The sequence below is a fragment of the Gymnogyps californianus genome, chromosome 5, assembly GCF_018139145.2.
Source record: "Gymnogyps californianus isolate 813 chromosome 5, ASM1813914v2, whole genome shotgun sequence".
Classification (NCBI taxonomy): Eukaryota; Metazoa; Chordata; class Aves; order Accipitriformes; family Cathartidae; genus Gymnogyps; species Gymnogyps californianus.
The window spans coordinates 45265921-45407007 of record NC_059475.1 but is presented as its reverse complement, the minus strand read 5'-3'; the positions used below and the strand labels follow the sequence as shown (position 1 = coordinate 45407007).

General features: G+C 46.5%; 6 protein-coding genes across 10 annotated transcripts in view; 3 read left to right on the top strand and 3 right to left on the bottom strand.

The window, feature by feature from the left end:
- The window catches only part of RPS6KL1 (ribosomal protein S6 kinase like 1), an 8351-nt gene extending 6063 nt beyond the window's left edge, over positions 1-2288 (top strand). The window contains exons 7-10 of the mRNA XM_050897485.1: positions 615-704; positions 859-941; positions 1238-1333; positions 1460-2288. Of these exons, the coding sequence (XP_050753442.1) occupies positions 615-704; positions 859-941; positions 1238-1333; positions 1460-1570 (380 nt within the window). The 3' untranslated portion in view covers positions 1571-2288. The remainder of the gene's footprint in view (positions 1-614; positions 705-858; positions 942-1237; positions 1334-1459) is intronic.
- A 2283-nt stretch (positions 2289-4571) lies between these two features.
- Positions 4572-21264, bottom strand: DLST (dihydrolipoamide S-succinyltransferase). Of its 2 annotated transcripts, none has more exons than XM_050897765.1 (15): positions 21196-21264; positions 16395-16428; positions 14991-15039; positions 13885-13940; positions 13444-13518; positions 13009-13064; positions 12196-12307; positions 11519-11674; positions 11146-11231; positions 10356-10453; positions 8366-8496; positions 7709-7782; positions 6753-6836; positions 6045-6212; positions 4572-5592 (listed from the first exon to the last, which is right to left on the bottom strand). In XM_050897765.1, exons 1-15 carry the CDS (start codon positions 21262-21264, stop codon positions 5458-5460), a joined length of 1383 nt encoding a protein of 460 aa, XP_050753722.1. In that variant the 3' UTR covers positions 4572-5457. The 2 variants fall into 2 exon arrangements, with proteins under 2 accessions (XP_050753722.1, XP_050753723.1); XM_050897766.1 differs by lacking the exon at positions 21196-21264 and adding an exon at positions 16529-16552.
- Positions 21265-25802: 4538 nt separating this feature from the next.
- Positions 25803-28995, top strand: PROX2 (prospero homeobox 2). The gene is given in 5 exon segments (XM_050898446.1): positions 25803-27312; positions 27315-27367; positions 27933-28037; positions 28506-28700; positions 28810-28995. Coding segments are annotated over 5 exon segments (2049 nt in total).
- An 18364-nt stretch (positions 28996-47359) lies between these two features.
- YLPM1 (YLP motif containing 1) lies at positions 47360-86716 on the bottom strand. The gene is given in 22 exon segments (XM_050896963.1): positions 47360-47559; positions 47927-48106; positions 49934-50064; positions 55283-55334; positions 58385-58471; positions 59957-60040; positions 60304-60387; positions 60606-60782; positions 61068-61187; positions 61477-61539; positions 62191-62345; positions 62736-62857; positions 63030-63204; positions 63606-63698; positions 64868-65305; positions 67199-67293; positions 77357-78099; positions 79372-79566; positions 80498-80740; positions 85669-86085; positions 86088-86582; positions 86621-86716. Coding segments are annotated over 21 exon segments (4212 nt in total). The 3' UTR covers positions 47360-47559; positions 47927-47959.
- A 4556-nt stretch (positions 86717-91272) lies between these two features.
- FCF1 (FCF1 rRNA-processing protein) lies at positions 91273-95867 on the bottom strand. Its single transcript, XM_050897822.1, has 7 exons — positions 95806-95867; positions 95557-95628; positions 95123-95271; positions 94618-94690; positions 93586-93673; positions 93049-93143; positions 91273-91965 (listed from the first exon to the last, which is right to left on the bottom strand). The coding sequence occupies exons 1-7, from the start codon at positions 95838-95840 to the stop codon at positions 91917-91919; spliced, it is 561 nt and encodes a 186-aa protein (XP_050753779.1). The 5' UTR covers positions 95841-95867; the 3' UTR covers positions 91273-91916.
- Positions 95868-100803: 4936 nt separating this feature from the next.
- AREL1 (apoptosis resistant E3 ubiquitin protein ligase 1) lies at positions 100804-137081 on the top strand. 4 transcript variants are annotated; one of them, XM_050897077.1, is made up of 21 exons: positions 100890-100940; positions 102120-102179; positions 102839-103065; positions 104742-104979; positions 105971-106140; positions 106219-106399; positions 107125-107372; positions 109112-109189; positions 110298-110439; positions 110847-110968; positions 112740-112815; positions 113190-113299; positions 113821-114000; positions 114158-114283; positions 114483-114612; positions 114699-114757; positions 114947-115036; positions 116027-116202; positions 116390-117440; positions 131694-131810; positions 136311-137081. In XM_050897077.1, exons 2-19 carry the CDS (start codon positions 102164-102166, stop codon positions 116490-116492), a joined length of 2472 nt encoding a protein of 823 aa, XP_050753034.1. In that variant the 5' UTR covers positions 100890-100940; positions 102120-102163; the 3' UTR covers positions 116493-117440; positions 131694-131810; positions 136311-137081. The 4 variants fall into 4 exon arrangements, with proteins under 4 accessions (XP_050753036.1, XP_050753034.1, XP_050753035.1 ...); XM_050897079.1 differs by lacking the exons at positions 131694-131810; positions 136311-137081 and adding an exon at positions 120985-121870 and having other exon boundaries at positions 100804-100940; XM_050897078.1 differs by lacking the exon at positions 131694-131810.
- The last annotated feature ends 4006 nt before the right edge of the window (positions 137082-141087 follow it).

Genomic DNA, 141087 nt, shown 5'->3' with positions numbered 1-141087 from the left:
CCTGCAGCGGGAGAGTCAGGGGCCGTAGCCACAGGAATGCATTGCCCCTGCTCCCACATGGGGGCTGGCTGCCTGGGAAATCCCAGCACGGGGAAGCTGAGACCAGCTGAACTGTGCCTGAGGTTAGTGGGACTGGTTTTCCCCTGCTTGTAGTTACTGCCCACTGGGGTATTCTGGAGCCATCCCATCCCTTCGAGCCACGGGTACCGCTGTCAGTGCAAGCCCAGTGCAAGTCCCTGCTCAGCTGGCAACATCTGAAGCAAACTGGAGAGGTACAAATTGCTTAGGAAAAAATGCAAAGAGCTTTGCAAGGGGAAAGCTAACCTCCCCCCGCTTTAACAACTGCTTCTTTCTTCACTACAGCCTGCACTGAGGTCTGTGAGCTTGGAGCCCACATAACCACTCTCACCAGCTGCGAGTGCCTGCTGGGCATCTCGGGCAAGCACTGGGAGGCCAGGGATGCGCAGTACCAGGGGATGCACAGTGCCTCTGCGTTCAGGGCATGGCAGGGGCCCAGTGCCCTGGCTGTTCCCAGTTGCAGGGATATGGCTTGGCTTTGTGCTCCGACCAAAGTCTCTAGCTTTGTCCTAACTTCCTCTGGTGCTGCTCTGCAGGTCATATCCGTCTCACCTTCTTTGGCCAGTGGACAGAAGTGGAGCCCCAATCCTGCAGCCAGGCACAGGAAGAGCTGTACAGTGCCCCAGGTATGGGATGCATCCCCTGTCTTCTCCTGCCCTCTGCCCAGTGCAACTGACTGGGGGTGAGGGGGCTTCTGCAGGCAGCAAGATATGCCCAGCATGGTACAGCCACTGGTGCTCCCTGCCTCCAGCTCTAACGCCCCTCTGGCTCTTTCTGCAGAAGTTGGGGGGATTGCGGAGCCCACCGAAGCAGCTGACTGCTGGAGCTTTGGCTCTCTCTTGTATGAGTTGCTGACAGGAGTGGTAAGAGGCAGAGGAGCTGTGCAAGGAGGTGGGGCAGGAGGAGGTGACACTGTAGCACAAGGGCTCCCTGCCATGCAGGGGCTGGGAGGGTGCCTTGCCCTCCTGGCACCTCAGTGCTGTGCCAGATTGCTTCAGGCGTGCAATTCCTAGTGCCTGCGCATGGTCTCTGGGTGTTTAGGGCCCCGTGTTTTAAATCATGCCATGTAGGGCTGGGGTTGTGTGGCAATGAAGGCTCAGCAGGGTGCTCCTACCCTCCTCAGTGCCTCTGCTCACCATCACCCTCTGTCTCCTGCCAGGCACTGTCCCAAAACCATCCTTCAGGGATTCAACCTCACACCCAGCTGCATCTACCGGAGGGGCTCAGCCTGGCTGCTACATCGCTGCTCACTGAGGTGAGGGGCTCAGGTGGATGGGAGGGAGGACGGGGCTAGAGGCTGGGGAAAGGCAAGGTCCAGCCTGGGTAGCTTTTCCAGTGTCCCCGTCTCCCCATCCTGCTGTCCCATCCCCCTTCTCCGCAGCTCCTGCAGTACAACCCAAAGCGGCGCTTGGGCTCTGGAGGAGGTGGCATGGCGAAGCTGAAGTCCCACTCCTTCTTCAGCACCATCCCATGGAACAAGCTGGTGGGCTAGGCAGGCTGTCCTTCCTGCAGGGAGCTGGGCACAGAGCCGCTGACCCTGGCACTTGTGACCCCAGGTGGCAGTGGCAGCTCTGCCTACTGGGGGAGGTTTGCCTGCAAGGGCTGCCCCGGGGTGGGGTACGCATGAGGTTTTGCAACCTTGCATGTTCTTCTGTCCCTGCTTGTGTTTGTTGGCACCTCCAAGAGAGGAGGCTGTGGTCCGGGCCAGGCTGTCTTCTCCTCTAGGTTCTCCCTGGTGGCAAAGGGAGCCCAGGTGCCCACCCCCGGGGAGAGGCCATGCTCCCCTTCAGGGCCATCCCTTGCTCAGCTTAGCACCGTGCCCTGGGACTCCCTCCCTATGGTTTTTATCTTTGCTGCTACCACAGGTGACCCCTCACCCTGTTATTTTTTTGTGGCTTCCAAGCACATCTCCTCCAGGCCCCGCTGGCTGGTGCCCAAGCCTGGGGTCTGTGCCCATCCCTGACTGCATGTGTGTGTGGGTAATGCCTGCTGCGGGGGCGAGATGGGAGGGAGCCCTCTCCTCTTCTCCCCGTGGCCCTCTAAAAAAATAAACCACTCATTATCGCTTGCAGAAATGTCCTTTTCTTTCTGAGCTGGACCAGCCAGGTGTGGGCCAAGTGTGCTGAGCGAGGGAGAGCCCCAAATCCGTTTCTCAAACCTGCCTGGGAACCCTGGGTTGGTGTTGCCCACGGGCTGTCAGCATCCAGAAGGTGGCACTGAGTGCCTGGCCATTGCCCCTCGTGCCCCTGCCTGCCTCACAGCCTCTTGGGTCCGCACAGCCACGTGGCTGCAGCTCAGAGTTGGGAATGCCTGCATTTTCTTCCAGCCTTGACTTTTGTCGTCATTACCCATTCTGGCTCCAGCCTCCTGTGCCTGGGTGCTCCTTTCTGCTGGCAGGACAGCAGCCCTGCTGCCCTTGTTGCTGTGCTTTGAGCACGGTCAACTGTGGTAGACCAAACAGCAAGGGTTTAAAGGCATGAACTCTGAGAGGCAGCACAGATGGAAGGAGGATAAGAGTAAATACAAACCAGGATGGAAGAAAAACAAGTGTGAACAAATGGTGTCTGCTAATAGCCCAAAGCAGAGGCTGCAGTGCTCATTTGTGCAAGTCAAAGCCCTAGGCTGAAGGATGAGCTAGCAATGGCAGTAGTGTAGTTTTGGCCCTCCTTTCCCAGCGCTCCTTCGTGGTAGTAAGGAATTACTGGCACCAGTGAAACTTTTCTGTGGCTAGCTGGTTCCAGCTCCTGCTTGCCACCAGCAGTAACACCCTGCTCCTTGCTGACTCAGCCTGGCTCTCGGGCAGCAGCAGGAGCGCTTGTCCACCAGAGGGAAGCAGAGCCCGGGAGGAACTCATCTCCCATCCCAGCAAAGGCAGGGGACACCTCAAAGACTGTGCAGAAGCAAAAGGACTAACCAGGGAGCTGACCACTGATGCCACAGGAGGCCAGACAGCAGGAGCCGCTAAGCCTGGGGATTTTCCTCTCTAGGGCAGCCTGCACTGGCTGAACCCTCCAGCAGCAGGCTTGCACCCTTGGCCACCAGCCTCCTAGTCCTGTAATTCAGGGGAGGTTCAGCAGGACCAACCCTGCAGCCAAAGCCACAGCATGGCTTCTTGCAACACAGTGCCATAGGTGTCATCCAGGAGGATCAAAAAAAGGAAGCTTCAAGCACAGCAGCTGCACAACCCTCCTACAGCAAGCCCCAACAGGGGAGATTAAATAAAGCAGTTTGCTAGGCTGCATCGTTCTAAGAGCTTGACTGTACATCACTCCCTGGGTAGTTCAAAGGCCTCATTTATTGCAGCTCCAGACAGAATACAGGCATTGCCCTTCCCCAGGCTCATGTACAAAGTCAAGGTGTGCCCTCTGTACCCTAAACCAGCATGGAGGGCTGGGTGCTAGCAGCATTTTTTAATCAGAACCTTCTCTTTCACTCATTTGTGCGTGAGCAGCTAGAGTCTTTGCCCTTCCTTTACAGCACAGGGAAGGGGTTTGTCCTCTCCTCCTAACCTTCTACCTCAACCAGGGAGTCAGAGGAAAGCTGACTCCATGCACCAGTTTGTCCATAGCTGCCAGGAAGCCATAGGAACCAGTACTAGGAACTGCTCTCCCTTTCATCAGCATGCCAGCTGTGAGCGCAATCATTTTCTGTTAAAAGGGGCCGCCTTCTTCACTCATAGCCGGGAAGGGCAAACCATTCTCTGAAGTTATGTCAGAGATGGAAAAACCCTGCCGTGATCCAGGAACAATTTCATATTGTTCCAACAGGGACAGCTCCCTGGGGAAACGCTCTCAGCACCACAGACAGCTTTTGCTTTACAGTTCTTTGATCTTGCCTCCTTTCTCCCTCTGCAACCCTTACCAGCCTTTTCCCCCACTTGCATGATTTACAACTCTCCTCTGTTGTAGCAGGGAAAAAACAATCTGGCTCCATACCTGTACTTTAAGAGCCTGTCCCAGGTCTCCCTCTTACCATTTAGCAAACACTGGGATTTCCTTGCCGTCTGTAACAGTTCTGTTGCTAGACCAAGAAAAGGATGATTTCCAGCCCTGAAAGCCTCATCTTTGCTTGGAAGAGCCAATTCTGTGCCAAAGAGGGTTTGAGGACAGTAGAGGTCACAGCCAGAGAAGCTTCAATTTAGCACCACCAGTGATGAGCCCAGCTCCCATTCCCTCTTTTCTCTCACCACCAGATAACAGGCTTCTTACACTACACTAGGGATGCTGCTGATGCTTCAGTCCTCACTCAGGAGCTGCTGCTCATCCCCTCAAACACACCCCACCTCGCAGTCGTTGCCCACTTTTATTTCATTTAAAATCCGCTGTGTTAAATATTTTAGTTACAAGTTCTGTGTAGAGGGTAAGAGTAATAGACTCTGCAGGCACTAGCAACCCCCTCACTCTCCAATACATGTGTGCGCTATCAGATTAAGGACTGCCCCCCTCCCCCCAAAACCAGCAGCCTTGGGCTGGGATATACATTACAGTTAAAGACCTGGCCCTCCCCAGCTGCCTCTCTGCTGGTAGCAGGCCAAGCCCTCGCACGCAGGAAGCCAGCAGTCGGATCCACCGTCAGTGAGCTGTGATTCAAGGACAGCTGCTGGGGGCTGGTTCTTACCCCCGTGTCGGGCATGTAATGGTGAAAGGATTGTCCCCCCAGGAACAGTGCTACCTCCACAGAGGTCACGGGCTCTGCCCACCCGGACATGAACATTCACGCCACAGTGACCAGGCTGGAGAGAGACAAACAATCTCCAAGGGAAAGCAGGGGAACTGCCACCACTGCATTCCTGTTTGTTTGTGGAGGGAGTGTAATTAGGGCACTGCCAGAGGCACGACACCTACCTCAAGCCCTGCTCTGATCAAAACCTCTGCTGCAAGCGGCCTGGGGGTCCCCAGACGGCCCTTGCAAGGCAGATGAGTGTGAAATATTTTCAAGCAAAACAGGGACAGAACAGTAGCCTTTCCTCTCCTCTCCCTCCCAGGAACCTCAGTGCTAGGAAATAAAGCTGAACCCACCTTGGAGCGGCAGGGAAGGGTATCCTAGCACAGCAGCAGCAAGCAGTTTCCAGTGGTATAGGACAAGCTAGAGGTGAGAGTTTGGTGCTGTGAGGGAGAGGATGCCATACAGACAGCTCTGGAAAGGCAGTGCCATTCAGTGGTTGGCCCACTGCATAGCAATCCTCATGAGAAACTGAACCTTCGTTAAACAGAATAGGAAAGGAGGTAGGAGCTATTCCCACAATTCCCTCTGGGACAGCTCCGATCACAGCGGAGGGAGGGAGACTGGAATGACCCCTGCCAGTTCCTGAATGCCCTGCATTGCCCCTGCTGGTGCTGCAGCCCTGCCCTGGGTGGGTTGTGTGGGGGTGTGGCTGCTCTACAGGTCGAGCAGCAGCACGCGGGGATCCTCCACCGCTGCCTTGATCTTGCGCAGGAAAGTCACTGCCTCTCTGCCATCAATCAGCCGGTGATCGTACGTCAGCGCCACATACATCATGGGCCGCACCTCGATCTGAAGGGGAGGAATAAGACAGGCATTAGTGAGCTCAGCCCTACTGCCTGCATGATGCCCTCCTGTGAATTCGAGGAAGATCTGGCTTTTTCCTATCCTGAATCCAGGGCTCAGGCCCTCCTGGATGTGTCCTGCCTGGCAGGATTACCTACCCACTCACTCACCCAGGCACTGATCACCACCCAGGCTGGGTCCACACCACACAAGACTAGGTCCCTTTCTGGAACTGTTCTCTATCACAAAGGCTACAGCTTCCTCCTCCCCACATCTAAGCAGATTATCCAGTTCTCCCCCTCACGGATAGGACAAGGCCCCCTGCACACCTCAGGCAAGCACCAGTGCCAGCAAAGCTGCCCTACACCAACTGCCTAGGAAAAGCATATGGGCTATGGTCCTCATCCCACTGAGCCCTCCCCTCTGTTTACTGAAACCTCCTGTGCAGCAACACCTACCTTGCCTCCCACAGCCACAGGCCTGTCGAAGATGGCATGCATGCCTAAGATGGCAGACTGGGGTGGATTAATGATAGGTGTCCCAAAGAGTGACCCAAAAACCCCTCCGTTGCTGATTGTGAAAGTGCCGCCATCCATGTCTTCAATGGCCAGTTCATTCTTCCGTGCCTAGAAGAAAAAGTAAGGTCTTAGAAAGCCACACAGATCACAGAAGGCAGAGGACAAGGGTTTGGACATTCACTCTCTGCAGGAATAAATGCTGATGGCAAGAGCTTCACTTATTGATATGTTCAGCTGAAAACCAGCATGAATTACTTGAAAATGCACCCTGTCTTTAGATCTGAACATTTACTGGCTTTGGGGAAGGTTTCTCTTGCCTTTACTTCCAACTGCTGCTTTTGCAGGAGACAGGCACAGGGACTTCTACCCCAGGGCAGTTCAGCCTTGGCCTCTAAAGACAAAGGTGAAGACACACCATGTCACTAATGCATAGTTTGTGGTCTTCTGGAAGGGCAACAAGTAGATAGGCCTGTCCTGTAAGGCACAGGCACAGCTACAGATGTAACTGGATCACTCCCCACAGCACGACTCAGTGTGCTAGAGGTCAGAGATGACACAGAGGGACTGAATCAATTAATGCCTATCCAGCACCCCCAATTCTTCCCATTCCTCCCAACCCTTTTCAGAAAAACCTCCAACTTTACTTACCTTCTCCCCCAACTCATAGATAGCACGCTCTATGTCAGCAAAGTTCATGTTTTCTACGTTCCTAACGACAGGGACCACAAGACCCTAGGGAGAAGCAAAGTGCATGATCAGCAAATTCACCGCAGCGACACACAGATAACTGTTATGGGGTAGGAGCCTGGCCTCAGCCCAGCAGAGTTCCTGCCGCCTCCTCAGTGCACAGCAGGTGGTTGGCAAAGCTGCCTCACAGCCTGGCAGCCTGCCGGGAAACCTGGCATGACAAGCACCACGGGCCGACTCCGTAAATGAGACATCACCTTTGCCTTTGTAAGCCCATCTCATAAAATCAACCAGGTCTGTCTGGATCCAGCCCCACATGCATAAAAGCAGGTAAGGCACTGGGCAGAGTTCAGCTGCCACCTCTTTCTCCGTGCGAAGAGTGGAGTCCCTCTATGCTGGACCTCCCCTAGACTTTGGGAGCAGTGACAGAACTTCAGTCCTAGCCAAACCTCTGCCTCACAACAGAACCAACTAATTCAACATCTGTATCTCCATCCCATACTCTCCCTGGACAGGAACATCTCTTTGAAGCAGCAATGTCATTTACATAAATGGTGGAACAGCACAGTAGGGTTAGCCAAAGGACAGGACATGCACAACTTTTACTGTCTACGCCATATCCTCATGGGTCCATGAAAAAAAGAGTTTCCCTAACTTGGCCCTACTCATTAACCACTGAGATCTATATTGACCTTGTTACTACATCTCCTAGTACAGTGGCAGAATATTCTTGGTCCTCCATCTCCTCCCAAAACCCAGCTCAGCAGTACACAATGTATCAGATGTCTCATTTAGAAGATCAGTCTCCTCAGTAAGTTTCTGCTGCAGTGGAGCTCAAAGCTGAGTTGGCTCAAAGTATAAGGCCATCCCAGACCCGAGGCTGCAGGAAGCACGGCCAAAGCATACAAGGTACCTACCCGAGGAGTTGCTACAGCGACACTGATGTCCACATAGTCCCTGTACACAATCTCTTTGGTCGTGTCATCAATCACTAGAAGGAGAAAAAAAAGCTCTCTTACACATGCAGTACCCAAGATCAAGGGCTCAACAGGTCAGAATTAGCCACAAAATCATAACAACTTGCTCATCTCTAGCTTAAACATAACTCCAGAGAAGAATGAGCCCTCATTGCACCTGTGGGAGAAGCATCAGGATAGACAGAAAGGAAACACAGTTCAGATACGTCAGTCCCCCTCAGGCATCCCCTTGGTTATTCTCCTCTTCTGGGTTTGAGCAAGCACCTCTGACACCCCCCAGGAACTGCATCACACCTACAGCAGCTACCTCTACACCAACCAGCAGGCTCTGCCCTCTGCGGGCTGCGTACACATGGCCCCAGCCCCGCTCCTGGCAACCCCTTCGTAATAGAGCCCCTCTTGGCAAGCTGTCCTCTACCTACAGAAGTGGCACTAGCAAAATCAGCTGCAGCACGTAGGACTGTCCCCACTTTCCCTGTGTATTTGACTTGCTTGTCCAAGCTATTAGCCCTGCCATGGACTTGGCCACCTGCTTTCCCCCACTCTGCCACATTCACTGGTGAGACATGCAACTTACCAGCAAGGGTCACCACTCACCTGCATTCACAACGGGCTGGTCCTGCAGAGCAAAAGCTGCAGCTTTCACAAAAGCTGACATGAAACCTAGCTTCAGGTTGTGCTTTTTCAGGAAGGGATCCTTGTGTACAGCTCTCATCTCCCGGATGTTGCTGCAAAACACATGATAACGCTGGTCAGCAGGGAGTCCAAGAAAACACCGTTCCCTCGCTCCGTAACAGGTTTCAGTGCCAGCCCCAAGGACTGCAAACCTGCACCACCAACCAGCAAACCCCCAGTCTGCTGAGAAATCCTTCAAATGTCATAGGTGAAGTGGGCTGAAGGTGGCTCTAAGACCCCTGCCAAAGGATCTAACAGGAACTGTCCTGGACCACAAACTCAACAGGACAGGGTTAACCTGCATGGCCCACACTGCCAGGCACAAAAGCAAGATAGGGCATGGCATATTTCCTGCTTAGGCCTGATGTTGCCACCAATTATCTGGAGATGCCAGTGCTGATACCAGTGCGGCACCACAGACAGCAACTGCAGGTGTGGCTGGGCCAACCCCAGAAGAGTGAAAACCAGGAAATACCAAGAGCAGAAAAGATGCACGTGGTGATCGAGGGAAAAGACTTCAATCGTTGTGCAAGTCCAGCGCCAGCCAGCACAACGATGCCTCCATACCCAACTGTCCGGCTTTGGGAGTTGAATGAATATGAAAGAAATCTTCCCAGATGCTATGGTAGTGGGTGCCAGCCCACCCACAGTCCTCAACCAGACTAATCATGTTTCCCCACTGCTTCTATTTATCAGAACTGAGGCCATTTACAAAAAGCCAACCAAGCTGTGGCTACAAGCTCTGCCTATTCCAGGCTAATACCAGATGCTGTGGAATTGCATGGTCCATCCCTCCCCCCTCCAGAGACCTTGAGTCTTTGAAGAGACAGTTTCAGCAAGGGGCAGGGGTCTCCATGGTTTAGAGTGTTTGTTTTCCTGTGCCTAACCTTGTTTAGGGCTAGGATTACTGCCCAAAGACATTAGTGCCTCCCAAGATACAAGGACTGCAGCAATGAGGACGAGGTTTGCTATGAAACTGGCTCATTATAGCTTCCTCCTTTCAGACGCTGACCCCCGGTGGGAAGCAGGAGGCCCCAGCACAGGTCCTCACGAGTCAACCTCACAGCAATCAATCCAAACCAAATTACCAGATGCAATGAGAGCCCGAGGCCAGCGTAAAGCGACACCTCAATGAGCCTCTGAGAGGAGATAAAGCTGCAGCACTTCCCCTCCAATCAAGACTATTTTGCCAACCTTATTGTTCTGAGACCCAAATATTTACATGTTTTGTCTTAAGGAGCAGCATAGGATTTCACAAGGCAATTTGATTTGGGCACAATTTCCCCTTAATGCACTGTAACATAAGCTGCCCACCCTCCAAAGCCATTAGTGCATTCAGTCCATGCAAGCACTTGAGTCAGGAGACCCCCACCTGCCCGGAGGGGATGGGGAAGGATGCTAGTCTGTCTCTGGAAAGCTGCACCATCCGACAGCAAAGGCCTCAGACCTATGTAACGCTCACCTGAAAGGCTGATGTGCCCTGGGGAACCACCTCATTGGAAGCTAAATGTGCCCACCTCCAAAAGCAGTAACCTGGTGGGGTGGCAGAAAGCAGATGCTGTCTTCTAATGGCCACTATACAAGCAATACTAGCCACTCCTGGTCTTCTGCTCAACATCTGCCAGTCCTCAACCAAGAACCACACAGATGAGGAACCAGACTGCCCCTTTTACAAGCAGCAGTTGACTCCCGAGGAATGACAGGCCATTAGGAAGCTATGCACCCCTCATACTGCAACACCAACATGGCCATGATGAAGCTGCACGGACGGTGGTACACGCCTAAGAAAGAGGTCCCAAAAGACATGTTGCTAACCTCTCCAAAGAGAATCACCAAGGTCTTGACTGCTATTTAAAGATGACTGCCTGCATCTATTTCTACTCGTAAAGGGAAAAAGAGGTCTGCTCCTCACCTCATATCAATCTCATTGAAAGTGGTCAGCATGGCACAAGTATTCTGAGCCTCTTTCAGCCGTTGAGCAATACGCTGACGCATCCTATTCATTTTCACCTGAAAATTAAAAAGATATAAGCAGAAGCTGCCTCAAGCTCATCCAAGGGGCAAAATGCACAAGAAACTCAAAATGCCCTTCTTGCCATCTAGTTGACTAGTAATAGATGCCTAGGGCCAAGGTTTTCACTCCAGGTCTCCCTGAGGAGCATGACAGCCTGAGGAGTTGGTTTCACTATGGAGCTGCCCAGCTCAACACACAGTTCACTTGAAAAGCAGTGCTGAAACGCATCACAGTGTAACTACTTCTGACCTATGTGTTCCTCAGGACCTCCAAGCATGCGTAAGTTTCCAGCATGAGGCTAATGTGAGAAGAGCAAGACTGCTAAGAAAGCAGGCTGCTCAACCATGTTTTCTTAAGAATGCACAAGGCAGCTGCAGCAGCCTCAGCCCTTTGCTGAGAGCTTGTGGACAGACCAAGCAGATCACACTGAGCCTTCTGTGCTCAGTCAGCAGAGCTCAAAACAAGACTTTTGCCTAGAAAAGACCTGTGTCAGATCAGACCTGGCTCTTTCTCCACCCCACCCCTAAGTGGTGCCCTCATGTAGAGAATTTCCCCTTCTGTCACAGCCCCACTGAGCTGGGTGTGAACAGGTAGATACAGACACATCCGGAAAGCTCAAGGCTTATGCCAGAACAGATTGTTACCCAGCAACAGAAGCGCTGGCGAGGCCCCTATTCCCACAGCTTACCCTATGCTCTGATCTGGCACCTTTGCTGGGCACTGCCTCCCCAGGAGGGGCTGCTGCTGGGGCTGCAGCCGGCTTCACCGCAGACACTGAGGGTAAAGAACACATCAGTCAAAAAGGGAAGCCAGGGCTTGATCGCAATGCCCCGAGGTAGAAAGCCCGGTTTGAGCTCCTTGCTCAAGCAACACAGCACAGAAGCAGCCTTGAATTGGGCTGGGCAGGTTCCAGGCATAGCTGAGCTCTCCAGTCTGGAGCATGCAGGGCAATAACGCGGGGAGGCCTTCACCATAAATACCAGACTGTTTGCCATCTTTAACCTTACACTCTCCCCAAGGAAGAGAGGCTTGAAAATAGGAGAAAATGGCTGTTGCCTCACCTGGTTTGCTGTCGATGGGCTGAGCTGACACAGGCGGCACTGGTGGCATTGTAGTGGGAATTGGTGCTGCAGCAGGGGGAGGAGCAGCCGCAGCTACAGGTTCAGGGGCTGCAGGGGGAGGAGGGGCTGCTGCTGGTTTGGCCTTGGCAGGAGCAGCTGAAAGACAAGGAAGAACCATGGTAAGGGCAACGACAGCTTCCACTGACAGCTTCCACTGTCAGGGATCTCCGAGTCCAACCAACCTAATAAAAGTTAACCCTCTGGCAGAGTGCCTTTATGTTCTCAGCACTACTGAACTGATAGGAGCCACCACAAGAGGATCCCACGGTGAAAGTGTTTTACTCATCGACACCCTAGATCTCCTCACTGTGCAGGAGACTGGATGCTAAAGAGAAGAGGGCAGTGAAGGGAGTTATATCACAGGAATTCTCAACTAATTTTAGCTTAGAGCTGCAGTCTCCTCCACAGGGAGCAAAAGGAAAGTTCCCCCCTCAGAAGGACTAAAATTATGCTTTTCTAATGGACAAACAGAATAGGAGTATTTTCTTCCAGCTACAGAAGCAGATGGAGGAAACATTTAACCTCTCTCCGGATCCCTCTAAATGCCTTGCTTCCATCTTCAGGAAAAGACTGGTGGAAACAGGAAGGCCTGTGCAAGTTATACATGCCTGACTTACCTCCAGTTTTCCTGAGTTTGAACAGAGGTGTCCCCCCTTCCACTTTGCCACCATCAGGTACCAGAAGGGCTTCAATCACACCAGCTGCTGGGGCTGGAACTTGCACTGATGTCTGCAAAAAGGAAAATCAATTAAACTCCCCCAAACATTGAATGGAGAACAAGTGCCCAAGAGAAGATGCCAATATGCACAGACACACATTGTAATTTGGCACAGACAGTGGCTCTGTCTTGCACCATTTTTCACACCCTCCACCAGGATTTTGTGCCAATACTTAGAAGTTTTAGGAGATGCTGGCAGTGTAACGTATAGCCTGATCTTCCTGCTCCAGGGTACAATCAAGAATTGACCCACTGCCAGCATCTTCCTGACAACAGCACCGGAAGCAGAACTTGGCAAGGAGTTTTAACAAGAACTTCAAAGCTTAAGAGTCCTTTAAGGAGTGAGTAAACTTAAAGACTAAATTTAAAACAATCTGAAGACATCCTATGGCTCTGCAGATTTCTCCTCTGTTTAAACACAAACAGGTTTCAAAGCTTAGAGTACCGAAATTGGAAGGAGGAGTGTAATTGCAGCTCCAATAAATATCAGCATCACTGATGCTTAATCAAATGCATGAGGAAGGAAGAGTTATCAAAGAATTCTCACTTAAGGCACAGCCAGCTTTCACACTAGATGAGAAAAGCTTTTCTCCATGAACGGAGCAGGAGACACAGGCAGAGCCTGCAGGCTCTAGGAGCTCTTAGTCGGAGAGGAGCCATACAGGGTACCCACTACAGAACTAGAAAAAGTTTTGGGCCAGAAAACTCCTACCTTGTCTGTTTCAATCTCACACACCACTTCATCTTCCGCCACTGTGTCTCCAACAGCTGAATGATAGATATGAAGACCACTGTAAGGAGGGAGGTGTGCTCCGGCCTCCCCTCTTAACCCACAGCAGTCTCCACCACTCGCCCCAGTTCTCCACAACTTCTAAAGAAAAGTCTAGCTCAAACAATCAATCTACTGTACAGTCAGAGTCTGATTCCAGTTTAGACATCACCCTTCAACCCAACATCACCCATGACAGAAGTGCCGAGGCAGCAACTGCAATTCTTACCCCTTAGGAGAACTCCAATTAACTGCCTCATTTGTCACAGACTGAAAGGCACAGAGCAGGCTGTCAGCCAGTGAACTACAATCCATCCCCGAGCTGTCCAGTGCAGCAGCAACGGTGCTGAAAATTTCAGGGAAGAGGCAACTGCTTACCTTTCTCCCACCTGACATCTCCTTCTGTGACTGACTCTGCAAAGGCTGGTGTGTTCACCGTGACCACGTCATCCCCTGTGACAGAGAAAGACAGACTTGAACGAACGCATTCAGAGCTCAAAACTTATGGCATTGCTTCATTCTTGTCGTCAGGAGTCTGCTACAGGGGGTAGGTCAACAGACATCAAATGTTGGCCTTCTCCTTGCTTCAACACTGATTAACATTTAAACACAAGAGAAATCCCCATCTGACTGAAAGTCACATTGTGACAGGAATGCCAGACAAAATCTTTAGGGCCCCGGGTCATAAACCCTCAGCCACCCATCAAGGCAGGACAGCAGTGGGACTAGACCAAGGATGGAAGATGTAGCTTCAGCTGTTGTCAGGACAGCAACAGGTAGCACAAGAGCCATCCCGCTGACTGCTGACTTTTTACTTACTACGTACTGCAGTGGTTCTGAAGTAACGGACAGTGAAGACACTGGAGCTATTTACTCTGCAGAAAGAGAGAAAGATATGAACACAGAAGTACGTTTCTCTGCAGGCTGCTGGCATGAAGCTCAAGTACAGAATTTACATTTGCTTAACTGACTGAAAGGCTGCTCAGCTGTTCTGATGTATTTGTTCCAAAGGACTCCTACTTACTCTTCAAGCTGCAACAATCCCACTAAGAAAGGAAACATTACAGCTTACCATCATTAGTGCTCTCAAAGTCAGTGAGAACTGACATTTATGGAATTTTAATTAAGGGAGACAACCCAAAAGAACCCTTGTGGTTTAAATACTGATAAAAGGCTGACCTAGCCAGCCCACCCCACACCCAAGACTAGTGCAGTAACCATTTTTTACCTCCAGATCAGGACTGTCATCCCTACAGAAGTCGCTAGATTGCTCCAAAAAAAAAGGGAAAGCACCATAAATTGCCTATGGCAACACATCCAAGAGACAGCTATTTCTCTCCACCATGTCCCTTCACAGGGAGCTGGCAATCCCAAGCGTTCCAAAAGATGGTTTTTGTACCTACTGACACCACATTTGGAAACCTGAAGCAAACGTGCTTTAGCATTTCCTCTAACACAGGCTACTTCATGCAAACAGACCAGCATTTCAGGCTTTTACGGATGCGCTCTTATTTCCCCAAATACATTTTTAGAAGACCACCTCAGCAATGCAAACCTTGCCATATGAACAACAGCTCCCTGAACCACCCTACTTCTCCTGACAGAAATCCTACCAGGAGGCCACCATAAAGCAAACAAGACTTCTAGTCAGATAATCAAAGGGCAGAGATCCATTTATCACCAGTCTCCTCTTCCTGTCCCTTCCCTGCCTCAGTATCTGGTTCCAAACAAAGCTTATTTTCTTTAGGCATGCCAAAGTTTCTGATCTGCAAAACCTAGATTTTGTTAGGGCTAGCTCCACACTCCTACGATGTGCACAGGGATTTTATGTCAGCCAACCATATTCTGCATCCCAGCCCACAAATCTTATCAGGGCTAGAGCAGCCCCAGCCTCTTCACATCACAGCTTTCCTGGGGATACTTACACAAGCTTCCTGCTGTTCGTGTAAGCCAGTCCCCGGCTCCCAGCCACACCTGTGAACGAGAATGGTGTTACCCCACAGGAACGTTATCCAGGCGTCCAGCCCTCAAGTGTCCCTGTCAGGTAAAAGAGTGCAGAGGACACCACTGTCCACCCTGAAAGAAGCCTGGGACTAGGTGGGGAATACAGCCATATAGAGGCACCTCAGTGACATCAAAACTGCCCAGAGCTTGCCATGAACAGTGGTCTTGTCTTCATCTAGATTTATAGAGATGGGAAAAACAGTTGTATCTTGACCTCAAAGCTAGTAACTTTGAAAAGGGCAAACAAAGCAGTAGCTACCCCAGTCAGAAGAAAACCAGGAAACAGCTACGAGGGACACCTCCAGGACCGCTAAAACCTCAGTTGCTACTGAGTTATCCTCACCAATACAAAGGGGTTCCTAATAGGAGCAAGGCATCAGTCCCCTAAGGGGCACCCCCAGGAAGCCTCATAGGTGTAGGGACAGGTAAGGAGGAAAAAAAGAATGAAAACAGGGTGTAGGGCAGAGTAGCAAGCCACCATCATTCCTCTTCTCTGTCCACTCCCTGTCCCAAGAAAACTTCTTTTCCAAAACTCACAGCAGGGAGGTACTAGCATAAGCTCTCAGTTTCACATACCCCACTGTCTCCTTCCCACACTGCTCACACTGCAGCCCTGACACTGCAATTTTTATTACAAACTGAACTCCTGTCCTTTGTCTCTTTCAGGGCGCTGGGCAGTTTTCCAGACTGATCTTAAAGAGAGTCATCGTAGCAATTGGAGAACATAATTATCTCAATTACACAATGCCAGAAGGAAGAACGATTTCCCCACTTGATTTTAAAAAAAAGCAATTTTTTATAATACAATTTTGACACTATCCCCTACTAAAGAGCTGATACTGGAACTCTAGAAACCGGAAAAGGTAAGCAGATTTAACTGGTTTCTCAAATTGGAATCAGAAGTGAGTGATGTAATGCTATATAAACACAGTACAGCTAGAAAAAACAGAGCTCTGGGAAAATCCAGTTTAAGCACTGAAGAGGAGTTCACAGGCATACTAGATTTGACATGTCACTTAACATTCATCATCATTTTCAAAGGAGTTTATTAGAGAGCTAGGCTCTGCAACAGCATGTGTTTCAAGCACTGCAATGCTTGAAATACACTGTGCTGCTGCTGTGAAATCTTCACCAGAGCTGAATGGATCGGGCTGCACGTACATTAGGCAAAGGAGGCACTCACATGGAAACACAGCTCATTTCACAAACTGTTTCTTCATTACATGATTGACAGAAATAACCCCCAATCAAACCTATTACCAACTTCCATTATCAGCTCTGTTCTGTCTAGGTAGTTTGAAATGAAATAAAAGCGTAAGACTCACCAGACAGAGAGCATCTTGCCAGAGTACAGTTCCCCTGTCAGAGAGAAGAGGAACTATCAGTATTGCAAAAAGACAGACCGACCCTAGAAGGATTTTGGTTTTCCCACGAGACCTGGATCAGAGAGAGGACCCACCATTCCCATGCTCCAGACTGCAGGCATGCTGCTTTCCCATAATGTGCAAGAGCGGGAGATGGTGAGAGCATCTACACCCTTCTCTTTGCTTTGTCTCCTTCCAGGATGCTTTCCTGTGGAATGATGTTAAACCTGATGCACTTGGTTTTCAGTGTGGCTCCAGCCGTTTTGACCTTCTCATGCACACTTTCCTCTTTAAGAAGGAACGGATTTCTAAAGACTCATTCATTAAAATTTGCTATGAATGAGAAGGTCAAGGGTAGCTACTGGATATGATGAAAAAACATCCCATGATGTTTACTCCTACAGTCATGAATGCAGCATCTGGGGGTTTTTTTTGTTTGTTTGTTTTAAGGCTATGGAGCCTTTGAACTCCAGAATGCCAGAATTTCTCTTGGTGGCAAAATTTCTACCACCTTCGGTGAGCCAGGAATTCCACCTTCTGGTGATGTTTCACTTCATACCCATATAATCATTGACTGCACTCCTAGTTCAGCATAACATTCCTCAAAAGTAAAAGACATTTCAAGATATTCCAGTTACTTTCCCTACTGTTATTATACATTCCTCTAGCATCGAACCTGCAGATCTGGAGAACCTAAGAACTCTTTAAAAGCTACAGGAAAATATCACAGTAACCATGACTAAAATGCAGTTGACTGGTTTGGAACAACAGCTACTCAACAGCTCAAAGCACCCTTATCCCGCAGCTAAGGTAAGAGGTAAAAATTAGATTTCATTCACATCTTCAGTGTCTGAAGGGAAGTTTGTGTATAAGCCCTGATTTCAGTGTCAACAGAGCAAGCAGGATGGGATATAACAGATCTTAAATATCAAAATAATTTGTGGAGCTGTGTGTGATAAGACAACATAGACATCAAGGACTAGAGAGATACTTATGTTTGTCATACCGTCTACAGGACTGAGTGCTGTAGCATACAAAAATATATTCAGTGAACACTTCATATCATCAAAACTACTAACAGGTCTGGAATTAGCCCCTTGGCAGTTTAATTACCCAAACTTATTGATGGATTTGGCTTCTCAGATACTAATGAATGGTCAACTCAATGATCGATGGGCAGTTCAACAGGGTTATGACTAGCTGTGCCAAGGATGCAGGCAGCCAGGCTCACTTGCTGCTAAGCCAGCCTGGGCCTGGCAGAGCTCAGGAGCTCCAGCACATCGCCATGCAGCCACCCTGTTTGCCAGCCCACTGCAGGGACCAACGATCCTGGACCGACAGTCCTGCAAAACCAGCTTCCAGCAGGGCCTGCTGGAGCCCCTGCCCCAGCTCTGGCTGGGGAAGGGAAAGCGGGGAGCACCGCGCAGACTTTGCAGTGTCATCGTGAACGCTACAACGTGTAATCTTGGTGCAGCACTGGCCCCCTGCTAACTCAGATCTGCTAACTCAGATCTGGCCAGCCCTAAGCTGGGATCAGTAAGACAAATTTCAAGTTAACTCTGCTTGGTCAAGCATCTAAAGCACCATGATCCCCAGCACATACGTTAGTTCCTATATTGATCAAATTCTTCCCACTTTCTGTAGCGTCCCAGATAATATGAAGTTAATCACAAATAAAATATCAAGCAACCTGAGCTCCCTTCTGCCCATTAAAGTTTTCCTGGGTGCTTTGCACAAGAAGTGGTAAAGGTATTCCTAGCATTCCAGACATAACTTGTTAAGAAAGACGTACAGCCCCAGACTGAGGCAGAAACAGCCAATTTTATTTGCTCAGGACCAGTTTACTGTAAGGTTAAAAAAAAAAAAAGTTTAGAAGGTCTGTCCTAAAATAAATCGTGAGAAAGCACATCTGCAGCCCTCTTCCATGAGAGGTGCCAAGTCTGTATTCCACAACTGCTGCAAAATTAAGGAAAAAATTGGTATCACTCTACCCTTCTGTCTCTTACATTAAGAAATGAGGGGGAGAGCTCTAGGGCGAGGAAGAAGCCACTAATGAAAGATACCAAGACTCCCTCTGTCTTGTGTCCATCCCTTAACCACAGTACCTCGGAGATGCACATGCAGCTCCGAGAGATGCCTGACAGGGTTGTTTCCTGTTCCCTTTTTCCCTGAAGGAATCACTGTGATTACACCTGTTCCTGGTATCACCTGGCTAAATCTGCCCTCTGCCTGATCTTGGAGCTTCTTCAGTGAAAATGGAAACATTTACGTTTTGCTAGCTGGCATTAGCACTTTGGGTCACTTTAAAGAGACAGCCTTCACTTGGAGAAATACGTCTTGGTCTAATTAGCTAGTGACTCATGTACCAAGTGATTAATTTTTCCCCCATGTTTCACATGACTTCTCAGAACTGTTTTTATAACCGTTATTATGTCAAAGTGACCCTGGCACACAGCATCCCAGGCCACACCTTTCAAGGAGCCGTCACCTTCCAGTAGGTCACTACACAGTGAAATAAATTATGGAATACATCAGCTAAAGCGACAGCCTGTATACCTACACATTTCTTCTCCAACAGTGGGAACAGGGACCAGTTCAGGTAAGGACACTAACTGAACAGGAGGGTACAGTTAACTTCAACAGAGGCAAAACAGAAGCCCAGTGCTGGGCAGCTCCGACGACAGGCAAAGCAGCAATCAGTTCTCCAGCCCCAGCTTCTTCAAAGCAAAGAAGCTGCTGCTTTAACAACAAGGATGAGCGCAAACCACTGCTACACACAAAAACCCCACTGCACGTCTTTCATGGACTTTAACACAATTATATAGAGCATGGCAGGGCAGATGCTAAGACGGGATGGAGATAACAATGCTGAGTGGTAAAGGATACTGTTACTAAGATGACAGGCTAAGAACTCCAGCATGCGGGGAGGATCAAACAGGGAAGAAAAAGTTCTTTACAAACTCTTCCTCAGATAAACAGAAGGATTTGATTCTCAAAGCACTGAACGCAGCTCCGAATCAAACCATCCTTTTTCAGACTAGCTCTTCTCTGGACTTTTTCAGAGAAGTTCAACAGCTGCCCTCCCCACCCCCTCCCGAGTCTTACACGCTCAGATGCAGGCTATTGATGCACATTCATGATTTCTACTTGATATATGAATCCAGGACCTTTTCCTCTTTTACGAGATCATCAAAATCCAGCCAACCCTTCCCTACCTTCGTTGTTTCTTGCTGACTCCACTGTTCTCCCATTCAGCCCTACACTTCTGAAATTTGTACATGTCTATTGTTCTCACTTCTCCCATCAGAGGTTTGCCAAGTTCTGGCGTTTCTTTCTGTCTCTCCAAAAAGCCTGTATTATCCCCTTTGTCAAAACTTACTTCCCATATCCCTACTGAAAGGGAAATCAAACTACTACCACCATCTTGACTTCTCAACTTTTCTAGTACATCTAACAGGTTAACTAAAATTATCTTCCCTTCCTAGTACTCAGCTATGACCTCCTGTAACCTCCTGATTTGCAGAACACTTTTGTAAAAGGTTTGAATACTCCATCTGGCTTTCCCCCCATTCTGTATCATTATACAGCACCGCTGAGAGCTGACAAAGCTTAAATATTGTTAAAATGCCACTTAAATAAGCTTATTTTAAACTGCACTATAATCAATTTTTATCTACATAAATGTATAACAAAATATAACTATATAGTTATAAACTGTTTATAGTGCAGTTTTATACATATACACACATATTTATAAACACAAATCCGTTTGTAGCGCCGAGAGACAAGCTTTTAACATACAATAGCCCTGTGGGGAAGCATGGCATAGTTAAATGTTCAACATTACAATTAGCTGTCAACACCTGCTCGCCTACATTCACACGACAGCTAAAATCAAATCTCATGCTCCAAGGCTTCAGCTGGTCATCTGGAAGAGAAGTGATCTTCTTCCTCCTGTAGGTATGCATATATACGTATGTATATGCATGCATATATATATATATGTATGTACACACACCTATGCATGTTTGCTATTTAAAAGGAAGATGTGGCCAGAAGCCAGCAAACGACAGAAACCAGCTGGCCAAGCGCAGCCCCAGTGTCGATTTAAGTAGCTGGCTCTGGCTGTTAGACTCTGCAAGCCCAAGCTACCGCCAGCACAGGTTACTGCCGTTTGCATCGGTTCAACGACTGCTTTGAAAATTGAGCATAGGAATTAAGTAAGAAAGTAGACGCCAGTTTATTTGCCGTTTCTGCACCGGGCCGACCCCGGCCGGGGCAGGTCTCTGCCGGCGGAGGCCGGTGGAGGCGGGGGTGCGAAGCGAGTCGCGGCTGCCAACAGAGAGGCCCCCCAAACGCTTCAGCCCAGCGACAGGCGGGGACGGCGGAGCCCGAGAGCGGCGGTTTTCGGAAGCTCTTCCCGCCGGTCAGCTCCGCGCGGTGCCGCAAGCGAGCCGCCGCCGCCGCCTTTCCCGACGGGGGCGGCGGGCCCGGGGCGGGGCGGTAGCGGCACACGCACCGGCGGCGCCGGGCCCGGGAAGGGGCAGCGCCGCGCTCACCCCGGCCCCTCCCGGAGGGGGGCAGCCCCGCCACCCGTGCCGCCCCTCCCTGCCTCCCGCCCCCGGGGCGGCGGTGCCTCCCGCCGAGCGGGGGGGGAAGGGAGGGGGACGCGTCCCGGTGCCCTTGGCGCCGCCGTCCCCGCCCGCCCAACCGCCGCCCTCCCTCCTCCCTCCCCGCGGCCGGTGCCCGCGGCGGGCAGTACCTGCCGGAGGGCGCGCAGCGAGCGGCCCAGCGCCCGGCCCAGGCAGCGGGACCGCCACAGCAGCAGCATCGCGGCAGCGGCAGCGGCGGCGGCGGGAGGAGCCGGAGGGCGGACACCGGAAGCAGGCCCGGCGCGAGCCGGAAGTGCGCAGGGCCGGACCAACCTCTCCGGAACGGGGGGAGCGCGGCCAGAAGGACGGCACCATCGCGGGCGGGGGGGGGGGCTGGGACAGGCCTGGGGATGGGCTGCGAGGCCAGGCCAGGCCTGTGGGGTGAGGAGAGGCGTGGGGACAGGGCTGTGGGGCAGGGACAAGCTGGGGACGGGGCTGTGGGGTGAGGACAGGCCTAAGGCAGGGGCTGTGGGGCAGGGACAGGTGGGGGACAGGGCTGTGCGGCAGGGCTGCGACAGGGACAGGCCGTGGTACCTCAAGAGCCTCCTGTTGAACCATACCTAAGATGTCTTCCACAGCCCCATGCAGGGCCGGGTGGCAGGCAGGCGGTTCGGTTATGCCTTGTGTCCTGGTTGTCAGTCTGTTGGTGCAGCCCTGCTTGTCCACGTGCTGTACTGCCCCCGGCACAAGCGGACACAGGGGCTTTCACATTAGAAGTTATGTTACCTACGAGTTATGTTACCTACGATTCCTCGTACATAAACGGACCTATGTATTAACCAAAGGGTGCCGTTTCATGACGCTCTTCATTGAACCAACTCTGGATTGCTGCAGGACAGCTGTACCGGTGGTCCTCCTGCTCACCTTGACAAATCATGGGGCCAGGCTCATGTAGGATGATAGTGCCGCAAGCGTCAGCCAGTGGGATGTGGCATGGTTAGAAATGGGCAAGGAGGTCATCTCGCCATGGCAAACAGGCAAATGAGTGCACAGATAAGCCCTGTTCCTCAGATGTGGTCAGTATGTTGATAACGTTTGAGAATCCCCCAGCTAGCTTCTGTTTTCTGCCTGCTTCCAGGTGGCGAACCACTGGTGGAAGAAAACCAAAGGAACCCATTTGCAGAATCTGAGAATTAGCTTGGGATAGTCATAAAAGGCTGTCTGGCAGCCAGGCATCTCTCAAGGAGCCAAGTCCAGGTTATGCACATGTCCTTAATTTAGCCATTGCTTAATAATATATGAATGGTAAACTGCAACCTTCAAAATAGTCTCCTAATATAAATTCGCAACGAACATCCATTGGATCATTTTCAAAGAAAAGAGGTTGAATAAAAATCAACAGGGGATTGTCTCTGAGGCTTTGAGGATGTGCTGACTGCTTTAATAAAAGGCAACCAAGCCAGAAGGGCTCTCTGCCAGGGATTTCTCCGCGATCTGTCTTTCGAGGGCTAATATCCTTGAACCAGACCACCTGATGTCAACTGCTTTTAACCACAGCCTCCTGCCTACCAATGAATACACCAAACATTGCCATGTCCAGTAAGCGTGTGGAGGCAAAGCAGGCGAAGCCCTAGGAGTGGCACGCGTGGCTAGGCTTTGTCCACCCACCCCACAGCTCCTGCACGAAGCATCTCACAACCATGCGTGCCCCTGGGGCAGGTAGGTTTGTCCTGGGGCTGGGGTCGGGGTGTGCTCAGCTGAGAGCGGTGCCGGCTCTGCTGGCTGCGGCAGTGTCTCTAAAGCACCCTGCGATAAGCAAGGGACTCAGTGTTGCTTCTTTTCCTGTGTTGTTCCATTTCCTGGCCACGTCCTACACCGCAGACCTCCAGGCCAGCCGAAATGCCTCCGTGTCCCCATGGCGGGGGATGTTGGAAATGCCTGGGCGCTTTCCGTGGGAGCTGGGCAGCACCAGGAGCTCCGGGCCGGCTCCTTCCTTGCCTGCGGCACTGCTTGCCTCTAGCCCGGTGTATTTGCATCATCCCACCAACGGTTCACCATCCTGGGTCCCGGATGGGGTTTCCAGGCCAAATTGTAGGGGGGAATTGCTCACCTGGCCCTCTGCCCACCTGGGCAGCCAGCGGCTCGGCACCGACCCTGGGGGCTGTGAGCCGGGGAGATGGCCGAGCGGCAGGGAAGGTGGCTGGACCCCGGCGCTGGACCTGACCTCCTGGACGTCCATCTGCATATTCAGAAGTCGTTCCCAGCCGGTTGGCTGCCTCCGGCCTCCCCACTCCCTCTTTAAAGGACCTGACCACAGAGGGAGGACGCGCTGGCGCTGCCGCTGCGGCATCCCGCGGCCCCCGGACGCCTGCCCTCGGGGCACCGTGCTCCCTGCGCCCCAGGAGCCAAGGTGAGTGGGGCGGAGAGGTGCGAGCAGCTCGGGTCGGGGACCGCTTGCTGAAGACAGAGGGATGCGGCGGCTGGGGAAGGCTCTGGGGGGATTTGCAGTGCTGGAGGGGCGGCAGGCTGCTCCGTGCATGGCTCTCCCACCGAGGAGCACCTGGGGAGCCCATGTGGGGTGGCTCCCATTTTGGAGAGGACACGCTCGCCTTCTCTTCTGAGCGTCTTCATTTCGTTCCTCGGTCTTTTTCTTCAGGTAAGAGGAGCCTTGGCTGCTTTTTAGTGTTTTGGAAGGTGGTACTGGTGAAGGCTGGTAGTAAGAGTGGGAACCAAAGCACGCATCTGCTAACTCGGCGGGGAAGGGGCTGCATCAGCTGGAGCAGTTTGCTTGGGGTAGCACCTCCTGGTCCTGCAGTTCTGGGGAGGCTGCGGGGGGGGAGCCGAGGCCACCCACGGCGGGCTGCCGTGGCCTGGGACCGCAGGCTCTGCTCCCACCCTCCAAATCTCTGGCAGGAAGATGGTGGTGCTGGAAGCCTTAGGCAAGTGGAGGGCTTCTTGCCAGCTCTGAGTCGATCTGCTTACGAGGGGTGTATCGCCCCGGGTTTCTGGGGCTGGGAAGTCTCAGCATAGGGGATGGGTAAGCTCCCTGACCTTGCTGTTGAACAGAGAGGAGGTGAGAAATTGTGACCAAGTGCCAAAAGAAGGTGTTCCTGTAACAAACCGAGCGAGGTAGCAGGACCAGCTGTCTTGTGCCCATGCCATGCGGAAAGGCTTAAGGGTGGATGAAATCTATAACTGCGTTGCATTTGCTGTGTGGCTTTGTAGGAAGCGGCTGGCAGGCTAAGAGGTGGCCGCAGGCAATGGAGAAGCTTGTTATACAAAGGCGAGGGGTGATGCTGAGAGCTGCCAGCACCCCAGCCTCATGCTGGCCACCAGTAAACTGAGCAGTTTGAATGCCACGACAGACTGTTAGGAAAATGAAACCCTAATGGTCGGGAAGGGTGGGGAGACAACATGGGAGAGCAACAAGTGGTGTCGAACAACCCCAAAAATACTTGGTTCGTCAAGACTAGAGCTCTGCAAAAGGTAGAGCTCTCCCAGATACCTGCCTGGAATACAGGGCTGTTCAAAGAAAGACAACCTGCTAAAAACCAGTGAGAAGAAACCCATTTTCTCCACTGCTCCTTAGCCTGGGGCACTCGCCGTGGAGCAGACAGTCACAGGGACAGGAGACTGATGGTGTTGAAAATGATCAGACATTTCTGGGTATAGCAAAAGAATCTCAGAAACTTTAAAGGTGTCTGGAAAAGGCATAAAGTGTCCTACTTCAGGGATGCAAAGCTACTGCTAATTAATGTGGATGAGGAAGAAGCATCCCACAGGGATGGCTACTCTGTAATTGCCCAGGATACGAGCTTTTGCACCTTCTTTTGCAAAGCTGTCCGAGTGAGTGAAGGAGCAGAGCAGATGGATCTCTGCCTGCAGTCAGCATGACAATTTTAAGCCCGGGGCTGCTGGCTCAGTAGTTTTTCTCTTCCCCGGTAATCCACATCCCCATCCCTTTTATTCAGTGTTTTGCCAAGCGCTTAGGAGCCCCGTGCTGTGTTAGCGTGAACATCCTGGTGTGTCCTGCTCACAGCAGGTCACATCACACTTTCACCCTTGCTGTGCCCCTTTCCACCCGTCTGTTTGTACCGCCCCGGCCCCCCAGTGCTGCCGCCCATCACCATGCCCTCGGGGCTGTGGTGGCGGGTGCTGGGTGCCGGCAGAAGCACGCAGCAGCCATGCCCTGGTCTAGCTGCTACATGCCGTGAATGCCTTCACCAGGGATGTAGCTGCCGTCCCCGTGCTCTGCCAGCACCTGGGAGCCCCCAAACCACCTTTGCCCAGGCGTGCGTGGCAGAGGGCTCTCTCTGGTGCTCACCACCCTTGTACCTGAGTCCACGAGCCCAGAGGGGAGTTTCCGCAAATGCCTCCCATGCGGGCGCAGCTGGCAGTGTGGAAAGTCTGCACTGCCGGGCACGTCCAGGGCCCAAACCATGTGAAATGTACTCCGGGCACGATGAATGCCCGGCTGGTAGGTGGGAGCTGTGTAGACAGTGTGTAGAGCGTTGCTGCTGTCATGCGACACCCGACAGCCTGCTCACGGGTTTTGCAGTGCCTGGAGGTTTCTGCCTGGGTCATTCCCTGGTGAAACAGATTTTGCAGGGGAGCAGGGATGCCCTGGAAATCTGGGAGGAAAAATCTCTGGCCATGTGCATGGAGAGCTGCTGTATGAGGTGCTGCCCACTGATGTTTCTTGCTCTTTCTCCAGCTCCACACCGCTAGCAGGCTGAAACATCAAACACCTGGGAAGCCTACCAGTCTGTGACTGGAAATGATCCCCAGCCAGCTGAGGGTCAGCTCTCCAGGATCCAGGCAGGAAGAAGAGACGATGGATGGCAGGACTGGCTCTAAGCAGGACAGAGACCGTGCCACTTCAGGGCACGGCCAGGGGCTGAAGTCGGAGCCCTGTTTCCAGACCGACTCTCTCTTGCCTTCACCCAGTGCGTCCCTGATATCACAGCTCCTCAGCCACCCGATGGTTGGCAGGAGCCTGGATCCCACTATCCTTTTCCCTTCCTCTCAGGCAGTAGCCCTGCCTCAGGACTACGAGTGTGGTGCATCTCCTGGAGAAGGAGCGCAAGCCCTGGATTTCCCCAGGACCCGTGCCCCAGCTCCCGTGCCCTGTGCTGGCGACAGGGACCAGCTCTCTGACCAGCACCTACGGGACCAGCTCTCCGACCAGCACCTACGAGCCAAGCGGGCCAGGGTGGAGAGCATCATCCAAGGCATGAGCCTCCCACCAAACCCTCAGGCATTTGGCACCAGCCTGGAGGCAGCTTTTGGGCACGAGAGGGAGAGGGGCGGTGAGATGCTCCGGGAGAGCAAGAGGAAGCCGAGGGTGCCCCAGCAGGGTGCAGGGGCGGCTGGGCGAGTCGCCCCCACGGGGGGCAGCCCCCATGCCGAGGGCTGCCAGCAGCTGAAGGAGCAGCTCTGCTTTTTAGAGCAGCAGCTGAGGTGGCTACAGGAGAAGTTCTCCCAGGTCTGTGACTCTGGGGATGCTGCCCAAACCCAGGAAGGTGCTGAGAAAGTGCATCCACCGCCTGGAAAGCCTGGAGACAGACTGGACAAGGACAGTGCCACTGCCACCAGTGACCCATGCAAAGCACCTCTCTGGAGGAGTGTCCTGGAGGTGCACAGGCCAGAGGACGACGAGGACGGAGGCGACACAGGTGGCCTGCCCTCGGCAGCGAGGGTCCTCTCGCAGGCACTGAAGCACGAGCTGGCCGGGGTGACGTCCCAGGTGGTGGACTCTGTCCTGAAGACTGTCTGGCCGAAGGCAGCCAGCCACCTCCTGCAGCAGCACCGCAGCCTCCCAGTGCCGGGGCCAGATGCCAGGAGAGAGTATTTTGCTGCTGGGAAATGCAGAAAGCCACTTGCTAAGCCATCTCCCATGAATGCACCGGGCTCACTGGGGTCACCCCAGGCTGAGGCCCTGTCAGGAGCTTTGGGGAAGAGCCCGGGCTCTCATGCTGGCTCCTTCAGTTCAAAGAGGGTCAGAAAACCCTCTCAGGTACCCAGCATGGGTTATTCGCTGGGCTCTGCCACCCCCGTCGAGGACAGCCAGCTGCTGAGCCAGCTGCTGGGCTACGGCCAGCACAGCCTCTGGAGCAGCAGCTCTTGTGGGAGTCCCTCTGCTCCAGAGAGGGGTCCTCTGGAGCCCCTCGACTTGCACTGGGGAACCGTCAAACTGAGGTCGTCATTTGTGAGACAGCAGCAGCACCCCCTGCCCCTGAGCCCTGCCGACATGGAGAGCCTGGCGCTGCTGCCGGCTGCCAGGGATGGCGTGGGGAGCTTCAGGCTGCGATGGACGCGGCGCCCTTCGCCTCCACCCATATATCCTTTGGGGGCAACTGGAGATGTCCCTGGGCTTGGCTGGAGCTAGAGAGGTCCCTGGGCTTGGATGTGCTCCCCTTGTCCTCTGGAGCCACAGCTCGTCACAGTCCCTGCCAGTCTCCCCAGGGCCAGGGTCCCCGCTGCTCTACAGAGGGCTAAAAAGGGGTGGGCAGGAAAGGGGTCCTGAGCCGTGGAGGGGCACTGCTGCTCCTCAGGGCTCGTTAGATGCTGTAGCGTAGCTGGGGGTGGAAGTCAGGAGCTCCCAAGCCTGCTCTTAGGCCAGCCATCCTGGCGGTCCCATCATCCTATGCCAGGAACAGGTGTCTCATGGAAATCCCTGTTCCCACCGGCCTGGGAAGCGCTGTTGGGAGCGGCAGGTTCCCCAGGGATGCCAAAGGGAAAAGCCAGTGGCTGCCCAGCCAGGGATGAACCGCCTCCACCCTGCTGCCAGGCCATGGTGAGGGGTTATCGTGGGCACCAGGCATGTGCGTGCCAGGGCCAATGCTCAGGGATGCGCCGAGCCGGTCGGGCTGCTGCGTGCAGGCTTTCCTTGACCCCAAGGCAGATGCAGGAGGCGCTGACCCCTGGCCACCTGAAGAAGGCCAAGCTGATGTTTTTCTTCACCCGCTACCCCAGCTCCACTCTGCTGAAGACCTACTTCCTCGATGTGCAGGTAAAATGGCACCACCCGGCACTGGTGCCAGGCAGGGTTCCCGTGCGGCGTGGCACCCAGCCCACCTCGCTGGGGAGCCACGGGGAAGGGGATGCTCTCGTGTCCCCTTGCCTCGCTGGCAGGAGCGGGGGGATGGCACCCACTTCAGCACGAGCTGCCCTGGAGTGGGTGCTCAGGGCTGCGGCAGACCCGGGCTGCCAGATCTTCACTCTGTGCAATCGAGGCGTTGGGATTAAAGCACATCATGAACGTGCCTCCCCACCGCAGGGCGGCTGGGATCCGAATCTCAGCGGGGAGAGGCAGCGCAGACACCCCCATGTCACGATCCTGGCTGGTGCTTTTGCACCCCTGGGGCAGGGCTGGGTTTGGGGCCAGGCCAGCGGTGAGTGGCTGGGCTTGCGGGGGCTCATGCGTCGGGAGGCTCCAAGCTGGCGTAACATCTGTCCTCTGGCTCTCCCCCGCTGGCAGTTCAGCCGCTGCATCACCTCCCAGCTCATCAAGTGGTTCAGCAACTTCCGCGAGTTTTACTACATCCAGGTGGAGAAGTTTGCCCGGCAGGCCCTGCTGGAGGGCGTCATGGATGCTGGCACCCTCCGGGTCTCCCGGGACTCGGAGCTTTTCCGTGCCCTCAACATGCACTATAACAAGGGGAACGACTTTGAGGTGAGGAGGGGGAGCCGGGGGACAGAGTTGGCAGGGCGATGGGGTTTGCCAGGGCAAGGGGGAGCCAGGGACCCGGTGGTGCCATGAGCTGATGCCCATCTCGCCACAGGTGCCGGGGCGGTTCCTGGAGGTGGCCAGCCTGACGCTGCGGGAGTTCTTCAGTGCCATCAGGGCAGGCAAGGACGCCGACCCCTCCTGGAAGAAACCCATTTACAAAATCATTTCCAAATTGGACAGTGACATCCCAGAAGGGTTCAAAGCCGCCGGCTGTTCCCAGGAACTGCTCCGCAGCTGAGTCTCTGTGAAAGCAGCCCCGGGTCCTGTGTGCAGCCACCATGTGCTAAGCACCTCATGGGCACTCTGTACAGCGTCTGTTATTCTGAGTATTTTCTCTCTGGCCTGTAAGACAGCTCCTTGGGTGAGGTCTATCACTTGCCTCAGGTGCTGGGATTTTATGCTGTGTGTTTTACTCCCCTGCTTAAAGCCAGTGGGGTTCTGCTGGAGACCCTCGGAGGTGAGGGATAGAGATGAAGCCATCAGGTTGGAGCCTGGGAAATCGCCCTGCCCCAGCTATCCCTGTGACCCTGGGTGAGCCGCCTTCCTTCTCTTCTCCAGAGGTCCACAGATCAGGGCAAACAGCCCTTCTGTTTATAAAGCAGGCAGAGGTCCTAGCAGCGGGCAAAGTTTTCTTGGCGCAGCAGAGCAGTGGATATGCCCAGTCCAACAGCACGCCTCGGTTTCTGTCCAGATACAACATGCCAGTGTCCAAAGAAAACAGCTGGTGAATTCCAGCATTTCAAGCACCCCACAGGGATAGTTGACCCTGTCTGGGAGATGTAAAAACAGTGTTTGTGGTAGCCAGCATGAACAACACGCCGCCCTGCCTCCCCTGTGCTGTTTGCCAAGAGCCCCCCGTGCAGCTGCACGTTGCGGCCAAGCAGGTGAGTGTGTGTGCTGGTGGAAGCGGCCCAGGAGCGGCCGCGCACCAGCAGCGTTACCTGTGGTGCTGGAGGAGAGCAGGGTGCACAGCCAGCACTGCTCGGCCCCGCAACCAGCCCCCATCAGCCCATCACCTGGGAGCAGAGTGCCATGTTAAACACCCACCTGTGTGCCCTTACACCATGCTTCTGCTGGCAAAACTGCCCCAAACATCTTGGCCCCGCAACCTGCCCATGGTGAAAGAGGAGCACATTATTTGGGACCTGTCAGTCCCTGTGGGTTTTAACACGAGCCGGTGAGGAGCTGGGCCCTGAGGTCTGCAGCCCCATTGCCGCAGGGATGTAAACCCAAGGAGGTTTCTTTTCCCTGTGACCAGGACTCAGTGGCTGCTTTTCCACCTGATGGAGCGTGGCGAAGCGTTTTGTGTAAAGTGCTCTCTCGTCCTGGCAGAGGCGGCGGTGGGGAGGGAAAGGCCGTGAAGAGGAGGGAGCTCCTGGGAGAGACATGGCAGGAGGGCTCTGGGAGGGTAGCGATGCGTAACTGTGGATGAGCAACAACATCCTCGTGCAAAACGCTTGGGGAGAAGAGGATTGGGAGGAGGTCAAGATGTTGTTGGATGTGCTGCAAGGTGCCAGCTGGGTACTAGAGCACAGCAAGTGACATGGGAGAGGAAAATCACACCTCCAGCATCAGATGAGCACATGGGCTGATCCGCAGGCAGTGCATCTGCAGGGGTAAGGAAGCGTGTGATTGGGGCAGGATGGGGTCTCCAAAACAGGGGCAGTTTTACAGTGGTTTCCCCATTGCGAGTGCGGCTAGCCAGATTTCCTGCTTCTGTTTGTATGTTCATTTCTTGAGGTTTGTATATTTTACAACACCAACACCAAATTTACTCAATCCATTTTTAAATAAACGCACAGTTTAAGTTACCCCCTTACATCCCTAGAGACCTATTTGATAACTTCTGCTCTAAAGCGTTACCCTGGGAATTTCTTGCCTTTCGTTGGGAAAAGAATAACTGCAGCAAAAGGGCTTACTCCTCCTGCCAGCACCCTTGTGGGGCTGAGCAGCCCCCCATGCGCTTCTTTAAACCCGCACCCTCACGCCAATGCCTCGGGGTCAGTCTGCTCTGAAGTGCAACTTGTCGGGAGGATCAGGAAGGGGGGTCTGGAGGCAGATGGAGACACATCCTGAAGCTTATGGGCCAGGCTTAAATGTACAGCATCTGAGAAGTGCTGCTGGTGGCACCGTGAAGGACAGGACGGTGCCATTCCTGCAGGCAATACCTCCCTCAGAGCTTAAGTAATGCATTGGATAGGCGAACCCGATGCTGCTGGAAAAGGAAGTGATGGCCTGGCTCAGGGAAGGGGTTAGTAAATTCTTTTGGCTGTAGCTAAATAATTAGGGGACATAAGATACAGGTTTACTGAAGACATCCTGCTGGAACAAAGCTCTTTTTCACAGAGTCTCTGGGGGAGCAGTTTCTTGCTTCCTCTGCTAACATGCAAGTTCGTGGGTGTCCGTAAAGCGGCAGGTGGGGGCTGAGGGCAAGGCAGTGCCCCAAATCACAGAGTCACAGAGTGGCTGAGGTTGGAAGGGACCTCTGGAGGTCATCTGGCCCAACCCCCTGCTCAAGCAGGGCCACTGAGAGCCAGTTGCCCAGGACCATGTCCAGATGGCTTTTGAGTATCTCCAAGGAGGGAGACTCCACAACCCAATCATTAATGAAGACATTGAACAGGATTGGACCCAGTATTTGGAGCAGTATTTTTGCTCCAGTGTTTGCCATATAACTGCAAGGAAGCAGAAACTACAGAGCTGTGTTTTACACTGGCTTTTGTGAAATATGGACGAGCATGACCACAGCAAACCACATCTCACATCAGTTATCCTTTGCCTGTGATCAGGCCTCGCCACTTTTATCCATGGGTTGAATTCTGCCCAGGCAGATTTTTCCATCCAACAGAAATAGGAAAAAAAAAGCAAGGCTAGAGAGACTCTGCGTAGGACACGAGACCACAGGGCGCTTGTCTGGTTGGCATCTTCCCCAGCAGCTTTTCAACTCCCTGTCCACCTTCAGCCAAGTGTGACAGAGAGCACAGAGGTGCCAGGGATGCAGAGGGAGCATCTACCCACCTTTTGGTCACTCCATGCTCCCTCTGCAAGCAGAGGTCCTGTCTGGAGAGCCTGGGGTGCAGCTGCCTCCTTTGGGGGTGCTCGTCTGCCCAGAGCGGGGGGGGTTGCACCCAGGCAGGCACAGCTCTGCTGCACTGTGCTGAAGTGGGGTGAGCTGAATCACAGCCCTGTGCTCCTGCGAGAGCCTTGGAAAGCAGCAGCCGGCTGGCAGAGAAGGAAGGGGGCACTCAGGCTGCCTTCCCTCCATCTAGGTTACAGGAGCACCAATACGGAGAAGGCAGCACATGGGCTGGGACGTGGGGAGAGCTGCAGTTACTCCGGGGGCGATGGAGCCTGAAGCATAAGGGAAATAGGGTGTGAATTCTTAAGAAATTAGGGTTTCACTGGTTGTGCTGTGCAGGGTATGGTGTGTAATTTCATTTACATTCTAGCGGTGCGCAAGATATAGCAGCTAGTTTTCAAACAAAGACTAATGGGTGCCTGTCACAGGTAGATTTCTACTGACAAAGTGTGTCTGCTTGGAGGGCTGGGGGGAGAAAGGAGAGCTGCTGCCCCCACAGTGACTGTGGTCGTGACCCTCAGGCTTGGGTGAGCTCTTGCTTCACCATTTTCCACTAATTACCTGAGGAAGCAATGGGGGGAACGCACTCACCTACTGCTGACTTGGTTTCATCTTTAAAAAAAAATCCTTTCCTTCCCTCTATCCAAATTTCTGTGGTATATGCAAAAAGCCCACAGCCACCCGTAACTGTCTCCTCTGGGAACAATTCCTTGGGGCTATCCTTTTACATTTCCAATTGCATTCATAACCCATCTACAGCAATGCACCCAGGCCACACAGCTAAACAGCAGCAAAGACCGCTAAGCACTAAAAATCGCCGTTTCCTGCCTCCAGGCTGCTGGTGTCCCATAGCAGCAGAACGAGGGAGATGTGACCACACTGACTAAGCTGGCTAGGCCCCGAGAGCCCTCATCTATGTTATTACTTACCATAAGAGTCCATATTACTCACGTACAGATAATTAGAGCTTGAAGAAGTTCCTAGTGAATGTTCATCCCGTGTACCAAAATAGCTTAGGGGGAAACTCTGATAAGCAATAAAACATCTCTGGTTTTTCTTTACTCCTGCTAATGACTTGGACTTGTCTGCAGGGACTGAACCAGCCCTAGAGGTTCCCAGCTCAAGCAGATGTTCTTGAAAGGGACCTTCCCTCAAATACACATCTCAGATGCATATTTGGCATCAGGGCAGCTCTCTCCAGGTAAGCATCCCTCAGTACGCCAGTGGCCCGTGCTCATGAAATCTCAGCAACATTTGCTGTCCCATTATATGCACTGGAAGGATGGATTAATCCAGGTTACAGTACAAATACCACATTTGAGAGATCTGACATCACTTTTCAGCTGAAGAAGACACCCCTTCCTCTGCCTCTGGTGCGCAGAGCTGCCCTGTGCTGCAGACCAACCACCACTCCAGGGGAAGGCAAAGCAACGCACGGAGAGACTGTGGAGATCAGTCTCAAGGATAAAACACCCTGTGGGGTCCCCCAGGACAGACTGGTATCTCTAGCTGGTCGCAAAAGCTTTTTCTTTTTGCACACCATGAAATATCATATTAGCGTGAGCCATGGACCAGGGGATGAGAACTGGGGAGTGGGGCTGTGCCAGCTGCCAGCTTCACAGCAGCAGCTAGTTGAGCTGTTCTCTCTTGACTTCTGCAATGAAAAGCCCTGTTTTGGTGAGACAGTGGCAATGGAGCCACACAGACAGGGCTGCGCTCTCCCTTCTGGGGCGCCCCGGCTCGCCAGCCTGCCTGCAGCAGCTCAGGTGCAAGCGCTAAAGCTTGGGTGCAGAGACGAGCAGGGTGAAGAAGGGAGATGTCTCATGGGGAGCTCTGCCCAGACAGGGCAACGCGGGCGGGCACCGCGACAAGGAGGCCATCGAGGGAGATATTTACTCTGAGCAAGGGTGCACAAAGGAGTGAGAGGATAGCCAGCCTCTGCTGGAAGCCGAGTGCAGACTCACCTCCACCACCCAAAACCAGCAGGTTGGCTGAGGGTAATGCTCATCTTGGAGGGGAGGCAGCTGGGGTGGGAGAAGATGGGAGGCAGGCTGCCAGGAAACAAGCACATGTGTCCATGCATAGATAAATACCAAACTAGTAAATCCATTTTTAAAAGCGGGCCTGATCTAGAGTGCTTGAGAACTGCTATTCAAGCAAAGCCAGTGTCAGCTGTGCCATGGGTCTCAAGGAAAAGCAGATTTAGGTCAACACATGTGAGGATACGGTCCATATTTATATGCTAATTCCTTCTCAGCTAACTGTACAGGCTGCCAAGTGGCAGGTGAAGTCCCATGTCATGATCGACTTTTTTTTTTTTGTAACATACAAACATTACAAAGACCTAAAATTTGAGGAATTTCCTATTTTCTCCTTTTGAGATGACTTTCAGCATATTTACAGTAAGCAATCACATCATCAGCCTCTGCAGTATTTCTATAGGCTTCCCAAATTTAGTAATTTGGTTTTCAGCACTAGACTTTTGATTAAAAGTTCAGAGGGTAGTTTTCATTTTGCACATTATGGTCAAACACCGTTCTTGGTTTTGCTGTTCCAATAAAATGGGCACTATAGACACTTTCTGTGTCTTAATGACACAGCGTGAAGTCCAACTGGCATGAGCCAAACGTGGCAGCTTCCCTGCTGGTGGTTTATTGCTCAGGCATTGTTTTCTCACTAGTTGTTCTACTAGATTAACAAGGATCGTTCTTAAAATGCCAGCCTGTACCCGACAGGATCGATCTTTTTGTCTTATTGCAATCATGGAAAATAAGCAGCTAAAAGCAAGTAGTGAACTGAAAAGCTGGGAGTATGAAAAAACAAGATAGAGGAAAAAACCTGAAACTTCAAGGAAAATATTTTACTGGATTTCCCAAAGCATGTATATGTCATCCATAGCTTTACACAAAGAACAGTAATTATAAAAAAATACTTTGTATTATTTAAAAAAACCTAATGAAATACCTGACAACATGTATGTGTATATACATATCTATACATCTCTATATAAAACCCATCCTCATTTGGTTCTCAGAGAGCAAGCACAGAATATTCAACAGCTTAAGTAATCGTTTTCCATTTCTAATTTCCAGGTCTGAGTAACAAACAATAGAAATAAGGACAACTTTTGAAAACACCATGAATTCATGCTCAAAGGAAAAGTGAGACCAGCCCTATGCATCTCTGCATCTCCTGAGTCCCCATGACTGGCAATGCAACCTCTGTTCAATTAAAAACAATTACAAAGGCTGTTTTTAAATAAAACACTTCAGGATTAGTAGCTAGTTACAAAAAGATAATGCTGTAGAAACGGTATTTTTAAAAGCCACAGTGCTCTCCTCTCTTGAGCAATCATTACAAAGCAGAGTATCATCTATTCACGTTTAGAAATGCCCCAGGCTGCAGCTGTGAGCATTATGCCAAGCAGCAGCAGAGCTGTATCTTCTCAGCTCTGACAGCTGCTGGCCCAGAGATTTTTCAGTTTCTTGTTTCTTTTGTGGAAGGCCGTGCCCATAGCATGGCATTTCCAAGCAAGCACAGAACACCAGGGGCTTTTTACTCGGCAGTGGACTCTTCAAATAACCTCTGGGTAGAGCGCAAGCCCCCGTGCAGCGCCCAGAGTCACCGCTGCTGTCAGAGCTCAGGTAAAGCCCTTCACTGCGTTTTTCTTCGTCATGCCATGACTTCAAACAGACCATTTATTCTGCAGCTATTGCTAACCCCTGAGCTTCAAAGCAATCTCACCTCCGTTTCTGACCAAACTTTTAATGAGCAATGTTATCCAAAAGACCAGAGCAATCTTTGCAGGAACTGACAGCATCTGGAAGTTGGAAACACCATCTCAGTAACAGTCCAGTCAGGGAAGGTCTCTGTATTCATGGCACAGGATCTTGGCTTCCCAAGGCTGTAACAAGCCAAGCCAAGGTGGGAATGTTTGATCTGGTGACAAACGTTCTGTTTCAAGAACTTCATTGAGCTTTGATTATTTACTGAAATGTAAAGGAGTGACAGTACTCACCCATAGGTTAGCACTTAACTGGAGACATGTCCATTAACACTATACTTTATGATTTGCTTGTGTAAGCATCTTCCATACCTGCAATGTAACCAGGATGCTGGTGGCAATGCTTTCTGCATCTGAACAGTCACACCAATCAGGGAAACAAAATCCTTGCAGATCCTGGGCTTACTCATAAAGATGACTGTATTTCATTTTTTAGAAGGGGCCACCTCATGCTGGAAGGAATTATCTTTGGACCAGTGTTTCTTGGGCAGTACTGTGGGGAAGACTGCAATGGCACAGAGCATCTCTTTGGTGCCGAACAAATTGTTGCTGCGTGAACTCTCGAATAGCTGAGACAAAACTACAGAATCCTCTTTTTCCTGAGTTGTTGTAAGCTTGTTTCCATAAAACTGCACTGTGTAGTTCAAACAAAAAGATAGCACTTTCTTTCCTTTACATACTTGGGAACACCAGTGGCCATCCTGTTCCCTGCTACAGCCTGTGGTCTGTCTGCATCAATACACTCATCGTGAAGCCCACCATCTCCTCATGGTATTGATTTACTCAGATCACCACACCACCATCTGTGACCATTGCCCCCAAATTTAGTGGTTACGCAAAAGCAAGTTTAGCTTTTGACTGTGTCATGAACCACAGGCCAACATTTATGTGGGAATACCCTAACTTAAATTCTCAAGATCTCTTTCTTAACAAATAATGAATATTAAGGCCTCAGTCAGTCAGTAGACTGGCAGTTACCATCAGAAGATCTTACTTCTCTTAATACTACTGTTATGTCAACCACAGCCAACCATCAGCCTCCGAGCCATCCAGCTGTGCTTCCCGCAGAAGTTGTTCTCTGGCAACTAGTGGCAGTAGCAATCCTTTGCAGAGCAGCTCCTTTCTTTGCAAACGATGCTGGAATCTTGCTAGTTCAGCAGTTTGCAAAACGCAGTTCATCATCTCACAAAGGTTCTCCTATAAGCCTTCTGGTGCCAGTTCAATTGTCTTTATTCAGTATATTATTGAATGGCCATGTGTTTGCAAGCATTCAGTGGCTTTTTCCACTGGAAATAAACCATAAAGTGAAGAGCCCCACGCCAAAAATACAACAATGCATGCTGGAAGCTAAAGTTGAGAAAGGATTCTCAGACATACAAAATAACAATTAAGAGAGCTGGGGGAGAGGAAGGCGGAGAGGATAGATAAACGCAAGTATTGCAGATGTAACTCTGAATTCATGCAGGTGTAAACCAGAAATCCATAAAAGTAATGGAGTAATGACAAGGTAAATATGGTGTTACAAAGAAATCAGGCCCTACAAGTGAAAGATCTACATACAATAGCCCTAAATCCTGGTACAAATAAAGGAGCGCTGAGATTAACAGGGAGGAAGGTTTTGTGCAGATGCCTCTCCAATGTCTTGTCTTCCCCATAAGACATTTAAACAGAACGTAGCATTGGGAAAATCCCCTGCCATGACAACTCGGTTCTGCACCGTTAAGATTTAGCACGCAGGTATGTTATCAATACATACGACCGCAGCATAGCTTCGGACATTCAGCGTGCCCCAGCACATGAATCCACACCACAGACAGTTCAAAATTACATGTGATTCATCCACCATTCCACATTAAGATGTAGCATCCCCCCCAGCCCATCTGCAAAATGGAAGAGGACTGACTCATGAGGGTAAACCCCTAGATAAAAATCAAGTTAATTAGTCTATGAGAAGGTATAAGGTGACTTCTGAGAAGCGTCACTGAAGACATGCATCTTTGTGCCATTCCCTCTCTGGTAACAGGGCTTATCTGCTCCACATTAACTGTTCAGAGCTTGGCTCAGACGCATCCCGGGCGCAGGACGGAATCCCTGTGTGCATAGGGGTCAAGGGCAACATGTCAGTGACGCTGCTGGAGGTAGGCTGCTGCTTCCAAAGGCAAAACTGCTCTTAAAATAAACCAAACTCCGTGACAACATCAGCAAAAAAACCCAGCCAAACAAAAAAAATCCCAGTTGATAACAGTGTAAGTCAAAAAATGGTGCCCAACTGCTACTGAGCATTCTTCTCCCCGAGATCACCAAAAGCAGCATTTTACATATTATCCTATTTTCAAAACCTTTGTCTTTTATCACAGTTACAAAGTCAGCAAAAAAAGGAATCTGAGACTGAATGCTGAATTCCAATTCTTACTTTTTCGCAATGTATTTCTACCCTTTTATACTTTCCAAAATTCCCTAGAATACTGTCCAGTCTTGATTTTGCTGCTAATTTATATCCGCTTTGCCAGGGAAGATGCCAACCAGGTGCGTATTTGTAAAATAGTTCAATAACGTTAATGACTCTAAACTCAATGCAATTTTAGCGCCATTATTTCCAGGGGTCTTCCTTCTCCACAGCTGGTGTATCGAAGGTAGGGAACAATGAAACCAGTAATATTAAAAAAAAAAAAGAAAGCAACCTACATATTGCAGAATGTTAACAATGTTTCCACAATACACAGACTCCATCTGTACATTCAGCTATACTGAACTCTGTACTCACCAGGTCTATACAACTTGACACAAACACAGAGGAAAAAAAATTAATCACAGCAAAGACTGAAACTTGAAAAATAGCAGTGCAGAAGGCTCTGGAGGCCACGTACAGGTCTTAAATCCCTGCTGGACTGGACTAATCCAGCTGGAGAACTGAATTAAAGGAAACTGATTTCAGCATCACACATTTATTTAAGTTTGACATAATATACATATGAGGCGCATTACACATTTGTTTATGACCTGTGCTAGAAAATGCAGAAAAAAAGATGCCCAATTAGGTTAATTATCACAAGGAGAGAAGTACATTATTTGTCTCTCCTGTACATCGAGGCTAACAAGTAGCTTCCACTGCTGAAAACAGATTTCCCTCATCTTCATGCATGTAGCCAGGGACAAATGAAGATAAAAGGAAATGCCACAGTAGTCCAGAAAAGGAAAATCAATGCGTACTACAAGAGATAAGCTATACATCTTTATCTTAGAAAGGTAAATCTCCTGAACTGGAAGAACTAATACACCAAAGTCTCAACCTAAAGCATTCATCTAAATAAGAGACTGATACGGAACTGCTGCAGAAAGAGTATTTTCCAAGGCAATGACATTTGAAATCAATCCCTCTGTGAATAAAAATACCCAGATGAAGAACATACCTAAATTACACCCTTGCAAAAATGTAGTCACCTCATCACCAACCCTGGACCTCACATCAATTGTGCAGATTTATAAGTAATGCGTATTCTGAATTTCTGTTTCACTAGGAATGGTAAACAACTGTCCGTGAACAAGAACACAGCACCCATATTTTCCCTTTACAGAACTTAGCACCAAAAAGGTCAGACACTGAGAAGAAATGTCTGAATGAAGAGAGAAATTTTACAATACTTCTTGAGAAAGACAATGTCTATGAGATTGCTCAGCTGTAACAGACACTGTTGAGGAACTCTTCTCCAAAACTCTGACTGCACTGGATGCTGCTGCATCAGTAGTGGAGAACAGCCTTTGAGAGAGAAATTCTCTGGACAACTGTGGCTTTTCAAATGAAATTCAAGACTATGACTGAGATGCAGAATCCAAGGAACTATCAAAGCAGAGTGCAAAGTGACAACATGATATGGTCAGCATTTTTGCATTTAGCAAAACATAAATCGTGCCAGTCTTAACTTCTAGATAGTAATTTCTTTCAACGTAGCACACTGTAAGTCTAGCTCAGGAACAAGAGAAGGATGGAAATCCGCAGGACTGAGACAATCTTCTACAAGCCAGTACCGGACACAACTGACAAAGGAGGTGATGGAGAAATATTTATCACTGAAGATCACAAGTTTCATCAGTTCCCCAAACCGACCCAAAGCCAAACAGTCACTTCTGGTTTTACTGAAGTAAATCTAGCTTTTTAGTCAGATTTTTATTCTGCTCCAAATTAATCTTCAAGTAGGAGGTACAGACGTGCACTGTTAGCATACTACTAGCAGTGCAGCATACTCACCATGCTAGTGTCTCTCCCCAACAGATTTGTAGATAAATTGCTTAAAGGGTATCTGAATATTCTTCTCAAGCTACATCTGAAACATACATACTGCAATGAGGCTATAACAGACAGACTTTTAAGTAAAAATGAGGAAGTTTATACCCAAGTTTACTTTAGGGTCATCCCTTCAGCCTTACAGCAGATTCTCTCTGCCTGCTGGGAGAAGGGAAAGGAGATACAAATCGTTATATTCCTCATAAAGGAATATGTAGATCGTAAACTCCTTGGAACAGGGTATTCACATTCCTCCTTAACTATAAAGTACTGCAAAACATGCAGTAATGATATCATACATTGTGCAAATCTGTTTGAACCATTCAGATTAGAGCTTCAAGTACATTTCTTTGTGAGAGATCTCAGTAGCGTCTCTGATCAAGCTGAAGTTCTCAATCTCAATCTGAGATTTCTTAGCCAGAGTGAAGTTAGCCGGTTCTTCTGTCAGAAGTATCTTTAGTGCTTTGGTTTGGATATTTATCCTTATTTTTCTTCATTCCAAGAGGAAAAAAAGCAAAAGATTCAATAATAAACCTTGGAAGGCTTCAGAAGAATTATTTCTTGCTACAATATATTTAAAGACTCTACAATCCAAGAGCAGCTACTAGCAAGTTAAATCCCGTCTTCCATTACATGTCAGCAGTTGTCAGGCTTTTTAGCAGGATATAAAAAGACCATTTCATTTTGATGCCTCTCCTTAAGGCAGAAGAAAGATCTTGTTCCATATGTATGCAGCACATAGGTTCAATGGAGTGCAAAATCTTGATTGTGGACTGGAAGTGATACTCCACACAATAGTGCAATGTTAATCCACTGAAATTTTTTCCACAGAAAAGTGGTGACTTTTTCTTTCATGAATTAGAAGTTAGTGTTTAAAACTGTATCGGGCAATATGAAACCACAAAAAATTAATTATAGTGGAAACAATGTCAAGCTTTTGTTTTTTCTCCAATTTAATCCTAACATGAAATCAAAGCTTTAGTGCCATCTGGTTGTCATTACCCGAAAAATCTTGATTTCTGTGTGACTCTAATTGAAGAGCACAATGAGATCTGCTACCAGACAAGTTAATCTGTCCACGTCTTCTTCAAAGAAAAGAACTGGGCAACTTAAGTTCAAAGGAAATGGAAAAACAAACACCTCAAAGAATAGCAGTAAAGACTCATCGCTTGCACAAGAGTTCTGAGCATCCACAGATGAGTAAGTTGAAACAGTGTAGGTGTTTGTCAGTAAAGCTGTGTTTTCCATGCTTCAAACAGTAATCTAGTATTCTCAAAAACCAGAAGCTACATGTACAAAGGCTAGTACCTGGATCAGTAAGTGGTCAAACAAAACTTTTATTACTATCTGCATCAGACTTACCAAAACAGAATAAAAAGATAATTTTTAAATGCTGCTTAAGATACCTTGTCATCCACGTATGGTGTAGTGCCAAACTAAAGTCACTGTCTGTATTACCTACCTGTCAAAACAAATACTTAGTTTTTTGTGTTTTAAGGCCATTTACACTCTGAAGCAGGGAAGAACTGCAGCTCTGTTCCCTTTCTGTGCTAAGCCCCAGAGAAGAAAAGTAACATCCTACAAGATTTAAACAGAAGAAATCTTAGTTTTTGAAAGATGCTTCTATTTGGGGGGGGGGGGGGGGGCGGGGGGCAATGTTTCAGTTTACAAGTAATCTATTAATGGCTTGTGCTTTTAAAGAGAATTAAAAAGTACTTTCACATCACCCTTAACAGGCTTTTTCAAGACGAACTGCTTTCTAAATCAGCTTGCTCAACTATACTTTTGACCTGCAGACAAAAAATGGTAGGATTAATTTCAGATTCTCCTCCACAAATATATATGCAGCCAGTTGCTAAAGCAAACACCTCGGACGGTGGAGTTGCTAGCACGTTCTAGCCACACAAGACCGATTCCAGCTCAGATAATTAGAGTAAAACTAACTGAATTCCAATTATTCATTTTGTTTCCGTTTTTCTTCATTTAGATGAAGAGTTTTCATTTCTCAGGTTTGTGGGTGTGGTTTTTTTCTTTTTTTCCAAGGAGCACTGCAGTTATAGTTTCTCTCCAAAGACAGCAACATCACAGGAACTGGTGAAGTGATAACAACCTTGCAGTCTTCATGTATTCCCAAGAGTACTAACTGTTCAAACACAGCAACTTCATATATGAATATACTGGTCACAGCAGACAGTTCAGATACCATCCTAATAAAAAGCATCAGGAATTTCTTGTGTAAAGCTGCACATCCATTCATACATGTGTATCTTGACCAGTTAAGGAAACAAACTTTGTCCCTGTACACACATACAAGGGAAGCAGTATGGAGAAATATTTGAATGACTGACACTCCAGAGCACAAGCCCTAGGGAAAGCCCTCCCCTCCCAAAGAGATTCCATCTGAGAGTTCCACAAGTCAGAAAAAGATCAGAAAAAAATGAAACTGTGCCATTTCCACCCAGGCAGCTTTAAGGTTTTGCATATTCAAATCTTAAATCCTACAATTCAAAGAGACCAGAGCCTCCTGACTAGAAACCTAATACAGAATGGAAAACATAAGCGACTTCAAAACACTTTTGTCTCTCCATTTCCAGTAACTTGCTGTACTTTTTGTTTGGTAACAGTACTTGCGCTTACCTGGTTTAAGCAAAACCATGAATAAAAGAGCACATTCTGCTTCCAAACAATATTAATCAGCTAGAAAGTGATAATCCACCTGAATGAAATATTGTCATTACCAATTTTCCAACCCACATGCATGAGGAAGATTTAAGGCTCCAGGCTGCAGATCCAGTACCATGCAAATTTGGAAGTGGTAGAGAGACATCACAATTACTGGAACACCCCACTGGAAAGAATGAAACAAAACAGCTTCACCATGAAGAAGAAAGTGATTAATCTTGAGCAGAAATCAGAAGAGTTACTCGGTGTTCCTTTAGTTGGTTGAATGATTCTGACTCGCATCTGTAGGAACAGACGAGCAGGAGAAGAGAAAACAACTTTGATTCAAGTTTTATGAGAGAATAAAGATGATGGCCCTAGAGACTCAAAATAGAAAGAGAATTGTGCCATTCGTATTTTAAATTCTAGGAAATTTCTGTCCTTTCTCTTCTCATTTCTACTATGATAAGAAAACTAAGTATAATCAGTCTTACACCACCATGTTGTAAGAACTTGGATTTCTTTTTACCCACTTACAGTTCACGCTGCAAACGTGCAGATCTCAACTGAGACGGCCACCTCTGCTCCTCAAATACATTATCTCATAGTATGCAGATTGTCCTGGCGCAGTTTGATCCCAAATTGTCAGTTGATCTCAAGTTCAGTATTAAGACCTCATTTCCCAGAAGTAATCTGGGAAACACTAAATAAGGAAGAGAGGCATAATAAAAAGGAACCATGTACCCATCAGTATTTGGCTTCCTGAGGATGCAGACCATGTGAATGTTCCACAGGCAAAGAAACTCTCAGTACTGCTTCCCCTTTCCAGTCCACGTACACCGAGTTACAATACTTCAAGAGAGTTCCTGGGTTTCAGTTCAGTCAACTCACCGTTAGCTAGCTGCATGCTGGCAGAGACATGAGGAACTTCACAGCAAAAAGCACAATTTGCCTCCAACTCAGATCAACCACGTTTTCTTCAAGTCCCGAGCTCTGTCCAATATTGTGTGGGTTTCCAAAATTTCGTGGCAGCAAAATTAATAAATAAAATGGCATAATCTGCTAAGGGAAATTGTGTCCGAAGGGCATGAAATGATTCACCATGACAGCTGCATTAAATAAATGGACAAAGAATATTTTTTTCTTCTGGCAACAATAAATTTGTTTAGGTGGCAACAAGCTGTCCTACAGGCTGAATTACTTCATTCCTTTGAAAAGGATTCTCAGAGTGTTCCAATGATGTTGAAATCTCAAATTGGGAAAAACCGATTTTGGCTGGCGAGGTCATGTTCTTCTCTCTCATTTAAAAGCACACTAATGACAGACTATTCTTCTGCAGGAAGCATACTTTCTAATGTGACTTGCAAATCACGATTTTTCATAATTTTTAACTATTCAACTGGATTAGGTGTCGGCTTTTTGAGGATAGGTTAATATATTTGTTTCAGTGTAATATTACAACTCTACTTTTTCAATTCAATGCTTTCATAAAAGCCACTACTGAAATCCTACTCAGGATCGCTGTGGTATCTAAATGGTTGTTCAGAGATTAAAAGGCTTCAGAAAATAGGTAAAACAATGCCTTACAAACAGACAATAACAGCGATGTATTTTGTTTACCAACAGACAGGCAAGGAACAATTAATGGACAGGGTTCGCAAAGATGACTGAAACAAAGTCCAAAAAATACTAAACCCAACCTGATGGGTGAAAAGTGAAACTCTAACTTGTACCAACACCAATTCTTCCCTTCTGAAGACTGGGAACTAATAATGCAAGGTAAGTTGTTTATCTATGTTGATGTAAACATTTAAGAAAAAGAAAACCATGACACTTGCAGAACTGATATAATAGTCTATCCTATATTTTCACTCTTTCATACCATAGTCAGACCGTCATGCTTAATGAGCAATCCTATAGTAAAACACAAGGTGACTGAAGATGACAACTAAGCTCTATTCACATAGCAGCAGCATGTCTTAGGTTGCACATTCCCTTGCAAAAAGCACGTGTACTTCTACCATGTGACAGGTAGTTTCAATATTCTTAAAAAAAGCAGATGGTCTTGAGAAAAACTGAAGTGCCGTAAGAAATTGTAAATCACAGAAAATACTGTTTTAACAGTCAACTTTGCTCAAGAGGTAGCAGCTCCGTTCTGCAGCAGCTGATGATTTTTTCAGAGTTGTATTTTTAAACGTGATGCACTGCACAGAAACAGTCCAACTAGAGTTAGCACAATTGCATGCATGGTCAAAGATGGATCATTATCCGAGAGCGCTGGATGCTAAATATTTTCCTATTTAGCCATCAACGAAAGTGGATATTCTTTCTGTTCAGGGCTGTGAAAGATTCTACTGCAAATATCAGCGAGCAGATGATGAGTAAGAACTAAATCAGGATTAAAACTTACTGGATTCTGTAGTGAAGGATTTTCCAGACAAAAGCGAAATCACTAATCACCAACCTCTGACTACAAGCCGAGCATGGGACTACCTAGCTATTCTCAGTTCTGTCAGCAGCAATGACAAATTTTTCCTTTTTGCTCGATTTCTTCATTCACTGAAGGACTAGAGCATGTAGAATCTGTTACAGGTTGTAGTTCTGGCATAAGTTATTTTCTTTGAGAGCCACTTCCCATCAAGCAGATGAAGAGTAACCTGCTAAACATTCAAACCAGCTGAAACTAAAGGCAAAGATTATGGAATGATATTTCTGTACTACAGAAATGGGAAAGTTCTGAACTTCAGGGAACCAGGAAAACAACAACAAAAAAACAACCCCAAGCCCTTCAGCCTGTTCTGATCAGAGAGTCTGACAAAGTCTGCAACAGTATGTTCTCACAACTGAAATTTTGCCCTAAACTTGAAGACTGATACATTTTCTCTCTGTTCTCATCAGAGTAAATTATTACTTTATGTGTATTCTCCACTCATCTCTCTCTAATTCTACATGCACTACAGAAAAAACAGTGTGACCCCTCTGGGTGTTAACTGCTAAAATAATTTTCAAAATTGTTAAAAACAGTAAACAATATGATCAGTACTGTCACATGCTATCCATTTGCATGCTCCAGAAATATTATTTAGCCTGGAAAGGAAAATGTTAGACAAGGATCTGGTTCAGGTGTATTACCAAAAATACAGACAAAACCACTATCAGTTCTTAAAAGTCAAGAAACAGCGTCAACTCGTAACAATGGCGTGCCACAAGAACTCCAGTTTTGTTATGGACAACCGAGGACAGACTGAAACCCATTTTACACGTACCTGAGAGAGTAACTTCTCTGAAGCGAAGCTTGCCTGATTTCCACAGCAATACACCATACTGATTTCTTGTTAACTATTAGTTTCCCTTTGTCAACAATTCTCAGTCAGAATTCAAAGAGTACTTAGCAACATTTAAAAAAGAAAGTATAAATGCTACATAATAGTATGTGTACACAGAAAATACATATTTATTACCTTCCATTTTTAAAAACGCTGCATTCAGGGAGCTTGATTTTCTTGTTTTAAACACATTCAGGGCATAACACAAGTTCAGCTATTCCACTCGTTTACCAAAGAGCTTTCAGTCATGCACCACAAAGGCTGAGAAACATCGAATAAACCAATACATTAGAATGGCAAACAAAATCATCTATTAGCACCACGGCTCTCCTTTAACAGCATGAACTACCACCACACCAGAACTAGTTGATTTACCAACCTAGACGCAAACCGCAATGTAATCACTCAGCAGAGCAACAAAGTATAGCAGAGAAGGAAATTCAGGACTTCATTTTCTTCCCTCAGAAAGATCAGGAGAAGAAATTCACCAGTAAAACAGCAATTATTTTCGGATTTAAACACCTTGCCTGGTTACGACATTGTTAACACAAGGCATTTGCTTCAAAACCTGAGAGGACAAAAGAAAGTTTTCATCAGCAAACCTGAGGCTGTGCAGAGGCGATATACCAGCATCTATGAAGACTCTGTACCACTTTTAATAGTGTGGACTGCTATTCATTTATCTTTTTTAGCAAGCTAAACACATTTATTAAAGGAATAGAAGGGTATAACTTCTGGTCTTTGTTGCTTCTTTTAATGATGTTTCTCTATGAGACAGTAGACTTATGAATGGAATGAAATACCCTGATAGGGATCAGTGTTGACTAAAAGACACAGTAAGACCAAAATGAATTTTCTAGGCTGCCCTCCAGAGAACTCCGTAGTACCTGTTTTCAAGTTGAGCATTAAAGAAATGTTTTTCATACATTACTACCTTGAGTATTTCAGAGCCATCCAACAGAATTTATACTCACATAGTAATGGAAATTTGACGTAACTGAGAAACTACGATCCAAAAAAAAATGATCATTCCTGCTCTCCAGGAAGAATGAGAATGGTATGACTCCTAAAGGCCAGCAAAACCTTGGGCCTTAATGGAGCTGCCTATGAGAAGAGCAGCAGGTGATAAACCTAGAAGACAGGACACATTCCAGAGTATGAGCACAGCACCTCTTCCAGGTAAGGACGGTTCTGAGCACTGTCAACATGTGAACACAGACCACATTTAAAATGTCAGACAAAAACCATGCTATATGGTCCACCAAGAACACCGAGTTTATAGTGAAATTTATTGTTCTGCTTCCTAGTACAATAAGCTACAAGGTACATACAGTATAAAACGAGAACGGCCACAAAGCAAAGGTGATAAACATTCTGTGACAATACAGTGGAGGTACATCTGTCTAATCCTTCCACTTTATCCCACAAACAGCAGCTAAAACTACTGGCCCTCCCCCTCCCTCCCCTCCAAAAATATTAAAAAGTAAACTGTCTCTCTCACTTAGGAGCAGCGGGATTCGTTGGTTTTTTTGAGGGCACTGGTTATCTGCCAATATCTCAAGAAAACTGCTGAAACTAAAGTAACAAAGAAAAACTGTGAAAGTGGGAGTGACATGACCCATGCAAGATGCTCATGACACCTTGGTTCACTTCTCCTCAGAGCAAATGGCCTGCAAAGAAAGGAAAAGTTTGTCACACCAAGTAAACCAGCAATTAACGTGGTCAGAGTTAAGATACAGTAAGCAAAATCTGAACTAGACAGGACTAGGCACACAGCGAAACTAATCTTTTAATGAAAACAATCTTTCTATTAATAAGGTTTGGAGATTGATAGCTGACAATCCTTCTCCTTTTATTTTTAGATGCTGTGCAGGAGGGTGCACATTGAATGGGCACAGCTGACACCTATTATACAAGACTCCAAATCAAATAATCTTGTCTAGGAGAACTCTAACAATGACATGAACTGCAACCTCAACTCTTAAAAAAACTAAAAAACATGAACACTATAAACATGCAGGAAGACTGAATACTTACCTTAAAGGCACAAAATTCCATTTAACCACTTTTTCATATATACTTGGTGCGGTTCAGGGCTCTCTCAGCAAGATGACCACTTTCATCTGTTATCTTCTCCCAATCTGTTTGTCCAACAACAAAACCAATGGCCCTTTTCCTGTCTGCATCTTTTTTTTCTTCTAGATCTGCCCACCGCACCTACGGAGAACATACTATCAGTAGGACAATCTCTTAATAAATCCTGAGACAAGTCTAGGCTTTCCACTGCAGGTAAGAGTACAAGAATTCTAATTTGTACTCATTTTCATTTGAACAGGGAAATATTAATTTGTTTTCTGATGGGTAAAGATGGAAACTACACAAGTTACATTATTTTTAATTGAATATCCCAGGTGTTCCATGGAGTAGAAGAAAGGTACAGATGATTAGCCTTTTCCATTTCAATGCTATAATTCTGAGAGCTGAAATGTAATTACTACAATTATTTCTCTGTTCAAAGCAATTCTTTCTGCAGGAAGAATTATCAAAGATTCATTTAGTGTCTTCATTTTCTGTACAACCTGTCTTTCAATTGCACAATGGAAACATCTAGAAGATGACTATGAAACTACAGAAAGACAGTGTTAAAGAGCAACTCAGCAATGAATGAGGGACAGTTTTCTTCTCTATCTTCTGTGATACATTTCTATTCAAATCTTTCCACTATTTCTTTACACTAAATAACTTTTTCATGCATTTGTTATCTCCCATCTTTACAGCTGCAGCCATCTCCTCTGTGGCTCTTCATGGTCACGCAGATCACCTGCATTCATCCTGTTCAAACATATACAGTCAATCCCTCACCCACAAACCCAGACACCAACGGAAGGGAGTGCAACAGGGAGGAGGGAGTGAGGGAGGTGATGATGAAGGGCTACAGTCCAGAAACTCAGCTGGAACACACCACTGCAGGACAGGAAAAAACAGTAAGTGAAGGAGCTCTTCCTTGACATCCTAACTGATTAGTCCCATTCAGGCTGATTTGTCACCTGGGGACATAGCCTTATCACCTTTCTGCCAGCACCTCCCTATTCCACACTCTACCTGGATTTCCCCAGACATTCCTGCTGATAAGCAATGTCTGCTTTCTTCCACCATCACTTCCTCTGCCAATGGCTTAGTATCTCCATTTCTCTCATGCACGCTGTCCAGTACTACCCATGTTTTCTATTTGACATTACAGAACAAAACAAGGCCCAAACACCAACAATTAACTCAAATTACTTTTAGTGACAAAAGCTGATCTTTCCATTTTGGAGACAAAAAAAAAAAAGTATTACCTCTTCCTATCACCTCTCCTTCATCTTCCTCTATGATTTTTTGCCCTTTTTTTCACAATGGTATTTGAAGATGTAGCATTTTGTGTTCAGAACAGAACTACATATAAAGTGGTTGAAGCCAACTTCTTATACACCATCTCCCAAGCTTTATGCAAGGTATATGCAGGAAGTAACATCTACAAGACTTAACTGATATAAAGCCTACATAGCTGATACTTTCCTCAGCTGAATCTTTTTGAACATAAGAACAGTGTACTGTTTCTCTGCCTACTTATTACAAAACCTAACAAAAAAATAGCTTAATAAAATCATCATCTTGTCTTGGAATCTGCACTGTATATCACACTATCTCATCACAAAACATACAACATAACAAAAAGACTCTATGGGTTGCTCTGAAACAAAGTGCATCACCTCCCTCAGCAAGAAATGGGATATGATTCCATTCTCAATCTCAAAAGCCATGCCATGCATAGTTAATCTTTATTATCCACAATTCCTCACTTCGTTATAATTAATCTGTTTACCTCCGGAAGACCCTACTCTCAAGAATATTCTCTTACAGAATCTAATGCAACAGCAAAATGAAAAGCGAGTCAGCGAAATTGCCATATTCATAGACACTGAATGACTTGATACAAACTCTTTTTCACAGAGACCGTTAAATGGTCATATGCAGACAGTAAGTCATTTGAAAATTTATTACCCTTTTCTTCCCAGGTTCAGAAGCACGTGTATCATAGTCATCTGGAAGCTGTAGATAATCTTCCATTCTGCTGGCAATTGCTTCCCAGTCACGTTTCCTTTTAGTGCCAGTCCGCAAACCATCCAGCTTGTCTGAGAACAAACACAGAGCCTCAGAGTTAAAGGAGAATTTTTTTCTATTATTCACACAAACACGACGAGAGTGGAAAAATTTTCAAAAGAATGAGCAGCAGAACTTGTACATCCAGCTTGTCTTGACAGGTGGAATGATGAGAGTTGAAATAAACTAGAGAAGACTCAACACCATTTTCAAGTTTTATTGATCTTTCACATTAACTGTGTGGCAATAACACTCAGTCTTGTTATTTGTATGAGGGAGAAAAGCTTGCTCTTCTGGATGTTCATACTATATGGAGTCTGTCCTTACAGGTACAATATAGCCACCAATAGCTAGGAACCACAAATCCACCTTTCTGTATTTGAACACAATACTAAAGCTGTAGCATTTTTCCCAAATTTGGGGTTTAATACTGTGTCAAACATGGCATACATGCAGTATCAGGGAACAAGTGACGATCATATAATTTAATGCATCAAAGACAAGTTTTTGAGATACTGTTTCTGCTAAACAAAAAGCTCCTTGGCAACCCTGATCCCCCCCTTTCTTTTTTCTCTCCCCACAAGGAAAACACACTCAAAAAATCCTCCAGGACTGGGGAAAAAAAAAAAAAATCTCAGAATCTTTTGTTTCATGGTGTAAGAGGTCAGTCATGAATATTTGAGCGGTACATTTGTCCAACAGTCACCATTTTCTTCTTTTTCTTATTGAACCGATAAGGCATGAGGAGAAACAATTCCATTCCTAGGTTCTAAAATTTTGTTCCTCTTTGGACACTTATTTTCAGTGAAAAAACAACACCTTCTTGAAATTATGTGGCAAACTGCTTTTGGAAAGTAGATGAAGTATTCATTGTAAGATTATGAACAACAAAGCATTAAAAGGAAAGACGGCTTTACTAGTCAAAGGAAATCCTAGTACTTCTGTCGATATATGCTACCATTTTATAAGCCAGCAATTCAAGTATACGCAGAAGGAATACTAAGCTTGGCAGTTATAGTCTGTAAACCATTTCCAGTGATGTCAGTAACATTGTTTCAGAAGTCACTGATGTAATTAAAATCACCCACAAAAGCCCTCAGAAATAAACCACATACAAGGCAGCATATTTTCTGGATAGCAGAAGAGGATGTTCAAAGGTATGTATTTAAAGAAGCTCAGTTCAGAGATGAGTTTTTTTACTTAATATGGGAGAGAAAAGAGTAACAACGGAGATAATGTGAGGCAATGGTGATGTAGACATGCTAGTATAATTTAAATGTCATAAAGTAATGAAGTAAGTTCTCCCTCATACACTCTAAAATTTTTAAAGACTCCACCTTTGCCCCACTTCCCTGGAACAGATACAGAATTTCTTCTAAGAAAACATTTTAATCCCCCTCTGCCTTTCAAAAAAGCCAACATTTAAGAAAACTGTGCAGAATACTTGTATCTGTTACATGATATCTTGTTACACAATTCAGTTAAAGTTCTTCTTTTGCTCTAAGTTAAATCTGCCAAATTTGAAGCTCAATCTCCACAGAAAGACGGCACTTCTTCTAGAAGACGACAAAATTGATTTATACAACATTCCTCTGTTACTCCAGCACATAATGTACTTGCACTATTCCTCAGTATTACTCTCAGATCAATCAGCGTAGATCATTTGTAGCATAAGGATTTCCGGAAAAAAATAACATTGAAAAGGAAAGCAACAAACGCATTGAGGATCATTTAGAAACATGAAGAACTGAAAATTCAGGAGCTCTCTGTTGGCAAGTATCTGTACACAAACACATTCCTGTTGGAAGGCAACACGCTATGATGCAAGCTCATCTCATTACCAATGTGGAAGAAAGAGTTCAGTCTCCCACTCCTTGCTGCACACAGATCAATTGAAAACATTGCCAAGAAATGTGTAACTCTCAAACATCAATAGAGGAGTTCAGGAGGCGTTCAGAGTATGAGGTTCCCCTCTGTTCCTTTTTGTTACTGCTACACAGAATGTATTTTAAAACGTTATCTCCTTCCATGTTTGAAGTTGGATTGCCTTTCCAGAGGGATCTGCTTCCATCCATACTATCGTGGTTCAAGGTGCATGTGCCATGCAGTAGACACACTACAGAAATGTCAAAAGCCTACCACAAAGCATTATTTCAGAATATTCTTTTCTGAAAATGAGACAAGGTGTCATTTTGTAACAATGGTGCTCGTGAATATTTATGGCAACTATCAAACATCATTTTACCATTTCAATTTTAAAAACAATAAAGCAGCAGCAGCATTCCTGAAAACCTGCAGAACTTAAAAACTCACCTTTAAAATTTTAATAAAGCATCTGAAAGTAACTGCCTTAATTAGCTTCTTCAAAAACTAAATGAATCAATCAGCTACATTTTTGCCCCTCTTATACAAAAGCCACAAGTTTTATGTAAAATGTTATTTGCGTTCTAGAGCAAATTTTACAACGGTATCAAAACTTCGGCTATGCCAGAGCTCATTTCTCCTTTCTTGAAAGTTTGCAGAACTCACCACTAAGCCGCACTTTGAAACAGAGTATTGTGCTAAACACTTCAAATATAGTCAAGTCTTAAAAATGTGAGTCCATTTCTGTAAATTTAAATACAAGAACCCATATGCACTATGCACCGAGACAGACCAGTGATTAGACTTTAGAATAAAAATGTGGCTGTGCACTCACAACACGTAAGGAAATGATATACCACACACACACTCAGAGGAATGCATCACCGCTGCCAAAGTAAATCTGAACTAAAGCAAGAGCTCTGGGGCGTACGGTATGGTGATTGTCACAAGTCAGCGTTGCAGCTAAAGAACTCAAACTTTTCAGACCTTTTCTGAGGCTTATTACAATCCGTAAGATCTTATTGTGCTTTCCTGTAACAACAACTACTCAGAAAGAAAACAAAAAAGCAGAACAAGACTTACAGTGTTGTTTTTGGATTCTGCACTTATATCACTTCTGCGAATGTGTGCCCTCTGGGACTAACGCAATAAACCTAATGGGCAGGCCAGCTCCCAGGAAATAACTCAACTTTGGAATAACAAATGCATACCACAGTTTACATGTCTTTCAGGAAATAATTTTAATTGGTCATCTACAACAAAGTCTTATTGTGAATTAAATATAATAATTCTTACTCACAGACTGCAAGTGCTTATAATGCATACCTTGAGCTAAAAGTTGTCTGTCCTTGCAGAGCAATTTTTCAAAGAAACAGCATTCATTACATAGGAATGCCTGGCTTTTTTTAAGTGTTCTGTCAGAATTTACTTTTAATCTACAGTTCTATATAGTTATAAAAATGAATCTAGAGGGTAGATATAAGAGTAAAATCGTGAATACAGATTTAATAGAAAGACCTTCTCAGCACCTGTATCTGTGTCTTGCAGCATGCTAACATCCAGTTTGTTAATGGAGTTTAATTGTTAAAGGATTATTGCAACAGCCTTGCAAGTAACTTACTTCAGCATAAAACTGAGTCTGCTGCTCACTCCCCATTTTACATTTAAGTGGAGACCATGTAAAAATCCTGTATGTTATATTATGGAGTTTTCATATGGAAAGAAATGCAACACAGTTCTTGGTTTCTATTTGTTAGCAGTATTTGATCATGAGAAAGGTAAATTTTGAAAGCTATCTGTAAATTTTTGTTGCATTCACAGTCTCCACATTGCTAGAAACTACACACAAAACTTAAATATTTTTAGAACACACTTTGGACTCCTGTGATATCTGTAAAATGCACCATATGCAGCACAATGCATCTGTTCCTACTACTCAGTACTTAAAGTCTATGTTAGTTGGAATACAATATAATGTACCAGAGCATTCTTCAACAATGCAGTTTTCCAGTACTATAATTTCATACATAATTAGGAAAAAAAAATCATTATAAACTTAAGAAATAATCTTAAGAGATTAAACCAATCAACTCATAATAAAAATACAGAGCAATCCTGAATTAATTCTGTCTAACTGCCTAGCTGTTTGATATGCTGGAACCATTGAGTACAAGGCTCCTCCAGTTGTACTGCAGGTGCCACAACGTCAATATAGTCCACAAATACTTAAATGACTTAAAAGAGAGCACAGCAGCAGAAGAAATGGTGCAGCTAAGCAGTTAACAGCAAAAGATGAAAGGCTGCTTTATGTAAGCCAGGACTTCTAATGCTATTTCTATGGTGCAATTGTGATTCTGGTTATTGCAAAGTAAGGATACACAGGGCTCTACCACACATGCAGAAGCAAACTTCAAAATGTTAAGACATGCTGCGTCCCATTCAGGTATTTGTTACTTCTCATAGGCATGACAGAAAATAGCAGTTTTATGCAGACTGCATTGATAAAATCTTCACTTAGAACCATTACTGTTCAGTAAAAAAAAAAAACAAACCCAAACTGGTCATAATGACTAGAAATCCCTTTCCACGTGTACGCCTTCCACCATAGCCGTGCTGCGTGCTTTTCAGCCTGAAAGTTGCTTTTGACTTTGACAGAATCCTAATATTAGCACTTATGTCTAACGCAACCAGCAGCTCTAATCAGAACAAAAAGTGCAGCAAAAATAGTGCCTTTGTGCTCCTGGAAAGTCCATTTTGCATCCTACTAAAAAGAAATCTAGGATTCTGCTGGAACTGAAAAGCGTAACGGACTTTAACTTTTCAACACCTAAGTTGTTGAAAAGATACACTGAGGCCTAATCATTCAGAACCAACTTCAAAGCATGGCACTACTTTGTCCTCACACTTTTGGAGAGCGTCCAGTCAATTTTGGAGAGCGAGAAACATCTTCAATACAGTTAGCTACTAGGCATGTCTCCAAGAAAGAAAGAAGTTACTGACGACATTTAGGCTTGAAAAAAAGGTATGCAGTATGAACAAGAACGCAGTGCAATGTAACTTGACTCTGCTTTTTATAATGCGGAAGAGATGAATAAAGAATAGAAATACTGCTTTTTTTTTAATTTTAAGATAAAGTACTTTCCTTGAACAGATGGAAGAACAATTAATGAGTATATAAAACAGTGATGGTTAGAAAGTCATAACTCCCTTGCCTCTGGCAGAAGATAAATTCCTTTTCTTTATAGATGCTTTTGCAGTTTCAGACACGTGTATGAGATCAATACATTTATTTGTGTTTGGTAAGGAGGCACAGTAAAAACGACAATTCAGGTTTTGCAAACATCATCAGATACCAACTATAAGAAACAGGAAAAAATAAATACCCACCTAGCTTTGCCTCAGAAGTGTCCATCTCCCATTTGCTTTTCGGAATGTAACCCTAAATCATACACAGAGAGAAGCTCGGAGGATTAGAGAGAGACACACATGCATATCACTTTTGAACTGGAAACAGTATTATAATGGGAGCTTAAGGTATTTCTTTTTGTAAGGCACAATTCTTGTTATCAGATGAAGGAAACAAATTATTTCAGAACTTCTGCATCCACTTCCCATTCAGTGATTTTAGCAGCTCTTGCAAATCATTACAAGAGTGCTGCCCTCTGCAAACACAGAACTCTGGAATGAGTCTAACAGACAGCAATGGCGCTGTGTGCACAGTTACTGTATTATATTATCCCAGGTGGCAAAGTTATGGCAACACAACTTATCAGGCATAAAGAATATTCAAAGCTTCACAAATACAAATGAAAAAGTTACCGTAGTCATAAGCTTTTAACAATATATTCCCAGATCTACTACACACATGCTTCACTTAATAAACCTTTCGAAGGGACATACTAAATTCTTGTATGAGTGGTTAGTCCACAACTAAACAAAATTCTTTTTTTAGTTTAAATGAGAGCATCTGCTGAATCACTAAGATTTAAGTATTATTTTTCATTTTAAAATAACCCTCTTAGTTCAATGATTCTTTTAAAACACTTTTCCCCTACAAATAATGCCATCATACACTTTACATGTAATGACCTTTAGCCAGTTTATTCCTTGTAAATGAGCATAAATGATACTGAATTTGGCAAAAAGTATTTATTTTAGATATCTTCTTGTTATCTTTTCATTTTATACTCTTGGACAAGCAAATCCTTACTAAGCAACCCCTTATAACTCATTTCAGCTGTTCAGATTTGGTATAAAACTACTTATGTTTCTCTGCAATCACATAAAAAGCTCAATGTAGTGAAATGGAACCCCTGTGAGAATTTCATTATTTTAAGAATGATTTTTAATAGAGAGGGAAAAGAACTACTCTAAAAGATTTCAACAAGAAAACAAACAATCCACAGACCATTTTTATTACACTAACTTCCTTCCTGCTCTATTTATAGGTTGCCTCCACCGTGGTAAACATATATGTGTATTTGTTAATGCTAAGGGTTACTAAATCAGAGTGTACTATTCCAGAGAGCTGCAATGCTTTTGATTATGTACAGCATTGCTCTTCTAAAATCCTTGAAAGACCTTTTTTCTACCAAGCATATATCAGTGACTTGAGATTATCAGATCCCTGCATTTTATTATTTTTCATCAAGTCTGTAATTAATACAAACTAAGACAGTTTGTGCTGCAATATTTCCTTGTAACAAATAAACAAACTTCATGTATACATGTATATTTATACTTTTAAACCAAGTTGCGCATTAAAATTTGCTCAGAAAGTTGACACCACAGCTAGAAGCCTGTATTGAACAAAGTGATGTGTGATACACTGGTGAGAACACTAAGTTAAATGCGTCAATAATTCATACCATCAAGCACAGAAAAGCAAGAATTGTCTGAATGCTACAAACAACCCTGTGGGAGTTGATAATAGCAACAAAAGAGTGACTTTGATGGTGTGAAACGGCCTACTGTGTGCTGAATCTGTACAATATCCCGGTCCTCAGATAGGATAAGAAAAGATTCAGACTTCATCCTTTGGTACAACACAGTTGGATATTTCAAGGACATCTGCCAGATGGCAGGAGCTTCAGACCTCCCTTCTTCCACAGGATTAAATGCAGCAAAATGAACTGAAGAACCCTTACCAACTGCTCTCAAGAAGGCAACAGATACCAAATACAGCATATTGTTCCACCTTTCTGTCTGACATACCTCTCTAGGATTAGCCACGTGACTGAATAGCAGAGATTATATACAGCAGATAATTCTTTGCTATTTTTCATCTCTTGTGCATCTAAGCAAAAAACATTCTTATATGTAGATCACTTAGTTATTAATAATTTGCATAGTTTTCACCACCAAGCTTTCTCCTTGTCTCATAAAGAAAAGGCCTACTGTTATATGTGCTGTACATTAGGACACTCCCCAGAGCCCATAAACACACACATACACACACACATTTATGCACAGATGTCTCAAAAGCTAAAGACAACTTTCTCTTCTAGATATAGCTCATTTCCAAGAAATGAGACTAGCAGCCATATTCTTGTAAACATGGATGCGTCTTTGAAATGTTCTAACCACACTTTATGCAGTCTCATACTCTGTGCCAAAGAAAATTTAGTAAAGAGAATAAATGAGTCATGTTGCAAAAAACAGATGTTTATTAAAATCCACTCTTCCTAAGCTTTATTTTTTTTATTTTGTATTTCAACTGCTTTCTAAACTGCCACTCCTGAGGAATAGTAAATTTCCATCAAGAAAAAGGACTTTGCTTGTCTCAGACATTTTTGCTTACTTCCTGTTTATTGGAGTTTAACTGCTTGGTTGTGGGAACCAGGGTTTGACACATTCAACTCATCAAGCACTGACCAGTTGCAGCTCCAACACATACCAAGAAGTTACATTAGGAAGCCCTTCTGTAGCCTTTTAAATACATACCTAAAAACGCCAGCCCTCAGGGCAATTCTCTAACCTTCATTTCTCCAAGAGACCTAATCCCTCATCTTGGAAATACCTACTGACAAACAAAGTCAGCGAGCCTTGGCAGAGAAAGCATTCTTCTTCATAACTGTTGTCATATACTGTGACAGTCGAGAAGAGTTCTTTAGAGATGTGAAAGGAAATAAGCTAAATTAATCTTTGCCCATTCTTCCCATCCCTCCACTTAGCGTAATTCTTAGATAATCTGGAAGACAGCGCTATAGTGTACTGCAATTTATAAATGTCTGTAAGAGGCGTGTTGCCACACTCCACTGATAATGCTGTTTGTGGCATATACTCACAGATACTTAAAAAAATCCAGTTAGGAATAATACGATTTAACATTAAAGTTCTCCTAGAAATGTTTAAGGAACAAACAACTAGAAATGTGTGTATTAAGATTGCACTAATAAGAACGGCAATGGGTTGGCATTTATAAGACTGAGATTCTCCCTCAGACACATTAACAAACATTTTGTTAAAGATGGCTGATGTGTCTCCTACCAGTTCACTTTCTTCCTCCTCTGCTGTATCCTTCTTGACTTCTTCTTTCTGGTCTTCAATATTTGCATCAAAATCCTCCATCTCCACCTGTTCCAAAGCACAAGCACAGACTTACAAGGCACTGCTTGACTTCTAAGTACTACCTTTTTAGCAGAGTAAGTAGAAGATCCCAAGTCCAAATAGAAGAGGAAAGAAAGGATTCATCTTGGAAAGTATGATGACGCAATATATATGAATACTAGCTCCATTTTGGCTTCCCTCAGAAGCAGGTCCCCTTCTAGCTACAGAGTGACAAACTGTGTGGGACAGTAGCAATCGTTTATTCTCTTCCTTCACGCGCATTCTTTGTGCTACCAGTATCTGTAACAGTAAGATACTTCTCTTGCTTCCCACACAATCACATTTCAAAACTTGAAATCTCAGAAAAAGATCTTAAACTTGCCATTTACGCATCACTGGAATGGCTCCCTCTGCACAGAACGTCTCTATTAAGCCTTTATCTTTTTTTATATTTAAGTATCACAGTGAAGAATAATAACCACAGAGATTAACATAATAAAGAAAATGGATGCTTTAAGACACACATCTAACCCTGCCCATTTAATGGAATACTTTCTGGGGTCCACATCTCTAATGGGGATTCATGTGTGTACTGTGGAATACCTAAAACTCTCCAAGTATGTACAGTTCTTCATACCATTAGTAAAACCTTGATGCACACGGAGTAAATCCCAAATCTGCCCTTCTCTGAGTCTACTTGAGAGCTATGCCTTTTGCTGTCCTCTTAAAGATTACGATTTTCCAATACAAATAATTTGGAGATTCAAAAATAACCTGCTGACCTCATGACAAACTGCAAAGAGTAAACTCTTCCTACTTCAGCAGTTCACCAGTTTCTATGGCCATGGCAAGAGCCGTTCTGACAGCAACATGCAGCTATGCTACATTCACGATGACCATATGATTAACATACTAATTTATTCTCAGAGCTCCTGAAACATCTGCCAAAGAAGAATGCAACAATACAGAAAGCTGACATACCAAAGACGCATGTCACGGCAAACTCCAAACAGAATAAAATGGTAGCGTACTTCTATAGCAAGTGTAATCTTCTGCTACATGTTACTTATTTCTTCATTCTCTGTTACAGGTCTGTATTTCTCAAAGCAGGGACCGAGAGGAGTTCAAATTTGTTTATTTACTTATTTATCAAACTACTTCCTCAAATTATGCTCCATTTAATCCAGTAACCTGAAAAAGTGCTGAGTTTCATCTGAGAGAGCAAAGATCCTCTTTAATTGGTACTCAACAGTTGCTAAGAGCAAACTGGCTTCAACTCTTGCTCAAAGATGCCTAAGTTTGGGCTCCAAAAAGGTGATAAAAAGTAACATATACCTTCATGTTTGGGTAATTGATAAGAATAATGGAATACACTTGTCTAACACAGCAATTCTGGCTTTCTACAGTGCCAAGTATAACTGCCCTGTTGTCATCATACCTTCCTCCGCTTCGTATTTTCAGTATAGTCACATCTATGTAATTTGTAATTTTAAGAAGCACAGAGATTCTCACCTCTTCGATAGCAGCATCCTGCAATAGAGAACGAATGTCCAGGCGCATCATGTGACGTGGTGCTGCCTCCCAGTGATCAGACATCTAACAAAAAACAAACAAAAATGTAGCACCTCTAAAAATTTAAAACAGATTCAATGGAAAATTTGGTTTCTGATCACAAAAAAGATGTATCTGTACTTAAGAAAAGTAATTTCAATCAATCCCATGAAATAACTACCACGTCTTCTTAGAGGAAAAGTGTAAGCATTATGTAGTCTAAAAGAGGTCCATAGTTTTCCAACAGCAGGCCTGAAAGCACAATGAAACCTATCATTAATCCTATGACTCCAGATGTATACAGTTACCCTGCTGATTTCCTTTAGCTTGCGTCCATGAATATTCCTCTTGGAACACGTCTGGTTATCTGCACTCATTTCAGCTAAGTACACCTAGAAAGAGAAAGACAATATCAAATATTGTAAATCAATTTTTAGAGCTCTTTTTCTACCTGGTGATACACTCTGCAGTTGTACATTCTAAGAAAGGTAAATTTGTAATTGTAGACCACAGCATTTTTCCTGAATGTGCGAGGGACTTTGCATTCAAAAGTTTAGAAATACCAGCATATGGGTGCTAGCAAGTTCAAATGCTTTTTAGACTCCATTACCTCAAAACCCTTGGTTTTTGCAGCACTCCAAAACTGTTCAAAATGTCGCACTCTATCATTGATAGCATCAAGGATAATGAAGGGGAAGAAGCCATCATCCAAGGTCTTTTTGAAAGTTTTAAACATGCTGGTACGATAGGTCTCTTCCATATCAGCTTCATATTCATACTCCATCACCTTTATCAAGGACAAAAGCATTTAAGAAAGAGGACACCTATTAAATTGCTAATGTTCAACTGCTGAATGTCATGACCACAAAGTACACTGGTATGAGAAAAACATCTTCCAGGTCAACTTTTAAGAATTTGCCCATTCTGCCCTTAAGTTATATTGACTTGTTTTGAAAAACAGCCCACAGACCTCTGCAGTCTTCCACAGTCACAGACTGAAATTCTGATTGCCACTGTGTTGTTCCAGAATGTCTTGTTTCTTTGTCAAGATAAGCAATTGAATTAAAAGTACCTTCTTTTTAACTTTTTTCCCTGTATCTGGGTCTCTCTCTTCTTTTTCCACTTCAGTGATAAAATAGTCATCCAGGCTGAGCACTCTTGGTGCAGGTCCTCCACACTCAACTTCCTTATCCTGGGAGGAAAGCAAAAAGAAAACATATACTCTTGCTGTAAAAATTCCATTCTGCTACAGAGGATCTTCAAAACACTTTGGCAAACAGCAGTTCCCTGCTTTATATTCTAAACAAGAAGAGAACAGTATCCCTCATACTTGCTAATAGTGGAGGGGAATCACATGTCATATGAAGACATGGAACATGAAATAACAACAGGCTGAAATTCCAGACAAACAGAAAGAAAACAGCAGAGAATGCGCACGTAAAAGACAAGCAGCACTACACAGTGAGTGGTTGTTTACATACCCTGATGAGTTTTGCTACATGTGTCTTTCCACTGCCAGGCAACCCTCTCATTATGATTACAATCTGAAACAAAGATCACATAAGAAGATAGGATATGGTACCAGATTTAACAAAATCTCTTTTGCAAAAATTTTCTTCTAGAAAATTATGCGCTCTGGGCTCACACTTTTGCATATCATCAAGCAAAGCCAGTACCATGCCTCACTGCCTATTTTACAAACCAGGTTGTGAGGAATTGTAGTAGTTCCACAGAATAAGAATATATGACTTAAATCATCTCAGCAGCTTACATTGCATAAGATGTTATAGATCTGGTTCAGGTAAAATTAACTGAACGAAACTTGCCTAAATGTTTTATAGCCTGAATCTTGTTCTTTCTTATTTTATATGGTGCATTGCCAAATTTCTGACTCTGTGTAAAGCCAAGTCTTTCCTCTGATACATCAAAAACATAAGTGAAGATCTCAGAAGAGTCTAAAATACATTAACATTACCCACTAATAGGAATTTCATCTGAGCATTCCCAGGAAGTTTACATCTCTTGTGGACTCCTAATAGCTATGCTACAACACTCTAGGCATTTGCAAAGGAACGAATAGAATTTCCATAGCCTCCTCAAACGTAGGCTTGCTCCCAACATACTACACTCATGAGCATTTTGTCTGAATATAGACCTCATAGAAACTGATTGTTGCTTTCAGAATGCATACTCACTCTCTCTGGCCTGCTATCCCGTCCTGGTGGCTTCAAAATATCATCTACATTTTTAGATTCTGGCTTCCTTTCCACTCGTGGAGCAGGTGGTGGCTGACGAGGCATTGATGGAGTAGAAATAGGAATCCTTTCCTCAGGGTAATTTCTACGATCACCTTCAAATTCCAGTGTTTGGACAGAAGAATTTTCTTAGTTCAGTAAAATAAAAAAATTAAGATGTTCATACCCAGCTGAGCTGATTTAAACAGACCTTCATTATTTTACGATAAATTCACAATTTGTCCCCAAAGTAATTCAAATTTCTAATCTTGAACCTATTGCAATCAAAGACATTATTTAGCAGAGTATATAACTGTTGCGTTCCTGATCTCATCACCACTGAGAAACAAAACTACATGACACTGCCCAAATAAATTTTCCTGAATTACATATGCTGAACAAAGAAATACTGCAAATCAATTAATCTTCTCCCAATTAATCTTCACCTCTGCGAGTCCATATTTTTCGTAATATTCTAGCATGGCTTCAAGATTGAGAAACTGTACCTCCAAACATGGAAGGCCCATGATCATATGCTGGACGATCTGTCTTTCGTTCATATGGTGGTCTTTCAAAACCACCCCGCCTGGAGGAGGGATGGTCTTTCTTGTCACGGTAAGACTGAGTCCTTGAAGGTGTAGTAGGAAGAACCCTGCCAAAAGAGTATTTTGAATATTTCTAGAATTTCTACTATGGATTCCAGAGAGAAATGAACATGTACCTCGCAGGCAAAATCGACAGCCTGATCCTCAATACAGCCTGATCTGTATTGATTTCAATAGTGTTCTGAAACCACGTACCTATCATCTCGGGGATGCCGCTCTTTTTCAAATCTCTCTCGTTCATAGTCCACAGAACCACGGTCTCTGTGCAACTCCCGCTCTCTCTTGAAATCCCGATGATCTGTGTTGGAATTACCTTGACGCTCAAAATAAGGCTCACGATCTCTTTCTCTGTTGTAACGACCAGGGTGCTCTGAAAGGAGAAACCCATGGAAATCCAAACCACTAAAACATACTCTGAATTTTTTATTATTTTTGAAGGAAAAGCAACAAACAAGAGTGTAAGAAAAGTATATAGAAACATATGATGCGAGAGCTAGAATGGACTTAATCAGCCACTGAACCTCTTTTCCAAGCTGTGACAACCATACCATGCAATCTTACTTAAAGCTACAAAACTGAATTTTTAAAGTGGCAAGCTCATTGACTACATTACTCCTCTTGACAATATAAACTGTTATTCTTATGGACCTCTGAAGAAAATGAAGTGGTTCTAGCTTAAACAAGAGTTACCTAGTTTAAAATACACTTTTAGTGCCTTACAACTTTTCTTAAGAGCTAATTAACTGTCAGAGCTAGCCAAGTGCTCCTTACCTTTTTGAAATGTTTGCCTCTCCGGTAGAGGTTCCGGACGCAGGGTTACCCTCTCCCCATATGGAATCTGTTCCACTTTACTGGTGGTTATATCTGGTTAAAAATAATAAAAATATAATTAAGGTCTTAAAATACCCCTCTTCCATTTCCCTTCCTCTGTCACGAAGGGCAATCAGCCAATGGCATTAAAAGTGACTGGAATAACATATCGAAATTTCTTTTAATGTGTAATGCAAAAAGAGCTATACATAAATACACAACACCATGGTTTTGAAAGTCTGAAGTGCGTTTGTGTGTGTGTATGTAAGTATGCGTACCACTTTATCTTAAGAATGAGACTTCTGCCTTTTCAGACGAGTTCAGGTAGCATGCACAGTCAGAAGATTATAAACATTAAAATGCTCTGAAAGTTTCAATAACTCATAGAACTATTGTAATGTCATGAATGTTAACTGAAACGCTCGCTTTAGATTCCTAACAGTGACAATTTTTCTAATAGCTTTTAGTAAAACATCTACTTAGTGGAATTGATATGGCTTCAATTAATGTTAGAATTGGCACCTTAGAGAGAGAAAAAACGCTCTTTAAACGACAATGCACAATTTAAGAACTTTTTTACGACATGATTTCACTCCTATTAAAAACTAAGAATGAGGGAAATTAATTCTATTAAAAAACTAGTGTTGAATTTTAGCTTTGATAAGATCAATACTAAAAACCAGAGCCCTTCGCTGTTTATGTGTTAAATGCCTGTTTAGAACTAGGACTTTGTCTCCCTCCCTGTCTAGAGGGTACCTCACACCCATTAAGCAGTATATAAATAATGCAAACACCAGTCACATTCTGCTTCAAGTTACTAAGTCACACCTAAGAACTGTAACAATCCAAAGTACCTTCTAGCACAGTTATTTCCATACTCAGCTAACAAAGGGCTTAAGGGAAAGTATCAGTATCAATCTAAATATAACACGTTGATGTGATCACATCAGTTGGTGCTTATTAGAAGCAGACGTGGCTATACACCATTCAGTTCACATGAAATAGCTCATTATCACAGCATTGAAGAAAACATTAAACTCAAAGCTGGAGGTTACAGACTCCTTAAAACTGCATTGCTTAGCATTAGATTGCAATGGACGCAGCCTACAGGTCAACTGCAGAACATCTGTGGCATGCTTTGCATGGCACATTCCTTTAGAAAGAAGCCAGGAGGACTAATTAGATCTCCATTACAGATCAAACAAATACACTGTAACACCCACCTCGCCCATGGCCATAATCCACAGTTTGCTGAATTACAGGTGCTTTAGGAACTGGTGGAATAACTGGAGGAAGGGACACTGGCACAGCTGACGGAACAGAGGTGTGAACAGCAGGTACTTTCACAGGTGAGGAGACAGGTGGAGGCATCATTGACTCCTGTTTACACAACTCGTACTCCATATTTGCTCCTTTATCCTCATTTGTGTCCCAGAGTCCGTGGAAAGAATCCTCATCCCAGCGTTCCTGTTCCACAGTAGAAGGTGATGGTTTTAAACACTGACCATGACTTGGGGTTGTAGTTGGAGTAGAAACTGGAGCATGTGGCCTTGTCATAGGTGTAGCAGGCCTTGTCAGTGGGGCACTTGGTCTTGTCACAGGGGTGGGCTGTCTGAACAACACGGGAGGCTTTATAATAACAGCAGGAGAAGGTTTAATAGCTTGGGCTTCTACTGGTGCCTCTGAAGATAGCTGAGAAGAGACCTAGATGCAGAAAGCACTTTTAATGTAGATCTGTAAACTAACCTTCTCTCATCCTCTGTAAGTCAGTAAGCACAACGGCAATTGGTAATCAAATCATAAGCATTTTCTAGTACCTCCATCAAGGTGCTACAGGTAGGAGGACAATATTTCAAGAACTGGTGGCCTGAATTAATTTGGTGTTTGTTCACTATGTGAAGGCTTAAATACTATTTATTTTCTCCTTCAAAATAGCCTTACCAATTTAAGCTCCAGTAGGCCTATCTCAGTTCAAAAACGTCTACAGTTTTATTCCCAAAGATTCCTGCTGTCTGTGAGGAGGCTGAAAAAGTCTGAAAGTAGGGCAGCTTGGTGAGGCACAAAAGGATTGATAATGCCAGCTTCTTTCTGGAAGTCACTGGAAAATTTCCCAGAGAGCAGAAACACCTGGAAACCCCTTAATGAAATCAACATCAGATCAACATAAGAAATGGGGAGGTCTTTCCCAGTGGAAAAACAAAACAAAACAAAACAAAACAAACCCTTCATGAACCAAACATCCCCATAGAACCCCATGTGCTGTTTCACAAGAGTCTTTTCAGCACCACAGCAGATGCCCAGTTACAGGCAGCCTTATTAGCAACATGCAACAAAACTTGCAGAATGGTTGTAGATAAAAAGCTGAACTTTGTAATAACAGTTCAAAGTCACAGCAGAAATCTGAAGGCAGGGATCCCAACAAAGACAAGAGTTGTTTGAATACCTCTAGGCAGATGGGTGAAGTAGTCTGAGATACAAAATATCAAAGTTGAGCAAAGTCACCTCCTAAAGGCATCAACATACTGGCAGTTCTTGGTAGCAAATCTGTTCCATTATTTTACTTTATAGACGCTGTAAACAAGGAAGAGATCACCTCGGCAAAAAGAAAACTTGCAGTGCCTCATTCACTGCATAACACTTCTCTGAAGGGAGGGACGAACAAAGCTTGGGCTGGCTAAATGTCAGACCCAGAGGTCATTATGGCTAAATTTATAGGTACCAGTAACTTTGGGGTTCAGACGTGATGAAGAACAAAGACTGTGCATCGACTCAGGTATCTCCTCCAACATACATTTAACAAAATTGTTTATTTGTTCTAGGAAGGATTTATAAGCCTGAGTTAACATAACTGCAGAAGTTCAGTTTGTTACTAACCGGGTATGAATTATCAAAAAAACAAATATAAGCAGCTGAGAAGAGTTCCCAGAACCAACCAGGAGATTAAGAAGCAGAGGAATAATTTGCATCACAACAGGAGATGACATCATGGAGGCAGACAAACGTGAGCTTCCATGCACTTTATGATATTCCAGAGGGTAATGAGAATTCCCAATAAAGACAGCAAACAGAAAGCTAATGCCCACTCTACATTGAAATATCTCAGTTTCTGATGGACCTATCCTCAAATTTCTCTAACTTCAAAAAGGAGAGAGCTCTTAAAGTAGGAAAAGCAGAGCAAGATGTCAGAACTTAGGCAAGGAACAGGAGGGTCTTCTCATGAGCCTTATGCCCCTGTTTCGGAAGAGCTCACCTCTTCTTGCACATAATCCCACAGCAATCTACGCTGTTGAAGCCTCATGTGCTACTGCCCCCAGTGGGTCATGCTCAGCAGACATAGTGGACTGAATGAGTAGAAAAGGCTTTGGAAAATCTAAAGAAACTAAGAAGTTGCTTTGCCTCAACAGAAGATTGATGAGGTTGTAAGGGCTGCTGGGGAGGCATTCCACAGAGAAGTTTGACCATCAGAGTGTAGAACTGATCCGACATACACATTAATAGTCATTACTACAAGCATGTTATTAAATTAACATAAGATGAATTTACCTGAAAGGCACCTGGCCTTGTGCTTGTGTTCTGTGATCTTGGAGAGTCCTGTGTGGAAATGTCAGGTTTAAACTCTTTCAGCTTCTGTAGCTGTTCTTTTTGCTCTCTGCACATGAATCACAAGAAAGTGTTATCAGTCTGTAGCTTAAATGAAAAATTAAAGAAATCAAAATTCATGGTGAAAACCACGTATTACACTAGCATCAGGGGCCAAGTCCAAACAAGAAAAAGGACACAGCAGGCTTTATATGGTCAATGCTGTGATTCAGAAATCCCTGTTTCACATCCACTTAACCATGGAGGTATTTAGTGTATTACCTGCATCCTTTTTTGATCACAAGTTTCCCCTGAGACATGCAGTTATGTTTTTGTGCTTGGACAGAACCACCCCACTTTGACAGTAAAGAGCAAAGCTGGATTTTTAGCTTCTGCCAACACCTTCCGCAGGACAGAAGCTCATTGGAAATGCGTGCATAAGTGCTCTCAGTGACTTGCTCTGGTTTGCATGCTAACAGGATTGAGGCCACAGCAGCACAACAGAGATTCCAATATTTAAAAATCAAACGGTGATCTTAACTTTTGTTTCCTTGTTTTATATATCAAAATACTATTTATTATACAACCAATACATAGTCTATGGAGCAGAGACCAGGACCAGCAGTAAATACTACAAGCACTGGACTACAAAGTTCTATTCAATATGATTTCCTTTCCTTTCAGTTTTTGTTAGCATTTTTTAATCTAGGTTTTTTTATTGCTAATAACTCCTTGTTCATATTAATTGTGTGTATTAAAGTAGCTCCCAAAGAACAACTAAGAATGGGATCCCTCTGTACGAGGCACAACAGAGACCCTTCTGACTAGCAATGCACCTGTTCAGTGTCCAGCGCAAGTAGAACTTGGTTCACAGAAAGAGATCCCAAGTGCTGCATTAGTACAAAGAGTAAACTGAGCAATTGCTAGCACTTATGTCTTCTTTACACCTGGGTTAGGAAAAATACACCAGATGACAAATACAGAACAGCAATCAGCTCAGAGTATGCTGTTTTACACACAATAAAAGCAAAGCCAGACAAAGGCTTTACCTTTGGAGATGAAAGCAGTTATGCACCACACTACTGGTATAACTCTTGGCTCAAAAAAAAAAAAAACCAAACAAAAAAACCCCAACAAAAAAACCCCATAAGCAGTCTCCTTAAAGTTGTTCCTACTGTTCAGACTGGGGTCACCTGCTTATAAGAACCAGATGACAAGTACCAGTGTAACTAATTTTAAGATTACCCTCATATTCAATTAAAAATCAGTATCAGTAGTATCGTGTTTATATTTCCTCTTTTTACTGGCTTAGAAAGAGGTATATGTATCTACTTTCTTATATAAAATGTTTTAGTTCCTATGTTTAAATATTTCAGCCTTAATAAATTATTCACTTAGGTAGTGATTCCCAAACTATGGTCCTTAGCTTAAGTCCACTGGCTTGCAGCTAGTCACATTAAACAGCAAAACATATGCCTGGCACCCTGAGGCAATGAGAAAGTCAGGAAGCTGAAAACGATCTGTTGCTTCGAACTTTTGGCAAATATTGCTTTATAACACAGATTTCACAACTACTAATACCTGTTGAATTAATCTAATTGCAGTGAAAGATTAAATTATTCAGAATAAAAGTTCTCCCTTCCTTTTTAAAAATTACTTTTCTTGCATTTTGGCGTGCAACTAAGGCCTTCCATATGGGACAGATGCTTTGCAATCTTCTGAGTCTGAAAACAACAGCTTCAAGAAAAATACAAAATGTCTCTCTATCTTTCAACATGGTTTACTGTAAATGTTATAATGATAACCAAACATTCATTCTAATTGCCCATTATTTTAGCATAATATCTTGTTTATGAAATTAAACCCCTGTCTTTACTAGGCACCAATCCTCAGCTATCTCTCAGTAACTCATGAATAGGATGAACCACGTGAACCTCTAAGATGCTTCCCTCTTTTCTCTACAATCTCCTCTGAAAGATCTCATTCACTGAAAATAGTCAAAGAAACTCATCTTTTTTTTTTTTTTTTTTTAAAATACATTTAATGCACCTAAACCCATGCACCAAATCACAAAGATAGCATTTGGATAGATGGTATGTGCTCCATTCATTCTAATATTACTAAATTTACTGAGCCCTAGGATGTTTCTGATGTTTAAGAGGACATTCTATTACTTATTTTGAAATAAATACCTATTAAAGCCTTCGGGAGTCTAGTATCTGCTTTCTAAAATGTGGTCTTGGTGAACTCTTGCATTCATATCCTCCTGATTGTTATCACTGCTGTTATGCTGATCCTCAGAACTAAGATCAACCAAACTTGACAAAAAATTATTCACTTACGATGCTGGATTTCAAATGAGGGAGCATTGTAAAAAGAAAAAACCCACATATGCTTTAATTAAAAAGTAAGCAGTACCCCAAAATTAAATAGGTCCCATTGTGTGTATTAAGAATGACATTAATGTAGATCTTGACAGGTAAGTATTAAAAAGCAATTATCAACGAGCTCACCTGACACTAATAAAAAGATTGAAAAGCAACTATCAACAAGCTCATTTGAGGATAACAAAAAGATTGGTCAGATGATGTGGACAGATCTCTTCCTGGAAAGTAACAAACAGGGAATGCCATATTCATGGGGAAAGGGACAACCATCTATTTAAGAAAAAAAAGTCCATCCACAAAAGCTGTGATAGAGGTACTCCAAATAACTTGTTCCACATAAGCTCCTACTATCATGCTGTGGCGAAAATAAATGAAGCCATTACTGCGTAAATCAAGGAATGAATTAGGAAAGGAGCATCATGTCCACAGAATGGGATTCCCACCCAAAGTGACAGAACCAGGCAACTCACCGAAGCATTTTGAGCTCCTGGGCAGCCTTCAGAATTATCTCATGCTGTCTTTGGCTAAGGACCATCACTCCTCCCAAGGACTGGTCAGAGTCCAGGTTTGAATCTGCTCCCAGCATATCAGAAGAATGCGAAGGTGGAGGAAGAGATGAACCTGAATGATCATCCAAAGACCGCAGTCTATCTCCATCATCTGGATACCACCTATCCGACAACCGCTCCCTCTCCCAATCAGTCCTTTCAGGAAGGTAGTCTTGCTTCTCCTGCCACGTGTCATATCTCTCTGGATACTCTCGAATCCTCAGCTCCCCCCTGTCTCGGAGGTCTCTGTCATAATGATCTCTGTTCCTATCCTCCCTCCACCTATCTTCACGGTATCTGTCCAGAGGTGGAAGAGGTGGTAATGGTGGTAGAGGGGGGATATCCAGGTCACGATTCCCCATTTCTCTGTCATCCATAGGTCTCATGTCCCAGTCTCTATCCCATTCTCTGTCTAAATCTTGATCATAAATATCTGAGGATCTTCCAGTCCTATCTAGATCTCTCTCTAGTTCCCTCTCTCTTGGCCTTTTCCAGTCATCCCACCATGAATCTCGTCTGTCATGATCAGATGATAAAGGAGGTAATGGTGGTAGCGGAGATAATGGAGGCAATGAATGGTGGGATTGCAACCTGTCATCTCTGTCATATGCATCTACAGAATCATCCTGATAATCAGAGTTGTGATCTCTCCAATATCGTTCTCTTTCCCAGTCATCCAATCGCTCGTGCTCCAAAGAAGGGTCATCTTGACTATCTAAAGGAAATTCCTCCTGCATTCTATCATCTTCATGACCCCAAGAACCCCTGAGTGTCTCATCTCGATGGTATGGAGGCAATTTGTCAGGGTCATCTCCTAGGTGAATGGGTTTATCTATATTGCCTGTTTCAGATCTTCCTGCTTCCCTCTCCCGGCTACCTGGCCTCCTGATGGGACCCCCCTCACGGCTACCTGCCCGCCTGACTGGGCCCCTCTCGCGGCTACCTGCCCGCCTGACTGGGACCCTCTCCCGGCTACCTGCCCGCCTGACTGGGACCCTCTCCCGGCTACCTGCCCGCCGCATGGGTTCCCTCTCCCGGCTACCTGCCCGCCGCATGGGTTCCCTCTCCCGGCTACCCGCCCGCCTAACCGGGCCTCTCTCCCGGCTACCTGCCCGTCCCCTGTCCCGGCTGCCTGTCCGCCCAGCTAGCTCTCTGTCTCGGCTAGAGAATACCCTCTCATGGCTATCTGACCGTCCACCCAGTCCCCTCTCTCGGCTGCCAGACCGTCCATCTGGCATCCTCTCCCTGCTGCCTGACCGTCTATCTGGCATCCTCTCCCTGCTGCCTGCTCTCCTGAACATCCCCCTGCCACGGATGGATGCCTGCCTAGCCTGCCCTCTGCCTCTGTATACATATCCTCTGCCACGGCCATCGTCCATCCTGCCCATTCCCCGGCCATGGCCATCGTCCATCCTGCCCATTCCCCAACCACCGTCCATTCTTCCCATCCCTCGGCCACCATCCATTCTTCCCATCCCTCGGCCACCATCCATCCTTCCCATCCCCCTGCCACGGCCCATTCCCCAGCCACGGCCATCCCCCTGCCCTCTGCCACGGCCATCATCCAATCTGCCCTGGCCCCTTCCTCTGCTTACTGGTCCCTTGCCTCTATCTTCATGCATAAACGGCCCTTTGCCTCTGCCTTCTGGTCCAGGTAGGCCCTGGGTACTATCTGAAGCAATCAACTGGCTGTCTGGTGAATCCAAATCCTGATTTCCTGTTGCAGGGGTTACTGCACCGCCTGTTCTTGCAATACCTGACTGCAAAGCTACAGGGTTACTAGAAAGGGATGTTGATTTCTGGTTCTGAATAGGCGGAGTAGGTGCTTTGGACTCTTCTACTTGCTGGTTAGGATCATGTGAACTCCACGTCCACTTTTTAGGAGGGTCTGAAATAGTTTCTTTGACTTCAGGTTTGGATGGTTCCTGTTGAGTGTTTGTCAGGTCCTCATTTGGCTCAATGGGACCTGCACTCTGTGCATCAGGAGTAGACTGTGTTCTGCTTACAGTTTGCTGATTGCCAGCTACGTCTGTAAAAGGTTCTTTGTTTTCTGACTGTGAGTCTGTCTGTGACTGCTGCTGCTGCTGTCCCAAATGAGGCCTGGGCCCCCTCCACCGTGGACCACTAGGTCGGGAACCATGTCCATGTGATGCATTTGTTGAAGTATAAAATTGTGCTGCTGGTCCTCGTGGGATAGTCCCCCATCTACTTGAAGACTGTCCATCTGTATTTTGTCGGTCAAAACGCGACCTGTATCCTTCTGAGCGCTGGGAGTCAAAACGAGGCCCTCTTTGTCTTGAGCCTTCAAATTTGTCATATCCTCTTCCTCGAGGTCCATCAAATCTATAGATGACATAATGGCAATTTTATTCAAATGAACATGTCAAATTAAAATCCTCTAAAAGACAGTTTCACACCCCCCCAAAGTCACTTCTAACTGATGAATCCCAGTGTGCCTCAGGATCAATCCCTACTGAACCAGTGCAGAAGCACAGAGACATGTTCTTCAATTCAATATTGTCCACTGAAGACCAGTTTAAGCCACTTGCAGATTATGTAACCCTAACAGGAAATTTGGCTTAAATATCTCAGGACTGAAACCTGACTGACAAAGAAAGCTGGCAAACTCATTTGGAAAAAAGCTTTCAACTTTTGTTTAACGGAAGTTTTGTCGCAATCAACAACTCTTGTTGAACTTTTGTTCTGACAGTATGCAACAAGCCTACTTAACTATGGTGATGAATGCCATCCAGAAAACTCTTTAAATACAGATCCTTTCAGAAAGTGCAACAAAATGTGATAAGGCCCAGTTCCATGCAAGATAATATGCCTAAAACAAATATATTTTTATTGCATCACTTTTTAAATTCCTTTTGAGAGCACCTACAACTCCTATTGCTTGAATATGAGGAAATAGGCAAACTAATGAAGAATAATCCATGCAATCATATTTAACAAGGCTGATCTAGTAAAAATTCCAATCTTTAAGCATATGCTCAAATACTGATTTACATAATAGACTAGAACAAATCAAATTCATTTCACACAAAATAGAGAACTCATGTCTGAAGTCAAGTTGCTTGGACGTTTGGGATTCACAGTTGTGTCTCACTGGATGGGGTCAGGAAGGCCAAAGTGTGGCTGGAGCTGAACTTGGCAAGGGATGCAAAGAGTAATAAGGGCTTCTATAGGTATGTCAGCCAGAAAAGGAAGGTCAAAGAAAGTGTACCCCCCCACCGATGAACACAACTGGCAAACTAGTAACAACGGAGGAGGAGAAGGCTGAGGTACTCAACAACTTTTTTGCCTCAGTCTTCACTGGCAACCTCTTTTCCCACACCTCTTGAGTGGATGGACCACAAGACAGGGACCGGGGGAGCAAAGTCCCTCTCACTATAAGAGAAGATCAGGTTCGTGACCTGAGGAACCTGAACATACATAAGTCTATGGGACCTGACGAGATGCATCCCAGAGTTCTGAGGGAATTAGCTGATGTAGTTGCCAAGCCACTCTCCATGATATTTGAAAAGTCATGGCAGTCAGGTGAAGTCCCCGGTGACTGGGAAAAGGAAAACATTGCACCCATTTTTAAAAAGGGTAGAAAGGAGGACCCTGGGAACTGTCGACCTGTCAACCTCACCTCTGTGCCTGGGCAGATCATGGAACAGATCCTCCTAGAAGCTATGCTAAGGCACATGGAGGACAAGGAGGTGACTCCGGACAGCCAGCACGGTTTCACCAAGGCAAGTCTTGCCTGACCAACTTAGTGGCCTTCTATGATGGAGCGACTACATCAGTGGACCAGGAAAGAGCTATGGATGTCATCTATCTGGACTCCTGTAAGGCCTTTGACATGGTCCCCCACGACATCCTTCTCTCTAAATTGGAGAGAGATGGATTTTATGGATGGACTGTTTGATGGATAAGGAGTTGGCTGGCTGGCCACATCCAGAGAGTAGTGGTCAATGGCTCAATGTCCAGATGGAGATCAGTGACAAGTGGTGTTCCTCAGGGGTCTGTATTGGGACCAGTACTGTTTAATATCTTCATCAATGACATAGACAGTGGGATCAAGTGCACCCTCAGCAAGTCTGCAGATGACACCAAGCTGAATGGTGCGGTTGACATACCTGAAGGATGGGATGCCATCCAGAGGGACCTGGACAAGCTTGAGAAGTGAGCCCATGTGAACCTCATGAGGTTCAACAAGGCCCAGTGCAAGGTCCTGCACCTGGGTTGGGGCAACCCCCAGTATCAATACAGGCTGGGGGATGAACAGATTGAAAGCAGCCCTGTGGAGAAGGACTTGGGGGTACTGGTGGATGAAAAGCTGGACATTGCTGACAATACGTGCTCGCAGCCCAGAAAGCCAACCGTATCCTGGGCTGCATAAAAAGAAGCATGGCAAGCAGGTTGGAGGGAGGTGATTCTGCCCCTCTACTCTGCTCTGGTGAGACCCCACCTGGAGTACTGCGTCCAGCTCTGGGGCCCCTAACATAAGAAGGGCATGCACCTGTTGGAGTGGATCCAGAGGAGGGCCACAAAAATGATCAGAGGGATGGAACACCTCTCCTATGAGGAAAGGCTGAGAGAGTTGGGGTTGTTTAGCCTGGAGTAGAGAAGGCTCTGGGGACACCTTATTGCAGCCTTTCAATACTTAAAGGGGGCTTACAAGAAAGATGGGGACAGACTTTTTAGTAAGGCCTGTTGTGATACAACAAGGGGTAATGGTTTTAAACTAAAAGAGAGTAGATTTATACTAGATATAAGGAAGAAATTTTTTACAATGAGGGTGGTGAAACACTGGAACAGATTGCCCAGAGAGGTGGTAGATATCCCACCCCTGGAAACATTCATGGTCAGGTTGGATGGGGCTGAGCAACCTGATCTAGTTGAAGATGTCCCTGCTCATTGCAGGGCGGGCTGGACTACATGACCTTCAAAGGTCCTTTCCAACTCAAACTATTCTATGATTCTGTGGATATTAATTCATTACCACCTAGTTACCAACAGTGGTTGACTTGTTGCAGAATTTACTGTTTCAGTGAGCAAACTACCAAACAAGATCATTTATACAACCTCAAAGAATTTTAATAATCCTGATAAGTTAACACAGTAAACTGCCTTTTTTGGGGGTAGGGGCAGGTCAAAATGAACAGGAAGATAAAAAAGAAGAAATTACAAAGTGCAGTGGCAAGATAACTTAGATTTGAAGGATCAACTTTTAGATGGAAGGTATAGCTAGAAGCTTGGATACTGTAAGACACACTTCATCCCCAAAACTCTGAAAATTAGTTTAAGCCAGTTCTTTAGAGTTTCTTGAGAAAAGTTAATTGCTGAAAAGAGGTGAAGGGGGTGCGTGTCTTTTTATATGTCTAGTCATTACCTGGGACTTTTTAGCTTGGATGGCAGCAGGTAACACACAACATTTTTAATTTATCTCAACTTCAGTTAAAAATTTATTAGGAGTCTCTTTTCTACTAACTATAGTGAGAAGAAACAGTAAACAGATTTTTGGGAAAGCTTTGATAAAACCCTAGAATGGTCATGCAATCACAATATAGGAATGCAAAAAGGTTACAGCGTTAGTTAAATACCATAAGTATGCTCAAAACCAGAGCTCCTGTATGTGCATTCTAGAAATTTTTGATTATCCATAGCCTATCATTGCACATCACTGAGCTCTAAACCAACGCACATAAAAGACATCCACTAGCTAATCATGAAAACAGCCTGTTCGGAACTGTACATCCAACAAATCCTCACCAGAAACAACATTTTTTAAAAACCATCAGGAGGTAGAAAATTATTCAAAGTTATAAAAAATTCATCTACACTGCTAGCAATTCATGAATTATTATTCATGAATGATCACTTTGGAAGCAAAGAGAAGTGAAATAAACATGAAGATATGATTGTGAAGTCTAGCAGAGTATGTAAGGATAGAAACAATTACACAGAACAACACTGTTCTTTGATTCAGTAGGCATCACATCAACCTGTCTTGAACTAATGACCAGACAGAACAGGTGTTGTTTTTGCAACCTGATATCATGTCAGGTATAAAAGAAAAACATTCCAAACCCAAGATCTTGGATTAAACCATACAGCAGGTATAAAACCACATAAAATACACAGAACACTGGCTTTTAGAGTAGCTTTACATTAAGGCAGCACACCATCCACCTGATAAAATGAAGACTTAAATTTGAACAAAACTGTATCTTACCAAAAGCTAAAGACAGCAACCTTCAAAACCAAGACCATCATGATGTAATGCAAAAGAAAAAGTGGCAAAGAATCCTAATGCTAGGATCCTAAGGCTCAAATCTTCACTTCTTTCCTTCTCTCGTTTATAATTGTTTGAATGCTAAGTAATGCTACATGTGTAGAAAACCATCGATTTGTAATTGAGACAAGCACCACCTCTCTTATCAAACAGCCATTTTGAAAAGTGCACTGAATAGGACAATCATATAGCTGCAGAACTCTCTCACACTAGCAGTTAAAGTACTGGTGAACAGCTTTGAATTTTCATTTCTTTCTCCAATAAATGTTGGATTACAAACAAAGAGTATTTTTTATTGTTTCTAAAAAATAAATAGCATCTAAATTGCTAGTAATTAGCTACATTAGTATATTCAACTGAATATATATCTGAATACTTTCCTGAATCCCTTTCAGAATGCCTACATTAAAGCGCTACCATACATAGCAACACCTTAAAAACAATCCTTCAGCATTTTGGTTTAGATTTTCCTAAACTGTGTTCCAAGTACCACAGACAAAATGCTGAGCATTTACATCACTTTTCATATAGGATCACTCTTTCAAGTGTGAGTTATCTTTGAACTAAGGACAGCAAAGACATATCAAATATTTACAATAGCTTTCCTATTTTCACAAAAGGGATATTATGTCTCTGGGAATGAAAAGGGTGAGGTGTGCCCAAGCATTTTACTAGGAAAAAAAAAGCATTCTACTCTTGATAATGCTCAGGTGAAAGGCATCTATCTATCCTTGCTTTAATAAGATAAATACAGAGCATGGTATACATACATTAAAAACAAAACCTCCACCAAACAAGCACACTTCACATGACCTCAGGAAGATCTGAGAATAAGATATATGTTTCATTTCTTAATATATCACTGAAAGTCTTATAGCCTGGAACATGTATAAACAAAAATATCCTTACCTAGGGCCTCTGGGGCCTTCAAAACGTGCTGATCTGGGAGGATCTGGAAGCAATCCACCTGACCTCACTGGTTTATCCTGCATAGTAGGTGCATGTGTTGAAGACACTGCAGAAGTAGCTTTCAGTTCCCCACATCCTTGCTCAGACGAAATAGAGGCAGTTTGTTTACTAAGATGAACTTGAGACTTTCCGTGGTCTGAAGAGCCAAAAGATGAACTTACTTGAGAATGATAAGGTGAATAGACAGTTGAACTAGCTATTTTTGATGCATAGGTACCAGGGGTGGGAAGCAGAGCTGGCCTTGGTGTCTCAGTAGATTGACTGCTTTGAGAACTGGATCCTGAAGGGACAGAGGAATTAGATAACTGAGAAACAGAAGAGAGAGGCGGGGGGACCAGTGGAGGTGTAGTTGAAGGTAAAGTTGGAGGCATAATAGGAATGCCACCTTGAGTGGTTTGAGAATATGGAACAAATGGAGGTGGCAGCGACACATTTGCAGGATACTGATTCTTCAGATTTTGGAGTGAGCTCACTTTCTCCTGCAGATGGGACTGAGTGACCTTCATCTGTTCATCCCATGCTTTCCACTGTTTCTCATACTCTTGAAGCTGGTCTTTGTGAGGGTAGGTTTGAAGCTGATGCTGCCACTGTTGGTTCATTGATCGCTCCCAATCTTTATGAAGCTGCTGGAACTGTTTTTGCTGTGCCTCATAATGTCGCAGCTGCATGTCCACTGACATTGTCTGCAACGAGAAGACAAGAATAGCTTTAAAATACCATCTTAGTTATTTTCAGAGCCACATATTTCAGTATCACTTGTAATATCACAATTTCTGACTTGGGCAGAAGCTTGAGGAAGAACTACACTGAAACAAAAGCAAACACCAACTGTGATGTCTAAAGTCATTGTGACAATTTACACATTTTATGACTAGAGGACATTTATGTATAAAAGGCGCCTTTTTTTTTGCCTTTTTTTTTTTTTAAACAGGACAGCTGAAGAAAGCTATAATCAAAGGGCTCCAAACTGTATTATTACTGGATGCTAACAATGGCTAAAGCCCAAATCAATCTTCACATTTTCAATATATACAGTACGTGGCTATTTCTCAAGCTTTCAGTTTCTGCTATTAACCCGCTCAGAGTTGCTTCAGCTGTCAGCAATTATTTTTCTCTAAGCGTTTGCCAGATCTTATTTGCACAATGAAACTTCTTTCAAGGAGGTACTGTCTTTCATTATGTGTAGATACAGGTCCTAATATCCATGGCTTGATCTTATCTGAGATTTTTAGGGTTCACACTTAAGAGGTTTTTTTTTTTTAAACAAGCAGACAGCCCAAGCTACAAAGAAATGCTTAATGTACAAACTCCACCAACCCAGAAAAAGCTCTCAACTCTCTAATACAGTAATCAACTTCTACTTAAAAGCTTAAAGGTTGCAACACTGATATAATTATCCAAACTTGTTATTAAGACTTTTTATTTTATTTCACTGATTATTTGAGTCAAAAATAATGCGAGACAGTGATTTTCTTAATTACTTTAACTGCGTATTTTTGGCATCTATGTTTACTTCATCATTGTACATATTTTTTTTTTGTACTACACAATGTTGTAAAAAAGAGCAGCTACCAAATTACTCCATACAATCATCTGTTTACCTGACCTTTCTTCTGAGCTGTTTCTCCAGCAGTAAAACACTCAAAGCTGAGTAAATTCAATATTGTGTTCAGCTTTGCTCCTGTATCACCCAGGTACGACTGAAAAATCTTATGCCAAGTGTAAAGTCTTGTATTTGTCATCCTGCTGAAGCTTCATCACCATCTGTCAATTCTTTTTTCATTCTGAAGTTGAGTGACAGTAGGAAAAGGGGATATAGACTTCTACCCAAGCAGAAAAAGTAGCTAGACAAATGAGCCAACCATGACAAATTATTCAACTACTTGTTTTTCAGCAGACCATGAGTGCTAGGTCACCCAGGAAGTATATCAAACACCATCTCCTTAGTGTTTCACCTGTAAGTGTGGAGGCTGTTGCATGATCTGTTGATACTGCTGTACTATCTGCTGCAGCTGGGCATGCTTTTGCATTATTCTCTGATATTGAAATCCAACCCTGTGATGGGGATGCTGCTGCCATTGAGCTGCTGCCGCTTGCAATTGCTGCAATCTCAAATCTTCCTCAGGGTCATCAGGAGGTTCAATATTGAGCTAGAGAAAAAGGCAAACACTATAAATAAAGGAAAGTTCCTTCTGTCAGGAGAAAAACACACTTGGTCACTACCCAGTTTACATGAACTTTCTCAGTGTCCGTTATTTTATCACTCTGTATTTCAGTGTTCTAGCCACCCACAGCTTCTGGAAGGCTTTTTTATTTCATTTATTCTTAGTGTGAATAGTCTGATCTAAAGGTTAGGCTGATGGCAATTAGGGTATTCATACATACAGAAACTACCTACAGGAAAGAGATTAATGCAGATCTGTTATCTGTTGCTCACAGCAAATATAATGAGACAACAGTGCTTTTTCATGATGAGGTAAAGTAACTCCGAGTGCATTATTTTTGCCACTTCTAGGAACCCACACACTGTAAGTTAAAGTGGAGCACATGCTGCAGGGTAATCTACTACCCTGCAGTAATCTGTTCAAACATCAATCATGACCTCCATCCATTATGTAGTAACTGTTAAGCATGCTGACAAAAATATTCTGTGCAAAGTTCTTCGCTTTCAGACAAACTATAACACACAGAGAGAAGGGGAGCCAGAATTGACAAACTGCCAGAGAAGAATTAAGAAATAGTGTCTTAAAGATAGCATTCCTCATCTACCGAGTACTTGATTTTGCACTTAGGTATCACAAAGTTTTTCTCACAGACAGAGATGACAACGTTGGGGAAGGTGCGAGTGAGTCAAGCTTGGACTCGCTTGGTGCATGTGTGGGTGACTATGTAAGTCTATATACAAAGAGTGTATTTTTATTTTTTTAATTGGTGCAGCCTTAGCAAATGTTCTTTTAAGATTGCTTTACCATATTTAGTTATTGTTACACAGTATACACGAGAACTTGATGGCATTATTTTCCTGTTTCTTCGTCCCATCTAGCACAACAAACGGTGTGGGCATCACTTTACAAAGCCTACCTGAGTTTCAGTGGATGTAAGAGAAGACTCATCTTCTTTGGAAGCTGGAGGCAGGGATTCATTAAGCGGAGGAGGTTCAGACTGCTGAGTTGAAGCACTCATCTTCCCTTCTTCAGACTTTGCTCTCTGCTCAGATGCATCCTTCACTACTGGACCTTTAATTTGCTGCTGTCCCTGAGCATGGGCTTTTGCCCTTTGCTGCAGGCTAAGCAGGTGCTGCTGGTACCAGTATTGCTGCTGTTCCTACAATAGACAGAAATTTTCTAAGACAGCTTCACAGGAAAAAAACATGAAAATTAATTCATGATAGTCACTAGAATCATACTCTAGAAAAGTTTTTAAATCTGTTTTGAGGGAAAACTCACTTCATCATGAACAGTATTGCAATGGATGTCAGAAGATCAAACCAAAATTCAGAAACCACTATGGGAGGCATAGTACCCACAGCAGAATTTGTTTCCTATGTCAAAGAGCTTACAACTAAAGAGAACAATAACGAAAAGCAGAAAGATGGCCAATAATAAGCCAAATTACTACAGACATGTGATAAGTAACCTACTTATTATTTTTAGTGCTTTTTATTCCTAACAACTATAGGTAATTATTATGAGACTAACTTAGGCAAAACGAATGGAAAACAGAGGACAAGTATGAGTAAGGGAGCAGTAAAAAGAAAAAGTAGGAAATGTACAAAAAAGATGAAGAGGACGAACAGAGAACACAGACATCAAGTAAAGTGAAAATGACAGCTGAGAAATTGTGGTGGAGATGTGTGAATAAAGGCTGTGGAAAGGAAAAAGAGCAATCAGAACCAGCATATAGTGGGGATTATTTATCTTCTGAATTCTCATTAATTCTGATTCATTCAACCGCTGAAGAGGAAAATAGACATGGTTGCACCCAAAAAATTATCCATTTAAGAAGTGATCAAGCTTTCAGTTTTAAATATTTCAGGCTAGAATCAGACTACTCAGGGCAGACAACAGTAGCTTCAAAGCACTGTAAGCTGCCACCAACATAAAGAACAAAAGACTAAAGATAAGTATCTCAACACTTAAGTAGTGGTGCATCTTAAAGAGACCTGAATAGGAACCAACAGTTCTATATCTCTTCCAATACAAGAAATATCAGGCATCAAATGAGACTAGCAGGACACAGATTCAAAACACGCAGGAGGCAGCTCTTCACCTGACATGGCCTTGTGCTACCAAAGTCCCTGCCAGAGACCACTGCAAGGGCTAACATTCTGTGGATTCAAGACAGCTCCATAAGCTCGTAGAAGAAAAATCTCCAGATTTTAAAAATAAAGACACCAGTTGCAGCTAAGGCAGATCCTATATTTTAGGGAAATATTGCTATACACTTGATTTTTAAGTTATTCTTTTAGCATCTGCTTTTAGTCACTGTCAAAGACAGAATGATAAAATACTGTATTTTTAGTCTGACCTAGTGCAACCATTCTTGTGCTCTCATGTCAACTCCACCACCTCTGAGAATCTGTGATTGCTCTACATTTTTCATATCCTCTGTTCTTCCCTTCCATCCAAGCATGCACAGTTAAGAAAAGACACCTCTATAAAGCCCATTCAGAAACAGAAAAGAATCCAAAAGATGCAGGTATTTTAAAATATAAGTGTGACAACAACAAAGTGGTAGGTGCTGTCTGATGACATTTCTCAAACTGAGCCATTCTGCCTATCTTAAAACAGGTTTAAAAGAAGTGCAAGCTTCCTCCAAAAGCCTACCTCATGCTCAAATCGGGAATTATGTTTTCTATTGGTAGCAATCTAGCAAACACAATTAAACATGGAGCTGTATTTTTTAAAAAGACTTCTGTAAAACTGTAACTTGGAGATGAGGTCAATGAAAGGAGAGGCTATGCTTCTTGGACTTTACGTTGATCCTGCAGTAACTCCTGCCAAGAATCTTTTTAACAGGAATATGACTCAGAATAGCTGTCATAGCTTTGGGTGGAAGATGCGCATTCATGCTCCAGCACAGACTCTCTCAAAAACCTTCAAAAACATGCTGTAATAAGTGCAACTTTCAACACCAGGAGGAGCATACATCCCCAGCTATACAAAAGCTGATTCAATTATCCCTCTCAAAAGGCATTATAAGGTGATTTACCACGACGGTGCTGGATGCTATGCTTGGTGAGCACCTGTTCTACTGCCATAAAATTGTTGTCTCCACGGATCCATTTTGTTTCATTCTCATTCTACCAATTGGACAAAGAGCTAAAACTCATAATATGACCAGGGGTTCACACAAAGAGCTATGATAATATCCTGTCACCTATTTTTTGCAGCAGATGAAGTCAGTGACGCACGTATTGCAGGTTCTATCTGAAAAATGCGAGAAAAGTGGAAAGGCAGATTTCTACAGCTTAGTTTGAGCAAAACAGAAGTGCTAGTGTAGAAAATTCCTGATGTGAAAAAGTTCAGTTATTTGAGTCCTTATCTCCTCACGATGACTGTCATTCTTCAAGTCCAGTTACAATCCTTAAGCCCAAGGAACACACCAGCATCAACATATGCCTTTTTCCATCTTTGGCTGACCAAGAGACTATGCCTGTTGCAATGTACAGGGAACACTGAAACCAGCACTATCAGCTCCTGACCATAGGACATGCCACCAAAAATGTTAATGCAGAGCCCACACCAGAAGACTACTTCAAAATGAATTTAGGTGACCCTGGACCATAACATAACGCCTATTTTGGGGGACACTCAGTCCTTTACCAGAAAAGATAGCAAAAGAATGATTTAGGACCCTTTATAAAACAAAGGGGGGATTTTAAAGAGTGCAGCAGTCTGCTGAAAGGTGACATAATAAAGCTAAGGTAGCTTTAACAGATGTAGATAAATGCATATTTATGGGTACAGATGCACCCACACATATTTGTTTACTACTGTAAATAAATAGCAGCATACAGTACCCAAATATCTGATGGAGCTTTAATGAAATACCACAGGTATTTTAACAGGACTTGACAAAAGATGCATCCAATTGTAGAGAAACACAAGAATCCAGCAATTTAATCCAACTGTACACGCACGTAAGAAACTACGCTAAACTCACAACATTGTCAAGGCAAAGAACGGTATCTTATTTTTAGACAGGAAAGGGAAATAATAAAACACTAACTCATGGCAAATTGCATAATATTTTCTACTTTAAGAGAAAAACACTGATCTATGGCTGCAGCCACTGTTACTGTGGGATGAGAACAGAAAGAATTGTTTTCAATTACCAGTTTAAACAAAGGCTTAATAGGATCTTATAAATGACAAATTACAGTATTTCTCTACTCAGCTTTTAAGCTCATTAGCAAGAAAGCATCACTACGCTTTGCTTTTCCTATTCCTATTGTGTAAGGACTTGTTGCTCCAAATCCTGTCTCATTTTACAGCCTAAGATAGCCAAAATCGTATCAATCTGTTATAATAAATTTATGACCAGCAAAGTACCATATTCCTTTTGAATTAACACTGAATTGTGCATGACAGTAAACAAACTACTTATGATAGAAGTTGTTTGTATAAACACTCATAAACCAGATAATGTAAACTTCAGCAGTATTCTGTTTGTTCTATGTGTGCACCGCAATAATGCATTACTTGCGACTTCTAGAAAGGAGAGAGTGGTTGCGGAACAATTAAATAACTTAAATGAAATTTCAGGCTACATAAGGGGGGAGGAATTACAGTTTACTGTTTGATCTTGAGTTCAATAATTTAAGAAGTCAGCAAGCAGCCTCAATACTAAATTAACATCACTTTATACACCTGATTTTTCAAGGTTTTGGTTTTGTCATTAAAAAATTTAATGAGTCCCATTGCTATCACTGTAAAAGATCAACTAGTACTGTCCAAAACCTTTGTAAAATTAAATTCATGAACTGAAAGCACCACTTTGCTAGGCAGTGATTAGTTACACGGTGCAAACTTAAAAATGATACATTCCCAAACGTATTCAGGTATTGGTATGAAATTTTAATGGATACAATTAAAAAGGTGTCCCAACAATTAACAAATTTAAAGTGTTAGTGACTTCAATATGACACAACAGGATTTTCGCAAACTTAGCTTCAAATCAGAATCCTAAGATCAATTTGCCAAAAATAGATGTCTTTTAAACTTAAAGTCAATTTAAAGCATGCACTTCAGCTTTGTTCTTGCAGCTGGATCTCTACAAGCTGGCCCTAAAACCATGCAAAAGCCTCAGTGAACCTGACTGAGCTGTATACATAGCTAAGGACTTCAACATGTGTGTGTCTGTGCATGCTTAACCTTAAGCAACTAGTTTGTCCCTAACTTAATGCATGTGAACGGTCACATCAAGTTCACTGGAACTGCTCACATTTCGGAAGTGAAGCATGCGAACATTTTGCAGGCATTTTGGCCCTAGTGTACACATAAAAAGCACAGCATTAACAATAAGAATATTTTTCACCTCAAAAGCATTTCAGAACTTTTTCCTCTAATGCCCCATACAATTTTATACTGGAAGATCAAGCACATGTAGCACAAAACGTGTAAGTCTAAGTAAAGGGCAACTATGTACTACGACAGAAACACTTCTGCAGCTTTAACTATGTGTGCTAAGATTAAAATAGTCACAATTCTACACCAATCAGACAGACAACTGAAACACGACTCCATGAGAAAACTAAATGAAGAAATCGCTGAAGACAAGAGGTGCTCATCCTGCAACATGCAATAACCAAACAGACTGTTGCATCTCACAACAGGCCAGACGAAGTCAACAGAGGTTCGGTGCAGGTGGTCCACATGCTGTACTTTGGAAAACAGTTCTCCACAGACCAACAAACCCCCCAAGAAAATTAAATTCAGCTGGGAGTTAAGACTTTTCCCTAAACAACTCATTTGCTCTTGAAAAATGAGGATTTGTTACATCCCAACAACCGCCACTGGATAAAGCAGCATTTACAGAGCCTCACCTGAGCTGTGCCATTCCCGGACTTCCAAGGGTTGTGTCCAAACCCTTTAAGTATTATGCAAATACGGCACGTTTATTAACTGCCCTTAGTTGGACACCTTTGCAACACCCCATACCCGCCAGCGGTTAATCGCTACCGCTGCCCTGGCGACTCTCCGCTGCCAGCCGGGGCCCCAGGGGCAAGTGCGGAGGTGGCGCTGCCTTACCTGGGGAGTCATGGTGGAAGGGTCCGGCTGCTCGGTGCCACTGGCCTCCTTGGTGGCACCTTGCGTGGCCTCCGGCTGGGCAGCGGTGGGCAGGGGCAAGGATGGCTGGGGTGGGGGAAAATGGGCCTGCGACGGCTTGGCCGGCGGAGGGATGGAGGCGGCCAGGCTGGGCTGCGCTGGCGGCTGGGAAGGGGAGGCCTGGGAGGAGAGCAGGTAGGGCTGGGGATGCGCCATGTAGCCCTGGGCAGGAGGCGGCAGGTAGGGCTGGGAGGCGGTGGCCGGCGGGGGCTCCAGGTAGGAGGGCGGGGGCTCCGAGAAGGAGGGGGGCGGCTGGGAGGCCTGCGCCCGGGACAGGTAGGGCTGGAGCGGTGGGGACTGTGCCGGGGGTGGCTGGGTGGGGGGCAGGTACGGCTCTGTCTGGGGGGCGGCAGGTAGGCCTGGGCCGGGGGCAGGTAGGCCTGGGCGGCGGGCTGCGGGGACTGCGGCGGCGAGGACAGCTCCATGTCCATGGGCACCGGCGAGGAGGGCACTGGCTCGCCCCAGTCGCCGTGCCCGCCCGGCGGCTCCTGGCCGTCGCGCTCCCGGGCGGCGGCGGGCGGCTTGCGGGTTGGAGGCGGCGGCTCGCGGTGGGCGAACTGCTTCTGGTAGCTGCGGACCGGCGGCGGCACGGGTGGCGGCGGCTGCTGCCAGTCGGTGAAGGAGCCGGGCAGCGGCGGCGGCGGCAGCCCCGGAGGGGGTGGCCCCGGCGGCGGCGGCGGCCCCAGCAGCACGGACTGCAGCTGCTTCTGGTGCATCTGCTGGAGCTGCTGCAGCTGCGCCAGGTGCTGCTCCTGCAGGCTCAGGAACCCCGAGGTACCGGCGGGCGGCGGCGGTGGGGCGGTGGCGGCGGGGGCGCGGGGCCCGGCGGCGGGTAGCTGGGCAGCGGCATCGGCGGGACGGCGGGAGGCGGCACGCTGGGGGGAGGGATGGGCAGCGGCGGGGGCGGGATGGAGGTGGGCGGCGGCGGGTAGTGCCCCGCCGCCCCGTACAAGCCCCAGGCCGGGTACATGGCGGGGCTGCGGCGGCGGGAGCGGAGCGGAGCGGAGCGCTTCCACAGGCCGCGGCGGCGGCTGCGCGTGCGGCCCGCGGCGGCTGCGCGTGCGGCCCACAGCGCCTGCGCGGGGAGGCGTGCCGCCCTCCCGGGCAGTAGAGCGCGAGCGGGGCGCTAGAGCGTCGAGCGGCGCCCCTCGTCGGGGGTCCGGCGCCGGCAGCGCGCCGCCTAGCGGGCGGTTGCCGTCACTGCGGGAGGGAGGACGCTAACCCAGCGGCAGGGCGCATAGAGAGGGGCGGAGGCGAGTCCAGAGCGCCGCTTCTCCGCTTCCCGCCCGCCCCCGGCCGGCTCGGACAAGAGAGAGGCAGACAACAGAAGGCAGCTAGAGCGGGCCCTGGCGGGGGGGCTCCATTTTGTGTAGGGGGGCGACGAGCAGGCGGGTGCGGCCGGGTCCTGCCGCGGGCCCGCGAGAAAGGCTGTGTCTGGCTGGCCCGGCCCCCGGCGGCCTCCCGCAGGCCGTGGTGCTACTGGGGCGGGGGCGCCGGTGACCTCGGCTACCCCGGGGCGGCGGTGGCGGCGGCCATGTTTCCGCGCCTGCCCGTCGCTGCCGTCAGGGGCTGTGCCGCCGCCGCTGCCCGCCGGCAACGGCTCTGGCCCGCAGCGGGTGATGCCGCGCTTCAGCCCCACGCGGCTACGGCAAAGCCGGTGTCTGTGACCCGAGGTGCGATGGCAGAGCTAATTAATTGTGGTGGCGATTGAAGGGTGAAATGAGTGCGGCCGTAAATCCGGCTGAGCGAGGCCTCGGGAAAGGCGCACAAACGCAAAGGGGTTCTGCAGCCTCCTGAGTGATGGTGCAGAGCCCCTGCGCGGGGATGGGGGCGATGCTAGGTGATCCAACCCCTAGAAACAACGTGAACGATTTTGTTTTGTTTTCGGTGAATATGCTGGTGATACACCTGAGAGGCAAAAATGAGAATGGAGCCGCGGATGTGTGAAATTGCCTCATCCATTATGGAAGCAACTGCATGGAGGAGCAGGAAAGAATTTTTTCTTGTGTTTCTCTCTTCCCACACTGAAGTACGAGTTAAATACACAAATAACGTTCTGTAGCCAGTTAGCAAAGATTTATGCAAAGTGCTGAACTCCCGCTGTAGAGAGAAGACACAAGGACTTGTGTGTGTGAATTCTAGTAGCTGGGTAGTGAGGCCTAGCGGCTACTGTTTTGGTCAGCAGCGCACCAGCGTTGTGGTGTCTCACTGCTTGCCCTTATTCACAAATACAGAAAACCCAAGCAATTTTTCTCATGTTCAGTCTCTAGTTCATGGCTGGTGAATCAAGGATCCCTGGCCAGTGGAGAAAAGCAGGTGTTGGAGGAAAAGTCAAAAGACTTCTCAGTCAGGAGAAAAATCAGGAAAACCAGATTGTTAGGTAGAGAAAAAGCTTGTCCTCTCTGCTGGAAAAGCTGGAATTTGTGTTCATTTGTTGTTAAATTCCAGGGAATCCACAGAGGTGATGCACCATGAATCTACAAGAAAAGCTTCAAGTAGAGTGTGAATTCAAGTTGAGATGCAAATCTTTAAGAAAACTATCTTAATTTAATACACGTAGAACTGTCTTTTCTTCAGTATCCTTTTCTGTCTAGGGTGGTGTTCCTCTAAGATTTCTCTTGCAGTGAATATGACTTCCAGATAGCATTTGTACTTTTAGCCCCTATCTCTACATCATACACGTGCTTAACATTTATATCCCTGAGCTCTTTGGGCCAGTTTACTCACTAACTAAGCTTTCGAAAGTCTGTCCTTTCAAAATAGGGGATTCCTGTTGCAAATATTCTTTGATTTATCCTCCTGATTGATGCACTCAAAGTGAGTTCTCTTGCAATCAGTTTACTCAAGGTTATTTCCTCCAGGCAGCTCTCCCCCAACATTCTTGCTGTTTGTTGTGGTTACTCAATGTTGTAAAGAAACCCGTTACTTCCCTTATGGAGAAATACATGTACTCAACCATTTTCAGTAGCAATTGTTTTCCAGCCTACATCAAGGAGGCCAAAGTTTAACTTTGAAATAACTTGACAGATGCTTTTGTCAATACCCAAATCTGGTTTGGGCAGCAGTAGAGTTGACTCCTGCCAGCCAAGATACATTGGCTTTACCCAACGTTACCTTGTCCTAAAGCAACCCTGTGAAGTCCACATTATGCCCTCTTATTCTTTTACAGTCTGTAACATTAATCTATGTCATCATGGTGGTTTTAGTTCTTTTTTTAAATAGCTCACGCTCTGCCTGCTTTTAAATGCTATTCTACCACATTTCAGTTATCCCTCAATTAACCAGTGTCACATCTTGGATCAGCAGCTTAAGTTTCTTCACTTCATCTGGTGGCAATGCTGCAGCAATCTTGGGCCTTCTGGTGGCCCCCAGACAGGAGTAGAAATTATTGTCTCCCATTCTTCGCATAACTTCAGACCTTCTTTTTGTGGCTTTTCTGATTGTTCTCTGTCTTCTGAAGCTATGGAAACTGTCTACAGCAAGAGACAGGATGTTAGGGGGGAGGCTGGATTCCCTAGAGTTACTGAGGAACATTGCAGGCATCTGTTTGATATCTAACTCATGTGCAGGTTTAAACTAACTGCCAGAGTTGGGTCAGGAAGGAATTTCTCTTCTGGTTTGGACTGGCAGAGTTCTGCATTCGTAGGAACATCAAAGCATTCTTGCTTACCAAACTCTTTCCTGTTATAATGATCTTTCCTCCTTTGACATACTGTAAGTTGGATCTGAGGTTGGGATGCCATGGTGTGCATGGAGTAAATATTTTCCTCTGAACCAAGTGTCTGGTACACAGGTTCCCTGGGACTGCAGGGGAAACAGCTGATGACTCGGGTGGTCCTTTCCTGTCCTGTTTCTCTTCTGACTAGGCTCTTTGAGTTAATACTCAAGTTTTTTCTGTCTTGCCGATTATACTCAATTAATGAAAATTCCCTGAGGGGTTTGCTCACTGCCAATACTTTCCTCCCTGCTGCTCATCCTCCAACCCTCTTAATACTTCTTTAGCAATTGCCTTATGCCTATTCCAGGTTCCTGCTCCTGTTACTAAAACAAGGCAGTTTACAAGGAATGTTAATTTAAGGACTAAAAGACTTCAGTAAGTGGGCACATTTGCTTTGATTCCTACCCACAGTTCATGCTACATACATACATTTTCAGGAAGTCCCCCCAACAGGCGTTCTGCTGGCAGGCAGACATTCCCCAAATTCATCATGTTGCTGTGCCTTTGACCTCTTCTCCAGCGCCAGAAAGACTTCTATCAAAGAATAGAGTGAGTGTCCATTTCTTTCTTCTCCAGCCTCCTTCCATTTAGGTTAATTCAAGTGAAGTTATTTGCACAGGAACAATTCTAGTTCACTCTGTACTTGAAGAGGTCTTTCAAAACTAGAATTATTCTGAAAACCAAGTTTACAGATCTAATCCTACAACTGTTTCTCAGTTCTCATTTGACTAAACATGGTCTTCAAGTGTTCATGGCAATACTTAAACATTTAGCTTAAAGAAATGTGACTTGGATTCAGAGAAGAAAACTAAGGATATTATTTTTGAAATGTACAGTTATACAGCGAGTGTAAAATCTCAGGGTTGTTGGCTACCCTCTTCCTGGCTGGAGGTGGAGAAGATAAACTTCAATTGTGATAGCCTGAAAGGGGCTATGATTTGAAAGTGTCAGTATGCTGTTATTTCACGGATGAGTTTAGTAGGTGAGCCTGCAGCAAGCAAAGAGATAGCACAAGGGGTAAGTCTGATGTGTTCCCAAAGGTTCCTGCAATATCTGTAGAGGCAGGGTGCTAGCAAGAAAGTTACTAGCACGTCAGGGCATTTCCCAAGGACAGGAAATGATTAGCAGAGGAGAGGTATTATCTTCACTGTATGCTGTCCAGCACACAGACAGCTGAGTTCAGCTATTCTCTGCAGCCAAACCAGTGTAAGGCACCACAGGATAAAAGCTCTATTAAAGTTTGGAAATATTCTTAATTATACCAAGAATATAAATTTTCAGTCTCTCCCTTTACTATACGTCAACTCCAGCATTTTGGCCAGGAAGCACGCTTCAGCATGTTGGCCCCTGGTGACCCTCATGTTGTCTCTCACCTCTCAGTCTTAAGACAATTCTCCTCACCACAGAGCAGAGACCAGAAGAGCAAATTATATTGCTAAAAATTGAACAGTAATGGAGAAGGTATGAGAATACAGAGTTACAGCTTTGAAATATTTTTTCAGCTGCATTTCTCCATGTGGCTTAACCATCTCTTTTCCCTCCCTCCTCTGACCACTTCCTTCCCTGCAGCATTTGCTGCAGGGCTCTGTGAGACTCTCTGATCCGCAGCCATTGCTCCAATTCCCCCACTGACTCTGATCCCAGCCCACATTAATACCTTTCCCAGTTTGACACCTTCCTCTCACAGTGTGACACCTTCCTCCTCTTCCCTGACACCTAATGAAAGGGATAAGGCTTTGAGGTGCATAGGTGCCAAGCAAACAAGAGGGAGAGATCTGTCCTGACCCAACCCTGCCCTCCCACCACCACTCTGCATATAAGCAAAAGGACCGGGCTGCCAGCTAACCCACTACAGACAGGGGAATTTGAGCAGGATTAACCAAACTTCATTCACTGTACAGTTGAATAAAAGCCCGTCAATTCTGAATTAAAATCCTCCAGACCACTGGTCCAGAGAAAGCACAACAACAGGTGTAGATTTGACAGCTTTTCTCCAGAACGCAGATTCCGATTTGCTTGTGGGACAGGTGTGAGGGAGTTTCCCAGGGGGAATAGTTGTCCTGCTGCAGGTGCAGCAATAAGAAACTTCTAAAATTTCTGTGGGTTCATTCTCAGCCAGAGTTGCATCACCAATATTTCATTCGGAATGCTGAAATCACTTTTTCCAATGATCCCAATGAAGAGGGAGTTAGGCATGTTCTAGGCACTGCCGTCCTCTCTTTCCCATATGCTTCTCCCAGCTATAGGTAATCAGGCCAGGTCAGAACAAGGATGAATAAAACCAGACTCTTCCAAGTAGCTTTATCTTAGAAGATCAAGGCTATGAAGTTAGTCCAATGTCACCCACAGTCCTATAAGCAGAGTCCCAGCAAAAAAGAAAGCAGGAGGGTTGGAACCAGAAGGACCCTTATCCTGGCTCAGAGTCCTGGCATCGATGGCTTGGCTGGACAGGTTAGAATCGAGGAGCTCCATAATCATCTGGCATCCTCTCAATATTGTATCTGAGAAAGAAAGAGGGAAAACCTATGAAGACAACCTACTCCACATTGCTCCCCTCCCCATGCAGCAACAGGCTTACAGGCAGACTGAACAGCAAGAAGCTTTGTTGCATTTCTGTTTGCAGCTCAGATCCCCAGGAAGAAAAATACTATTTCTGAAAGTGAAAAGCCTTCATAAGGTTGCTGTTATCCTTCACCTCAAACTCAGAAATCGAGCATCTCAAAAACTCACCATTTCTGACATACTGCTCTGTCTGCATATTACTAGACTCATTGTCTCCACTGCTAGCACAACTGCCTCCTTTCCAGTGTCTCTCCCATCCCATCTGAAGACTTTGGCCCTTTTCTCTCCACATCCTGACTTCTCTCCTTACCATGCTACCAAATGTATCTACCATACTGTGAAACAATTTGGCATAGGTTCGATGCAAGATAAATGTTCTGGGCTGTACATTATGTAGAAGAAATATTAAAACACTGGATACGACAAACAAAGGTGAGTAAAGTCTTTTTACTCTAGGCTTTACAGGTGCTTTGGAAGGAACAGGAACTGAATTTAGGCAAATGTTTTTACAGTAGATCACTGGTCCTATTGCATATAAAAAAATAAAGTGAGCCAGTACTTGCAGATATTGGAAAAATCTGTTGCATTGAAATTGCTGCACTAGTATCCTTCTGAGTTGGTTTGGTTTTTAGCTAAGAAGCAAATTCAATCTCTTAGCTGAGGGTACACAGTGCTACCAAACAGAATATGGAACAAGAATGGTTCTGTTCCTCAAGAACCCATAGAATGCATTTGCCTGGTAGTCCTGCTGCTGCTGGTAAGCAAAACTGATCTATGGAAAAGACTGGCCTCCAGGAAACTAGTTTTCCAGGTAAAAGCAAGTGAACGCGTAGACTGCAATAAAAGTGGGTCTGCAACCTGTCTCTTCCCAGCAGCAGCTGTACTTCTACTTTTGTGCAAACACTAGGCCCTTTACTGCAACCTGCACTATAGACAATGCAGGAGAGAAGTACGTGGTGATAAAGTCCCTGTCAGACAAGGATTGTACCAGGCAGTGTTCCTCCCTGTCAGAGGTCCCTTACCTGTGCCTGGAAATATACATTATAGGCACTCCTGGGATTTTTCGTATTCTCCGCTTGAGCTCTTTATCCACTGTGGCCACAATGTAACATTTGTGCTGCAAAAAAAAAAGGCGAGTCGGATTCAACAGCAGTGAACCCACAGAAAGGAGACAAAGCTGAGCAAAAGCTTCTATTCAGTGAGCTCATTTAACACAAGAGAGCTAAGCAAGGCATTACTAGGACTCGTACAGAATTCCACAGCAGACTAGTAACATCCTTCTGCTCATCAAAACAGACTTGTAGAAACATCCAAAGTCTGCCCAGCCTTCCCAGCTGACAGCTCTCCCATCCTAAGTGCTTCTTGATGCTGTCCTGTGCAACAAGAATGCTCAGGGAAGACTATACCTTGCTTCAAATAAAGTTGTGCTAGGGACTGAAACTGCCCCTTAGTGAGATTTTACAGTTACTTTGTGGGAAATTTAAGTCATCAGTAACTAGGAGGGTTCAGGAATTTTTAGTATGTTAGCACAGTACAGAAAATTTCAGAAACGGAAATACCTGAGTGACCCTCTGTACCAAGCAGTCATCTGCGTAGGTTCCTTTGTGCATACATGGCAAGCGTTCAAACCGAGGGTCCTTGGCAATTCTGTGGGGACATATAAGGCAGCATCACAGCAATCAGACCAGCGTACAGTAGCACAGTATGGAGGAACAGGAATGCCTCTTTCTGTGATATACAGCACGTTATTCTCAAAACAAGGGCTGAAGGGATGGAGCGAATAGTACGCAACAGTCAACTGAAATGAGGAGCAAAAAAAGAATGCAATTTGTCTGGCTAATTATTATAGGTTAAGTATTTCTTAGTACTTGTTAGGTGGATTCAAGATCCCTACAATGTTAGGCTCTTGCCTAACAAAGTCATTTGAAACAAGTTATCTGTGGGAAGAACTTCTTCTGGTATCTGATCATTCGTACCATGCATATAGGAACACTTCACCTCCTCTCTGAAGGGGAACATCAAAGCTATTTAGGGGATGCACTTGGATACTTTACAACACAACAGGCCAAAATAAAAAGTAAAGAACAATACATCTGACTGGTACACCTGGAGAGCATGAACTACATTAGACTAGTTTTGAACAGATCACACAATAACTTGGCTCTAGATTATCAGTATGTGCTACCTACTCCTACAGGAATAACATGAGGCATGAGTGAAAGGTTCCATAAGACTTGGGTCACTTCTTTATTTATTTTTAGAAATTCCTATAATTAAAAAAAAAAAAAAATCTATATATATTTTGAGAAACAGGAAGAAGTGTTACTTCTGAAAGTCTTAGGGGGAAAAAAAGATTTACAGATCAATATTATGCACAACATTATTATACCTAGCATTTAGTTCTAAAAAAAATAATCTAAAACTCGAGCCATCGTACCGATCTCATACAGCCAGAGAAATAAAACCAAGTTCGGGACTCGGCAACAACCTAAGCACCCTCTAGTCCAAGAGCACTGTCATGGAAAGTGCTTTTCATTTATTTATATTAAAACATTAAGTTCTAGAAACAGAGAAGAACACCCTGCACCTACCTTAACGCCACACGGTACTTCTGTCCTAACTTCTCAATTTCACCCATTACACAATCTGTGATACATGGAATACCTACACGCAAAAAAAGCCTGTATTAAAACCAAGCAGTATTTCTTCACAGACCCCTACGTATTGCCCACATGCCCAGGAACTATCACGGAACTCTATAACATATTACTTACAGTTTTAAACTTACGAGAACTGATAAGTGATGCCACTGAGTAGAGCCACTGAGTTTGACCATGCCATGGTAATTTTATATTTTTAAGTTACTAATGCTTTACCTTTGTTAAGATTAGCATTCAAGACCATTGTTTGACTGAAACCAGAGACAGTTTCAGGATTACCATAGCCATGAACAATGAGCTGGATGATTATAGCACGTATCCTTTTTTCAAGATTTCTGCTATCCTCAGCTAGTGGTATGAGGCTGATAAAGCACGTCATGAGCACACCGTGGCACTGCATGGTCCAGAAGAAGCTGCAAGTGATGCAAACACTCACACTTGGCATAGAGACAATCCATCATTGACTGCACTAGGTCCAGCTTGGCCTTGATGGAGAAGTTGATGAAGTTAGTATCAACCAGGATGTGATAAGGGGGGCCCAACTGTGTATTATACTGGAAGAACAAGCAAGAGGGATGCTGGGGGCTGCCGGGAAGACAAAGAATTCAAATCAGTTAATTGCAATTAACAACATATCCAATTCTACAACTTGCACAGAATGAAATAAGGGTAATGAGCAGAAACACCACAAGACAGCGTGGAATGGTGACCTGTGAGGCCTCCCGCTGCCTCCCAAGCCCAATCCCTTGGTTTGGGGCATCATTTCCTACTCTGACAGTTTTACTCTGAAACACTCTTGGTTGCAGCCTGCAGTGTGGCCCACGCGCCCGCCCGCCCTTCCTCCCTCCCTAAAGCGTCGGCAGGACTTACACCTCCCGCTCCTTGATGGCACTCGGGTCCTCTTTCTTCTTCACGGGGGCTTTTGCCCGGTCCTTCTCGTTACTGCAAGGAAACGCAAGCAATCCTGGGGGAGGGGGACAGACACGACAGGGAAGGGCGGCCAGCGGCGGAGAGGCCTCGGCCAGGATGCCCTCCTGAGCGGGACACAGGGACGGCCAGCCGGGCGCGGCCGGCTCCGGGGCCCCACCTGGGACCGGGCCCAGCCGCAGCTACACTCACATGCGCTGGTCCCGGAGGCTGATCATGCGCTTCATGACCGCGTACTTCCGCGCCTTCTTCTGCTTCCCCTGCAAGGAGACAGACACGCAGCCACGATGAGCTGGGGAGAGACCCAGACCCGAGACCGAGACCGAGACCGAGACCGAGACCCGAGACCCAGACCCCAGACCCCAGACCCCAGACCCAGACCCAGCCCCGGCCCCGGCCCCGGCCCCGGCCCCGGCCCGCGCCCGGCTCACCATGCTGCTGCTGCTGCTGCTGCCGCCGCTACTTCCGGTGCCGCCACTACGCGTCGCCGCGCCCCGCCCCGCCGGGAAGGTCGGGGAGTGGTGTCACTTCCGGCCGCCAGCACGGGGCACCGGGAGCTCGGGCTGGTCGCGCGCAGGAGCGCGCCCGACGTCGCGGCTGCCGCTGGAGCTGTCGGTAACGGCGCTCCCCGCCGTCTCCCGCGCCTCGGGGGATGGGGAGGGCGGGCTCCGGCGCGGGGAGCGGGGCTCCCGGGGCGAGCGAGCTGCAGCCCGGCCGCCCCGCACTGCTTGGGCGTCCCCACGGGATGGTGGCCCGGCCCGGCCCGGCTGCGGGTGGCAGCGGGAGGGTCGCGGGCGGCCCCGCTACCGGCCCAGGGCGCCCGTGCTGGGGGCCTCCCCGCCGCTGCTCCTGGCAGGCCCGGTGCTACCGCGGCGGGGGTCCCCGCTCTGCCGGCGGCGGGTGGCCGTCCTGGGAAGGCCGCGGCGGGGGCGGGCGGGGCCGGGGCTCCCGGTGAGCGGGAGGGGCTGGCCCTGCCGGCCCCGCGGCGGGAAGCGCGGCGGGCTTCAGCTTTGTCTTTTGGTTTAGCCGTGCCGTTTGCACGGCGCTGTCGGTGTATCTGTGGCACATCGGGTAGGTTGCGGGGGCCGGCGCCTGTGGAAGGGCCGCGGGATGTGGTGGCCCCGCCGAGCCCCAGCTGGTGCGGGCTGGAGGGGGAACCACAGCACACCGATCGCCCTCCTTCCCCCCTTCTTTTCTGTTTTACGGAGCTGGGAGGTTATGGAGGTCTTCAGCCCGCTTTCTTAAGCTTGCTGGGCTGGTGTGTTTTGAAGAATTAATGTAATGCTGGCTTTGCTGTGCTCTAGCTTATGAACTTCTTTGTGATAAGCAGTGGGTTGTCATTGTCTGTAGATCTTGCCAACAGTTGTGGCCTGAAATCCTAGCAAATGAGCATAATTTCAGCTGTGCTTTCTGCAGCCATAATGGTGTAGTCCAACCCAAAATATCTTTTCTACGCATGTAAGGAAATGTTCTCCGAGTTCTCAGACTAGACCCAGTGCCCTGTGCAGGGAAGGGTGACAGAGGCAGGCCTCCTTGTTTTTATCTTTCTCTTGTAAGCTTCTGGGATTAGTGAGAACTTGTAGCTGTTGGTATCTTCCAAATGCAACCAGTTTTATCTGGTGTGGTGGTCAGAAAAAGCAGCTGTGCAGCCAGTGAGGTACTATGCAGGAGTTTTTTCCTGAAGCGCTGGCCTCAGTAGAAATGTGACTGAGGCTCTAACAACGAGGAAGAAAATTAGACTGATAGGAGAACTGGGTTTGTTCAGAAAACCACGGCTGAGCTTTCCGCCTGGGTGATCGTACCAGGCTTAATTGTTGGTTGAGGAAACACAGCTGGTGGAGTTCCCCTGATGCTGCTTAAGTGACCCGAGTGGTTTGGGTGAAGGAAATAGTTGAGGAGGAAGGGGGTGATCTGCTTTCCCCATGGGTGTGTAGGGTGGCAAGTGGCTCAATGTTGTTCTGGCTTGGGAAGCAGATCTGGTGTCAAGATGAGAGTGGCCTGCAAGTTGCCATCTGGCTGGCTTACTGTGTTTGAGGAGGACAGGAGGAGCTGAAAGCCCTGTTGGTGGTTCAGTTGCGATGAAAAGTCCTTAGGCTTAGGCAGTTGGCGAAAGTCTCTCTTTTTTTTTTTTTTTCCTGTTGCCACTGTTTTATTTGGCTTGTCTGTAAATGCATATGACAAATCCCAGCCTTGATGAGAGAATGACTGTTTTGTATGGACACTGGCCATTGATGTGGCTTTTGTCCTTGACAGCTGATACTGGTGCCTGCTCAGTGCCTTTTGCACTGACTCTTCAGTCTTCCGTGGGTGTATTTTAAAGTTAGGTTCCCATGGGCATTCTTGTTTGTTGGTTTGTGCATGCTTTACTTAGTGTGAGAAAATACTGTGCCTTTTCACTCAAAAGAGAATTGTCATGTTGTGCGAGGTATGAGACGCACATGTCATTGGTGGTGGACATTTGTGGACATGGATTGAGAGGATGCTCTGCACAGAGATGGAGGATTCTCTTATCTTGGTTGGATGAGGTAGTATCAACCTGCAGAAAGGTTTTAAACCCATCTTTCTTCTTAATTTTGAAACTTGTCAAGGAAGAGAAGTTAAATTTGTCAGTGCACCAAAAAAACCAAGAGGCACAACAGATTTCCTAGGTCCTCAGTAAATCAGTTCTGTGTAGCATGCCCCCAACTGGCTTTGTAGCTGTAGCCACGGGAATGTGCCATTACTGTGTTGTAGTTCCTTTTGTATGTACAGCTACACTTGTGCTTCCTTCTGGAGCTTTGCACTGTGTTCCTCTGGCTTCACAGCAGCCGTAATACAAACAAAATGTATTCCCATTACTGGCCTTCCTTTCCTTGCTGACTTGAGAGAAGCAATGGCACTAATACAGTTTATTTTATGATTCCATGCTGTCTGTCCCGATTATGCCAGTACTTCTCCTTGAGTCAAACCAAGGTGAAGCTTTCTAAATCCCCATTTTCCCTGCAGATGGTAGGAGACTATTGCTTGCTGTGTCCTTGGATCAAGATCACTAAGACCTGTCGGACAATTCAGCACTTTTTTTCCCAGCCTAGCTACGATGGCACCTTATATTGCTGATTTTCAGAATTCGTTGCCCAGATTGTTAGCTGGCAGTTCTTAGCACGGATACTATTTTAATTTAGATCTGCATTCTTATAAGTGAGTGGCAACGTATCTTGGATACCAGCTACTCGCAACTAGGTTCTTTACCCCAATGTATCCCAGCTGCAAGAGCATCCTTAAAGCTGCTGGCAGTGTGTATGCTAGAGGGAAGTTGATTGTATGACAGCCACTTCATCTCTGGTGGCCACCTGACTTGGTGTCTTGTTTACCACTTCATGTAGAGATAATAAAATGAGAAGTGGCTGTGCTGATTGAGGGAGGTAATTAATTCCCTGTGTCCAGTGAGCTCTGAAATTCTGCAACCTGGATCAAGAGACTCAGGCTTCAATTGACTTAAAAACCCTTGTAGTTGAAATGATGGGTCTTTCTCTTTTTATGCTTTCGAGAGAGAGGCTGTGTGACTTGTGGTATGCTTTACAGAAGGGAAAGAGTTATAGACTGAGGCAGAAATAGCTTGGGTAGATGAACCCACAGGGCCAGTTTTGTGTTGATGTTTTTTCGGTGACAGGAAGAGACTGGTTCTGTAAGGTGCTGGAGGGAGATCTCATAGATTCCCAAATATTGATAAGTTTCTGTGAAATTCCTCAGCTGTGTGTGGAGGAGCCACACACCTTCCACAGCCAGGCCGAGCTGGAGTAGAGTTTCAACCAGGCATTTGTAGCACATCTTGGATATGTACTGTGAAAGAACTAAAATATCAAGGAAATTGCTACGTCTGTGATTCTTAGTACACAGAGATATGAGTTTAGAAACCTGAAGCTTCAGCTAGGAGGAGGATGAGAACTTATGCCCTGGGGACTGCAACGCTGTTCACTCAAGGAGAGGAAAGAATAAAATAGCTGAGTGGGTGGGATTTTCCTTGAGATGTGGGGGAGGAAATGACAGTGAGAGTCTGGCTGCTTCTTCAGTGCAATCAAAGAGCTCTGCACAGGCTTACCTGCTGGTTTTCATATGCGTTAGAAAGCTTAGTGGAAGTGTGCAAAGGCAGCCAGATCTGTATGATTATTGGGATGGAGGGAAATAAGAGACATCTGAAGAGGAAGGTGGATGAGGGGGGAGTAAGGAGGAAGTGGCAGCTGAGGCGGTGGTATGGCAGGCAGGAGGAGCACATCACTTACATCTCCCAAAGAGGTGACTGTCTTTACAGACAGCTGCTGTGGTGAGCCTGGGTCTGTTCATTTCATTCTCACTCCTTTATATAATCTGTGTTCTCAATGAGTGGATACTGACTGTGTAGGCTTTGTGGCTTTTCTTCTGGCATATGTCCTGATTTTTGTGGGCTGCATCAATCCTTGCTCTTACATTTTTATTTTTTTTATCTCTATCCTGACAGTAAACTGTAATTTAGTGGATAGTGCTGCTGACACTGAAATGCCTTATGAGGATACCGGTTTCCTGAATTCCTAAAACAGCAGCAGCAAAAAAAAATTATCTAGTTTGCTTTTGGGTCCAAGAACTTTCAAAGTTTTTTTTTTTTTTTTTTTTTTTTTAAGACTTGACTATAAATAGCCCTCTAGATCTGGGCAAAATCAGTTTGAGAATAGTACATGTCATTTTGTGGGTTGTGAAGCCTTGGAGTGGTACCTGATCCTTAGCACTCTTCATGAATAGTGCGCAGGTTCTTAGCTGCTCCATGAAACCCATGAGCCCAATGAAACCTATGGAGGCAGGATGTGTTTTGTTCCATCTTGAACCTGCTAGTTTCAGGGGGTCATATAACGAAATGAGATTGAGACAGATGGAGGTTGAGGATATGGTGAAGCCTAGCACCTCATCAACAGCAATACCTTTATAGCACCTCTCCTATGGATTTGACATCTAGTGATACTCTTGCATCTTACACCTCTCACATGTTTCTACTTGCTAGATTTGTCCACAACAATGGAGTGATTTAACTTTTCTCTCTCCTTTTTTTCCTTTTCCAGGGAAGCTAGCAAACGACAGGCTACAGGGAGCAGCATTGCAAGACAACCCTTTTCCACAAAGAGGAAGAAATTGCTGTGCTCAGGTCCTCACCTTTCAGCAGTGATTCTGTGATGCAAGTTCCAGGAGTTTCTCTTTCTGTGATAATCTTCTTTATGGCCTCTTTTTGCTGACGTTTGCCCCAGTGTTGGGCACAAAGAGGAACGATGCTGAAGAATGGGTACCCCCCTTTTGGCTTTTAGAACATGGGCACTTGTGTAAAGGTATGTGACTGCTGTTTGGTTGGAGGGATGGAATATCTGTGGAGGCCAGCAAAGGGGATTTGCTGGTCTGGAAAGTCATGGCTATTGTTGGGGGGAAATACCTCATTTAAGCTTTCTGCATGCTGATGTCCATTGCTGCTGCTGTTGAGACTGATGAATAACTCCCCTTTTGTGTTTGTTTAAAAAAAAAAAATAAATAGAAAAAGCAGCTTGAATGCACAATGTAGCTTCTCACTAACTGAATGGTGACATGGCGAGCTATATTGTATGCATTAGTGTATGCCAAATTGTTTGTCTAATTGTCACACACGTTTCTTGCTGCTGCTCTTGTTCCGTCTGTCAGCTATGTCTTATCAACCAAACAGCATGTTGTTGTTCTGGGTGTGGTCTTTTTACTACATGTTTGTTTAGCAGTCCCCTCAGTGAGAACTTGATTCTAGATTGGTGTCTCTAAAAATTGCTGTAATCTTAATAGTGTACAGAACCAAGGTTTTAGCTTGTGTGTTGATCAGCGAGAGTTTCAGCAGAGAGGCTCCACTTTGCAGAATTGAGTAGGAAAATACAGATGGACTGTTTTCCAGTTGCATTCATACTTTCCATAGTAGAGTTACAGGGAAAAAAATGGATTCAGCTCTGCCCTAGAAGGATTTTGTTTGTTGTGAACAAATGGGGATGGTCTTGTCTGCAACCCTTTTATTCCATAGTTTTTTCTTCTAAGGTTGCTGGTTGAGGGTCAGCTTCTGTCCAATCTGGTGGTGGCTCTGTGATGTGCTTTCATGGCAGACTAGAAGTTAACTTTGTGACTTGCAGAAGCAAGTAGGTGTGAGAGTTTGGATAAGTGGCTTTCGGCCGCTGCTGTTGAAGTTGGTGATCCTGCAAAAAGTAGTTCCTTCTTGCAGTACCCTGAGCCCGCTCTCACTGTTTTCTGAGGATAATATGTTGTCCTTCTTATAGATCCCTGAATCTGCATGGGAATCTGTGATGGAGGGAGGACTGTTCCTTGTAGCATGCTGTGCTGTTTGCATATTTCACAGTCTTATGGAATAATGCTTTAGGGATGTCCTTGGAGAGGAAGATAGATGATCGATAGGTATTTGTTTGAGGAATCATAGATTAAATTTAGGCCAATGTGTGTGAGGAAGAGTCATTGGACTGGACTTGGCCTATTTTGTGTTCTAGATGCAGCTGTGATCCTCGGCTGTGTGTCTCACCGAAGGGACCTGATGTTTTACATTATTGGTAAGTGAAGGAAAGGCTGCCACTGTATTTGTTGACCTCTCCATAGGCTTTAGAAGGGTTTCTTGAAAGCCTCTGCTTTCATGTTAGTTCAGAGTCTACCTAACAAACATGAAGTCACTGTCACCCCACACTGTGCCCTCCACCTGGCAGACTTGCCTCTCCACCATTCTTCTTGTTCCTAACGTCCTTCCATTGACCTCATTCCTAAGCCATCCCCTTACTTTTTCTTTCGAGAACTAGTGCAGGGTTGTTGCCTCCATGATGCTTCTTAATCCAGCCTTAATGTGATGTGCAGGGGTTGTGTGGTTATATGACTGTTTCCCTTAAAGGAATCTTTGTAGTTCTAATTTGCAACTCAAAGGGAATTCCGTATTTCTGTTGGGATGTCTGCTAGTCATACCTGAGACGCTGTACCACCTTTACCTATTTCCTCTGTTTGCAGTCATTTGCAGAGTTTTAAGGGACTTGTTATTCTCTAACCTTACTTGTAGCATAACACAAACCATAAATGTTCACACAATAGCTTCTGCCTTAAACACCTAATTTGCAGTTGAGTAGAATGTTGTTAATAAAAGGCATCTTGGGCTGATGCAGAGGCAGTTTTGGTGCCTGACTCAGCCATGCTGCTGCAACCACCCTCTGTTCTCTCCTTGCTGCAGGTGGGATCACAGTATCTGTGGTAGCTTTCTTCTTCACCATTAAGTTCCTCTTTGAGCTTGCCGCACGTATAGTCAGCTTCCTTCAACATGAGGACCGGGAACGCCGAGGGGAGCGAACTATTTATGACTACGTGCGAGGCAACTACCTGGATCCCCGGTCCTGCAAAATCTCCTGGGATTGGAAGGACCCCTATGAGGTGGGCCATAGCATGGCCTTCCGAGTGCATGTAAGGGAATATTTCTGTTTCCATGCAGCTTTAGGGGCAGGAACAGAGGTCTGAGTTAGGGATGGGCTCTTCAAATGTTTTTTGTTGGGGCCAAGCTGGATGTAACTTAGGAGGAGGAAAGCTATCTGTTTATGTCATCTGCCCCCTGTAACTGTGTTGCAGAACTGTAAGTGCGTAGCTGAGGTTTGCACTCCTTAAAATCTTATCTCCCTCTCTTTAGAATCCTCTGAAGAGCTGGAGGAGACCAGGCTTGTCCTATCTACTGCTTCCTTTACTGGGAAGTGAGTGGGCTGAGCCTTGCCTTCAACAGACTTGGTGCTATCTTTTGGTTGTCCAGCTGAGGTTGGGAGCATGGGAGTGGGCATTTTACCAATCCAAGAGCTGTAAAGCTTCATGGCCACTCCCCATTCCTCCAAAACTGAGTGTTATTCTGTCTGACCTGGAAAAGCCTGCCAAGGACTCTTGTTTCCTTCCAATCCCAAAAGGCCAAGTCTAGGGGAGTGGGACAAGTATACAAATAAGATGGGTGAGGGGCCTGAACACTGAGAGTTTGGAGCTATGTGGAGAAAGTTTGAACAGGTTTTGCTGGCCTCATGTGCCCACCTTTCTGCCCCACCTTCCCCACCCAGAAGGGTATCAAAATAAGAAGAAAGGTCCAGCTAGGTTGCCATACCCATCCCTCTCTGGAAGGTGAGGAAAACCCTTCTGCTTGAGGGTGAGTGAGGAGCTCTAACTCCAGGGCAGGCAGTGAAAAAGAGCTGAGGGGAAAGGGACTTGTTCTGTTCCCGCTGTTTAGATTTATTCCCTTCACCTTACTGACTGTCACTCATGGCAGCTCCAGCAATGTGCCCTTCCACTTCATGCTTGTCTCCCATTTGCTTAGCCCTTTATTCAACAGTAGCTGTTGCATGCACTCGTTTCTCTCACTGACAGTCAAGATACATACTACTTCAGGCCCCATGCCCTCCATTACTTAGAAACAGGGAATAATAGTAACCTTTTGCTGACTGCAGGCTGATTGCAGATGGCAGGCAGGATGTGGCCCACAAGCTGCTGGCTCTTGAAGAGCCATGCACATAGGGTTTCAAGGTGTAATTCTTTCCTTGTAAGGAAGTACCAGTTGAGGTATGTTACCTTCTGAAATTGTCTGGCAGATCACTTCTGTGATTGAGCTGCCTGTGATTTTTATCTAACACGTTGTTTTCATGCTGATGCTTCTTATCAATACAGACTGGGTCAGCTCCTTAGGTCAGCATCTTCTCCACACTGTTTTCTGTAACAAATTGGTGAGAGCTTTTCCAGAGCTTAGCTGTACAAACGGACAAGATCTGCTTGTTTCTCTGAAAGGATGTGGCTTTGCTTTTTTTCTTTTAGTAGTGGGTTCTCTTGGTTTCTGCTCTGATATTGCACTAACAGTGCAGAGAAGAAATGCCTAGAGGCATGTTCTTTTCAGGGCACTCCTTTGAACCCCAGCACAAAAGAGAATGAGGCTGTTCAGTGCCCACTTGTGCCCTGTTTGCTTCAGAGAACACAGCCTGTGTGACAGAGCTGGCTCTTAATTTTTTTTCCTTTGCTGAGCTAGGATTCTTGCCCTTGTTTCCCCAAGGCGACTTGCTTTCTCTTCCTCTGTGCACTGCATATTTTTGCTGACCTGGACTTCTCCATTTCCCATGCAGTTATTCTATAAAAATGGGCAACCCTTCCCTGCTCACCGGCCTGTGGGGCTGCGAGTTCACATCTGCCATGTGGAGCTAGCAATTGATATTCCTGTAACCCAGGAAGTTCTTCAGGAGCCTAATTCCAATGTGGTGAAAGTGGCCTTCACTGTGCGCAGGGCTGGGAGATACGAGATCACTGTAAAACTCGGTGGCTTGAATGTGGCCTACAGCCCCTACTACAAGGTGTTCCAGCCAGGTAAGGTCTAAGTGGCCCTCTAATGATTCAAAGTAGATTTGGAGGTATTGGAGGCAGTTAGGTAAATGTGTTTCCAGCTAAAATAGGTAGGTGACAGGGAAAGGGTTACTCTTCACCACTTTCCTCTTGCCATGTGTAGATCCCAGCAATAGACCCACGACCAAAACATACTTGTGACTAGCAGTATGTGGCAAAATAGAAACTGCCTTACAGAAAAGTCATTAGTGCTGCTTAAACTGCCTAACCACTTGTGTCACGTTCCCCGTTTTGTAGTAACTTCTTCATGATCCATCTAGTAGTCAGAGAATGCCTTTTGTGAAAGTATTGAGTTATTTGTATCTGAATTGGAAATGCTGTCGTGATTTGACTCTTCCTCTTTTGAATACCCTACTCTATTCCTTTAAGCTCCTGGAGCAGTTGATACCTTTGATTATACACTTCTTTAAAAACATTTCCTTTTTATCCATTTTAAATTTGTTTCCTTCTACTTTTGTTTTTTGACCCCAATCGGCATCTTTTATATTTCATGTACATATTCATTGAAAGTACCTCTACTCCATTGCATTGTGAATAGATACAAAGCTTGCTAAGATACCCCATCAGAAAGAGGAAGCTCAGGTTTAACTTGGATACCCTCCAGGCTAAAGTTTGTTTGGTAAGCTGAATTTGCAGGTTTCCTTGGATGTCAGCTGACTTGTATGTGCAGTGGGAGCAAGTTCTTGAGCTGAAGGTTAGAATAGTGGAAAAAGCATTCTTTAGAGGGCTAATAACTGGGTTTGCTTTATCAGTATTAAGTTTCTGACCCAAGGCAAACCCTGTGCATCACACCATGTATTTCAGTGCTCAGATATTTTGTTTCTTGAATGTAGGGGCATAGAATGTGTTTAGATTTGATCCATTTTCAAGGGTACTGTGCCCCTAGTTGCTTTTCCTTTGCTCTTTGTAGCTTCACCTTGGAATTTGTTTGACTCTAAACTATTGTCTGCTTCAGGGATGGTGGTTCCCTCCAAAACCAAAATTGTCTGCCATTTCTCCACTCTGGTGCTGACCTGTGGGCAGCAGCACACTCTGCAGATAGCTCCCAGAGATGAGTATGACAATCCCACCAGCAATTCTGTGTCCTTGATAGATGAGCACAATTACAGCCTCTCCATCCATGAGGTGAGTGCAACCTCATCCCTTGCTGCTTGACTTCAGGTGAGCTAGACAGCCCCCTTTATTAATTTGTTTTCTGTTTAGCTGGGTCCTCAAGAAGAAGAGGGCTCTGACATTGTGTTTGAGAAGTCTGTGGTGTCCAATCGGCAGACTTGCGAAGTGTTCTTCCGACTCACCTTGCACTGTAGGGGATGTTTCCATGCCTGCATCTCCTACCAGAACCAGCCCATAAGCAATGGTGATTTTGACATCATTGTTCTAAGTGGTGAGTCAAGAGCTACTCAGTATTCATTCTCCAGGTGTCCTCTTACAAGATACTTTGCACACTTGTGTAGCGGAGCTAAATGTGGCTTCCCTGCAGGCTAGCCATGCTTAATTGCTCAAGGAATGCCTATTCATTTAAAAATGCTAAGGTAAATGAATTTGCTGCTGACAAGGGAGATTTCTGAAGGCTGATACTCTCTGTTCCATCAGCAGATAAAAGCATGTGTGTTTTTTCCCCTATCTCAGGAGGTTTACCTCTGAAATTAGGCAATTTTTATTGCTTGCTAGTACTTGGCATCTGAGCCGTACCAGAAGTGAGCCAGTCATGTATTGTATGTTAAGCTATATGGATGAAGAACAGTGCATATAACCTATGTGCTTTTACAATTTTATAATTCCTGGTTTCTTCAGGAGTGAACTAGTCTGCAATGAGGCTGTGAAGTGGCTATGCCTTCAGGCTGGTGCTCAGAGAGAGGTTCTGTATGCCTTTTTTCTTCAACCAGTCACTGTCTGAAGCCAGGACAGACAAACTGCTGTCTTAGAATCTTTTTATCCCACTCCTGGGTTCTCTTTATCAGAGTTTCACTTGACCAGGTTTTCCTTTGGATGTGTAGCCTTTTCTTTAAAATCATAGTAACTAATTTGGTGGTGGTCTGTGGATTCTTTACTTTTTGATTCTGGTCTCCATTAAGATTTACACAACTCTTTTATATCTATTTCCCTCAGAGAATGAAAAGAACATTGTAGAACGCAATGTGTCCACCTCAGGTGTCAGTATTTACTTTGAAGCCTACCTTTACGATGCTCCTTGTTATACTAACAGTCAGTGGCAACTTCCACCAACGCACCTGAGCTCCTCCCAGCGCCGTCCTTCTACTGCAACTGAGGATGAAGATGAAGATTCTCCCTCTGACAGCCAAACCCCCGAGAAAGTGAAGAAACCTAAAAAAGTGTACTGCTATGTGTCACCTAAGGTAGATATCACAAAGTTACTCTTGAGTGCATGTTTAAAGTGCACTGCAACTGAAGGGCTTCCTTGTGCTCTGTATCTTAGTTCCAGATTTAGGTGCCTCAGATTTGGTTAAAAAAGGTTTGCCTAAGGCTAGACAGCAAACGTGGAGCCGATGATTGAGAGTGACGTTAAAGCTCCTTGAAGTTCTAGGACTCCGTGAGTCTTTCTAGGTCTGATCCAAAGCCTACTGGGAATTTTCTCACTGATTGTTCAGTAGATACTCTGTTTGCCTTTCCTTTGCTGTGATCAGGTCAGACCTGCAATTCCCTTTCTCAGTTTCTGATACCTGTAGATTGGAACTTAGAGGAAGACACTTCTCAGATTTTATGTCTTTGTCCTGTTTCTTGAATGTTTCAGGCCAAAGAAAAGGAAAAAAAATGGTCAGAGGACAAAAGGTAAATGTATAATTAGAAGAAACAGGATTCAAGCAAGTCAAGAGAAACTGAGGATTCTCTTATAGTAAGAATATGTTAACAGAAACTATTGCCCCTTATTATTGCCTATGAGCATTCAGGGAAACTGGAAAGAAAATTCCACTAAATCTACTAATAAATTTAAATTTACTTTGTTAATCTATCAATCTGGATGCATTCTGAAAAATGCAGTGATAAATATCAAAGTGAAAGACTAATCCAGGAATTGCTTTCCTGACAAAGAGAGAAAGAGGGCTGTGAAACAGTTAAAGGATGGAGGGTGTTGCTAGAGATTTCTAAATCTCTGCTGCATGCAGCTCTAAGAACTGACTTTGGGAATGAGTGCTGGGTCCTCATGAGCTCAGCATCCTTTCATCCTTGGAGTATCGTTCTGGACTTTTGTACTCTTTTCTATTGCATTACCTGGTAAAGGAGATCACCAGAAGTGGGTACTGTTGCAGGTTTCCTTTAGGTGCCAAAGTTGTTAATGCGATTCTGATGCTTGCGTAATTGTATCCCTGGATATCTCTATATATACCTAAAACATCTGTCCTGTACAGTAGATAACTGTTCCTATGCTGTTATGTCTTTAAGGGGTTGCTGTTCATATTTGCTTTGTTTCTGGAGAAATGCTGCTCATCATTTTTTCCAGTCATTGCAACTAGAACAGGCTTGTGCGGGAAATGGTTTTGTGTTTTGTCTAAAGATGCTAAAATTTCATCTTAGCTTGCTCTCCAGAAGGCGACAGTTCCACAGTTAGTAGTTATTTGTTCTGGCAGAAATACACTGAGAAGAAATTTCTGCAAATCTCCTGGATTTAGCAGTTGCAAGTGCTTTTTAAAAGTTGTTTGAAATGGTTGTGAAAATTAGGGAGTAGTAGCAATAGTTCTGTTAGTGTGACTTTTTCCAAAACCTTTTTGTCAATGCATTACAATCTTGCCCTGAATTCAGCCTCTCAAGTGTACTTAACATTACCTTCCAATTAGACTGGTGATGTTCTACTGAACACAATGGCTTACTGCTGTAAAATCTATGTCATGCTGGGATCCCACATGTGTCGTAAACGCATGCAATAAAGTCTTACTGACAAGTTGCTTACAGTTCTGTACAGCTTTAAAGGTTTTAATGTATTGTGCCAGAAGAAGATGTCACCAAATGTTGCAGAAACCTGTCCTGGGGTTGGAGAGAGGTCTGGCCTTATGGATCTGTCCTGTGCCTCATGTGTTTCAGGGACAGCCCTTAACAGATGTGTGACCTTTAACATTTTCTTTTCCTTGTGATTACTCAGCAATTCTCAGTGAAAGAATTTTACCTGAAGATCATTCCGTGGCGCCTTTTCACCTTTAGAGTGTGTCCTGGCACAAAGGTGAGCCTCTTCCCATGTAGCTGTCACTACACCTCCATGTTATTAGCTTGTGGTCCTTATGAATGACAGTCTGATTTTTTCCTTTTGGAGAGAAGGGCTTCCACCAACAGAGCAACATTTTGTTACATAAAATTCAACTCTGGAATTCTCTCTCAGTGCCTAAATTCTGCTAATATTTATGAATAGGAGCTGGTTGTATCACTTCTTCCTGCCTTTTGTCCCAATGCTAGGCAAAAATCTTGATTCCTTTTGCATTTCTCTTGTTTATTTTCCTCATAACCTTGCTAAAATGCTGTGATTGTGTCCACTGAAGCCCCTAGGTGTCCTGGTTTCGGCTGGGACAGAGTTAACTCTCTTGTTAGTAGCTGGTACAGTGCTGTGTTTTGGACTTAGTGTGAGAATAATGTTGATAACACGATGATGTTTTAGTTGTTGCTAAGTAGCACTTAAGGATTTTTTCAGTTTCCCATGCTCTGCCAGCAAGCAGGTGTACAAGAAGCTGGGAGGGAGCATAGCCAGGACAGCTGACCCGAACTAGCCAAAGGGATATTCCATACCATAGAACATCATGCCCAGTATATAAACGGGGCAGTTGGCCGGGAGGGGTGGATCATGGCTCGGGCATTGGTCAGCAGGTGGTGAGCAATTGCATTGTGCATCACTGGGTTTTTTTCCTTTTTTTTTCCCCCTCTTCTTTTTTTTTTTTTTTTGTTATATTCCTTTTCATTACTATTATTATTATTTCATTATTATTATTGTTAGCATTATATTTTACTTTAGTTATTAAACCGTTCTTATCTCAACCCACGAGTTTTACCTTCTTTCCTGATTCTCCTCCCCATCCCACTGGGAGTGGGGCGGGGGTGAGGGAGTGGCTGTGTGGTGCTTAGCTGCTGGCTGGGGTTAAACCACGACACTAGGCTAGGGTGTGAAGTTTGAAGCAGCCTCCTAACTGGAGTCTGGATGCTTGAAATGGTGTTCCTGTTAACTGCATCTGCATGGGTGAGCAGAGAAAGTCTTAGAGCGCAGGTGGTGTTGCTCTGTCTACTGAACATACTGTGCCTTTTGCATGATGGGTTTACCCTTTCTTGCATCTTTTTGCTGCTAGTTTTCATACCTTGGCCCTGACCCTGTGCACAAATTACTGACACTGGTGGTGGATGATGGGATCCAACCCCCTGTGGAGCTCAGCTGCAAGGAGAGGAACATCTTGGCAGCCACTTTCATTCGCTCTCTGCATAAAAACATAGGTAAAGGGGCGGTGAGGTGGGTACAGTAGTCAGGAATTTAGCACTTGAGTCTGCTAGTTTCCCCAGGGAATGAAGATTGCCAGCACTGAATGACCTCTGATGAGAACTCTGATTCCTGGAGTCTCATGTTCTGTTCCTGTTGGTGCTTCCAGTGAATGTATTTCATCATGCCAGCTGTTCCTTTTCAGTTTGGCTTTTCTGTCAGGCTCTTTGAAAACGCACCTGTGAGTATCTGAATGTCAGCAAGACTAACTGCAAACTGCCTTTAGAGTTCTGTCTCCAAACCTTGCTGGAATAAACTCATCCTTGGGCTGTAAAGCTGACCTGTGCAGTTAGTCTTAGGAATGCCTTCTAGATGTTCGAGGTGTTGACAGCTCAGGCCTGACCCAAATTGTCACTATTCTCAGGAGGCTCGGAGACCTTCCAGGACAAAGTGAACTTCTTTCAGCGAGAGCTGCGTCAGGTGCATATGAAAAGACCTCATTCAAAGGTCACGCTGAAGGTCAGCCGTCACTATCTGCTGGAGTCGGTGAGTGTATAGGTCATTTCGCTTAAGCCCAGTGCTTCCTCCATCCTTTTTCTTCTGCTTAGTGCCTGAAGAAATCCAAACTGGCATGTGCTAGGGCAACCATACTAAAAATGTTCAGTCCTTCTGCTTCAAGGCAGATGCCAGTAGACAGCTTGAGACGGGAAAAAGAAAAGAAAAAAAAAATCTCAAGGTAGCTCCTCTGTGTTCAGGTTTGGTATTGTGTGGGATGCTGTGTTCCTTCTCTACAGCCAGTAAGATCAGATTAATTTCTTAAGTAATTAGGAAACTTCAGCTCTGATAAATTTTTAAGGAGCTCGTTGCAGAATAAATCAAGCCCTGAGAGATGTCTAGGGTAAATGCATGCATAGCCTGTAAAAGCAGGAAATCTACTGGTGCTATTCTGTCTCCACTTTACATTGGAACCTGAGGCCCAGAGAGAGACTGTCTACCTGGACCAGATTTGGGAGCAGAACCTAGAGCTCCTGAGTCTTTACTGTTCTTTCTGGTACAGAGCCATTCAGTGAGATAAGCTGTCAAGTCAGGTGTTATGGAGCTGCATGCATGAAACTTTTGCATCGACAGGCTTCTAGTAGTGGTTCAGTGTGGTGATAAAATATTCTGTAGAGTCCTTGAGTTAAGTCTTCACTGATGCTGACCTGAGCTGATGTGTTTCCAAAATCGAACTTAAGAAAGAATCATTCATGTAATACTGTTCTTAACTGACATTCTAAATACTGTGTATGCAGGGCAGGCGGTTATCCTGACTTATTGTTTCCACATGTGTCTCACAACAGTAATGTTATAAAGATGGAAAAGAACATTTCTGGGGAAAGCAGGAGTGGCTGGGATTTCCCTTGATTTACACTCAGTAAAACTGTGTTTTGGAATATTTTCTGCACATATGAGCTTGCAGTGTTTACGAGATTGTTTCGGTTAATAGCTTGCTACAAAATGACTTCACTTCTAAACAGTATTTCCATGACTTTTTTCCCACTATTTCGGAAATTCCTGCACTGTCGTGAGCACTGGTCTTACAGCCTAGTAAGACAAAATAAATTAAGTGCCATAATAATAATAAACGTAAGCTTTAGTGTCCAAGGTTGACAGGCACAATGAATGTGACCAGTGTGTTTAGCCCAGAGATGTGACTAGCGTGATGCTCTAACCTATTTGAAGATAAGCTAAGCCAAAGCTACCCGTATGACTGAGGACTGCTGTGTAGCTTTTTAATTTTCTTTAATTGGAATCCAGAATTGGGACACAGGAAGTTCTAGACACTTGAAATATTTTGTTACTTTTTTGCATCGTGACTTGCTTTAAGTATGAACTCAGTGAACCCTTCAAGCTATTTTCTAATGCTCTCTGAAACGTTCCTTTTTTAATTCTAACTCGTGGGCTGAGAGTGCTTTACAGAAATTGCTCCTTCCCACAGGCATTTTAATACTTTAAACAGTACTGTACTGCAGCCTTGAGAGGGATACATCTGTGCTGTTCTAAGACCTCACACTGGTTTTAAGATGAGCTGTATTTATGTGGATAATGTGTCTCATAATAGAAAATGAGGAATTGGCTTCTAGGGCTTTGGACAAAGAAGAATTAGACCTTAGGAGTTCCTAATTCTCACTTTTATACTTTAGAGTATTAGACTGTTTCTTGGGTTTTGTGCTGCTTAAATTGCCCATCCACATGTGCAGGATTGGGTATTGGTTATGGGGTGCCAAGCAGTAACAGCTGCTGCTATTTTCTTTTTTTTTTTTTTTTTTTTTTGCAGTCTTTTAAAGCAACACGAAATTTTTCTGTTTCTGACTGGAGCAAAAACTTTGAAGTGATTTTTCAGGATGAAGAAGGTGAGTTATCCTGTGAATATATTTGAGGAGGAAGTGAAAGGAATTATGGTGGAGTAGTTTTAGTCTGAAATTCTGGTTTCTTGTAGTATGTCTATCCTTTGTGGCTTTCCAGCCATTTCACTTTCTTACAGATGTTAGTGAATTATCCTGCTGGTGCTATTCTATCCCTACTTTATGTAGGGACATGAGGCCCAGATAAAAAAATATTAGGACTAGGTTTGGGAGCAGAACCTAGACTTCTGGAGTCCCTGTCTACTGCTTTTTTGCTATGGAGCTGTTCATTGCGATGAGTGCTCATGTCAGGTAATACTGAGCAGCATGCGTGAAACTCAAATTGATGACCCATGGATGACCAAGCTTGTTCTACCTTGTAGCTCTGGACTGGGGAGGTCCACGCAGAGAGTGGTTTGAGCTCATCTGTAAGGCGTTATTTGATACCACCAATCAACTCTTTACCCGCTTTAGTGATAACAACCAGGCCTTGGTGAGTCTGCAGTTCCAATGCTGAATGCACAGAAATGTGTGTATTGACATGCTGATGGTTAAATAATGCTGCTGCTATTAAGTGGTGTGCAACCTTACCCATTCTTTAGCTTGCTTGCACAGCCACTTCCAGTGCCTTTCTCAAAGCTTTGCTTAATGATCTTAACCCATTGAAGTGTCAAAGAACTGGCTGGATGAACAGCAGAGGGTGGCCAGTCAGCAGGGAAGGCTGGATTTCTGGGCAAGAGGAGGTGGCATCAGAGTGTCTAGAGGTTTTGTTGGGTCTGAATGTTTCAGAATCCATTTCTGCTCTCATACAGCTTCTGGCCTGTGTATGTGAAACATTTTGTATTCTTCCTAGGCAGGCTCAGGCATTTTATTTCTGTTGCTTGGCTTTGAGGATATTACACTAAAGCTCCTGGGGCAGCCTGAGAGATGCAGTGACTTAAACTGGTCCCATACTTGCTATTTGTGCTTGTCTTGTCTGATACTTGGATATTTCATTTTTCTTCCTCTTCGCAGGTGCATCCAAATCCAGGGCGTCCCACGTATTTACGACTCAAAATGTATGAATTTGCAGGCCGCCTAGTAGGAAAGTGTCTTTATGAATCATCTCTGGGAGGTGCTTACAAACAACTGGTTCGAGCTCGCTTCACCCGATCCTTCCTGGCTCAGATCATAGGACTTCGTATGCATTACAAGGTAAAGCTTCCCAGCCTTGTCTGAAGCCTGTATTGGTCTGGGGAGAGGTTGAACATCGGTGTAGTAGAAGCAGATCCAGAGTCCTGTTTAACAATATATGTTTTGTTTTGTTTTTTTCCTTCCCTCCACGTCCCTGCCTTCTTTTTCTTTCATGCAGTATTTTGAAACGGATGACCCAGAATTCTATAAATCCAAAGTTTGTTTCATACTGAACAATGATGTGAGTGAGATGGATCTGGTCTTTGCTGAAGAGAAGTATAGCAAAACAGGACAGCTGGAGAAGGTGAGGGAGGCAGCTCCTGAAGGTGGGACAGTTTAACCCCTTCTGCCTGTAGCAGGGGAGGCAGAGAACGCTGCTGTGTGCCCCAGAAAATTGAGCTTACCCTGGGCAGTAGCTCCTTGCTTGGGTTTATTCTGGTTGGGAGTTCTGGTTTGGGGTATGCTGCTGGTCACGCTCATGTCAAGTGTTCTCCTGTTTTCAGGTGGTGGAACTGGTGACAGGAGGGGCTCAAGTACCAGTGACCAATGAAAACAAAATCTTGTATCTAAATCTGCTTGCACAGTACAGGCTGGCCAATCAGGTTAGAGAGGAGGTGGATCACTTCCTGAAAGGTAACATGCTGTCTGCTCCCGGCTCCTTTCTGCCTTGGTGACCCAGGGGATAGCACTTGCTGCTCTTCTCTCCTCTTCTCTCCCAGGTCTTAATGAGTTAGTTCCTGAGAACCTCCTGGCTATTTTTGATGAGAACGAGCTTGAGGTAATTGCTGCCTCCCTAAGCATCTCTACCCTTACTTCCTCTCCTCTCTGACAAATGAAGCGCTTTCTGGATCTGGAATAAAGCCAAAATGTTTCTTCTCTAAGCATTTTAAATGTTTGTGATTTGCACAGTAGCTGTTGCCTTGCTTCCTGGGCTCCTGACTTCTGACTGCAGTCTCTTGCCTTTCAGTTGCTTATGTGTGGTACTGGAGATATCAGTGTCTGTGACTTCAAGGCACATGCTGTAGTGGTAGGAGGATCTTGGCACTTCCGTGAGAAGGTAAGTGAAAGGGTTTCTCCCTCCTGCTTGCTGAAACCAGTTATCCCAACTACAGCAGAAGACAACTTAAACTGGGAACAGATTTCTTGGTTGGAAATTAGGCTTCCAGAAGGACAAACTGGATGATTTGGGGGTTAGGAGTAGGACTGCACGCATTATGAAATAATGTTTCCCCCTAGAGAGATCCTTCAGCCTGGCTGACTAGAGATGATGCTTAATCAGTTACCAGCAGGTAAAAATCAGCAGCAGTGGTCTTTTTAAGAAAATCCAACAAAGCACTAATTAAGAACAGTTCAGCAGGGAATCAGGAGGAATTGATGGGAATTATTGCTACTGAAGATGTTCATGGTGATATACTTATCTCTAAGGGATGCTTGAAGATCATGATTGCAGCCCACATGGAGTGTTTGGAATTCAGTGCTGTCATAAAGACTACTGATGTAGTAGCCTAAATTTGTACCCTGTAATTGTTCCCATTCCTTCCTGCCTTTCCCAGTGGGAGGGGTATGGGAATGGTAGCGGCTTCATTTAGAAAAATAATGGAAGCTGCCAAAACACCCAAGATGAAAAGAGATTGGGAGTACAAACTTCTAGCTGTAAACACTGGAATGGTTCCACCTTCCTGCAAAAGTACCAGAGGATGTGAAAAAGCAAAAGATTAGGATAGTGCAAGAAGCAAATGAGCTTCTGCATTGTAAACCTACCTCATTGCCTATGCAGGTATTTCTAAAAAAATCTCTGTGGGGAGAGCAGAAGCCTTTCTGCTTTAACGGAAAGGACTGGTGGGAGATAGTAGCGTGGGACATCTCTTAACTGATAAGAAGAAACTATGTAATACTTGCCTCTATGTGTCACCCTGGTAAAACAAAAAAATTCTGACTATTAGTAGAGCACTTGCTTGCAAGGGCAACTGACTGATCTTACAACTTGCTTATATGCTTATTTGATTTGCTTGGCTGACCTGGCTTTACCTTTCCTGTTTCCTGACAGGTCATGAGGTGGTTTTGGACCGTGGTCTCCAGTTTCACGCAGGAGGAGCTGGCCAGGCTCTTGCAGTTCACAACTGGTTCCTCCCAGCTGCCCCCAGGAGGGTTTGCTGCACTCTGTCCATCTTTCCAGATCATCGCAGCTCCAACTCACAGTACTTTGCCGACAGCCCACACTTGGCAAGTATCCTGGGGTGGTATGACTTTCTGCATTGTGCTTTTGGGAATGACACCCGCTAGTTGTGGTGGGCAAGCAGTGTATAACATGTAATGTGTGTGACGCTCGTGTCAACCCATCTAAAAGCAGCTGATGGGGATGGTCCCCTCTCAGATCTGGTCTGAATGGAATTTTTCTTTTGTTTTACAGTTTTAACCAGCTGTGCCTCCCTACTTATGACTCCTATGAAGAAGTGCACAAGATGCTGCAGCTAGCTATCAGCGAGGGTTGTGAGGGCTTTGGCATGCTGTGATTTCCCCTTTCCAGGAGACCACTTAGCCTCCTGGCTCTTCGTGGCAAGACCCAGATTCAATCCTCTGCTTGTTCTCGTTCCCTTCACGTGGGCAATGGAGGCAGAGCAAAGAGTCCATGTAAAGGAATTTGTCATCCAGAAGATGTCACGTGGCCTTTCCATATCCCAAATGTGTCATCAAGAGCTCATCTTTTCCCTTTCCCTCGTTCTCCCTTTGGTTCAATGTGAAACAGCAAAAGGACTGTGGTGCATTCATCAAGGAGATATTGCACTTGATTTCCCTGCACCCTCTACACCCATCCTTCTGTGAGAAGATGAAGTTCATAAGCAGAAGCTACAGTGAGGTGCAGGAGATCTGCTGAGCTGCCTTTATCGTAGCTCTCTGGGAGGAAGAGGGAAGACCAGCATGGAGCTGTGCTGGAAACCTGGCTCACGGGAAGCCTTAGTAACTTTCCATGTCTTGGCTCAACTCCCCCAGTGATGCTCCCCGATAGCTCATCTAACTCTATGACTCATGAAGAGTATAGGGTTGTCCATCCTTTCAGCACCTGACCCAGAAGGGTTTCTGGTTCTCCTTCTCCATCTTGCTCTGGATGCTGCTGTCGGCTGTGCCACAGAGAAAAATGGGCGGTGTCCACTGGAGGGAGTAACCCAAAGGGGAGAACAATCTCATCAGAGCACAAGTGCTGGCCCTGACAGTGATCCTGTACTACCTCCGCCAGGGTCCAGCAGCAGAAGCGTCCTTCTCCAGCAGTGGCTGGTAATGAGCCTCTGCAAATGAACTGGAAGAGGAGTTTCGCCTCCACTGAATGTTTCTGACAGTTGATTTTGAACAGGAAGCTGTCCCATGCCCTTGCCTTCTTTTCCCTTCCTCAGGAGAGAGAGTATGGGCATGAGTGTGATCCCTCAATGCTGAGCACCAATGCCTGTCCCACATTCACCTTCAGGGTATGTATGTTATGTAGTAACAGTGACAGGTCAGTAAACAGCTACAGTGTGCACTGGGCTTGCGTTTGTTCTTGGGGTGATGGTACTGGGCAGAACGTGGTACCTCCACCCCGGCATCCCACAGGGTCTTGGCTTCTACCTCTATCATGCAGCAGCCTGAGGCTTCTCTTTCTCTACTGCATTTCAGGCAGAGTTTCCGGAGGGGTGCTGGTGCCTGGAGAGCAGCTGGCTTTCTGTCCTCCCAATCTTCCTACCTTCTTCCTTCAGCTCTCCTTTCCTCCTGTTCCATTCAGTGCTGCTGGCTTTCCAGCACAAAATGTTACCTAGAACTTCACTGAAATCATCACTCAACAGCCTGCACTCACCATTGTCTGGCTTCTGGGGGGAGGAGTGGGCAGACCAGCATGAGAAGTCAGCTTATGATTGGGGTGTGTTGTTGCTGGCAGTCCATTCAGCCCTTCCTAGGGAAATAAAGGGAAGGGGAATCTGGGAATCTTGATGAGTTCTTCAGTGAAGCAAAATTCAAGATCTTTAAGTTCTCAGCAGTGTCTTAGACAGTTCAGGTCAGGAGTCAAAGGCATGCAGAAGTCAAAGTGTAAGAAACCTGCATTGCTACTACCTGCCATGTAAGCTTTCACTGGATTATGGAATTGCTGGATTTCTTCCAGAATGGAGTCTCACACTGGCATCCCTGAGCTAATTTTAGAACACCGTATTAGATAAAAGGTCGCATCATCCTCTTCAGTCCCTTTCTGCTGTGCTCAAGCTGATCCGGGCAGACTTCTGCACAGTATGGATATTTTAAGATAACTGTGTGGGCTTTTCCAGTATAGCTTAGTTGAATTGACTTGGAATTTGGGGGGGACATTCTACATCTAGAAAATGTTTTTAAGGCAGCATCTTAGCCATTCTTGGGCTGAGTGTGTTACTTCTGTACAGAAAAAAATAAGCCATTTTGGTGCCAAAAAGCAGCCAGCTGAACATTGAGACTACTCAGGGGGATTTCTTTGCCTTGTGAATTCATTCCCTCACTGGCACCGAGGTGCTGGGAGGCTGCCAGCTTGAGAGGTGCCACCGTTGTGCTCTGACAGATGACTTCAGTAGTGGCTGTTCTCCCTTTTTTAGTGCAGGTTGCATTCTGCAAGGTCCTCACCTCCTTTTGGGTGGACAGTATGGTACCATTTTATTTACACTTCAGATGGCTTTCGTAGTCAGTACAGTTACAGCTCCTGTGTTCTCCATGCCACCACTTCACTGCTTTCTCCAGGGACTGAGAGGAGGTGGCGGTGCTCGGCTTAACTCCTGTTTGTTGGGAGGCGTAGCTTGGTGCTGTTCCCACATTGCAGCCTTGTCTTGCAGTCTCACCCGGTGAGGATGTTTCCAGCCTTGTAGCTATGGGCCAACTCTGCCAGTGACATCTTCCTCAGGAATCTTCTCCCTTCTTCTCTTGAGCTGGACTTTTTTATTCTAAGGACGAAGTAGCAGGACATTGGGCAGTCTTCCTCTGCTGGAAAGAGCTCCTAAATGCTTCTCATTGCATTTCAGCCAGCACCCCACACTTCCCAGCAGCTGTGCAGATGCCAAGGACTTTCTTCTTAATGCAAGCGCAGTCAGAACTGTGATGGGTGCTCTTGGTCAACTACACCCATCTCCATTGTTTCCACAGGCCCCTAGCTGGTCCCATGTTCCTGAGATCCATCACAATGTTTCTAAACTTGTCTCTAGCTTTATACCCTTTCCCAGTACAGTCACTTTTTATGCTGCCCTTAACACTGGCAATGGGGATGTGCTTTGGTCACCTATACTGTATGTTACTTCAGGCGGAGGTTCGTTACTTTTCTTTTTACCCTTTATTTATTCCCACTTAAGAGAGGCCCTTCTGTAGAAATCTTCAGGATCCTGGTATCATCTCAGACAGGTTCCGTGTTTCCTGAAGCTGCTTTGAGGTGCAGAGGGCCTGGCTTCAGCCTGCACCTGCAGGCCATGTTGCATGTTTTTAGAAGCCAGGAGCTGTGGATGATACAGGTCAAATCCTAGTTCCCTCTGGTGAATTTCTGGCAGAGTTCAGCCAAAATTTGGAAGCCTGTGGTAGTAGTAGCTGATTTTGTAAATAGTTTGTATAATAAATAAAATATTTTAAAAATGCTGCCTTCTCAGCTCAGCGTTCTTTTGGGGCTGTACAGAGGGAATCAAACTGGTTAGTGCTGTCTGTGGGCGAGGGGCCTCTCCAGGTCTTTGGGTGTCTGGCTGAGGTCTGCTGCAGGGGGGAGAGGACGGTTCTCCACCTGCAGCCTTTCAGGATGCCTGACTGAACCTCTCTGGGAAGAGGCAGGACTCTGGGCTGGGGCTCACAGGCTACTGTGAGGCCTCTCTGCGGTAGGCTGGAAAACAGGCTGAAGCAGCTGGTAATGCCAGAAAGTATTTTAAGGGCTCTTTTATGTAAATTAATAATGCAGTTGGTGCAATTACTTTTTCATCTCACTGTGGGTTACCTGACTCTCTGAGCTGCAGGTATTTGTACTGCTTGTGCTTCACTGCACTGTCAAGAGGGTTAGATGAAGCCAGGAGAAGAGGGGGTGTTTGAGTCCTTTGCACCTTTTGAAGTTCTACAAAATACTTTCAGATTGTAGGGTGGAAACAATGTACCTGCAAGAGTCTGCTAACAAACAACAGAGTAATTAGTAAGTTGACAGCTTGTTGCTGTCAGTGGCAATATCCAATTTCTGTGATTCTCTGAGCTTGAGCTCTTTGTCCCAGCTCTGACAAAAAGCATTCAATTTATCACTGGTTTTCCCTGCCTTTTTTTTTTTTTTTTTTTGGTAGCTTAAGGATTAAAATCATAACTTTAAAACTGGAGAAGATTCTGCAACATGATTCTGTGTCCATTAGCATTGCTGCCTGTAAAACAACAAAAACACTGTTTCCTGGGCTGTACAAAGATTTAGCCTGTCTTCAGCCAGCATAGCATTGGCTGGCTGCATATGTTAGCCATATAACTATATAACTAGGCAGATGTTCTCACGTATTATGAAACCAGCATCTAGCCTTGATTCTGGCTTTCAAGCTGTGAGCACTAGCTAAAGAAGAGAGTGAGCAGTGCATGTGAGTCTCAGGGATTGCCTCTAGCATTGTGCTGGGTCATGGTATTATTTAGAAGCTGCTTGTGGAAATAAAGTTGTCTTATGCTGGACTCAGAGAAGACAGGTTAGATAAAGCAGTGGTGAGCGTTATGAAGAATCCAGAAACCGAAGTTCCAGTGTCCCCTGGAAATTGCAGAGGTTGTGAGTCCAGAGCTGCTGGAGTTGGGGTCAGAGCGCTAAAAGGTGGGTGACTTTGTCTGCAAACCTGGCATGAGCAAAATGATACACAGCAAACCATGTCGACATGTCTTTACATGCCATGCCCAGTATTACTCATGGGAAGGGGGCCAAGTTGAGGCTGGAGTTTTCAGAAACTCTATCTGTTTGGGTGTGAAGGAGAGCGCTCAGCATGCTGGATTACTTTAGCATGAAGTAGGTTCTAAAGTTTCTGCCTCTCTTTGCAGGATGCATGATATCATCTGGCTGCCCACATTGTCTGTCCTGATCACCAGTTTCTTGTGATGTCTTGGAGAGGGAGTGGTGACAGTGACCTGTTGCTGACTCCACAGCCTCCATTTATCCTGGCACCTGGCATGGACTTGGGGCTGGGAGAGAAATCATGCCCATGCGCTTCGTGCTGGAATCCTACGTGCCCCGGCTTGTGTCTCCAGCAATAGCAAGGAGTTGCGTGATGTCTTAGAATCCTTGATTCCATACACGACCACTTGACCTGAGATGTGTCAAGATGTGCTACTTGGGGAAACTGGATTTTTGTGCATTCAGTTCCTCTGCTCAGCTTTCTGTTTGCCTCAATTATAGAACTATGGAGAAGGAATTTCTTCAGATACCTGAATGAGAAAATGCAGAAATGATGCTTGATTTGGATAAGATCTCTTCTTGCTTTCATAGTGTTATGGCTGAGTTTGTCAGTTGAACCAGGCTGTAACTCCTAGTTCCCATAGTTAATTACTATGTTTTGTATGGTTTTGGCTGTTCTGCTACCATCTTGTGTCTGACTGACCTGGCACATGACAGCAGAAAGAGTTTGAACATGTGATTATGGGAACTATAAAAGGAAAACAGTTACGGGAAACAGCAAAGTCCACCAGAACCTCAGCCTGTCTTGGCATCAGCTGTACGGTGCAGAATCTGAGATTTTAGAATCTTCCTTTTAAACTCTTTCCTTGTTTGTTTTCTTTTTTCATTGAATGCGTGAGAAACCCTAATCTCTGCTCTCCAGAGCATGAAACTTGATTGTAGGAGGGAAGTGTTACTGCATGAATGTGTTCATTTTTAGGCATAATTTGCTATAACTTTTTTTTGCAGTAAAATGAAACAGCTGTAGCTGAAGTTCACGCAAAACTCCTGATCAGTATTTTCCAGCTACCCTTCTGCAGGGATGGCGTGCTACAAAGTATGTTGAGGCGTGGGCAATTGCACATGAGGTTGGAAGTGGGGAGTGAGGCCGAGAGCCAAGCCTCTCAGCCTTGGTATGAAGCTGCAATGAATACAGATGAAGGAAGTGGAGCTCTTGCACCATTTGAGGGATGGAGAAACTGGAATTGGCCTAAGGCTGCTCCAGAGTTTTCTCTGAGGCACATGAAGGCCAGAGTGAGTTTGGGTGGTTTTGGGGGGAGTGACTGCAGTGGCCAAAAGCAAATTCTTCTCTCCCTCTTGAGGCAATTCTCTGATAAGCTGCAAGAAGCGGGTTGGCCCGTACCCACCCCTTAATTTAAGGATTTATGCTAACATAATTCTGAAGGCCTGTAAACTTATGCAATTTTCTGAGTAATCATAGAAATCTCGTCTCTTACTAGAAGGAACAGCTGCTTGGGGCTCTCTTGTGCTTCAGTAGCTGAAGTGTGAGGTTGCCTCAAGATGAGATAGTGCTGCTTATGGCAGTGGGTGAAGAAACGCAAGGAAATACAATTCTCTGCAGTCTTCTTGGAGGATGGTGAAGCCAGCTCCAAGGGTTTCAGATTTGTCTGGAGAAGTGGTTTGCTGTGTAGAGGCTAGCTCAGATTTGCGGAGGCCTTTATTGCTGGTGTGGAACAGACTCGGACTCCTACTTAGGGAAAACTGGCAGCCCCTTCTCCTTGTATGTGACTAGAGCAGTCAGCAGCAGTATGCAGCCTTCCCTCTCCTAGGCCCTTTTATATTGGGAACAACACGCAATACACTGGTAGCAGCTGTAGTCATTGTTGAAACTAAAAATTATAGTACAAAAATGTTGCCTTGGTGTCTTCTAGTAAGACATTGAACTGTTGTCTTTGTGCTGCGTGTCCTCACCCATTGAGAGCATCTCACTGACTGCTATCTCTTACGCAGACCTTGTTGTCTTGTTTCCTTCTGCTCATTCTGTTCATCTTCTGTCCTTTCTCTCTCTCTCATTCCCCATCCCAAAGAGCAGACAGTCTGTGTCCGGATGTTGTATAGCTCCTTGCACAATGGGGCCCTGTTTCAAGATGGGGACTCCTAGTGCTACACAGTATTGCTGTTAAAAATCGAGGGCCTAGTTGTAGATAGCCGTAAGGCTGTCAAGTTGGAGGGACTGGGCAGATGCTGGCTGTTCTGGTAATGAGTCTTTTCCTTTTTAGAAGACTTTCATGACATCTGTCCTGGTGCTCAGGTCTGCCACGCTCCCTGACTCAGCCCCGTGCTCTGAAGTTGTCCTGCTCCTCCGAGCAGAGCCGTGCTGCCCCCGGCTCGGGGATGCTCAAGGTGCCTCGGTGCAGGGACAGGTAGCAATGTGGCAGCCCTATTCTGCCGACAGAAGGTGACTGCGGCTGGTTGGCCACCAGAGGGGGACCGATAGTCAACTTGAGCTGGTCAGGCTTAACAGTGGCCGACTTCAGCTCTCTTGAAACCCTGCAGTTTGCGTTACTGTTGTCTGGGGTTTTTTTTGTTGAGCAGACCTCTTAGTCTAGCAAACGAGTTGGCTGCCAGATTCTCTTGCTGTGCTTCTAATCTCCAAACGAGCATATGAGAAGTGAGCATCTTAGGAAGCATCCCCTGGTTTGGCACAAGTCCCTGCTGCACCGCTCCCCCTTGCCCTTTTGTTTTCCAACAGGCAACACATTTAAAATGCAGGAAAGGAAGTTGGATTTACATATGTATGATTAACCTGCAGCACACTCTCTCAGGAGACTCAGGACAAATAGCTTAGTAAGAATAATGTGCTTAATATGAACAAACAAGAACGGTAACACTAACCAGATTAGATGTGTTCCCTCAGGCTTTGAGACACAGATTAGTCATCGGTTTGCAAGGGGAGAGGGAGTTTTAACACATGGACCAGGAAAGCAGAATTGAGCTGATGTTCTCTTTTTAGGCCTCATTATAACGAAATGGACTTTTTTTATTAACTGCAGGCACCATTAGCCTTTCCGGAGAGCCTGGGGGAGTGGAAGTTCACATGAGTTTGGATGAGTTGCAGTAGGTGACGGGAGCAATGCAGCAGCTCCAGGGACAGGAGGGAAAAAGGACCCTGTTACCACCCTCAGGGGGCAACGGTCCTGAAGTGGTCCCTGCACAGGCAGTGCCTGCCTGGAACACTCTCTGCATTAGGTTGTTTTTGAGTAGAGGTGGCTTGGCCCAGCTAACCTTGCACTTTGTAGTTAGCGGTGTCAGTAGCCTGTTGGAAGTGGCTTTGGAAGGTGCTTTGGGAATGTCTTTCTAGGAGTTGGCTCTGCTGTTCCTCAGCCCCTCTGGTTCCTCCTCCTGAGCAGGGCTGAACTGCGATTTAAGTGTGAAGTGGCAGGGTTTCAGAGGAGCCGCATACCAAACACATTAGTGAGGTGTAATGCACTTGGTGCTGCTGAGCCAGCTCAGGCCTGAGGCTCTGACCTTGACAGATCCACTCTCCAGCAGTGTAAGGAGCAGAGGGAAAGGCACCAGATCAAACAGCAACAACAGAGGGGAGGAAGGTGGTAACGAGTCATGGGACTGGTGGTGTTGGACCCAAGAGGCATCTTTAGATTCTAGTGCAGAAATGCTCACGGATCAGAAGGCATCTCTCTCGCTGCATTTCTCAGCAGGATCCCTGCTCCTCAAGCACTCAGTTCAGCCCTGGAGGTTTAGGATTGTGTGAAGAGGTAGCCTATGGAGATGGATAGAGGACCAGAGTCTGATACGAGGTTGTGGTGTTAAAGTTTATAAAAGGCTGAAGAGTGCTGAGGAAACACACAGCTCCTCCTGATCCCTTTGTCTTGTCAAACAAGGTCAAAGCGGCAGCCAGCAGGGATTGAAAGGCAACAAGCACGTGGCTAATCAAAGCTGTCTGCTCCACAGATGGACTGAGGAAAGCACGAGCTTTCCTCCCTGTCCTCCTAAGGGTGGATAAAAGAGTGTGACATGGATGTGGATAATGAAAACATCCATGGTTAAATAAGATTTAAAGCAAACAAACCTTCCTGCTTCAGGGCCAAAGCCTGCCTCTGATGGACAGGAGTTAGAAAGGAGCTTTCTTTCTGCTTCCCTTGAAGCTAGCCACTGTCCTGTGCAGGATGCTGACCTGGAGGAGTGTTTGGCAGCTTGTGGCCCTAGGCAGGAAGAGGAAGGCAGAATCTGCTTTAATCCTGTCATAGATGTCATGCTAATTAGGGTTGAGCCAATTTAATTCTTGAATAAGGAACAGGCAGATACTTCACAGAACTGGGTGTTAATGGCTTTCCAGAAACCCTCTCCCATCTAGGGGAGGGCCACCCTCAGCATCCCGCTGTGCCTGTAAGAGGGGCTGCACAGAGAAGGGGCTCTCCCTCGTGCCTTGTGGTCCCAGTGCAGCACCTACCACGTTCCCAGTGGGTGTATCAATGCAGAGCCCCACAAATATGGTGAGAAGTCTTTGACATGTTTCCAGAGCATCTAGGTGTCTGCTATTAGCCAAATTTTGGTAGTGTTGTTCTGTTCCCTGGATAGCTAATTTCCTTTATACTGCTGGGTCAGGGAGCCCCACACCTGTGTTCTTACATGTCCTAGAGCTGGCAAACTCACAGCAGGGAGAGTGTGCATGGCTCTGCGAGGCCAGCATCAGCCCCGTACCCTTCTTGAGCCATGAACCCTGCTCGTGGATACAAGAGCACCTTTTTTCCTCCATGGCCTCAGCCTAGCACAGGTTTGAGGAGGAGGAGGGGGTTTGTCTCCTGAAGCCAATCTTTGGTGAGCCCCATGGAGAGGTGGATGCAGCTGTGGTTTCTTCTCTGCCTCCTCACCTTCATCCCTCTCCCCGCATCGCATCCCCTGCCCTGTTCTCTTCCACTATCATTCCTTTCTCCATTCTGTTTGCCCATGTAGCAGCGGAGGAGACAAAGTGCCCTGATGCACTCTGGCTTGGCCTTCTCCCTTCTCCAGAAACCTGCATGGGGAGACCTCCCTCCCCAGTTTTCTCTGGCTGCCTTTTGCCTTTCTAATCAGTCATGGTAATTTACCCTGGCACTGTTTGGCAGGGGCCGTACCTTGGCATCATGAGCAGCCAGGGTCAGCTGTCAGCCTCTGAGCCATGAGCCTAATGCAACAGAACAGATGTAGCTATTTTTTCCAAGTTTTCCCTGGGCAGCAGGATTAAAGTCTCTGTTCTCAGCTGGGGTCCCCGGTGTAGTCACTTCCCTCTGTGTTACACAACACCCTATTAAGAAGAACAGCACAAACATGTTCATTGGGATCCCTTCCCCCAACCCTAGAAGGCCAAGGAACAAAGGCGAGGGAGGTTTCCAAAGGCTGAGGAGCTGCCTGTTTGGTCCAGGAGCCCTGGGATGATCCTCCCCAGATATCCCCCTGTGAAAGGGCCCTGCTGCTCTCTCCTGTTCTCCATCCTTGTGGTGCCAGGGGTAAGAGGGAACACGGGGTGGGGGGGTGGGGGTGTAAAAGAGCAGTGGGGTCATGTTCTTCATACATCCATCTGGCTGTGTGCAAACCTGAGTGAGTACCAATGCAGGGAGAAACTAGTGTGGCAGCATCACCGCCAGGTCTGGTGTCTGCACCTGCCTGCTGAGCTGGAGGCTTCTGAGCATGCATGTGTGCATGAGCAAACATGCAAACAAAAGGGAGTGACGAGAAACCCTGAGGGGTGCCTCGGTGCTAGCTCCATGGTCCAGACAAACTTTCTTGCTTGAATTCAAAGGTGTCATGCCCTAAGAAGACTCTGGTGTCTTCTGATGGCTGCAAAGGTACTGAGGGAGCTTGCTGGAAACAGGGAGGCAGTGTGCTCTCTGTAGATGATCCTGAAGCAGCTGGCTGCAGAGAGGGACTTTGGGCACCCTTGGCGAGCAGGAGAGGGCTTCCCCAGCAGACCAAAGGGAGCAGTCAGGTCCATGTGAGCACGCACAAGGATCTGCTGCCTCTGTGCACCAATTACTTGCTTTAGTGACAAAAGACCATAAATGAACAAGGGAGTTAATTAGGTCTGCAGCAGGCCAGGTTTGGAGGCCTGCAGGGCTGAGAAGTCTGGAGCGGGTTCAAAGGCGCAGGGGGAGGAGAAGGCCCTGGAGCTCTGTGTAGCAAACAAAGGTGCTGCTGGTTCTCCCCCTTGGGGAGCGCCATGAAAAACCATCCCTGACCAGAAGGATGGTCCCCAGGAGGGGGAGAGACCAGCTCCTGGCAGCATGTTTGTTCAAGCCTCTGATGAAGGACTTAACCAGCTTGTTAATTCACTCCTTTGTCCAGCTGCAGACCCTTCATCATTGCAAGCGAGCCTCCAGGGCAGTGTGTGCAGTTGTGAGCCAGCTCCTTCAGCCCTGGTACTCCCCGTGCACTGGACGATCCAGTGAGCCGTCGGCAGAGCTGAGGGGCATGTTGCAGCTGTCTGGCCCATCTTTAGTAAAATGCTCGCAGCAGGTCCTTTCCATCTGCTTTGGCCCAAGGGTGACCCTTGCAAACCCCCTCTCCCTTGCAGTCGCCTCAGCAGATGGTGGAAAGACAGATGGAAAGAGGGAAATCTCTGAAGCTGTAGCAATAGAAAGGTCTAACCCCACGGTACCTCTCACCCCAACGCTCACAGGTACTGGGTTCTCACAGTGCCACCTAACCCCTGAGCCTTGGCCTCCATGTCCCTTCTCCCACCCCTCAGAGCACCTCCTGCTCCCTTCTCTGGACCTCGGTGGAGGCTCTGGACAGCATCCAGTTGGAAGAGAGCCTGCCCCAGCTCTGCAAGCAGAGTAGGAAGGGGCACCCGTGTTATGAGGGGAGCTCACAGCACAGCGAGAGCTGAGGAACACTTGTGCTCTAGACGATGTGTTGTTGGGGTCTTGGGGCCTATGAGTTTGGGGGTGGGGGAGTGTTCAGTTGTGGTGAATCACTGCAAACCACTTTGGGCAGCTGCTCTCTTGCCTCCCCCCCCTCTTGCACCCTGGATGCATAAAGTCTGCTTTGGGAAGGGGGCAGAGGGTCCTTTCCTTACCTATAATTTTACCAGGCTGCAGGAGTTCAAGGAGGTGGAACGGCACGCTTGGCCCACGCTGGAGGAAGTTTCAGCTCAGCAAGGGTGTTCAGGACAGCTGAGTTGTGTATCGCCTGCCAGGCTGCACCAGCTGCTCTGGAGTCAGGACTCAAACCACGACCAGACTTGGTCCCCGTTCCAGACTTTTCCTTCACCTCATTTGTTAGCGGCTTCGGATGCAAATTCTGTGGCTGTTATGTGGAGGCCTGGCTGGCTTGCAGGGCTCCTGTCCAGCTGCCCTCATTCAATCCGCCTCCCCGGCGGGCCTGGCTGGATGCGAGCGCTGCAAAGGTCTCGGAGGGAATGTGCCGGGTATCCAGGTTAGTGCTGTCACCCTTCCTCTCCAGGTGACAGCAGTGGTTGACTTGGACAGAGGACAGGCACTTCCCATAACACAAGCAACACAGATGCGTCCAAGTACAACACAGAGGTGCAAGATTTGCCTTGCAGAGGCAGTTCACCCTGCCTTGCATTAGGGACGATGCAGACAGCTCATGAGAGATGACCCTTCCTCCTGCAAAATAGCTTGTGCAGGCAGTGTGGACAAGGAGCAAGAAACAGCCTGAAAAGAAATAGCAGGATGGTGGAGAGAAGCTTGGAAAGGTCGCCAGGCCTGCAAATGCAAAGATGTCTAGGGGCCATGTAGAGGGGCTCCACTGTAATGTTTGGTACCATGCCCAGCCTGAAGCTCTAGCACCATTTAGTAAGCTGGACCAGCCTTGGCCTCGGTCTTGTTTGGCTAGATGGAAGCAGTTGTCATCGTGTCCCGAGTACAGTATCGTTGTCACTCTTTAATTCCTCCAATGAGGTGTTGCAAACAGATACACATGTGTTGTAGCTGTACTTTGGATTTGGATTTGCCTCTGGGGACAGGCAGTGATAAGTGTTAAGAGCTGTTTAGATCCCAAACTGTTGTGTTTCTGAACTGGTTTCTAGCAAGAGCAGAAGACACAAGGCTGGGGAAGAGGCTGCTTTCCCCGCCAGAAGCATCCTGCTGGGGTGGGGAGGGACCCCGAGCTGGTGGTGCCCTCCGAGCAGCTGGGGTTAATGACCAGGCTAAGGTTATTGGTAGTGTTACCCAACAACTGCTAATTGGGTTTGCCCTTGTTCAGCACCTGCCCCTGGGATTTCCCCTGGCAGCTGCAGGGGTAGGTCTGGGTCTGTGGAGGCAGGTCCCCTGTGGAAAGAGGCTGCTGTGATTAATGACCAGTGATGAATGAGAGGGAAAGGGACAGGAGGAGAAAGCTGCCAAGGCTTTAACTCCGGTGGGTGCAGAGGTTCAGCCTGGTTCGGATCTGCCAGCAGGAGGGGAAGGGTCCTTGGCTAGCCAGGGTGTTAACAAGCCAGAGGTGAGCATGGGTGATCAGGACGGCCACGGCTGTGTTGCATCAATCAGACTTAAAGTGCCAGAAAAAGCCTCCAGGGAGACGAAATGTCTAAGTGTCATCAGCTCTGCAGAGATAATGAGAACCAGAAAAGCACCGGGAGGTAAAATGGCACAGATCCGTGAAAACAGGCTTGTGGGCCCAGGATCCTTGTGGATCCGTGCTGACTGCGGGGCTGGTGGGGGGAGGTGGCCGTGGGGGAGTCTGGTGTTTATGGAAGGGCTGTAGGGTTAATCCTCCTCAATCTCGGAGGCAATTGACTCTGAAAGAAGAAAGTCTTCCTGCCAAATGATGTCCCCCCACCCCACCCCCCCATGCTTCTTCAGTTGCCTTGAACAGAAAGCAAGAAATGGAGGGAAACGGCAAGGGCTGGATACGCTATTGCTGTGTTTGCGTGGTCAGTGCAAGTGAGGGGGGGACACCCCTTTTGCTCCGAGCTTAGCCTCTTTAACACAGCCCCATAACTTGGGGGCTGAGGGACCCCCTTGGGGACTGGAGCCAGGAGGTGCAGCCAAGAGCGTTGTCTGGGTCCATGGATGTCACATCCCCAAGAGAGGCACCCCCAGCTCCTCTGGTGGTGACCAAACCCATTGCAGCAGAGGTGGCCGATGGCCACCTGTGTTACAGGTCAGATCAGAGTCAACGACACTGGGGCAGGCTGCCCAGGGAGGCTGTGGAGCCTCCATCTTCAGAGGGGTTCAAAAACCCAGCTGGACACGGCCCTGAGCATCCTGGCCTGAGCAGGGGGCTGGACAGGACCATCTCCAGAGGTCCCATCCGACCTCAACCAGTCTGTGATTGTGTAGGAAAGCACCAGGGGATGCTCTCCACTGCCAGGACCACCTGCTTGCTTGGCCATGGCCAGGAGGCTCATGGCTGGCTAAGGCGCGGACAGTAAGAGTCTATTTCCTCCTCACCTCCACTGCGAAACCAGAGTGATGGGGTCCTTTACCGCTGCCTTGCCCACGCTGCTCCTTGCAGGGCTGTGGCTGAGCCCTGCAGAGTCGGAGCGCTCCTGGGCGCAGCAGAGCGCTGTTGGGAGCCATCTGACCTGCTGCCTCCGGGCACCGCGGTGGTGAAGCTGGCTTGCTTCCGCTCCTCCCTAAAGGAGGCAGGGCTGTAAAGCAACATGGAAGTTAGGCACCACCAGCCACTTGGCCGTCTCTGGTGTTAGGCTTGAACTGATGGGGGCAAGGGCAGGGCCATTTCACAAAGTAGCCATGAAGTATCTGGTGGGGGTTTGTTTTTCTAGCTGCCTCCTTGCTGGTGCCCTGAAGACTTGTGGTGAAGGGCAGATGTTCGGTCTCTCCCCTTGTACCTGTGCCCCAGGCATGCTCCTTCCTCTGCCCACAAAGGCTGCGTTCCTGGCCTCTGGAGAAGCTCTTTGCTGGCTGTGAGATCTCAGCCTGGATTAAGTGGCAAAGGCAAATCCTCGGCTTTGGGAAGAGCACACTTGACCTTTGCCTCTGTGGAGTTACGCTCTCCCTCGGGAGGAAGTGTTGGCTCAGCTGCTGAACAAAGCGCTGGCTGTCATGAGCAGGACCTGCCTGGCTCGGGAAGGGAGGGCCTGGGGTGGGGGTCAGATTTATGCTCCAGGGGGGAGGAAGAGACAGCAGACCCAGTGACCTGGAAGCTTAGAGATGATCAGCTCACTTTACTGAGAAATGCAAAGCTACATTGCCTCCTCTGTCGGTAAAAATACACCGTCTGGGATGGTCTGGGCAGATGGGCCCACTGGCACATCCAGATGCAAGAGGGAAATTTGCTTGGTAATATCCAAATGATGTTTTGAATCCCCTTTCCGTATTTTCCAACCTGTTCTTCTCTGTCATGTCTTGCAGTGCCTCTCACCCTGAATTGCTGCTAGCATCTTTGCAGGTTCTCCAGGTCCCATGGAAGAACTATCCAGTAGCAAACTTGGCCCTAGCATAGACTTTAGACAACATTATACGTGCTCAGTGGTAGATGCAGCTAAATATGCTTGTTTTCCCTAAGCAGTGGCATGTGTACAGCTCTCACATTAATTCAGACATTTTCTCGTACAGTATGCCCTTTGTTCTATGTAATGTGGCTCACTCTAGTGCCAGAGGGCCCAGCAAGGGATACGGGCAAACAGAGAGTGGGCATGTGGGGTGGTCTCTTTTCCACTTTGTACCTGAGGGCTGAAGCTAGATGGTTCATCTGAGATCACAGAAGAAGCCTGCGTCAGAGCCAGGACTGAACTCAGGTCCCAGTATCGGCACTGTGGGGCAGTGCCCTGGCCCCGTTGTCGTGGGCTCTGTTTAGAAGTTGTCAGGTCTCTCTATGCTGATGCTCTTCCATGAGTTCACCTAAGTCAGGTTGCTCTTATTTCCAGGATTTTTCGGGAGCTCTGCAGCCTCAGCACCAGGCTTTTGAAACAGATACATAAGGATGAAGAATCAGGCTGAATACGAAGCGCTATAGAAATGCATTTGCATCTCCATTGTGGCAGGTACAGTGTTTGAAGGTTTGGTGTTACCCCTGACCTTCACACCCTCGTCTCTCCCCAGCCTCCTCCACTGAAGTGCTCTGAGCTTGGAACCACTTTGAGTTAGTGCCTCTAAAGAGGTAGTTCAATATTACTGAGAGCATGTGGGTTAGAGAGGGAAAAGATTCACTCAGGTGGAGCTGATAAAAGAATCCAGGTCTGCCCAAGCCTCCAAAGGGCTGTAAAATAGGTATAAATACCTTTATAGTCTACTGCATTGCAGAGAAGTGAAGAGACTGATTCAGCTTGAAAGAAGTGTCTCCTTTTGTGCCACGTTTGCCAATTCCTGTAGATATTTGTGCAGTGCTCAGCTGCTGGGTTAGCAGAGTTGTCTCTCCTTCAGGGGTGATGAGAGCATAGCATGGTAGTCAGTACTGCAGGACAGGAATGCTGTCTTCACCTGCAGGTGGACCGGCAAAATGGAAGATGAGAGGAGACCCTGCCAGCTGCCAGCCAGGCTATTGCGGGGTGAGAATGAGGGGAGAAGCAGTTTTGGAGAGCACATCTGTATCTAGCATTGCTTTGCTTTACTGTCAGGAGAAGGATTGTTAATCAGTTGCTGTGAACTTAGACCTAGACCATCTGAAGATCTTGCGGGAAGCAACCACCACCGTGTTACCAAAGCTCACCTGCATGCTGGGGGCAGAGCTACCTCCTGCACCATCAGCTTTACAGGTCTTCCGTGTCTCTTGCCTCTGTGTCACTCACACCCCAAAGTATCAGCTGTGTTTCTGTTGGCGAGGGACGGCTGGGAAGAGACCAAAATCGGAGTATGTTACTAAACGCTTGCGTGGGAGGTCTGTTGTTAGCAAGGGTGTGAGAGCTGCACATCTGAGAAACTAATACGAAGAGAGGGCCTGTGCACGTGAAACAACTCAGGGCAGCGGGCCACGTTCTTCCTTTAGATCTGCTTGGTGCTGACAAACCCATTAGTGGCAGCTTGATGCTGCTGCTGATCAGGACTTTGCTGAGAGCAAAAGCCCTGGAGCCTGTTGGCGGCTGAGCTTTGCACAGGACCAAGCTGACGGAGTCAGTTATCCCCCCCCAGCGCATATGGTGCAGATTCCCAACCAATTTTCTGAGCAGGCGGTGTTTCTGGGAGATGTTTGGCTGAAGTCTAGGCTCAGTGCAGCTGCGTCAGCAGGTTCTGGGGTGGGAAGGGCACTGGATTTCACTTCCCCGTTTCCCTCCTAAAGCCTTGCTGACACGGCTTCCTGCACCACTAGTGTCAGGAAGAGGCAGTTCGGTTTCTGGGGTGTGCATGTGTGCGTGGGGCTTGGCCCAGCCTGCATGGGGCGTGAGAAGGGCACCGAACCATCCTTCCAGCCCAGCTGCTTCCTCCACTAAAGCATCGAGACAGAGTCTCTGCCATACCCAGACTGTTTGGAAACATGTTGATAAACTTCCAAATGTCTATTTTACAATCCAGATGTGCTAGCCTTGGCTGTAAACCCTCATCTGAAGAACAGGTGTGCTATAATGTTTCTAGCAGTGGCCCCAAAGCCAGCTGGAGGCTTGAGCTAGGCGGGGGCCAAGGGGCTGGTGCCATATAGGATATGGATACCGGGGCAGGGACAGGTGAGGCAGAGAGCTGTAGGTCAGCTGTAGTTCACAGCAACGCAGAGTCAGACTGCGAGGGAAGAAAGGGGCAAGCCAGAATATCCCTCAACCCCCAGCCTCTGCTTAGCAGCACTGGAGCCATCTCAGAAGAGGCTGCCCTGGTTGTATGGGCAACATGGATGCATCCATGGGGTTGCATCAGCCTTGGTTGGATCTGTCCTGGTGAGGAAGCACAGGGCCAGAGCTGGCCACCACCCTCTGTGGTATTTTCTGTGGTTTGCCTTGACCTCAGCAGCTCTGTGGTCTGGGAAGCACTGCAGGTCACAGCAGCTCCCTGCCAGCATTGCCAGGGGAACTGAAATGGGGCAGCTGCTTCCTTGGGCCAAACTTCATGTGTGCCTTTGGCCTGAAAAGCGGGCATCCCCCCTGGGCTGGGGAAGGTGTCCTGCTGCTGGGCCTGGATCTGGCTCCTGAAAGCTGTGCTGGGGAGAAGCGCAGTCCCAGTGGGAGGACCGGCGGCAGCAGTGGGCTGCCAGAGAGGGGGTACGAACCCTCTGGTGTAGGGAGGGCAGCCAGCCCTGGGTGCAGGCTGGCAGGAAGCCTGTGACCGGTGGGGATGAGGCAGGGCACAAGGTGCTGATACCACACCGCCTTAGCTACACACAGTGCCTGCAGGCTCCGAGGTGAGAGCCACACTGATGGTCTATCCCCCTACCCTCCAACCCCCCAAATTTGCTCTCACATAGGATTTTAGCTCCACTGGTACTGCTGGGTGATTTGTGTAGCCTAAAGACTTTGTCAGTGATGTTCATACCCTCCAGAGCCCCCCCAGAGCCAGCCAGGCTTGCAGGGAAGCAGAGCCCAACTGAGAGCAACAAGGTAGGCAGCATGTGCCAAAGGGGCAGCTGCCTTTGCTGAAAGTGGGCAGCAAGGCAGGGGTAACTCAGGCCAGGGGCAGTGCTAAGGAAAGCCAAGGGCTGTATCAGTCCCATCCCCTCATGGAACAAGAGACCAAAGTGGCATTGAGAGGGTTCCCCACAGACAGCACTTTCTCCTGCGCCTGAGGTGGCCCTGGCTGTGCTCTGTGCCCAGGCAGGAGCCTTCAGCATCCCCTTGTCCCTTCTGGTGTGCATAAGGCAAGCTGGTGCTGTTGCTTCATTTTCATCTGCTCCTAGATTGCACTCCAGGCTTGTGCAAGTACCTTTCCTGCTCCATACCCCTGCCTGCCTGCCTTCCTCCTGCTCACCTGCAGCAGGAGCCACCTGTACAACAGCCTAGCTTGCACAGCCTCGGAGCAGGCAGTTCTGGCCTGAGGCTGCTGCTGTGGGGATGTTCCCCACGGACATCGGGAGCTCCCCACCTCCTTCAGCCCTGCCACCCTCCAGGACATGCTTCCCTTGGCTCACGGATGCACAGGGCCAGGCTCCGGGAGGGAGGGAGGAAGGAGAGGGTCTCTCCCACCTCCATGGTGCCAGCTGCCTTCTCAGCTGCCACCCCTGCCATCGAGGCTAGCCAGCCTTGAGGCAGCACAGGCGGCCACCTGGGCTGTTGGCACTGCTGTGCGCTTGAGCTGTGCGAGGCTGCCTTTCCTGCTCAGCTGGGCTGAGAGAGGGGAAGGGGAGAGGGAGGGAAGGCAGAGGCATGGCCTGAAAGTGCATGCCAGAGCTCGGCATGGAGGCAGAGGTAATCATCGTCAGAGAGGGCAGGTTTACATTGTCCCTGCTTCTGCCCTGAGCTCCAAACTCAGTTCTGGGAGACGCAGGAAAATCATGAGTGCCATCTCTGTAATTCTGTTATGGATTTTTATTCTGCACCTGGCATGGCCCCTGTCCGGGTGGGAAGTGGATGCTTCCCCATCCCAAGCTCCTTGCTCTTCTCAGAAGATGATGACTTGATGTGGTGTGGCATGGAAAGGGGCTTTGCTCATCTTCTCTGCAGTTACCCTGCGTTTATTTCCTTGTTAAACTCTCATTCCTCATTATTCTTATTTCCTGTAAGAGTCTGGGCCCTTTCTTGAGGCTGTGTGCCACACCCATGTGTAGAGTGGGTGACAGCAGATTCAGCATGGCAATTGGTGAGGGAGACTTCTGGAGCTCTGATGTCACCAGAGAGCTGGATTCCCAGCCTATGAAGTCATAGCTGGGAAATTGGGTACTCAGCCTAATCCCAATAATTACCCAATGGGACTGTAAAGTGTCAATGAACTAGTCTATTGCTTGATGACTGACTACTTTAGCTCTAACACACGCCACCTAATAATTGCCGCTTTTTGCAGTTCCCTAAGATTCACTTATTAATAAGCTATTAAACATCCACTTGAAATCACTGCATTGTAATGAGCTGAGATCAGTGCTCACGCAGCCATTCCAGCGCCCAAATTTGTAGGAAAGCACCTAAAAATCCTGTGATGGGGAGCAGGCCTGCAATTTCAGGATGGCAGAGTAACCAAACTAAAATACAGATATAACGTCAGCCCCACCGATCATTCCCATTTCAGGATCTACATGGCCATCATCAGTTTTCCTCTGATATGCAAAGCTGATGGGCTGAAGGACTTCTAGTCCAAGTTCCCTGTGCCCTGGGCAGCCAAGGTGAGGGTCTTAAGGAAGGAACAGCAACTTGAAGGAAATTCGTTGCTTTTAGGAAGATTGCTTTGGAATCAGAAGCAGGAATGAAACTACTTTAATCCCAAACACTCAGTAGAATTCAAAGTTTGATTCAGGTTTGTTTTTTCTGGTCTTTTTGTTGTTTAAGATAATGCAAAGGAAATGTGGTGCTTTTGAGAGAAGTTCAGTGTGGGAGGAATTTCTCAGGAAGAGCTTCTTCAGCACAGTCTGAGGATTGCCGGGTTTCTTTTGTCCTTGCTGTTGGGTCATCTTGCGTGGATCTCTATCTTTTCTCCAGGTTGTGGACTCCTTGGGAAGCGCTGCCTGTGAAGAGGTACCAGACACCAGGAAGGGACACTTTCCACTGAGGAGGGCACCCCACGCTCCCTGCGTATCCTCAACTTGTTGCTCCTGCTTCCCTGTTCCCTTCCAGTCTGTGACAAGCTGATGTTCGATGGCTGCCTCAGGAAAAGCCTCCTGGCATTAAGTGAAAAGGGGAAGAGAAGGTTATGGAAATTCACACTGTCGTGGCCCTTTCCACACCCCCCTCAACAGTGCCCTGACCACGTGGGGAGTGTTCCCTCTTCGTGGGTCACAGCCCTTAAAAATGGCAAGAGGTTCTGCTTCCTCCTTTCCTTTCCTCCCTTAGTGAGGACAACTGACTAATAAGCGTTTTGATTGAAGCCCCCATCATGCCGATGTCCTGAGCAGGCTTGCTCCTGCAGGGAACACATGATGGAATGGGTTTCCTGGTCAGGGCAGCCTCTGTGCTCCTTGGGGACGCTCAGGCTTTCCTGGTTTCCCGGCCCCTCTCCCTGCCACGTGTGGTTCCAGCCACAGGTATCGAAGAAGCAGAAAGGCCAGACCAGCCTCCTGGGGAGAGGGGAGATTGCAGTCGGATCATTGCAAACAGGACTTCATTAATAATAAATGGACAGGTTCCCCTGAGCTGCTGTAGCTCTGTATGAGTCACATTCTAGCTGAGGGTTTTTTTTTTTTCCTCCTGAAGAGTTGCTGAAGAGGCTTGAAATAGTGTGATGGATAAATAAAGAACCAGCTGTGCTCTGCAGCCAGCCCTACCAGAGCCTTTCTGCAGCAGTAGCCCACAGCAACCTCCTCTCTGCCTCACTCTGCACTCCCATCCCTTGGGTTCTGCCATCTGGTCCTGCTCTCCAGGTTTCTTCTTCCTAGCGGCATGTTTTGTCTCCTGTTGTAACCTCTTTTCCAGCATGTGGTCTCAGCCCTTGGTAATACACGGACATGTGTTTAGACAACGGCACAACCAAAGAGTCCAGTTGTGGGACACCCACTTGGCTGGTCTGTGCCTCCCTCCTCCATCTCGGAGATGGTCCTGGTTAAATGAAAACAGAAGGAACAATAAAACCAGCAACCCTTGGCTTTCAACTAGGAGCTGCTGGACATTTTCTCTTCTGTTTTCTGACAACTAACCATCGCTTACATGGCTCTCGGCTGCCTGCTGGCAGCCTGCTCACAGGGAGAGGCCAGGATGTACCCCGAGGCTCTGAGGGATGCACCAAGAGTGGGTGGAGGTGGCTGGAGGGCTAGGCTGTGTGTCTGGCTGGAGTGGCTCATCTGTCCGGTGGGAGCCTCTCCTTCCCTGGGTGCTGTAAGCATAAGTATGCTGAGCTGCATGTATCTCATGGCAAAGGCGAGGGGTGGGAATGCTGTCCATGGAGCATTTGCTGGCTGTGTTCGCAAATTCAGAAGCTGCTTTTCCTGCCTTTCTGATGCCCGTGGTTACAGAGGTCCTCTCCAGAGGTCTTCCTGCACTGCTGCTTCGAAGTTGTTTCTCCATCCAGCTCCTCAGGGCTGCCGTGTCCTCCCTCCTGGTGTGAGATGGCTCTTTTCAGAGAAGCTGTGACTTGTACCTCTAAAAGGCTGGCTCCACACCCTGATTTTTAAGCCAGTGAGGCTGGCCAACCTTCCCCTGCCCTTCAGCCCAGAGCGGGGGAGCGCTCCTTCTTCCTCTGTGGGAGCTGCAGGCAGCTCCTGAATCCGTGGAATGTGTCCCATCTGCAGCGCGTTAGGGGTCTGCTCACAGCAGAGGAAGAAGCACATGTGGGTTGTGAACCGTTCTGAAGAGGAAGAAAAGGGGCTAATTAATCTAAGGGATACAGTGCCAGGAGCCACATCTGGGGGCCAACTGGCCCTGGAAGCGTGGCTCCCAGGTGCTACCCCCCCGAGGGGGTCGTGCAGAGCTGGTGCGGACCCAACGGGGAAGGGAATGAGGGTGTGAGGGGTCCTGGCGCAGAGGGACCCCTATCAGCACAGTCCTGAAGAGTCCCTTCTCCCTATCCTTTGAGAGCGCTCAAGGAGATGCGACTCGTGTTCATCTCTGCAGGGCACAGGCCACCTTGACCCCTCTGCCTCTGGCCCCGTGGCTTCGATCCTCAGCTGCCCAAGCACCCCTCTCTCTCTGCTGTAGCGGTGGCAGGCGAGAAGGGCCATGCCATCAGCACAGTCCACCCTTGCTCCTCTTCTCTGCAGGGTCTGGTGAGCCCCTTGCTTTCTGTGCTGGCTCCCAGGTCTGCCTCATTCACCTCGGTGCCCTGGCCCTGGAAAGCGTGGACTTGGGAGAGGTGCTGCAGCTGCGTCTGCCCTCGGCCTCTCCTCTGGTGCCATCTCTGCTGCCTAGAAGCTCATGCGGTGAATTAAGGGGAAGTGAAGGCAGCGAAGAGCACTTTGAGCTGCCCACCTGCAGCTCGCCCCCCTGGAGGAGCCCTGTGCTCCCTGCTGGTGGGGGCCGGGCTGTTGAACCCCTCTTGCCAGCTTGCTGCCCCATCCTCTCTCCGCTGCTGATCTCTCTTCCTGGGCGCGGGTTTGATCTTGGCAGCGAGCAGCCTGACCGTCCGCCCTCTGCCTGTGTGAGTTCCTGAGAAATGAGGTATTTCATGTTTGCCTGCTGAGCCCCCACTGAGTGGCACGCTGAAGCCCAACCCACGCTATGACTCCCCACGCACCCCGCACTTCGCCTTTTCCAACAACGGGTTTGTTTTCGGGGATGGCCAAATATGAAATGAGCCACAGGGCTGGGAGGCAGCGAGCCTGTGCCCAAGCATCTGTGCATCACCCACCTGCACCAGGGATGCAGTTGCTCCCCTCCCCAGCCGCCGGCGCCTGAGCCTGTGCCTGCAGCCCCTTGTGCCAGGCAGCCCCGAGGGCAGCGGGGCCAGGGCTTGCTGCCCTCGGCTGGCCCCTGCTCTGCCGCAGTGCTTACGTGGGATCAAACGGCGCCGGCATGTCCCTGCAAAAGCAAAGGAGAGTTTGCATGTGTGAGGCTGGAAGGAGCTCGGTGTCCAGCTCCGGGGGGGGTTACTGTAAACACAGAGTGAAGCTGATTTGAGAAGGGATGCCAGCTCCCTGGGCCAGGCTCCACCGCAGCCAGGGGCGGCTGCGAGAGGTACCAGAGGGCCGTGGATGGCTTTGTTGGGTTTGCACATCTCATTCCCCAGCCCCGTTAGGGAGGCACAGGCTCCTGCAGCCCCACCGCCATCGGGGCCCCAAGTGCACGCTCCTGTGAAGGTGTGGCCCCCCGGAGACGCTGCGAGTCTCCTTCCCTGGGGTGACCCAGCACCTCCAGGGAGGAGGAATCCACTTGCACGCTGAGCGAGCCTGCTCCGGGGTTGCCTGCTCTAGCTTTGAGCACTGCCTGAGCTCTCGGCTGCTTTGTTTATGGCTTTGTTTATGGCGTTGATAATTTTCTCGTGTCAGGTTTAGGCACAAGCATTCTTTCCACTGCTGCATAAGAAAGTAATTAGGTGAGGATGGAAAGGACATTCCTCTTCCTCAGAACAAAGAAACGAGCCACGGCTGTTATCGGGCACCGCTCACAGCATCCAGGGCCATGCAAGCTCCTGCCCAAGCAGTGGCTCTGCCCCGGCGGGGTGGACGGGCAAGCTGATGGTGTCCCAGGAAGTGCCAGAGCACCCGCTGGTATTTCCTCTGGCGCCGCTGCCCCGTAAGCCAGCTGCCAGCACCAAGGTCAAAGCCCGAACTCACTCAGCCCCGTCGCTCCCGTCGCACTTGCTCATCTGCCAAGTTACCTCCCCTCTCCCTCGCTTGCAGGACCCCAGCCAGAGAGGATGTACTAGGGTCCTGCTCCGCTCCAGAGTCAGCGTGCTTTCAGGGGATTCATTCCCTGTGCTTCTGCTCCTTTCCTGGCTCCTCCGCACCCCAGAGGGCAGGCAGCAGTGCTCCCATCCCAAGGAGGAGATGGCTGTGGTCCAAGAGGGCCTAAAAGTCAAGGGGCAGTGGGAAGAAGGGAGCTGGAGCCACTGGTTTCAAATGGGAGAGGCTTTAGGAGCACAACTACTGGAGGCTGGAGAGGAGGCACTGGGGGAGCTGGACCCCTCTGCCACGAAGCTTTTGGGAAGCAGATGGCTTAGGGAGGGCCAGGGGAGGCGGCACCTGCAGCAGGAGAGGCTGGAGGGAGAGGAGCTTCAGTGGGATGGGGTGCTGTAAGGGGCTGGGGGAGCAGCGGACATGGGAGGAGAGCCAGTGCTCTATGTTGCAGCCACCCCACGCATCAAAAGGGACAAAAGAAATTAGATAAATTCACGGGCTGATAATGACAATTTGCCTTTTAAACCCAGCGGCTGAGCTGCAGCATCTGGCTGAAGGAGCCCCTACCCTGCGGGCTGCTGGAAGATGTGAGGGTACACCCAAAGGGTCGCTCTGTGCGCACGCAGAGTTCCTCATGTTCTCCCACAGGCATCCAGATGCAAGCGCTCAGGATCGGGGTGTCGAGTGAGGTGCACCTTCATCTGCCTGAGCTTGGCATGATGAAAACAGGTTGATAAGTGTTACTGGCCACAGGACCCACTGCAGGGACACATGCCAGTGAGCATCTCCTTCCCGTGAGCACCCGCAGTGCCCTCCTCTGCCTCCTTGCGTGCAGAGATGCAGTGAGAGGTCTTTAGCCACCCACCAAGCTCACAGATGCTGCTGTGGGCCAGAATGAGCCCAACCCAAACATACCATGTTGCTGGGCTGGCACAGAGCCTGCACTCCTCTGGGAGGATTCGCTCGCTGCCCGAGATGGCCAAGGGCAGCAG

Excerpts from the sequence above, each read along its gene's own strand:
- FCF1 (XM_050897822.1), bottom strand. The coding sequence starts at position 95,840 with ATGAAGCGCATGATCAGCCTCCGGGACCAGCGCAT. Across the intron at positions 95,272-95,556 it reads GCCATCAAGGAGCGGGAGGT|CCCCCAGCATCCCTCTTGCT; the intron begins GTAAGTCCTGCC and ends TCTTCCCGGCAG. Across the intron at positions 93,674-94,617 it reads AAGTACCGTGTGGCGTTAAG|AATTGCCAAGGACCCTCGGT; the intron begins GTAGGTGCAGGG and ends ATGTCCCCACAG.
- AREL1 (XM_050897078.1), top strand. Across the intron at positions 107,373-109,111 it reads ACTGCTATGTGTCACCTAAG|CAATTCTCAGTGAAAGAATT; the intron begins GTAGATATCACA and ends GTGATTACTCAG. Across the intron at positions 114,284-114,482 it reads AAACAGGACAGCTGGAGAAG|GTGGTGGAACTGGTGACAGG; the intron begins GTGAGGGAGGCA and ends TCCTGTTTTCAG.
- DLST (XM_050897765.1), bottom strand. The coding sequence starts at position 21,264 with ATGCTGCTGCTGTGGCGGTCCCGCTGCCTGGGCCGGGCGCTGGGCCGC. Across the intron at positions 8,497-10,355 it reads TTCAATGAGATTGATATGAG|CAACATCCGGGAGATGAGAG; the intron begins GTGAGGAGCAGA and ends TGTGTTTTGCAG. Across the intron at positions 6,213-6,752 it reads TCTATGAGTTGGGGGAGAAG|GCACGGAAGAATGAACTGGC; the intron begins GTAAGTAAAGTT and ends TTTTTCTTCTAG.